Source organism: Melanerpes formicivorus, unplaced genomic scaffold (assembly GCF_026170545.1).
Source record: "Melanerpes formicivorus ecotype bairdi unplaced genomic scaffold, bMelFor1.0.p_v2 SCAF_30, whole genome shotgun sequence".
Lineage (NCBI taxonomy): Eukaryota > Metazoa > Chordata > Aves > Piciformes > Picidae > Melanerpes > Melanerpes formicivorus.
In genome coordinates this window covers 4,107,191-4,247,945 of record NW_027142382.1, presented here as the reverse complement: position 1 = coordinate 4,247,945, position 140,755 = coordinate 4,107,191, and the positions used below count along the sequence as shown (strand labels likewise).

General features: G+C 51.7%; 1 protein-coding gene and 1 long non-coding RNA gene across 7 annotated transcripts; one reads left to right on the top strand and one right to left on the bottom strand.

Annotated features, from left to right (window-relative positions):
- Positions 1 to 44,493: 44,493 nt before the first annotated feature.
- BCOR (BCL6 corepressor) lies at positions 44,494 to 104,047 on the top strand. Of its 6 annotated transcripts, none has more exons than XM_068155088.1 (15): positions 44,494 to 44,555; positions 63,831 to 63,960; positions 65,450 to 65,528; positions 66,451 to 69,279; positions 69,988 to 70,041; positions 70,508 to 70,691; positions 78,221 to 78,502; positions 78,915 to 79,268; positions 84,635 to 84,963; positions 85,298 to 85,570; positions 91,611 to 91,777; positions 99,085 to 99,230; positions 101,141 to 101,218; positions 101,429 to 101,579; positions 102,726 to 104,047. In XM_068155088.1, the coding sequence occupies exons 2-15, from the start codon at positions 63,875 to 63,877 to the stop codon at positions 103,018 to 103,020; spliced, it is 5,307 nt and encodes a 1,768-aa protein (XP_068011189.1). In that variant the 5' UTR covers positions 44,494 to 44,555; positions 63,831 to 63,874; the 3' UTR covers positions 103,021 to 104,047. The 6 variants fall into 6 exon arrangements, with proteins under 6 accessions (XP_068011189.1, XP_068011192.1, XP_068011187.1 ...); XM_068155091.1 differs by having other exon boundaries at positions 44,531 to 45,156; positions 79,017 to 79,268; XM_068155086.1 differs by having other exon boundaries at positions 44,531 to 45,156.
- An 11,197-nt stretch (positions 104,048 to 115,244) lies between these two features.
- LOC137449605 (uncharacterized) lies at positions 115,245 to 120,003 on the bottom strand. The gene is made up of 3 exons (XR_010989434.1): positions 119,808 to 120,003; positions 119,567 to 119,646; positions 115,245 to 117,070 (listed from the first exon to the last, which is right to left on the bottom strand). It is a non-coding gene; the product is annotated as an uncharacterized lncRNA (long non-coding RNA).
- Between the last annotated feature and the right edge of the window lie 20,752 nt (positions 120,004 to 140,755).

Here is a 140,755-nt window from a genome sequence, read left to right as displayed (position 1 = left end):
TCTGAGAGAATCTCTCTGCTCATCAAACATTTGGCTTTTCTGCCAAGATTTCCCCAAAACAAACCAGTTGTAATTATACTGGCTACCCAATTCAACTTAGCTTGTTTAACAGAAACCATAAGTTTTAAATAACTTTAACATAATCCTGGACATGAACTTAGCAGTGCCCAGGTTAGAAATTACCCTGAGTAAGAGCTAATTTGATAGCCTCTGAGAGCCAGCATAAATCTCTCCACTTGCCAGGAGTCTGGTTTCTACAGGCTGTGGGAGACCGTGCATCAAGCCAAGAAATCCTGCATCTGCTAAATGTTATTTACAAGGTGCACCCCTACACATGGCACAGGAAGGGGTACACCGTTTCGGGGCTAGTGTTTGACCAAGTCTCCCATCTGCATCGGTGGCCAGACATAACGGCTCTACAGAAGTGGACCACAGGAGAGCACTTGAACCAGGTGTTTGGCGTAGCTGCTGGTGGTGGAGGTGCCACCGTCAGATCGAGTGAAATAAAATACAGTCAAATAAAACAATACTATGGCATAACGTAAAACTATATAACACAAAAAAAATAATGATGCGTGTCGCGTGTTGGGGAGGTTTCCCATCCGGCAGGAAAACATTTCTCCAACAGGAGGAGCTCTTCGCTTTGGTGAGACGACGGCAAAGGAGTGGCCACAGTTGTACTCCAGCCTCCCCCTCCCCCCTCCCGCCCCCGTTTTATACGAGAGCGGCAGCTTAATTGATTTGATAACAAAATAAACAGGAGCCGAGGGCTGACCGCGGGAGACAGCGATGCGCGGTGATGGATGCCTGTCGTGCAGCCCATCGCGACTCTCCTCGCCATCCACCCTCCGGGCCCTGGGAGAGGACAGTGGCGGGGGAATGAGGGGGAAGGGGGATGGGGGCCAGCTGTGCATCCAGGTACTCCGCGGGGACAAAACTCGTTCCTGGCTTCGCGGCGCTTCGCAGCCCGACCATACGGAGCTGGTAGCGAGGCTTTCCCAATCCATCCTCTGGAGGAGGAGGGAAAGCTGCCTTGAGCAGGGGATGGCAGAAAGCAAAAGCGGGATCAAGTCAAATTTTGGGGCTCCTGAGCGGAGCGAAGGGTCAGAGCCTGGGCTTTCCCCCGGCGCTAGGTGCGGGTGACATTTTAGGGTGCTCATGTCCCCTCTCTGCTCGGAAACATAGTGGGTGGGGAAATAACGGGAGGTTCTGCCTGCACATTTTATTAGTCGGGGGGGGAAACCTACCAGAGTTTGCAGCCGAATTCCCGCTTTACGGGTGTTGCTGCCGTCTCTTTAAAAAGTCCTAGAGAATCCCAGAGTCACCGCGGAGAGTGAGTTACTCGCTGAGCCCCGATCCTTCCAATCATGGGTGCCGTGGGGCTCGCAACCGGCCTCACCTCTCCCACCTAATTTCACCCCCATGAAACAACACCCCTCCCCGCAGCCGCCCCAGGCGGAAAGAGCTAACTAACTTCGTAGCACAAATTAAACCGCTCATCCTTAAAGCGTTTCACTCTGTTTCTGGGAACTAACGTGCCGAGTACATTAGGAAAGGAGCCGGCTCAGAGGTTGCCATGGAGGGAAACAGCCATGGGGGCTGAGCTTGCCCGCGGGGCATGTTGTGACGGAGAAAAGTGGTTCCCAAGGAGCCACAGGAGGGAAAGCTGCCGAAATAACAGCGCTCGGCGACACTCGTGCCCTCCCGCGAGGACTGGCAGCGACACTCGCCCCTCGCGGGCTGCGCTTTGCCCTCTCGGGACGGTCCCCACGCTGGGCCTGGGCGGTCTGTCCCTGCAGCAGGAGGGTCACACAGCGCGTCTGTCGTCCGGTGGCCCTAAGGCAGCCTCAGCGAGCCCGCTGCGAGCCCCCCTCCCTCAGTGGGGGGCTGGCGGGATCCCTCGCGGCTACCCACGAGTGTGCACGGCGTCAGGCGTGGCGGCCGGGCGCGCAGGGAGAGGGCAGGGCACTGGGCAGGGCATTAGTTTGTGCTCGCTTTCAGGGATTAAGCACAGTCAACAGCAGCGTGGAGTTTCCAGCGCTTTGTCCGCAGTTTCAGTTTGTTTTGCTTCCTAATTATTTTTTAAAGACTCGCAGACTTCTCTCCACGGTTGATTTTTTTTTCTTTTTTGTTGGTTGGGTTGTTTTTTGGGTTTTGGTTTGTTGGAGGTTTTTTTCTGGTTTTGTCTGTGCTGCACTGCAATGGGGATTTTGCACTGCAGAACCCGAAACCAGGAACCGTGACTAATTTTAGGGGTGTATTTCTTCAGTGCATTCATTTTAAGACAGTAAAACTTAAAAGATGGAGGGAATGGAGGGGCTATGAATCAGAGAAAGGTGGAAACATACTGGTGGAGCTCTGCGGGAAGTTTAACACCCCCTGAGCCACGTACAGTGTGGTCTGTGTGTGGTGCTTCAAAGGGGTGTACAAGCAGCAAGTAACAAGAACATTGCCGTATGATTAAGAGCCATGATGAGGTTTATCATTTAAACGCTGATGAATTCAGAGAACACGAGAGGTGCAATTGACATTCCTAAAAACAATTAAATCGGTGGGGAGTACTGCTGGAAAATCAATACGGCCCAATGTATTACGGTTTGACTATAAACAGATTTCTCCTGTAGTCATAAGTCACGAAGTAAGTATAAAGTACGGCGACTCCCGGGATGAAAAGAGGTCTTCGCCCTTCAGCCCCCCTCCCCCCAGCCCTCGTCCATGCTCCTCGGCTTCCGCGGCGTGTCCCGGTGAGCCGGAGCAACCATACCAAACACCCTTGTGAAATCCTCCGCAGCAAACGTTCATAACCCCGAGGGGAGGTCGGGGATGGTATTTAAATAGCTTCCCGAATAAGCAGCGAGTGCCTTTGGTCTAGGACGAAAATAAACTGGGAGTTAAGCTTTAAATATCCAGGCTTGATTTAAGAGCGAGATCCACACGACTGAGTGTGCTCTTGGGGGCCACCCCGAGATGGGGCCGAGGAAGAGAAGGCATGGAAGAGGAAGGGAGGACACCCGAGTACCCCGGGCCGTGCCCATTCCCGCTGGACGTTTCCTGCGCCCGGAGGCGGCGGCGTGGTCGGAAGTGGGGGTGTGGGGATGGTGGGTACAGTACCACTCCGCCGCGACGCCCCGAGCAGCGCCGCAGTTTCAGCGCAGAGGTCTCGGGAAGCCTGCTCGCGTCCCGTCTTCCCCTTTTCCCCCCGCCTTCCACCCGAAGCTGCAGGGAGCTCTCCCCGGGTCCCCCCCTCCTTCCAGTCCCAGTCCCACCAACAGCTCCCGCTGGGAAGAGGCCCGCCCTTCCCTGGTGGTTGCGCGAAGGAAGAGGCGAAAACGGCGCCTGGCAAACTCTGGGGGCGTTTGCGGAGCTTGGCATTTATTTCAGCCTTGGCTGGCAAGCGGAGCGCTTCGCCCGGGCCCGCCGAGCCCTGCTGCGCCCGCGGCTTGGCACGGGCAAGCAGCGCCGGCTGCCAGCTCCGCGCCGCCCTCCGGGAGCTGCGATCTTGCGGTTTGCAAAGCAGCGGCCGCACGCCGGGGGCCCTCGCCTGCCTGCCTGCGGGCGAGAGCCGAGAGCCGGGAGCCGGGCGGCAGCCAACCCCCGTCCGAGCCTGCCCGGCAGGGCCCGGTGGCTGCCGCCGTGCGCCGGGTAGAGGCGGAAAGCTGCCGTTTCCTGCAGAGCCACTGCTCTTCGCCGGTTGCAAGGGAAACAGGATCCCTCTGCCGTGCGCTGCACAGGAGCCAGTTCCTGGCAGCCGCCGGCTTCCCGATGCCTTCACGGAAGAGGATACAATCTGAATATTGTTTGCACGACCGGGACGAAATATCCAGGGCTGGCGGGGTGGGGGGAGGAGGGAAGGATTGTATTCGTCCGCCCGTAATGAATAATCGGGGCCGGCCTCCCGGCTGTGGCGGCCAAATCGCTCTCAGAACTGCCAAGAGATCAGCCGCCTCTACCCGCGCCTCGGGCGCTGTTGGCCTCTCCCCGGCTGACTCTGGCAGCACGCACGTCGCAACCGCTGACCGAACGACGCTGCCTTCGCCGGGGCCGCCCGCCCGGCGGCCGCAGCATCAACCTGGGACGGAGGGGTGGGGTGATAATTAAGTGAGGCAGCGAAGGAGGAGCTGGGGGGGGGGGGGGATCAGGAGATGCCAGGAGGCAGGTGAAGCCTCCGCGGCTGCCCCGTGGTGCGGGCTGCTCGGCGCGGGACCGGATGACCCTTCCTTCCCCCGCCCCCCCCCGCTGCCGGCCCTCCCGGCTGGTGGGAACAAGCACAAACTCTTCTGGACCGGGCCCGTGCAGCTGGCCTGGCGACGGCGGACCGCTGCCAAAGGGGCCGCAGACAAGGTCCTCAGGTTTCCCGCAAGAGCACGCAGGCGAGGCTGCTCGGGCACGGCTATGAGGCGCCCCCTCCCCCCCCACCCCGGACGGCCAAATGCCCCAGGCATGAGTGCCGGGGTCTCTGCTTTGCGGGGGTGAGGGGTGCAAGTATTTGTGCGTGTCTGCGGGTGTGTGTGAGGACTCTGTGTGTTTGTGTCTGTGTGTGTGTGTATGTGTCTGTGTGTGAGGGTGGCAACGTGCCCGGGGAGCAGGCGAGGACGGCGTGCAGCTCCGTGTGTGGAAGCTTGTGTCTGCGAGTGCCTGCGAGACGGCGTACAGGCTGCAAGAGAGGCGGCAGGCGTCTGCCTGCGTGGGAAACCCTGAACGTGTGCGATCGCGTGTGCGGGTCAGTGTGAGTGCCTGAAGCCGTGCGACACAGTCCAGGTGTGAAAGAGGGAACGTGTGGCTGTGGTGCGAGCTCCTCGGCGTGTGTCCCGGGCGTGAGAGGCGGCGGCTGTGTCAGAGCAGGCGTACTGCCCCGGGGAGGCAGTGCCCGTGCGAGAGAGGCAGCGAGTGTGCGTGGGAATCAACGTGCGTGTGACACGGAGAGTGTGCGTGACACGGTGTGCGAGCGGCGGCGTGCTCGTGTGACTCAGCATGCGTGCGTGTAAGGGCACGTGTGGGCGAGAGCTGCCGTGCGGCTGTGGAGGGTGGGCGAGAGACACGGGGTCGAGGGCGACGGGAGAAACCTGCCATGCCAGTGCCCTACTCCCGACAGCGCCCTCGGAAGCCAATCCCGGCGGCGGCCCCGTGGCTCCGCCGGACGGAGTACCCGGGCCCATCTGCCTCGGTACATCGCGGCGCGGACGGCGCCCGCCGTGGGAGGGAGCTCCCGGGGCAAGAGCCGTGGCTGGGCGGGGAGCGGGCCACGGAGGAGGGACCCTACGCCCTTCCCCTCCGGCGTAGCTCTGAGGGCCGCTCTGCCCGTCCCCACCTTGTTTATGCGCGGCAGGAACTGGGATTTTCCATCTGCCTGCTCCGCTGGTCGTGACCTCCGTGCAGGGCTGGCAGGCACCACCGCTCATGAGCGGTGGCGGGCTACTTGTCGCACGAGCTGTCGATGAGAAAAGGGGAGGAAGGGATGGAATTGACGGTGGGAGGCCCTGGAAACCTGCTCTTCCCAAGGAAACCTGCCAGTGTTGTCCTGCCTTTGCACGTCCAACCACTTGGGCACAAGTTTGCTCTTTCTCTGCCCCGGGCCGATCCCTCCTGATAGGGACAGCATAGGCCCTTAAACGGGTTTTGATTAAAGAAGTTTCGGAGTGTAGGCGGCGCCGCTGCGGCTATTAGAGCACTACCGGGAGAATAGCCCTCCTCTCTCCCCTGGGGGCTGCTTTTGCTCCGCTGGATACCAGAAACAGGGGCAACTACACGGGAAAGACGCTGCGCCAGCGCGGACGTCGGTCCCCGGTCGAGGCTCCCCATTCCGAGGGGGATGTATAGGGGAGGACGCGACACGAACACCGCTCCTGCTTGACCTGGCAGGGAGAGTCGCTTGCCCTGGGGGTAGGGGCGCGGGGGGGGGGGGGGGGGGGGGCGGGATGTGGGCTGGGGAGTGGAGCAGCCGCTCTCCGCCGAGAGGGCCACGTCCCCACCGCCAGCGCCTTGTGGAGGGGTCGAGGAGCCGCTCGGCGCCCGCGGCGTCCCGGTCTCAGATCCACCCGTCCTCTCCTGCTGCCGGACACGGGCGAACTGGCACTGCTTCGCATCTCGGCTTGCCCCTGGGGGCACAGGGGGTTCTTCGAGAAGCGGCCGGGGGGTGCCAGAGGGCTTCACCTGGAAGCAGCATGGCAACAGCGCTGCGAGGGAGCAATGGCTTTTCCCCTCTTGCACTGTAAAGCAGAGGTTGGCTCTGTCTGAACAGCCAGCAGTGATAAGAGCTGATTTACAGGTAGAGGTGAAACGTGCTCGGAAAAACCTCGTGACACTTTCCTCCGGTGGATTCAAATAATATATAAAGACCGTGAGGTGGCGATCTCCCGGGTAGCTCCTAGGATGCGTGGCGTTGTTGTTAACACATGTTTCAATTTTGGATTGAGACTGTCAATTACCCGCTGAGCTGCGAGTCTTAGCCTCAGGCGGGCTGGGGAGAGGGGACGGGTGTATTTATTAACCTCTCAAGTCTAGCGGAGCTGTGCTTCCAGTCTCTCGCTCTGGCTTTCTCTCTCCTTTCCCCCACCACAGCCGGTGCCACCCCGGCTGCTCCCGCTGCCTGTAGTAGCCGTACTTTGCTTCCTCCAGCCACTTGCGGAAGAGGCTTTCAGCCCTCAAGCGAGCAGAACACCGCTGTGAGCACCACAGCTGCAGTGGGGAAGCAGCTCGCCCTGGCCAAAACATCCCAGACGGAGAGGAGGAGAAATGTGCGGACAGTGTTTCTCCGTTCTTTCTTTCTCGGTGGGGAAAACAGGCCAGCTCTGCTTGACGTAGCGGAATGGGTTTAGGGTTGTTCTTGGGGTTGATTTTTTTGTTTGTTTTGGTTGGTTGGTTGGTTGGGGCTTTTTTCCCCAAGCGGAAGAGACCTCTGTCTCTCCTGGAGCAGAAGCAAGCAGCTCCTAAAGCCCGCTCCAGAGGCAGAAGCGGAAGGGCTGACAATTAACATTTCATCTGGTAGCGTAGATCTGCAGGCAGATCGTTCGGGGAAGTGCACACACACACCCCCTTCCCGTAGCGTGCCCCCGCCTCATCGCACGGTGGCTGCTGAGCCCTGGGCGCCCTTTTCCGAGGTGGGGATCTTCCTGGAGGAGCCTGTCTATGGTCCCCGGCCCTGCCTCCCAACGCCCCAGAGACGCTCTGCCAAGGGCAGCCCGGGGAGGCCCTCGGCATCGCAGTTTGCCCTATTTGTGCGTCCGCCACTTCTCCGGCAGCCGCCTAAAACCCAGAAATCTTAACTGGCGAAACACCTCTGCCGCTTGCTTTCCCTTTTGCCCTCTCTTGCAACCCCTAGCTCCCAAACTTCGCTGGCCGGGGCCGAGATGAGCCTGAGCCCTCCGCACGGCCCCGCACTCCTCTCCGTGCCGGGAGACGCGAGTGCTTTGCTCCACACCAAGCCTCCGTGACGAGGAAAGCATCGTAGGCAGCCTATAAATAATTTCCATTATGTTCAGCTGACAGCGCGAGGCGATTAATTTTAATAGCTGTATATTTGCCTGTTTCTCCTAATGCTCTGTAATGAGATGAGAAGCCATCCAACCCCAGATGGCTCCAGCCGCCTCGTTATTTATTTATTTTGTGTGTGCGTGCGTGTGTGTGTGTGTGCAAGAGAGGGGAGAACAGGAGGGAAGGCTGCGTTTCCTGCGAGGCCTCCCCTCCACCATCCCCCGAGCTGCCCGCGTCCTCGCCGTCCCCGGTGCTGCCCCCGGTGCTGCCCGTGGGCCGTGGGAGCCATCATGACACTGCATATTCAGTCGCCGGGGACCAGCGACTCCGGGGTACACCTCCGGGAACGGGGGAGGCAGGGCCGGGGGCCGCTACCGGCTGGGTATTTCGGGGGGTATTTATTCATTTATTCTCTCCGGTCGCGCAGAGCGTAGCTGCGGGAGCGCCGGGGACCGATCGGCGCGGGAGTAAATGCAGCGGATCGATGTCGTTCGGGGTGAAGGGAGGGCGAAGGGGACCACGGATCAAAGCCCATCCTATTAACCTAAATTTCGGCTCTGCGTGGCCTGCGGTCCGGGGGCCGGCAGGAGGGGAGCGCTTTGTGGGAGCCGGGAAAGCAAATACGCCGCCCGCTGCCAGCACCAGCCAGCGACGTGATGGGGTGTGTGTGTGTGTGTGTGCGCGCGTGTGTGTGTGTGGCGGTGTGACAAAGCCTCGCCGCGCTGAGCAAGCTGTCCCTCAGCCCGGGCGGCGGGCGGGGGAAAAGGAGGATGAAGGGAGGCTTCGAAATGTAGGAACGGAGGAACGAGTCCCAGATTTGTGGACTACAAAGGAGGAGGAAGGAGTGGGTTCATTCCCTGTTAGGACGAGGCTGCTTAACCAGGTGGAACAGCACCGAGGCGCGCACCTGTACTTCTTTCTTAAAGGCGTGTACTGATAATTACGAGACTTAATTGCATTGCTTTGAAGGTCATTTGAAGTTATGGGGCTGTGTTTTCTTTTCAGGCTAGCAGACAATGCCCTTGCACTGTTTTAAATGTAAATCAGAGGGTATCCGCATAAACCTGTATTGTAGGATGGAGGCGTAATGGATTCACTCCGGCTGTGCCTGAGCTCGCCACAATACAGCTGAGCAGCCGAGCTGGGAGCGCGCCGGGGGTTCTCTGCGGAAACGCAGTTGCAGAAGAACATGAAAAGCATTAAATCGTGACGGGAAGGGGGCGGCGGCGGCGGCGGCGGCGGTTGGGGGTGGGAATGGATGCGTTTACGCTCGGGAGGGAAAGCTTGGGACCGGAGGATGCGTTGCGGCGAAGCAGCCACCCGTCATTAGCAGCCAGGAAGTTTCTCACCCCGAAGAGGCACGGGGCTGGTGTGCCATGCACCCGGGCACCGTCGGGGACGACCCCTGAATCGCTCCTCCCGCCGTCCCTTGTGCCTTGCCGTCTCTCGCTCCGGGCATGGCCGTTGCCAAAGGCTCCTGAGGGCAGCCTGGCTCAGGGACCTCATCCCCGCTGCCCCCACCCTCTCCTCGGGGAGGGGCGAGTCTCAGCCGGGCTCCATACGGAGGAATGTGGCACAAGGGGAACCGGCCCGCAGCCCGTCCCCGCGGCCTCTGACTCTTCATTAATCGCACCACCCGGGGCCTGGGCGTCCGTCCCGGATGACCTGCCATGCGATTAGCCTGACGCCGCGAAGTACGGCTCTCCCCAGCGGCGCTGCCAGGCAGCCCGGGCCCCGCTGCCCCCGCTCCGGCACCTGCAGGCAGCTCTGCCGGAGGCCAGGACGTGCAGCACTGAGCCGGCAGAGAGCCTTTCTTCCTTTTCCCCGTTAAAAACAACCAGAGCGTCGCTCAGAAGACGATCGCACGCACGGAACAAACCCTCACTGATTTCCACTGCCGGGCTGCGGAGGGACCCGGGAAGCCCGGGGAGCGGGCAGCCGCAGGGAGTCGAGCCGTGTCGAGCCGCGCTCCCGGCCCCGCGTGGGGGGTGTTTTGGGGAGGGGGTAAGCACGAACTAGGAATGTACTCGACGGCATCCCGGACGAGAGGGTGTTGCTCCCCAGGAGCCTCTCCGGAGCCACGCCAAAGATTTATTAGGGCTACCTCCCGGGTGGGCAGCTGGTCGGAGGGACAGCGGGGCGAGCGGAGGGCACAGGAGAAGAGGGCGGAGGGCCTCTGTGGCCTGTGCCTCCCTGCGATGCCGGGCCACCCTCGTGCAGATCGCGCTGTGTCACCTCCCTGATGGTAACCACCACCCGCCTCTCCAGAAAAGTCGTCAGCCCGGTACCGTCCCTTCCCCCGTTGTCCACGGCAACCGGCCTATCTGATTGAACCTTGTTGTAGGCAGTGACACCCGCGTAATGGATCATCCTGTCAGTGCTTTTTTATCACAGGCATTATTTTGGTCACGGGTAGCGATAACTTTGGTGTTTATCCCTTGTGTCGTTACGGGCCCATCCGCGATCTCCTTTCCGCCCCCTCTCCCCTGCAAGCCAGCGGGGACGGAGCCGCTCCAAGCAGGCTCCCTCCCTCCCCATCCCTCTTGGCCATTGCTAGGAGGGACGCCCACGACACCCACCCTACCTGCCCTACCGCCCAGGGCTGCTGCGGCTCCGGCTAGGGACGGATCGATCTGTTTGGTTTGGTTCAGCGCCCGCCCCCACTTGCCCCGGACTCCCCTGGGGCCGGGTTATCTTGGGTCATGCGGAGCTGGCGCGGAGCACCGGGTGCGGTAAGAAGCTCCGGCAGAGCCCCGTGCGAGAGGGAGGGAGCCAGGGGAGGAAAGTGCCGTCCTCAACTCTCCATCAATTCAGACACTTCAAAAGTAAATAAAGCAGGGCAGGGAAGGGCCTCAAGGGAGAGGATGGAAGAGGCCTCTGACAGGCGATTGTCCAAGGCGGAGCCAGGACCATTTCCATCCCGGGAATAGCAACACTAAGGCTGCGGTGGCTCCGACCCGTGTGTCCAGGAAAGACCGGATCAGAGTGTTTGTTTTGCTTTTAATTATTATTTTGACGGCCCGCTGGCCCGGCGCAGGCAAACAATGACCCCAAGCCATGCGAGAGAGACACGGGGTGGGCAGCGCCGCCCCAGCTGCGGGAGAAAGAGCCCAGCGAGGGGCTGGGCGCGGGGCTAGGTTTGCTGCCCCCTCCGGAGTTCCGGGCCAGAGCCGTGGGGCCCGGAGGAGCCCGCGGGGAATGCAGGCGGCGGGCCGGGGGCGGCCCCGCAACGGAAGGCAGCGCGGCGAGCAGGGAGGGAGAGCTGGTGGGAAGCTGGGTCGGGGGCCCCGAAGCGCTGGAGGGCGGGGGTGGGGATGGGGGGTGAGGCCGCCGAGCTTATCTGGGTCACTGGGGTTAGAGGGAGCAGCTGATAGGAACAGAGGAGTTGAGCTCCCGCTGTTGCAGAGATAGAGCCACGACACGGGCCAAGCAGGCACCGAGTTGGAGGAAGGGCGGGAGGGAGGGAGGGAGAGAGAGAGAGAAAGAGGGAGGAGGAGGCGGTGGCTCGTTCCGGCTCCCGAGCCGAGCCCAGGTGCGCTGTGGTTTCCCTGTGCTCAGCGCTGTGCTCGGCAGCCCCCCTTCCCTCGCTCCCCATCCCCCGTCCTCCTCCCCGACCGTTCCCCTCCAACGTTTAACCCTTTCCCACCTCCGCGGGGCTGGAGGCTGAGGCTTACGCTGGGCCGGCCGCGTCCCCTGCGGTTCCCCGCTCCCTCCATGGCAGAAACTGATCGTGGTAGAGAAAAAAAAAAAAAAAAAAGGAGGCGGCGGGGGGGGGGGGAAGAAAGGCTGGCCTTGTGGAGCCGAGCACCGCCCTCGGGCAGTTCTCAGGACCCGGCTTTGTACACATGCACACACACAGACACACACAGACATCCAGCTGCGTCGAGCCGAGCCCAGCCCTGGGGCCAGCCCTCGCCTGCCGCCGCCGCTGCTGCTGCTAGCGCGGCCTATCTCGGTTACAGCCATCCACCCAGCGGGGCTGGCTGCTGCAGCCGCCGCCTTCCTCCCCCTCCCCGGTCCCCGCCGCCCTTTTCCTTCCTGCTCAGGCTAGGCTGCCCCGGAGCTTCCCCGGGCTCGGTGGCGGCGGCCAGTCCCCGCTCCCGGGCCCCTGCCGGCGGGAAGGCGGATGCTGAGCGGCCGGGAAGGGCTCAGGCTCTCTGAGCGCCCCCATCGCGCGCCCAGCCCTTTAATCAATTTCACCCTATTAATTATTAATTTTACGCCAGTCAAGCTTGCCCAGGAGGAGCGGGGTGGGTGTGTGTGTGGAAAGGGAGGCTGATGTCAGTCGGAGGCGGCGGCGGGGCCGTGTGCCAGTCTCCCCACTCAGCTCCGGCCCAGCAACTTTCGTCTCCGGTGGCTCGGGCAGCTCTGCTCCCCGAGAGTGAGAAGGGGCGATTCCCATTCCGGTGGATGATATGCACACACATCCCCCCCCGCACACACATCCACGCTCTCCCTCTTTCTTCTCTGCTCCCTCCCCTTCTCTCCCCGCCCGCCCCCCGTGTAGATGCATCCATACAAGGGCCCATTGCATCGTAGCGATGATGGATCGTGCCTAGCGGGGGTGATTTGGTGTTGATCGCATATTATCACGGGCAGGTTGGACTGGTTGCTGATGGACGGCTTTCTAGCAAGCCGCTCCTTCCGACGCTCGGGGAAGCAGCTCGATCGAAAAAAAAAAACAGCTTGCTTTTAACTCCTTCTCTCACCAGCACGCATAGGGCAAAGCTTAGCATCTGTCACAACAGCTCTCCCGGTAGCACTTTTCCCTCCTCCCACATTTTCGCCTCGGCAGCCCTGCCGCCGGCTGGCTTTCTCCAGCACCGGGCGAGCACCAGGCAGGGCTGGGGGACTGGCGCCGAGAGCCGCCACAGCTCTCCCGTGAGCTCGCTGCCTCCGAGGAGGGGGATGCCTATGGGCGTCCCCGCTGCCGGCCGGGGAGAGCCGGCAGACCACCGCCCCGGCTCGCTACCTGTCTGGAGAGGGTTGGTCTCTCTCCTTCACCTCCTTTTCGCCCCTATTTTTTTATGTCAGAGCACGCAGATACAAAGGCGGTTTCGTAACGCCTCCGTCTGCAAGAGCCAAAGACCTTGGCTAACCCCTCGAAAAAATGATGGCAAGTGCCTGTTAACAGCCCGCACGGCCCATCAGGGGAGGGTCATCATTTCGGCGACAGGCAGCGAGGTAGCCATGGATCCAGGGCGAAAGGCCTGTTCGCAGCCTGCCTCACCAGAAACGCTTCGTGTGAGCGCTTATTCTCTGTCGAGAGAGGAGGGCGGTGGAGGGGAGGCTTAACCCTTTCGCTCCGCGCCGCCAGCCGCCTCTCAACCACCCGCTCGGAGCCGGCCCGAGTCTCCAGCAGCTCCCGCAGGTCAGGCCCTGGCCCGAGACAAACTGCCCTCCCAACGAGATGCTGCACGACGAGAAGCCCCGATTTGAATTGGGGGGTTTTGTTTGTTTGTATGTTTGTGTGGTTGTTTTGGGGTGGTGGTGTGGGGGTTTGTGTGTGTGTTTTGTTTGTTATTTGTTTGCTTGCTCGCTTGCTTTTTTGGTTGGTTGGGTTTTATTACACAGGGTTCGAAAGAGACGGTGCCAGGAGCTGCCTCCTTAACTCGCTCTTCGCTACCGATTTAACTCCTTCTAGCAGCCCCAGCACAGGTTCCTTGGCCCGGGGATTGTTTTCTATGTGGAAATCGGAGAAGGCGGGAGGCTATCGGCAGGAAAGCAATAGCTCGCTCTCTCTGGAGAGCTGCTCTCCAACAGGCAGCGCCTTGAAATCTATTTAAAGAGAGGGGAAGGCGGGGGGGGGAGGGGGTGTTGGCGGGGGGGAGAACAAAGGGGGAGGAGGAGGAGGGGGCCGAACCAGAGGCAGCGAGAGAGGGAGAAAGCGATAGATCAGCCGGTTTCCAGTGTACATCAAGCTATCACATCTGTATATGCTCCGATCGATGGAAAGGATGGATAATATTTGTCAGCTGCAGACCTTTTTCTTCTCACTTCCCAGGGAAAGGTGGCGGGGAGGAAGAGAGGTGATAGGGAGCTTCAAGGCCAGAGGCACTTCCTGATACAAATAGAAAACAAAGATTGAAGACTATTATTGTTATTATTTGTATTATTCTACAGCAGTCAAATAGACGATCATGTGATCGTGCAACCTTTTCTGATCTCTTCTTCACACTCACGCTCCTTTCACCTTTTTTTTTTTCCAACTCAGCTGCTTCTTGCAAGGTTCCCAACATTTAGCCCTTTGCCCACGGAGGCATGAGGTTGGTGAGCACAATATCAGATCGTGAAAGCCTTGCACTGAGAAAAAAAGGAAAGAAAAACAAAACAACACCACGCGCCCAGCAAGAAGTCAGTAAAACGCACCGTTACACACACAGCGACGTGATTTGGCTTTAGGGAAGACGGAGGGGGGAGGGGGGGGGAAGAAGGCGAGAGAGGACGTATCTTCTCTCTCCACCGCCCCCCAGATCTGCCAGTCCCTCGCCTGGTGCCTGCAGTTGCACTCTGAGTAAATAGTTCCCACACATGGTCCACATTTTGCACAGCAGCAGCGTGTTTCCTCTCGGTCTCTTGTTGCTGCTCTCGGAGCAAAGGGGAAAAAAAAAAAAAAAAAAAAAAAGAGAGAGAGAGATTTAGAGGAAGTTAAAAAATCAGGCGAGCTGAGAAAAGACTGCGTTACACACATCCTGAATGAAAGCGAAAGCCCAGCGTTTCGGCACTCTGAGCGCCCTAGCAATGTCACTAACATACATGTTGGACATATCGCAGTAATTGCTTACACCCGGCGAGACGGGCTCCCGGGCGCTCACAATAGCTGGGCTGGTTGAGGAGCCCACGGGAGGAGGCCGGTCGGCTGCCGGCTCTGCTGCTGCAGCTGCCCGAGGGGACCTCCCCCGAGGAGCGGGCCTCCTTCCCCGCCGCCGGGGGATTCCTCGTCCCTGGAGACCGGGGTGCCCGGCAGCCAAACCGTGTTTGCAGAAACGGCTATGTCTTAACCCGCCCGGGAGTTTGCTTTTCCAGGGAACCGAGAGCCCCCCAATGGGGCAGGAGATGGGGCGCTGGTATGCTGGGCGAGCGCCCCGGAGGGTCATGTCCATCCTCTTCGGCCAAGTCACCCCGGGGCTTGCGGACCCCTGCCCTCTGCCAGCCCCGCGTCCACAGAGCTGGAAATCAGGATGCTGGAGCGCTGTGAAACCACTGCCCGGCGTGCTCCTTTTCTTCTCCATCCAGGCCCCGGCTTCATCCCCGCCCGCCCCTGAGCTGGGATCAGCCAGATGATCCTCTGGCCGTCGGCTGAGTGGCTGCCGCTTCGTGGGTAGCATTAGGGCTCGGCCACTCCGCGCTCCCTTGACCCCGCCGCGTCTTTCTCCCTCCATGGCGGCCCCTCCGCAGCCCGGTGCCCCATCAGCTCTCGCTGTGTGATATTTAAAAGAAGGGTTGCATTCTCCCCAATAGAAGCCCACTCGTTTCCTTGTTGCCAGGAACAAAGCGTACATTCAGAGGGGTGGTTGTTGACGGCTCCCTCTGTATAGCACTGGAAAGCGGGTGGCCTTTGGTTACTGGCAAGGAAAATTCTAATCAGGGTGCTTGTAAGCGGGGCTTTATAGAAGCTTAGTTACAAAAGGCTTACACCAGAGTAATGCAATAACTATAATAACAGCCAGGGAGCCCTAAAGAGGGTGGAATGTGCTTGTGTCTGGATGATTTTCCCCGCTAGCACAGAGAAGGACTGTTTACCGCGAGTGCCATTAAGTATCGCTGGAAACTCACCAACCGCAGACTTATTTCAATATACTTTATTGTATCTGCTCTAAAAGCAGCTTGCTTCAGACGACTTTTAGATCGTCCTAGAGAAGGGAGAGAGGCCGCCCGCCCTCGGGTGTCCGAGGAGGCTCAGAGCGCAGGGGCAGTGCCAAGGGTCAGGGAGCTGTAAGCCGGAGCCCGGCCGGGGCATGATGCCTGGAACGCGTCCCGACGGGCAGCTCCGCCGCCGAACAAAGCGGCCAGGCGAAACGACCCTCTGTCTCAGCGGCACAAAGCTGCCGGGCTCCCGCCCCGGGGATATGCAACAACCTCGCCTCCACCGCCCTCCTCGACTGGCGCAGCCGATAAGGACGAGAGGGCCCCGGGGCGGATACCGCAGGGTGGGGGGTGGGGAAGCACGATCATCGCACTCCCACTGCACCGACAGGCAGCCCGGGGCGCCGCGGGCACCGGTGACCCCGTCGTTCCGGCTCAGCCTGGCTCCATCTCGGCGCGGCTAATGGGATCAGCCACTGCCCTCCGCCACCGCTGCCGCGTGTTGATTTTTCCAGTCCGTCGCCGCTGCCTCTCCGCCCGGTCCCGCTGCCCGTTGTCCCCCAGCCAGACCCAGCTACCGCTTGGCCGCCGGCGAGAGGCTGCGGCTGCGGAGGGCAGGAAATGGCTTGGCCGGGGAGCCAGGGCGGTCACACACCCACACCCCCCAGCCCCCGCCGCGATCCCTCGGGCACGACGGCGGCCGACGAGGGTGCGGGCTGAGCCGGGATGCGTCCCGGGAGACCGCACTGACCCCAAGCAGGACGCGGGAAGCGGACACTGGTCCGCCGCCCCCATCACCACCCACTCCCGCCCTCGGCACCCGTGAGCAGACTTCGCTGCGCTTTCTTTTAACGAAACAACGGAGCGCGGCGAGCAAACTGCTGCTCCGCGCAGGGCAAGAAAAATGGGTTTTTAATAGGCAAGGTCGGCGTGCTTGGCAGTCAGCCACCGCGGCCGGGGAAATAAACAAACAGAAGAGCTGACTCTTCAGGTCGAAGCACAAGTTGCGCTCCCGCAGAGTAGAGCCTGTGGCACGGTCCGCGGGGCGAGCATGCAGACGCGCCCGGGGCCACCGCGGCGAGCATCTTCCCAACATCCCCCCGACCCCCCACCTAGCCCGGTTTGGCGGCTCCAGAGGCGGCGAGCCAGCTTCCTGCGGCCCTGAGACAGGGGAGGGCTGGGGGAGGGGTGTGGGGGGGAATAGGCTGCCGCCCTGCGGTGCCGGACGCGGTGCCGCCGGGCTGGCAGCGGGCGGAGGGCGTCTGGCCGCCCTAGTTTTGTCGCGCTCCGGAGCTGCTGCACGCCTAACCGCTGTCGTGCGGCCTCGAGGGAGGAAGGAGTGAGAGATGGAGGGAGAAGAGCCGCCCGATAGTGAAGCTTTAGGTGTTCGTCTGGCGAAGGGTTTCCAGCCGTACCCCGGGGCTCCTTCTCCACCCGCGGTTCGACAGGGCTCGGTGGTGTCGGCCCCACTGGCCGCACCGCGGGGGCGCAGCGCTCCCGCTCTCGCCGCGCGTTCCGGGCTCGGTGCCGAGCACTCCTGGCTGCCGCGCACCAGCCTCCCCACTGCCTCCCGCCGCCGCCTCGCTCACTACTGGCTCTGCAGGCGGGAGGGCAGCGCGGATCCCGCGGTATCCCTAGCAGCACTGGCGTCCAAATGGCCACACTCGGGGGCGGGGGCCCTGGGGTGTCCGTTCTCCCGCTCGTCAGCGCTTCAGCTTTCTTTCCGAACCCAAGGGAGAGAAGCGCCCTCCACTGAGCAGTGTCTCTGAGGCCCCTCTGTCTGCCCCTGAGCAGGGGCTGCACAGCACCTTTGCCCCGTCTGAGCAGGGCTGTGTAGCCGCTGTGCCCGAGAAAGACCGCAGACACAGCTGCCTCTGTAGCACCCACTAACGAACCGGGACAGAGAAGCCCCACCACCCCGGGGCGAGGGAGGGACTGGCCCGCCCTGCCCTCAGAAGAGGAGGACGAAGGAAGCCGGGGCAGGAGATCCGAGAGCAAAGTCCAAGTCTGGGAAAGCTGGAAGAGAACTTGGGGAGAGTCTGTCAACCCCTGCCCCGGCGGCCAAAGCCTTTTCATGGCTAAGTAAGGGCAGAGAGCACCTTTTGCCACTGCCCTCGGCTCCCACCAGAGCACGGCCCAGGCTGGGGCCCCCAGTACGCCAGGAGTAGGCACAGAGACAAGCCGCACACCCCGCGTTTCCATGGGGCCGCGGCCTGGGCTCGCTTTGCTTCTCCACCGCCGCCATAATCTCCTGGCCATGGCACTGGAGGGGACAGCGCCCCCCCCCCCCCCCCTCCCCGGTCCCGTCCCCCTCCCCCACTCCCTCCCCCAAACGCAAGGCTCGCAGCTGGGCGCAGGGATAACGGGGGATGCGACCAGGACGGGCGCCGGGCAGGACGGCGGCGGCTGTCAATGGCCCTCTCGCTCCCCGGCGCCCGGGCAGATGCCAGCTTTTTGGCAGATCACTCTGCAGACGTCTCCCAAGGACTCTTGCAAGGGCTGAGAGGGTTCACGGGGAAGGGCTGAGTAGTGCAATAGGCCGGGCTAACAGGGGGCAGCTCAGTCGAACCAGGGAGAGTGGGGCCCAAGCCAGGATAGAGGAAAGGGAGAGGTGCAAAGAGCGGCCCGGGGGGGGAGGGGGGGGGGGAGGGGGCAGCCAAAGCTACCAGCTTGCAAAATGATGAGTTGGCCGCGTGCCTAGAAGCTGGGGAGCACTGCAGTCCCGAGAGCCAGGGGAGGGGAGATGATGAAGCAGCAGCCTGAATGGGGCAAAGACTGTATCTTATAGCGTGACCTATCGCTTAAAAAAATCTGGCTTTCCTTTCTAGTGCCAGGGTGTACCTGCAGGGTAGTCTCTGCCATTCTGTCTCCTGTCCAATTATTTCAGTACAGTCTAATCCTTGTGTTGTGACCTACAGCAGCGCTCTGATTTATTTTTAATGCGTTCCGATTCCTGTTCCGTTGTCAAGAAATGCATTGAGATTCATTCTCCATCCCCTGCTTTTCAGACTTCTGTTCTGCTGGAGGAACCCGCCAATAGAGTTTAATTCGATTTGATATGATTTAATGAACACCTTTATCTTTTGGGTTTTAACAGGAGGATAAAGAATACAACTGCATTCAGCTTTTGCTAAATCAGACACGTTTCCCACCGAAATTCTATCTCGTGACACACACTCACTGTAACATTTCATTAACAACCCCCTTGATATATTGATTTTTAATATTTGTATTAAATGTTGTGTAAAATTGAACTCAGGCGTTAGGAGAGATTGTGCAAGTCACAAGACATGACTCCTACTTAATTGTTATTTTTTTCGGTCCTGGAAGAACAGTTGGGAAGAGGCCAGCAGGAGGGGGGCGGGGGGAATTAAAAATATATTATCCACGGGGAGAAGTGGGAGGCAGTGTCCGTGAGAGCGTGGCGGAGATGGGGAGAAAGTGCAGCCCCTAGGCAGAGCGGGCAGCAGGGCTGGGCCTCTCCCCCCTTGTTATTCCCCCAGCCCTCGCAGGCCCCACCGTGGCCATCCCCGCCCGCATCAGAGCCTCGGGCCGCGCGGCCCGCCCGACTCCCCGCTCCTTGCTCCCCCGACTCGCTCTCTCCCGTCACCTCCCTCCCTCCTGCTCCATATGGTTTCTCCCCTCCTCCTCTTCTCCCCCGTCCATGTTGTCTCCGTAACTCTCCCCGCTCCATGTTACGCCCCTGAGGGAGCGTTTCCCCGACGCGGCGTGGAGAGGCCCCGCAGCGCAGCCCGGCCAGGATGCCCCGGGGACTCAGCTGGGCCAGCGTGCAGCTCAGAGGGGCGAGGAGACGAAGTGGGAAACAGCAGGGGAAGACTGGGACTCAGGAGAGGGCCGTAAGGAGCAGTGCCAGCCAAAACTCGCCGCCAGAGAGTTTTCCGGGTGTGCTGGAGTAGAGCATGAATTAAGTTCATCTCCCCCACGCCCTCCCCAACTTCTTGTTTTCTTCCCCCCCTGCCGCACCCGCAGGAATACGAGGAATTCAGAGATCAACAATAATTCACCTGCATTAAAATAAAACAAAAACAAAACAAAACAAAACAAAACAAAACCACAACAAAAAAACCAAAGAACTCGCGAGCTATAAACTAGCGGCTGATCCTCCGTTTAGACTAGTGTTTAGCCGTTCATGCATCATGAGTGTCAAATAAATGCCTGATTGAGGCCCTCAGCGGAGGAATTAGCTTTCCTTGTGCTGGAAACGCGTAACAGAGAAAGTGCTGAGGCATCTTCCCCCGGAGTTAGCTCCGGCTCTGCTCCCTGCACTCCTCGTTTCGGGAGCTTTTCCCTTCCACACCCCAGCTCACTCCTCCTGCACCTCCACAACAACCCCACCCCCCCTCCCATCCATCGCCCGCCCTTATTGTCACATCCAGCTGGCCAGGGGCGAGTGGGAGTCTTCCGGTCAGTCCCGGACCTAGGGGTCCGGGATGGGGGAGAAGGGAGCGCCGAGCATCCCTCCTGCTGCCCGAGTCGCTGGCGCTGCCACTCCGGCGCTGCGGGGGCTTCGTAGGGAGCGATGCCCCAGGCCAAGACAGTGGGAGGGGGGAGCGCCACCGGAGTCCTCCCCTCAATAAGCTGCTTGTCACTTGGCTAGTCTTCCACGCGGGGGGGCCTAATTCTGCCGGAGGGTACGACCCAGCCCCGAAGTTTGGTGGCGAAGCGGGATCAGAGCTGGTGCAACGCTTGGTTCCGCCACCCCCGCCCCTCTCGGCGGCTCTGAGCCGGGCTCGCTGCCCGGACGGGGCCAAAGTCCCCCCGGGCAGGGGATGCCGCCGGCGCTGGGCAGGCAACCGAGGCACACAGGGGTTAACGGCTCAGCGGCCGGGAGCAGCAGTTAAAGCGCACGGGCTGCAGATGCTTTTCAGGCCTCGGTCTACCGTTTTAAATTAAAAAAATGCGCCCGGCCCGACCATGCACCAGTGACCTGCAATTTCCCCTTCTTTTCAAACTGAAATATGGCCAAACTGTCTTCAAGTTAACTTAGGGGCTGTGGAGGGAGGCGGGGAAGGTTGGGGAGGGGGGAGGGGGGGAGGAGGAAATCGCTCTAGGTTGAGATCTCTGTGTCAAGTTTCATCCCCTCCTGACATTTCTGGCTCCGCGCCAAAGTCCTGAAAATGGAAAATTGGGGAAGGGCGGGCGGTGGAGGAGGTGGTGGAGAAGAGGGGGTGGGGAGCGAGCCAGAGCTCTCGGCGGAGCAGCAGTAGCGAGAGGCTCTGGCCAAGAGGGATGCATGAGCGAGCCCGTCTGAGCGGAGCGCGGCGGCATCTTCCGCCATCCGTTACGCCGCCCAGGCGCGTGGAGAGCCGCCGGCCGCTGCCATTGTTACCGGCGGGCGATGCGGGGACCGGAGCCACCGCTCTGGCGAGAGATAAATAGCCCCTGACAGCGCCTCTTCGCACCCACAACTCGGCAGATTGCACTCAGCGGACGGCCGCAGGTCTGTGTCGCTCCCTTTCGCGGGAGTCCCTTTAAGTCACCACTCCCCCTCCCATCTCCCGGGGGATGCTGTCGACCTTCCCCCGACACCGGCCCCGCACGCCTTCCCCTGATCGCCTCCCCCTCCCGCAGCCGACTGTAGCTCCGCTGGCAGGGCTCGGCACGGCTCGGAGCGCCGCCGGGGGCGAGTGGGCAAGAAAAGTCTCTACTGCAATACTTTGGGCAGGCCGCCCCTTTGCCAGGAGGGGTCTTGGCGCCGCGTGTTTTGTCTTGTGGCCTTTGCCGGCGTCCCCTGGGGTGGCTGGCGGCTCCATCGGCGAGAGCCTCTGGGGAAAGGGCCGGGAGGTCCCGGGCTGCCATTGCAGGCAGCAGCACCCTGCCCCCCTCCCCCCCCCACCTGTGCCTGGCTGGCACTTCTTCAGGCTCGCCCACCTCCTGGTTTCCCTCTCCCGCCGTGAGAGCCCGAGCCACTCCGCTCCAGAGCCCCGTCCTGCCTGCGCCGCCCCTTTGCGTGGTGAACGTGACAGTGACCCAAGGTGGGGCACCCCTCCCCAGCCGTGGTGCTCACCGCCACCGGCTACCCCGGAAACCGGGGCGGGGGTCAACTCCGGTAGCCAAAGCACTACTTCCCAGGTGGCTCCCCGCGCCCGGCAGCACTGGGGCGCAATAGCCTCGCATGTGCGCCTCCGGTGACCCCAGCACCTCCCCTGGGTTGCCTTCCCCAGCGACACGGGGGAGCGCCGCGGGCACCTGCGAACGGCTCGCCATGATACAAGCCCGCACTTTGTTTTTTCCAACATCCCTTTGCTCAGACCGCACCCCAGCCTGGGCCGAACTGGGGTGTGTGTGTGTGTGTGTGTGTGTGTGCGAGGAGAGGTTATCTCCAGCCCGAGTCATTATTTCCAGGCCGGCTGGAGTCTCTCCCATGTGGAACCACTGAGGGCCATCGGTGCCCGGGGAGACAAAGGCGGGAGGCCTGGGGTGCTGCCGGAGCCCGGCGTCGTGGGCAAGTGTGGGCGCTGCCGGCCGGGCCAAGCTCGGCCAAGGCCGGGGGTGCTGATGCTGTCCAGGGCAGCGCAGGCTGGGTTTTCCGATCGCGTCTTTGCAGTTACATTGAATGCACTTTCAGGCGATTATTTTCCCTTTCCACTTGTTTGTCTCTTCCTAGCCTCATAAACTGCCTCATGATTTATTACCTAGGCTAAGTGCTTAATTTGTGAATATGAAACAGATTAAAAGGAGATCGGCGTATTTTACCAGGCAGGCCAGAGCAGAGCTCGGCAGCTGTTTCGAGTTTGTAGGCATCTCCAGCCTCGTGTTAAGCAGGCTAGCCTGCTAGTGATCAAGGGGGTATCCCCGGGCTCTATCCGAGAGGCCCACCACCGACGGTTCCCTGTGTGCACAGCCGGCATGGAGACCTACTACGGGGTTGGCGCTGTGAGTTTTTGTGGGGGGACACAAACACCGATGCTGTCCATCAAAGTGACACCCGTGGTTCTGGGATTCAGGACGCGGGCTTTGCCGGCGGAGGGCCCAGCAGGCATGCAGAGGGTTAACGACGACTCTGCCCGCTCCTTCAAAGGACTCACTCGAGATAGAGTAAATACGGTCGGGGCGGCAGGGGGGGCTGGGGGTGCCTAGGCCACATGATGCAAAAGTAAGACAAGCGCACTCCGGAGAACAAAGGCTTCCTACCCCTTTCCTCCCCCTCCTCGCAAAATCTGTCTTAATTCTGCAAGTAAACTTGAGCAGCTATAAAACAAAAGGGAAACGATGGAAGTTATAGCCAAGGGATAATCAAAATAAATACCTTTGATGCAGTCCAAGCACGCACTCGGTGTTTTCTGGAGCCCCCACCCCTACCCTCATCCCGGCGGGACATCACAGGCTCTCCCCATGACAGGACTGACGTGCATCTTCATGGCCGTTTCAGACCATGTCCTGCAGCCCAGGGAACACCCGCTGCCCGGGGCCAGCCCCACATTGCAGCCCTGGGGGAAGAGGGCCGGGCCGCGCTGTCGGGGCTAGGGCTGGGGGCAGCAGCAGTAGGGCAGGGCTGCCCTGGGTGTCCCACGGGTCCAGCTTGCCGGGAGGACTGCGGTGATGGGAGGCATTCCAGTGAGACGTGCTCGGGTATCCGAGGAGTCCGTGAACAGAACGTAGGGCTGGGTGCAACATCTGGCCCTACTGCGAGCTGTGCCCTGGCCCCGCGGGAATCTGGTGGGAGGCAGGCAGAGCAGTTTGTCCCCCGACCTGGTGGTGGCCCCGGCTCCAGTTCATGCCAGTGAGACCTCCATGCTGACTATTGGCTCCTGACTGCCCTGTGTTTGCAGAGCAGGCCAGTTACATCCATGCTTGTCACCAGCACTCTGAAGCAATTCCAAGCCCGATGGAGCTTACTTTCTATCTGTGCCCCCACCTCACCACCCCCCATCGCCTTTGGTCCTTGGAGGAGGATTTAATGCATCAGGGATGCCAGAGGAAGCAAAGAGTGAAAGCAGCAAGCCAGCAGCCTGTGCAGCTGAGCTGAGAGTGAGGCCTGCCAAGTACAAAGCACTGCTGCTAAGCCCAAAACCCAGAGAGAGGCAAAAATCTATAACCTGCCCTGTACCTCTGAGCACCACTTATGATCTGGGAACAAGGGTACTATGTCCCTCCTGCTGGAGCAGAGCAGACAGGGATGGCCAGCAGAAAAATGACTTGCATGTCCTTGGTGTTCAAGAGGGGTTTGGATGTGGCACTTGGTGCCATGGTCTAGTCATGAGGTCTGTGGTGACAGGTTGGACTTGATGATCTTTGAGGTCTCTTCCAACCTTGGTGATACTGTGATACTGTGATACTGTTGCACCGTTGCACCTTAAGCACTTGCTCTGGTGCTAGAGATATAGCTGGTGTTGCAGCTGTGGAATGAGTGGGAGATGGGGATAGCCTCTGGCCAGAGCATGGATATGAGGTGTGGGGTGGCACTTGTCTCTACAGGCTGAGCCCCAGTCTGCTGGGGAGTGAGACAGCAAAAGACCATGCACACAGCATTCAGAAAAATCCCTATGTGTGTGCATGTGTGAATATTACAGAGTAATTTTTGTCTGTGGAAAGCTGAATATAAGCAGTGTCTGGGAAGTAGTCCTAGACCTACATGTGAGTAAGGACTTGGAGACTCCCCATCCCATGGCAAGGAAGCACCTGAAGAAAGAATGCAAGAATGAGACAACAGCATATGTGGCTGTGTCTACGCAGCTGTTTCAGGTTGGCTTGAGATAAGGTCCTTCCATATTGGGGGCAAAGTTTGTGGCAAACCAATGCTGGAACCCATTTTCCAGGGGCCTCATGGGGTTTTGGTGTAATTTACAGGTTTCTGTCTTGTGACAGAAGAGGTATTGCATAGGGATCATATGCCACCACTGTTTTTAGCCCTGGGCCTTGTTCAGTGACTGAATGGGGGACCAAAAGTTTTGAGCAACATGGAAAGCAGGAAGCAAAAATGGTCCTAGGGTCTCTGCACCTTCCTGTAGGTTCTGCACAGAGCACTTCTCTCACTAGGTACTTCCAGCATTTTAGCAGGGAGAGAAAAACACAGGCTTGTGTCATGATGATAAGATGCAGCACTTTTCTCTGCAAGCAGTATAAACAAGAAGCTGGGGGGGGGGGGGGGGAAGACAGTAGCAATGGAAAAGGAAAAAAAACAACTTTCCAACTTGTTGACTTGGCCTTTACAGTCATCTCCTCTTTAGGGAGGGCTGTGGCCACAACATTAAGCCTTGGTTACACTGCTGAAATTCACCACGCTAAAAGTCACCTGGTCCCTCAAGCGCTCTTGTAAAGCACTCTAGGTCCCCATAGAAAATGGTTTGCATGTGCTTAAAACTATGTGAATTGAATTTGCTTCCAACAGTGCATAATGCCAGTTTCAGGCTGATCCTGTCTGGCTTTCACTGAATTAATGCCTGGATGGATCTAAGTCCAAAAGTCTCAGACCAAAATGGTTCAGATAGGTTTCCTGATGTCGCCCCTTGCTGCCTCAGAGGCATTTTAAATTTTCCTTGGAAGCACTCTTATGTAGCAAAGCAGTGGAGAACACTACTAAAGCAGAACAAGATGGAGCAGCCGTCAGGGATGCTGACAGTATGCAAGCTACTTCAGTTTGGAGTGCACCCCAGACTCCTCTCATAGTCCCAACCCTTTGTGGCCAGCAGTAGCAGGCTGCAGACACCCCACCCTTGCCAGCCTGATGACCTTCTTGCAGCTGGGCTTACACTGTTGGCGTTTGCCCAATTACATTCTGTCAAGGCTCAACGTCTTTCTTTTTCACAACTTCCTAACATCTCACTGCCTGCCTCCACAACGCTGCTGAGAAGGGGGAAAACAATTCCAAAGTCCTGTCATTGAGCCCTCTTTAAGCCCCCTACATAACCACCTAAACAATGTCCTCATATTCTCATAACCTCTGTTTATGCTGCCTGTTTGGGTTCTGTTTAAAATTTAAGCTCTTCAGGGTATGGCTCTGCATCATCCAATGTACTGTGGACATCATCTAAAGACAAAACAGCAAGGGAGAAGTTTTGAACTAGAGTGTATAGAGATAAATAGGGGAATTGACATGTGCTAAATTTTAGTGGTGTTTTACCTTTCCAGGTTCACATGTATTGTGCTACCTGCAGCAGTTTTAGTATGCTGGGCGCTCTGTATGCACAGAAGGCAGATTTTTCCTGCCTGCCCAAAAAAGGGAAGCAGAACAGTGAAAAATTACAGCAAGAGATGACCAGGAGAGCAATGCCTGTGGGTACAGGGAGGCAGGCGAGCTCCTGGCTTCAGCCGTGTGCTCCTTTGCCACAGCTCTCCAAGGCCACCTCTCCCAAAGCCTGTGCTCTGCAGTTAGAAGAGAACAGTGTGCATTTGTACGCGTGTTCATGGGAATGTAATTTTGTTTCTACACAATGTGGACTACTCTTTTAGCAGCAAATCCGTTCAGGGGTTGAGATAAAACGAGAAATCCTGCAGTGGTTGCCTCCCTGGGAAAGGGCCTGTCTTCTGTCACTTTCTCTGCTCCTTTTCTCCAGTGGTCCCCAAACACCTTTTTTCCTGGCTCAGCATCCAATCTCACCTTGAGAGCCTGCCCACTTTCAGGGTGAAGCTCTTTTACATGGGGCACTGAGAGAAAATGCAAAGAGTAGGTCACAGCAGGCAAGGTGCTGCTCAGATTAATGAGAGAAGGGAACCAGGGTGTGGGGTGTAGAAGTATCCCCCTAACAATGTTGCACAGGGTAGTGCTAAGTGTGGGGTGCTCCCCAGGTAGCCTACCCTGTAGGGAGATGGTGTGTGTAAGGCGCCTAACTGATTCCCTTCTACTGAACTCTGATAGGACTGCTTGGCTTTGCAAAGTGCAAGGGCAACCTTGGAGGAGAAAGAAAGCTCCATTGATTTAAATGTAAAATTACCTTCCTGCAGTTCTAATTTCCCAGGCAAGAGGCATGCAGGCTGTGGAAACATTAAAATTGTTGTTCTATTGCTTCAATTATTTAAAAAAAAGAAAAAGTTTTAATGCCATTTGTTTCAGATTTGATAGGAAGGTACTGTAGATTTTTGCAGGCAGAGACAGAGGTGAGCATGGATGGTGCGTGTATTTTGCACAGCCTTGAAAAGAAGGCTTAAACGAGGCATTCATTTAGTACCAGGCCTCTGTGAAGGGATGAGTGAGACCCACGGTGAAAGAAAAAGACCTGAACATCTGTATTTGCTAAGTGGCACCGGCAGCAGTCAACGAGCTCGTAGAGAAGAGCAGACATGCGGGTGTGAGGCCCAGCAGAGACTGCTGGCTCCCTGGTGCTTTTTAAAAGGAAATAATAGCTTGTGGGGGAACCCTTTCTGGTGGCCTTGGCTCCCATGACCTCCCTCTGATGTATGATATTTAAACAAGGAAAAGTAAATATTGGTTTTCCACATACAGCCTCGTTCTGCGCTCCATGAAAACTAATGACAAACCCCTTGGTGGGTTACAAGAGAGCAGACCCCCAAAACAGTCACTCAGACCCAAATACAGTTGGCTGCAGCAGTTCTCATGACTGGCTGTGGGATGTGTGCTTGCAGGCAAATTGGAAAGGAGAGAAGCAATCCCATCCTATGGTACACAGTGCCTCAAAGCTGCAGGTCTGCTGGTTCAAATGATTATTGGTTTTTAGAATTACAAATTGCATTTTGGTACAGTGAGTAAGGATAATGTACTGCTTACTAGAATTAAATGCAACTCAAGGGTGGTGTTTTGTTCTCACAAAGGTGACTTCTCTGTGCTTGCTTTTTCATGTTTGGGGCTAATGGGGAATCTGATTTGAACCCAATGGCTATCTAGCACAGCTTTTATAAAGGAGTGATGCCAATAGTACAAGAAAATGTTCATAAACTGGGCCATCAGAGTTATCTTCTGATACGTGTGTCCTCTGAGGTAGGAAAGTGTAAGTCATAGGAAGAGAGGGCAAGTGTGTCTGACTCAGTAAAACAGGGGCACGTGGAAAGTTTAATGAAGGGAGGGCTGCTACTAGTAGGATATGAAGGCTCTGCTATGTGTCATGTGAAAAATACTTTTATTGTGGATAGTTTAAGCTTAAAGGGGTGGCTGAAGTGCAACTGCATGACACAGAATGGGAGGTGGAGCATATACACACAAGCAATTTAACTCAATCCTGGGCTACCCTTGCCTTGGTGGGTTGGTGTTTTGGGTTTGGTTTGGTTTGGTTTTAAGCTGGCCCTCTTTGGCTGTTAGAGTAGCAGTTTCAGGGTCCTCTAACAAAAGTGAACTTCATTATAGTTCACTGCAAGGTGGAAATGTAGCTACATAGTTTTTACTCTGTATTGGCACCACGCCTCCGGATGCAGAGGCAAAATAAGTGGTGTACAAGGGCCTTAATCAATTCTGTGCAAATGGAGAATCACTCCTCTATGTGGAACAGCTTTCTTGGGCAGATCATAGCTGCTTTTCCACCAGAAGGTGCCCATAGTGCAGGCCCACTATGCTCACTGTGTCTTCAGCATGTGCCACAACCTCTGTTGGGACAGAAATGTCAGTGGGAATAGCCTGGGTAACTGAGCAAGCTGGAGGACCTCACGGACCAGTCTATGACTGCCTTTAGTGGGAAAAGGACCTTTGGTTTGACGCATGACTGTGACATCATGATTAATGTGAATCTCCAACTAGAGCTATGTAAAAAGACATATCATTTGGGAAGAAAATAAATAAAGGAGTGTTGCTCAGATATGAGTCCTTCCAGAAGTGCAGGGATCATGGGTGGCGCTGAAGCCCAGACATTTCCAAGACTGTGTCTGTTCTATATGATTTTCTACTTTAGATGATTATATGGAAAGAGATCTTTGGAGAACAGACTGTTTCACCCTTATTATATGAGGCCCAGCACAACACAATCCTAGCTATGGCTGATCATTTGGGAGCCAGTCTCACCCAAATAATCTATTGTATCTTGTCTATAACTCAGGCCACATCTCACACAGAGTCTAGGCTCACAGCACCCAGGGCAATGGCACTCCTTGTATGCAGTGTTTCCTGGTGTAGCTTGAGAAGAGCAGAGAGTGGGAAAGCACTGGGGCAGTGCTGTTAATGCTTCTGTAATACATGGACCTTCATACCCAAGATCTTGCCACTGCATAGCAAGGCTGTCTCAGAAGCTGAGATACACTGAACATTGAATGGGCATCACCAAGATTAGTTTGAAAAACAGGAGGCTGAGGGGAGACCTCATTGCTCTCTGCAACTACCTGAAAGGACATAGTGGAGAGGCTGGTGCTGGTCTCTACTCACAGGTGATAGAACAAGTGATAGAACAAGAGGGAACGGCCTCAAGCTGTGACTGGGTAGGTTTAAGGCTGGACATTAGGAAAAGATTTTTCACAGCAAGAGTGGTCAGGCATTGGAATGTGCTGCCCAGGGAGGTGGTTGTGTTGCCATGTGTTTAAAGGTGGCCTGGATGTGGTGCTTGGGGATATGGTTTATGGGTGAAACTTGTAGAGTAGGGTTAATGGTTGGACTTGGTGATCCTGAGGCCCTTTCCAACCTGAATGTTTCTGTGATTCTGTGAAGATGGGCATAAGAATTGCAGCTCCTATTTCTTTGTCAGAGGATATGTTTCATATAGTATCTAGCGGACGGCTCTACCTTGATTAATGCCCGTGTTTTGAAACAGACATTCATGTGAAGGTGGATGGTGAACAGGCTCAGGTGTGAAAGCAGACTGTTTGCCATGGTTGAAGAAGCCCTCACGGAAATTGACTGTGAACTGAGGAGGAGTGTCTCAAAGCTGAGCCCCACTATGTCCACTGAAAGGACTGAACTATTCTTGAGTCTTGCTGGAACTTTGCTTTGGCATTGTAAAGAAGGAAGAGGGAAAACAGACAATAATGTAGTAGACAAAGCTCCTCAGTGCATGGCCAGGGCTAGTGCCATTGTGAGAATATGAAGCACTTGCTTCTCCAGACAAAAGAAGAAATAAATTAAATTTAAATAAATAAATAAATAAATAAAGGAAGCCCTACTGAAGGCTAGGGCTGAAGGATCACTGAAAAAGTCCCAGCTAGAAAAACTAAGGTGACTCTGCACTTTGTTCAAATGATGCTCAGCATTGTGAATTTGATGAATAACAGTAGCCTGCATGACTTTTTAAATGGGATTTTAATAAAGTCACTATTGCTAAGGCTATCTATAAAGGTAATCTGCATAGGGTTTTAAACAAGTAAGCTTAATGATGCCATTAATGCTTCCAACACGAATGAGACCACTGCTGGAATAATATGTCCAGCTCTGTTGTGGTGTTTGCATGCTAAAAGTTCATTGGCAAATTAATATGGAGTCAGAAAACAGCTACAAGAGTGAGTCAAGGTCTAGGAATCATGTCTTATTGCAAAAGACTGAAGAAATCCTATCTATTAATTTATCCAAGAGGAGGCTATGACTTGGTTTGATCATAGTCTTTAAGTGCCTTCAGTGTCTCTATGGGGAGATTTCTGATAGTGGAGATATCTTTAATGTAGCAGACAAAGGCATAATGAGATCCTATGTTGGAAAATGAAGCTCTATGAATTCTGAGCAGATATAGGTGCTTTTGTTGTTTTGGGTTTTTGTTAAACCAGTGAGGGGACACAACCACTGGAACAACTGAGGCAAGCAGTGGGTATTCTGTTACTTAAAAGTCTTCAGAGCAAGATTGGATGCCAAGTTAAAAGCTCAGCCACAATTTATGAGTCTGATACAAGAATGTCTGGCTGAAATTCACTGGCCCATGACATGTCAGACCAGCTGATCATAACGGTCCGTTCTTGGTTTAAAAAATCTATGAATTAGGTATTTCCAGTCCCCTGAGCCCTGATATTACTGGAGGTCTTGAAGGAATGCTTTATAAGCTGTCATCATTTAATTGTAAGTAAGCAGGGGGGTAGCTGCCTTTTTTTCTTTTCTCTTTTCTCTCTTTTTTTTTTAATTAATAAACCTTCTTTTGCAAGAGCTTGTTAAGCAGCTGTTAACAAACATGACAACATTTTAAAAATGCTTCAAATAATTCTTCTTCTCCCATTTGCTCGGCTTTGTTTGGCAGTGACACACTTTCATTAATAGTGCATTTGCTGATTCTTCTCTAGAGAAAACTGCAAATTCCAGAAAAATTAAAAAAAAAAAAAAAAAAAGCAACCTATGTATTCAAGGTAGCCCCCTTACTACATGCTCTCCTTCACATACATGCATCCCTTTGTCTCACAGACACATTACAGGCTTTCTCTCAGCATCGTGCATGGGCAGCGCAGGGAAGAAGTCCATCCGTTTTCTAGTGCAGGCCCCTTCACTAGGTGGGAATCCATTGTCTGTCACAGGAGCCCTTGGCCTACAGAGATCCTGGCTTGTCTGAATGAATGGCAGGGAAAAGGAAAAAGGTATTAAGGAGACATCTGCTATTCTTGAAATTATGCAAGCTATTAACCTCCTCGAGGTTGCATAAAATGGCCTCCAGCGAATGGTCAGAATGTTTTTCTTACACAGGAGGAGCAGTTTTCAAGACAGCACAAACTTTTTTAATATCTCTGTGAAGGAAAGAAGAAAGAAAGAAAAAAAGAAAATTAAAAAAAAAAAAAAAAGAAGGAAAAAAATCCCCAGCCACGGCTCTCGGGAGTTTTGAAAATCACATCCACGGTTGCTTGGACATACTAAACCTCTGATACATTCAGTGCCTCATTAGTCTCCGTTATCAAAACTGAAACACGAGGTGGTAGGGCGCGCAGCAAAAGATGGAGTTTAAAGTCGCCCGGGGACTGCGTTCTCGTCGGCGGGAGTCCTCCCTCCCTCCGCCTCTGCTTCTCAACCCCGCAGCGTCTACTATGCAAGCAGTGAATCAGAGGGACCAAGGCTCCCTGGCTCGGCGAGCTGCTTGGCGGGGCGGGGGGAGCCGCTGCCTCCCGGTGCGCGGGCGGGGAGGTCGGCGGGGAGCCGAGCAGCGAGGGGAAAGGTGAACTCGGAGCGGAGCGAGGCACAAACCCATTAGTCGCACATAACTTGGGAAGACGCTTGGCCTCGCCATGACAACCGGCGGCCCGGGCTGATCCCACGTCCCGCCGCCTCCCCCGGGCGCCCCTTTTCGTCCCCTTTCCCGGCGTTTGGGGAATGCGGGGCTGGAGAGGCGAGTCCGGTGCGGGTAACAAAAGGGGATGAAAGGAGCCCTGTAGTTCACTTTACACGTCCGAGAGGCATCTCCACGCTCCGTAATGAGAAGGGATCAATCCGAGGAAGTTCAGATCAAACGGGAGAGCATCTCGAGCATTTGCATAATTGCCGGATTTCGGAACAGGAGCAGCCGAGGGGCACAGCCCAACCTGGGTACTGCACCGGGGGCTGCTCCACGCCTCGCCCGAGAGCCCCGAGGACCCGAAGACAGGGGCTGCAAACCGTACCCTTCCGGATAGACAGCGAGGCCTTGGGCGGAGTGCTGGGGTACGGCCCCGGTGCCTGACGGCAGTGAGCCCTTGAAGCTTCGATGGGCCAGAACCCCGCCGGTGCACAGCCAAGCAGTGCCCGGTTCTCCGAGGGCCGCATCCCCCCACCCACGGCTGCGGTTGTGAAAGCAGTGCCGGTGGGGATCAGCTCCCTGCTCCCACCCGGCAACATCTGCGTCGCAGAGCCAGCACGTCGCCTTCCCGGGCGGATGGCGGGTGACTCCCGGCCTGGCGGCTCGCACCGCCACCAGCGAGCGGGGATAAAGGGATTAAACGGCACGCTCGCTCCGCCGGGGGAAGGGCGGCGGGGGGAGGCACTTGGCCAGCTCCAGCCTTCCGCTCCTTCTGGCCGCCACTCCCGCCGCCTGCACCCCTGGATGGGCACGTCCGGGGACACCCTTTTCAGCCATTTTAAAGCGGCGAAGCTGGAGTCTCACTGTGGATGCCCTGGTCTCCCTTTCTCGCTGCGGAGCCCACTCTGCTCGTGGAGAGGCGGCCTCTCCCCTGCCCCGAAGCCGACACCGTCTGCACATGCCCCGCACCTGTAGTCCCCGGACGAACCACAACCCCGCCCCTCAGGGGGGACACTGCGCTCTCAACGTGCTTCGTCTTGGGACTGTGCCCAGCCCCGGCCCTTGTTCCCACTCGGGTGCAGACAGCCCCAGTTTCAAGCCGGGAAGCCGCCAGCCCTTGTCCCAACCTCGTATTAGCTATGCTCCAGCTATGGCTGGGGTTGCAGCCTCCCCCGGGGAACCGCGGCTTCTCCCCGCATGGCCGGACTCGGGCGGGTTGGCGGGTCGCCAGGGAGGTGAGGTTAGCCTCGGAGCGGGCTGGCGGATGGCATGTTATTGTGAAAAGCAAGCGGGGAAGGCAAATAGGAGCATGGCACCGTATAGGCTCGCCACGTGACCGAAATGTGTTTATCTCGCCCCGGAGAAGCCGGGCTGCCTGTGGAGGCCAACCTTGCTTTCACAGCACAAGTACAGCTCCCATGGCTGCGCATGGGGATAGGCCCTGCGAGGGAGCAGAGACCACTTCTGTTTGCTTTTGCTGTCGCTTCGGTTCTTATCATTTGCCATGTCATTTATCATCAACCTCTCTTGATATCCCTCCCCACTGCCGCCCTCCCTTCCTTCCCCCCCCCCCCTCCCCCCCCGCTTTCTCCAGGGTCAGTCAGGAAAAGATTTGGAATCCAACTGAGGAGTGAGACGGGGAAGGGTCGGACGGAGATGTCGCTGGGGCGGGGTGGGGGTGTGTGGATAAAAGCAGTTGCATGTCAGAACAAAGGTGCTGAGGGCAGCTTTTGGTGGTGGAGCAGAACCTCATAAACGGCAGATTTCCATTCACAAGACTCCGCTTGCACAGTTTCTGTCTTGCCCTTGAACTGACAAGTGGATATCTGCTTCGCAACCAGAAAGTAAATCACACTGAGCCTGGCTTGGGAAGGGAGGGCACAACGCTTCACTCGGTTGCTAAGTGCGAAAAAAAAAGTGGAAGATTTCAGCTTTCCAGCACGGCCCCGCTCCTCAGATACAATATTTACTTTGGGAGCCCGGCGAAATGCGCTGAGTGTTTATTACGGAGAGTGCCGGGGCAAGCTTGCATTTGCGTGATGAGCGGAGGAGCGGCCGTGGTGCGGAATATCAAAGCGAGACCGCCTTGGCAGGGCTCCCAGGCAGGGCTTTGCTGGCACCCGCGGGATTCCGCGGAGCAGGGGTAGCGCGGTCCGGGCGGCGGCGGCGGCTGCCGCTGCTCGGGCACGGGGGGAGCCAGCAGCCCTTCGCGGGAGGCCAGAAGCAAACGTCGTCTCTACCGTGGACTTCGCGTGAAAGAGGCGCAACGGCTGGGCCGGGCCGGGCTCTGGTTCGCAGCTTCAGCTGCGGCCAGCCGGCCGGTAATCTCATTAGTGCCGTCGCGTTTGGGGAGAAAAGCGCCCGGCGTCCCCGCCTGGCTTCGGGAGAGCAGACAAAGGTCTGCGAGGCAAGGCCCCACGGCCGTGTCACGGCGGGTCGGCCCTGTTAATGTTCAATCGGGTGAGGGAAAACCGTGTCGTCCCTGCCAGCTCCGTGCCCGGGCTGGGGCGGGGAGGAACGGACAGCGACCATGGGCCGGTGCAACGCCACGAGCCTCTCCACTTCACCCCGCCGGGATATTTTCTCCTTGGAAGTTATGCTAAAATAACATTTGTGTGCACGTTAATGATTTATTTATGTGGCTAATAACGCTCACATTCTCGCTGATATTTGTCTAGGCGAAAGACCAGCTGCGAAATGCCCCGCAGCTGTGGCCAGTGCTAGAACAGAGTGCCTTGGAACCAGAAATCAATGCCCCTGAAATGAACAAGTGGACAACTTATTAGGCTCAGTCACTCCACACGCCGTCCCCTGATAACGAATAGATGAAGTAGGCACTGCAGAAGGGACGCGTCTGGGAAGGCCACACATGCCCACTTCTTTGTGGTGAGACCGGGTAATTCTGTGGGGCACAGCCAAGATCCCCGGGTGAGGCAGGGCAGGGGCTGTGACACGGCACTTGTGGGCTGCATGGGGTTAGATGGCGATAAATATGGCGAGCACCCAGGAGAACGGCTCTGGGAGTCATTGATAAAGGTGTCCGGTTTCCCTGCCGCTCCAGAAAGCACAACCGACAGGTTCGGCAAGATCACGTAATCGTGGTGTCTCTGCCTAGAAACAGGAGAGCTAATTTTGCATTTTTACCATCCACAGGGAGGAAAAATACCTGTCCTCCCGCAATGCAAATCCTTACGCAAATAGATCTGAGGGCGCACAGAGAGCTGCTGCCACCCTGACCTCCAGCCAAGACTCGTTGGCCCCAGATTCAAAGAGGCCGGCCGGCAGCAGCACGTCCCGAAATCACACGAGATCGTCCTCGGCAGCCCCTCGCAACTCGGTTCTGGCTGAGAAATGTCCGAGCAGGAGACTGCAGTTAATCTCCGAGGCCTTCGTGCATCTCTGGCGAGCAGCGCCCCAGCGCTAAGTGAAATTAACATAACAGACACTAAAATAGGAGAGAGCGGCACTGAATTTCATTTGCAGGCTTAAAAAACAAAACCATACACACAAACAACAAAAATCCCTACACAAATTAGCACGTGGAGCAGTCTGTGATGAACTCGGGGAGCTACGTGGAAGGTGGTGGAGAAGCCCTCCTGCCTCGGAGCAGGGCCGTGGGCAGTCCCGGGAGCCATGACTACCTTAGTGCGCCCAACACCGTAGAACGTTTCTATATAAGTAAACCCCTCCGCTGGGGACGCCTCCCGTCGCGCCACCGCCACGGACCCCCCTCGGCGGGGTCCCCGCGGCCATGGGGCCAGCCGCAGCGCGACCAGGTTGCTGGCGCGGGCAGGTACCTCCCAGAGCCTTCTTCCTACCACTCCGATAGGCACACGCCTCGATCCCGCTCGCTTTCCTGCCCCCAGTGCCTCGGGGGAGAGGGAGGAAATAGATGGAAGGGGGGGAGAAGGGACTAGGTAACTCCCTCCCGGCTTTTCCTCACACGCCCACTCCCCACCATCCCCTGAAAACTGCCTCCCATTAGCCGCAGAAGTTCACAAAAGAATGAGACATAAAGAGAGGTTTTCGTGAAAAGGGAGACGTGAAAATCGCGAGGTAGAGATTAAGAAAAAAAGAAGAAGAAGAAAAAAAAAAGGGTCGCAACCGAGGGCTGGGAAGCTGGTGGTATCCGGCCCGGGGAAAAGAGGGGAATGAAGGCAGAAAAGAGGGTTTAAAAAACCTGGAAGGTAAAAGCTGTTGGGGAGGAAGTGTAAGCCGAGAGGGAGGCTGGGGGAGGGGAGAGAGCGCCATCTTTTCATGTCACAGTCACAGAGACAGCGCTGGGCTCGGCCACAGCGTCTCGGTTTCTTTTTAACAGCGGAAAACGTGCGATTAGCAGGCAGACGGGCGGAGACTACCAGCCCTACGCGCACACACAGCCCGCAGCTCTGTCTCCGCGCCGTGTAATCCCAGCGCTCAGCTCTGCTGCACCCCCTCATTAAAAACCCGGAAATTTTCTCCTCCTCCTCCGCTCACCGAGGAAAACAACGCCTGCCACCGCCTGAACCCGGGCAGCGCCACCCGCCCCGGGGCCGCCCGGGGGCCCCGCGCTCCTCACCGCTCTGCCCTGCCCGGCGGGCTGCGCCATCCCTGCCTCTCGGCCCCTGCCTCCCTGCGTGAGGCTGATGCGCAGCCCCTCGTGCTAGGAGGCTGCCCCCGGGACGCTGGGCACGGTGGTGGTGGGGACCTGGCTGCAGCCCGTTTCCTGCTCTTCGGGCTTCCTACTCCCCCCTGCAGAGACGGCTGCTCGCCCATTCCCTCCCTCCCGCGCACACTCTTTATCCATCTCGAGGGTGAGGGTGGGGTGCTCTGAGGCCAGTGTCAGGGAGCAGCGCCGGGTTCCCCTGGGATTCGTAGATCCCGCGAGGGACCCGAGGACGGCCGCCCACGGCCCCATGAACGGCGCTTTATTCCGCGGCGCTCAAACCCCTCATTGTGTTTGGCAGAATCACCTGCCTCCTCCGGAGCCGGGCGATTAATTTAATGCGATACAGAACGCTCTCCGTCCCGGCCCCTCCTCAGCGGGGAGATCTCCGCCGGGCTCGCTCCCCGCAGCCGCGGCGCGGAGGAGGGGCACGGCACGGTACGGCGCGGCACGGCACGGCAAAGCGGGCTGGCATCCTTCGAGCACCAGCTCTCCCGGCGGCGCTGGGGAAACCCTTCCCCGCCCGGTAGTGTCGGCGGCGCCAGCTCCGATCGGAGTTGCACAAGCAGCCGCCGTGTAGACCTGCTCGGTGCCCGGGTTGGGAGGGGGCTGCGAGGCGGGCGGGGGCCGAGCCATGCCTGGCGAGGGGATTTGCTGGGTCGTTGGCTGCGCCTGGGGAAAGGCGGGCGAGGAGCGGGGGGGTGTTGGCTGCGCCTGGTAATGGGGGATTTGAGAGGGAAGGGGAGGGGGTGGCTTGGGCTCGGTGGAGGGGGGGGCTGGCTGCCGCGACTGCTGGGGACGGCGGCTGTTATTATTGTTATTACTGTTATTGTTATTTTTAGGGGGCGGCAGTGGTAGGAGCGAGGGGGGTGGGGCGGGCCGGGCGGCGCTCGGCGGGGGGCGATGCGGGAGGGGGGCCGCCGGCTGTGCCCGCGGAAGGGGCATGAGGTGAGGGCTGTGGGAGAAGCGTCTCCTCTGTTTCTAATAAAAGAAACGACTTTTATTGAACGATAAATGCAGGGGAAAGAAAGTCGTGTGGGTACGCATAGTGGGGGCGATTGATTTGGCGGAGTGGGGAGAGGCGCCCGTGCCGGCGCGGGATGCTTGGGGTGGGGGACACACAGCAGCTCTGAGAGGCCGCCTGGCCTCGGCTGCTCCTGCCCAGGGGAAATCTCGGGGAGGGGGCGTTGGCCGCCCCGGTAGAAAGGAAAGTGAGCGGAATGCTCGCGGTAGGGGGTCCGGGAGGGGGGGACGACACGTAGGCCGTGAGGTGGTGCTGCCTGCCCCTCTCGGGCAGGGGGGGATGAGGGGGAGGTGTCTACTGCGCCTTGCCAGTTGGGATTTGATAGGGGCGGTAGGAGACACGTCTCCTGTTTCTAATAAAGGAATCGGCTTTTATTGAAGGATAAATGCAGAGAACCAAAGTCGTGTGGGCTGCAGCCGCCGAGCTTCGTTAGCTGCCGATGTGACTGTGAAGATAAAACGCTCCACAATAACTCGAGCGCAGAGAGCTCCGAGGATGGAGACGCACAGTCCTCGCCTGCCCCAGACCTCCGGCCCCGGCCTGGGCCTTCTGCCCTAGCCCTGCAGCGGAAAGTGCCCGGGAAGCCTTAGACTGTTCTAACGGCTCGGCCTTGGCACTTTGCCAAGTTTCTCTGACTTAGGAGAACTCTGTGGATGAGTAATCGCACCAAGCAAGGGTTTGGGAGGGGGGTGTGTTTTTTTTTCACTCGCTCTCGTCTTCTTTTTTGCCCCTTGTCATCAGCTGCTGACCCACTCACTTCGAGAGTGTGCCACCGACGAGTTTCAGAGAAGGGACCCGGGGTATGCGACGACCCCAGGGAGGCCCCATGTCTTGGCTCCCTGCTGAGCCACCCCGGCTCTCCAGCACCGAGCAGGACAGGGCTGCATGGTCTCCACTATCCTGGCTCCCAGGCCAGGATATCGGAGCTCTTGATAGGGGTTTGTCAGGGCTTGCCCGTGCCACACACATTCCACTGCCTCGTGTGGAGTCCTCCCGTGCCTGAGGTTTCTCAGGGCAGCGAGGACACGGTGCGGCAGCGCCTCACCCACGGGGAGGTGTGGGGAAACCTTTCCTACTTGGCATCGCCGGCTTATCGCAGGTGGCGACGGCTCAAGGACAGGAGGGGGAAAACTACTGACCTGCGGGGAACCTTCGGGGACGGGGAAGTAGTGCATAGTCCTGGCGCTGGCCGTGGCGGGCGTGGGCACGCCGAGTCCCGCTGCCCTGCGGGCAGGGAGGTACGGCTCCCGCAACGTGCCTGCGGGCCCCAGGGCGGGCGCGGTGAGGCCTTGCCCGGTGCCGCGGAAGGCAGGGCCGCCACCGGGAGCCGTGCCCGCCCGCGGCCTCCGCGTGTGCCTGCCTGGTGGCGGGGCTTGGGGCCAGCCGCGGGGTAGGAAGCGGCCTAGGAGGGCTCGGGGGTGGGGGGAAGGAAGCAGAAGCGACTCGACGCCGAGCGCAGCTGCTGACAGCGGATCCTGCGGCTTGTCTGGGGGCAGGCCTGGGGCGAGCATCTCCATACCTCCCGCCCCGATGCTTTCGGAGGTGCTGCAGATAAACGAGAGGGAAGAGGCTCTCCTTCTACCTCACTCATTGCCTGCATGGGGCTCTCGTCAGTGCAGCTCCCTGTTTTACGGGCGGCAAGGGGCCAGTACGGAGGACCGCGTCTCCCGCCTGCGACGGGGAGGGCGGGTACGGGAAGCTCCACGGAACTGTGTGCGCTGATAATCTCGGCGACTGGCAGGTTTCAGTCCTCTGATACCTGCGTGATTTGTCTTCCGAGAAGCGCGTTACGAAGCAGTTCCAACCCTGTTTTGGGTACGGACGAGTAAGGGTAAAGCCAGCGCAGGGAGATGAAGTGAGGACGGGGCTTTCAGTGGCATTTCTGAACGGAATTTTTTTTTTTTTTTTAAAGCTGCTTTCGAAATGAACATTTTCTGCGATAAGAGGTGACCGATCAGAATCGCTGGGGGGGAGGTTGTAAGCAGACGTTTTGCCCCAGCTTACTGTTATCTTATCTTTCACACTTGCAGGGCGAAAAAGTGTCTTATCTTTATACCCACCCCCCTCTCGCCTTAATTGCTAAAAACACTGTGAAGTGTTAAGTACAGGACTAAAGAATCTCTCCGCGTGTCTGCCATGCGAGTGAAGAGAAGGGAGAAAAGGGGGAAAAATTCCAATGTGAAAAATTAGGGGCTTTTCTCTGGAAAAGTACACACGTGTACACGCCGAGAGCCCCTCCCTGCCCCCGCTCTGCTGCTGCTTTGATGTTGCAGGCTCTCATTTCATATGTATGCACCCCGGCGAGCCACCCGCTGTTGCCCGTCTTCCATCCGGGGTGTAAATCCCGCTCCGTACGCCGGTGAACCCAGGAGCCGCGGGGCGCGGAGGGCGGCAGAGGCCTCCGCTGTCACCTCTGGGGCGGAGTGAATAACCCCAGTGTTTATGAACCCGGGCGCGGAATTGGTATTCAGCGCCGAGCCGCGGCATCGTCTCCTGGCTTTCCCTCCCCACCCCCTCTGAAACAAAACACAACACAAAAACAAAACCAGAAGGAGGACGGAGGTGATTCATCGACTGTATCCAATTATTAACATACAAGCTGTAGTCTGCAGAAACACACCTTCAAACCATGGCGGTTTCCTCGGCCGCCGTATTCTATTTAAACTCGGGAGCGTGGTGGCTGCCGTGCCTCCGGCGAGCCGCCGCTTGCTGCTGCCCCTTACAGACCCGAGGACCAGGCACAGGGCGCAGTCCGCCCCCACCAGTGGTTCAGGGACCCCACTGGAAAAAGGGGGTGCAGCCTCTGGCTGCGGCGCATCGCCTTCAAACGCGAAGGTTCAGCCTCACCAGTACCATTCTCTGGCCGGGGTTTTGTCTGACTTCGGCTCTTGTCGTCTCCCCGGCACCCTCCCAGCCGAGAGCCACCGCACCGGTGGCTGCCCCCCGCCGGGCTGAGGAGAGGGGAGCGACAACCTCGCCGGCGCTATTTTTACTTCTCTCCAGACTTGTGCGGCGCACGCCCCCTCCCCTGCAGGGCCTTGCCTAGCGGCTGCAGCTCCCTCCTGCCTACAGCAGCCGGGGCTACCGGCGGCCCTCCTTCCACCTCCTCCAGCCCAGCCGGCATGCCCGCCCCGCCACCCGTCAGGCCTGGCTCCTGCGCCCGGGACAGCGCTCCGCAGCAGGCCCCTGCCCGAGTGGGACAGTGCAGGAGCTGGGTGCAGTATGGGGGTACGGGCACACAGGCGTGTCGCAAGCAGACAAAATGGCCGAGGTATGCAAGTGGGAGAGGTGGAGGGGGCAGCTCGCAGCCAGCTTGCCCTCCTCCTGCAGCAGGGCTGTCGGGGCTGCCAGCCTTCTCCAGCCCGAGTTAGGGGCCGTACCTCCAGACCGTCCCCCTGTGGCCGCCCTCGTGTGCTCAGTGCTGTGCCTTCCCCACCGACTTCTGTCCAGGCCAGGAGAGCGCTTTCCACGGCCGCGGTTGGCGGTCGGCAGGCCAAGCTTCCCCGCTGGAGGCTGGCTGAGCCGTGCTTGTGTTTGTCTGCCTGTCCCTGTCGAGCTGTCCGTTCCGAGGACAAACGGGTCCTGGGGGATCCATGGGCATCTCCGCTCTGTTGTGGATTGGGGAAAGGGTGCAGAGCAAAGCAAACACGAGCGGGGAGATTTATCATTCGCCTTTGTACGAAAGCAGCGTTTAGACCATGAACCGAGAGAGTCTCGGGCTCTTCTGGGGAAAGGGAAAGAAAATAATGGATCTCTTGTCAACAGAGTAGCCCTGAACTACGAAATAAAATTATAGTACTTTTGCTATGCAAAACCCCCTTGATTGCACGGGGAGTTTGCATGGCGGTATAACAATATGCTGGCACCGTGTCAGGCCTGAAAGCGCTGCAGACCCTGTGTAACGCCAATTGAGGCTTGTCTTGTTTTGTTATTCAGATTTCTACACTTCCATTAAAAACAGCCTTACAATAAGCAATGATAAAGGTCTGATTTAAGACACACTCGAGCAGGGCAATTCAGAGCTTAGGACAGTGATCTGTTATTTATGGGCTTTTCCTAGCACTCATCACCAGGCTGTCTGAGCACCTCGCTTGCATTAATTCATTTTACCTTCGCAAGCGCCTCTTTCCCCTTTCTCTCATTTCCAGTGCCCAGAGGACCCGCTTGCTCCAGCTGCCGTTTGTGTGGGCAGGGGAGCGGAGTGTGGAGGGGGCTGGGGGCCTGGCCTCGCTGCTCCTGAAGTTTAACCCTCAGCTTTCTGAGGTGCGCGGCCGGGGCGCAGAGTGGGATAGGCTTCGGATTAGAGATAGCGCTGGAGGTAAATGAGAACCGGCGTAAAGCAGTGCCACTTGGAAGCCTCCCGCGAGAAGCCCATTCTGCCATTAACAATAGATTTGTCTTTACGAGGAGGTTAAGTACTTAGCATTATCGGAGCAGCCGTTTTTGTGAGCGCATCCTCGTCCGGTTCCGCGGCGCAGCATCCGCAGAGGCAGCAGCCGCACGGAGCCCTGAGCATCTGTGCGTAGAGCCCCCCCCTCCGCTCCCAGGGAGAAAGCAGTGTGCAGCAGCCTGACCCGGGGGTCAGCTCCCTCCGGGGCGTGTGGGAGGCGGGGGAAGGCAGCCCGGTAATCCGCAAGGCAAGAGCATGCTCTGAATTTTCCGGGGTTACGCGGCAGGGGAAGGCAGCGGGGCGCGCAGCCGGGCCTAGGCAGGCCGCAGGAAGTGCGAACTGAAGCCCCAATGTCTTCGCCGGGAGCCGACAGCTTCCCGCTGCAAAGCTCAGGGATCCCGGGGACAAAAAAAGGTACAGAGGCAAGGAAGCACAGGTCTGTTCCTCCCTGTCGTGGAGGAAACTCCGTTCACAAAGAAAGCTTAACTACGGTTAAAAATCAAAGTGAGTTTACTGCTAAATAAGTTGAAATTATTAGTTAATGGAAAAAAAAGAAAAAAAAGACATTCCAAACTACTTAACCCTGAGCTGCAGATGCACACATGTGATCCGGAGTTTTCAGCCCCGGGGAAGGGAAGTGGGTGACTTTTGCCATGCAAGTGCAGGCCCATGGCACTGCGGATCCCGACCTGCGGGGAAAAATAACGCCCATATCAATGCTGCCGGGAAGCGTCTACCTCCCCAGGACATACACTAGTTCTTTCCTAACGAAAGAAGCAATTTTAATGAGGTTTTCCCTAGGAAGGGGGAACTTAAATCCTACACAACAGAGGTCTTTCGTCCAGCTGCGTGCCTGTAACTCACGTGTGTTCAGTCTAATAACTTTTAATGTCTAGCCCTAAAACATCTTTATCAAAAATAGCTTTACAGAGTAATAGGCCAGGTGTCTGTCTGCTTGTTATCAGAGATAAAAAAAAACGTGTGAGAGCCTTTTCAGATGCGTGGCCTGATGCCGTGTGGAATCAAACCGGGCCACTGCCGGGAGCCATGCAGGGGCCCCGGTGGCCGGCATGGCAGGACTGCAGCACGGCGGCCGTACTCGGCCACTCTCCGGGCTCCCTTTCGAGGAAACCGAGCGGTGTGGATGGAGTTTCGGGTTTCAGATGGTGGATATTTCACTTCTGTTTCGAGAAGAGAGAGTTTTTTAGGAGAGTCGTAGTGAAAACCCGAAGGCCTATGACGGTAGTTTCATGAAGTGCCATACCAACCTTTTGGCCGTGATCAGTCTACATGTGCGAGTGTGTGTGCGCTCTATGCGTCCCCGTCCCCAAGCATCTAGCAATTCCCTCGAGGTGGCTTAGAGTCTCGTTAAAAAACTTCTCGATTTTTTTTTTCCTTACTTGAGGAGGAGGCTTTGGTAGGGACAATTTTCGGGAATTCCCGTTTTTCTCTCTTAGGAGATAAGCAGCGGCGGCGGAGGGCAGGCAGCCCGGGCAGTCCTGCTCCGGCATTGAATATTAACCGCCCTGCTTGCTTCTTGCGTGCTCTCGGCGAGAAAAGCTTTTACAGCTCTCAGCGTCTCTGCAGCCTTTTTCCTACAGGGTCCTAAACATGGCGATTAAAAGTCTCCCCCGGGGCGAACTGTCCGCGTTAATCGCCTGGTGTTTGGCTGGCAGTAGCTCCCACACAGAGGGGCGGCCAGAAGGGCTCGATACGGCGCCGGCGACGAAACTCTCGCTTCCCCGGGAAGGCGCCAGCGGTGCGGGGGAGCTACGGGGCTGCGGGCCCGGCTGGCCCTGCGGCCGAGGCTGCCCCTGGGCCTCCCCCGGAAAGCTCCGTGAGACGGAACTTGGGAGTATCGGCGGGGATGGGCGTTATGAACGTGAAATTTACGAGTTGAGCCCAGCCAAAAGTTGCATTGCCAAAGTAAATAGATGCAGCCGATAACTACCAGCCCGGAGATTAAAGGGCTCTACAACCCGGACAGAAATCTTAAAGCAGCCGTAGAAATACCAGGGAGGGAAACGACGCTTCAGTGGCCACCCCACCCCGCGTTGCCACACAGTTCAGACACGGTAAAAATGGTGTTAAGGGCTGCCGAAACCGCATCAGGCGAAAACACGCTTTAATAAGGTCTCCCCCTACGCCCTCTCCGCCCCGCTCAATGCGGACACTGAGAAACGAGTGGCCGTTTTTGTCCCGTCCCGATTCAGAGCTCAGAGAACCTGACCGGGGGAATCAAGGAAATCAGTACATCTGAGCTGCGGACCACACGAAGTTACAGGGAAGCGAATGGAAACCAGATTTGGATCGGCAGGGGAACCCCTCCACGAGTGGGCGGCTGCGGACAAAAGGGTCCGTGCGCCCTGTGTCCCCTGCGTGGGTTAGAACGTCTGCGGGTCCCGAAGCAGAGGGGATGCCCTTGCATGACGGGGGTAACCCATAGTTGGGGCTCTGGGTAAGGGCGCGGGCTGTAACTCGGGGAGGGGCAGCGAATCCAGGGTGCGGCGGACCGCGCTTTGGGAGAGAGGGGTGGAAGGGACGGGGGCGTTCGGTGGAGGTGCTGGGGTGGATCGGGGCGGCGGGAGGTGGCACTACGGTGCAAGTCGCCACGGAACCTCGCAGCAATATCTACCAGCGCCGCCGCTGCCGCCGCCGCCGGGATTTTGACAGCTTGGCGGAGCGGAGTGAGCGGAGCTTTATGGTAATTGCGGTTCTCCACTGGCCTTCTGGGTAGCGAGTGAGGGGAATATCGGCGGTGGGGGGTGGGGGGTGTGGAGTGTGCGGAGGGGGCGGCTTTCCTCTCCCTGCCGGCCGGGGAGCGCGGAGTTCCCCTGGGGCGCCGCAGCTTTGCAGCGACCTGTGCCAGCCACGGGGAGCAGGGAAGGCGAGGGGCTGGCGGTACAGTGTGGGGGGGGAAATCAATCAGATAGGGTAAGGAGTGAATATCGGGCAAGTCCTGCCTGGGCAGGAAAACGCAGCCGGGGAGGGGGAAACTTACAGAGGGGAAAAAGCGGTGGCGGCGCTGCTGCTGCTGCCGCCGCCGCTGCTGCTGGCGGCGGCTCCCTCGGTGCAGCGCCTGCCCGGGGGGAGGGGAAGGGAGGGGAGGGGAGGCGGCGGCTGGAGGAGGAGGAGGAGGAGGAGGGAGAGAGGGAGGGGGATGCGAGGGGAGCGCAGCGTGCAGCAGACGGAGCCCGGTCTCCCAGCGGCAAGGTGAGGAAGAGCGGCTTTCCCGGCGGACTAAAGAGGGGAGGGGGGGGGGAGAGAAAGAAAAAGAGAGAGAGAGGAGGAGAAGAGGAGGAGGAGGAGAATTAAATCCCCAGCCACACACACACACAAAGCCGCGGCGGCCGGGGCACGGGAGACGGCGGCGCAGGCGAGATGTGGGGAGAGCCGCGCTCGCCAGCGCAGGAACTTCGCCCGGAGCAAACCAGCAACATGGCGCTGCCAAACCAGAGCCGGCAGCCGGAATAAGCATCGCGGGCTGCCGCTCCCGCTGCTGAGCCCGGTCTAGCCGAGAGGCGAAGCCCTTTCAGCGGGCACCTGCCCCCTCGGCGCAGGCGGCGGCCGCGCTCCTGCTCCTCGCGTCCTGCAGCACCCTGCCTTTCCGCACCCCTCATCGGCCCGTCCGCGCCGGGGCAAGCCGTGGTACACGCATCCACGGAGAGGGGGAGGGCGATCGGGAAACTTTTCTCGCCTCTCCCCGCCACCCTCGGCGGGATTGCCCTTCCCAGGAGAGCAGCAGGGCGAGACGACGGTGTGGGGACCCACAGCACGGACCGCACACGCCGCAGTCCAGCGGCGCGACGGGAAGGTCAGTACTTCGCCATGCGACCAGCTTCCGTGTGGGGAGCGCCCGGTCTCCGCTGGGTCCCGCGGTGACCGGGCGGCCGAGGGGGTCTGCCGGCCCCGCCGCGGGAACGGCAGCGCAGCGGCGATGCCACGGCCGAAAGTTACGGCGCGGGGCAGCGAGGCTCGGTCGGTGAGTGGGAGGCGGTGAAGGGGTGGAGAGGGGTCTCCCGGTGCGGCTGCGGGGGGGCGGTGGCAAGTTTGCAGGCAGTTGCTTGTAAAAACGTCTGTCTGGGGCGGCGTAGGTGGAAGCTGCCGATCGCGCTGTCGGCTCCGGTGCGCTTGTGGTGGTGTTCCCGTCGTCTTGCACTTTGCGATCGGGAAGGCGCCGGGCAGCGCCTGTGCAGGGCTCCCTGGGGATGAAGCGAGCGAGCAGCGGCGCTGCCGACTCGTGGAGCGGGAACGGCGCCGGGAGGGCTGGTCTCCGCGCTACCCGCCGAGAGCAGCGGGCGGTCCGGAAGGGAGCGGGCAGGTGAGTGGCGGGGAGAGCCAGCTAAGGGCTGCCTTCGCCTCGCCAGGAGAGCCTGGGGCTCCGCTCTTCCCCCCCCCCCCCCCCCCCGCCTCCCCTTCCCTCCGCCTCAGCGGGGCGGGCGCCGTCGTGCACGTGGGGCAGGGCGGCCCGGGGCTTTCCCGTGCGCGGAGCTGTGCTGGCGTGAGGTCCGGCGTGACACGGAAGTTTAGTCAGCCCTAAAATGTAGTTTGGAGTTGGAGAGTGAGCCGGAGGGAGGCTCGAGGCTTGCCATCAAAGGGCCGTCCGGGGGCGGGGGGACGGCCAGGCATCGAGGCAGCGGAGGCTGCTTTGTGAAGCTGGGGCCAAGTGGGGCGTCTCTGCGCAGCATATGAGGCATGCATTTGATGTTCACGGAGAGAGTCCGGGGGCGAGGGCTGCGCGGCGTTCACGTTCCTCTTTCTCGATGTGTTTCTTTCTTTTTTTCTAAATCCCCTTTCTCTCCCTCTTGTTTCCGCAATGTCTGTCGGATCCCGGGTTTGGTGATCGCGGAGGGAGCGGGGTAGTGAAGAGCACTTCCCCTACCCCCCTTCCCCCCCCCCCGACTGAAAAAAAAAAAGCGGCCGGACCGTAGTGAGCGGTGTAAAACTGACAAAGTGTGGGGACTGGCTTTAGTGGTATCGCCTCGGAGCTCCTCGCAGCATTAATTCCCACTAATGAATCTTTTCCAGAAACTCCGTTCATTGCTTTCATCTGCTCTTTGGAGCCTGCAGCTTTTGTATTCGTGTTTGTATTAAAAGGAAAAGAGGGGGGTGTGTGTGTGAGCCCAGCCCGCACCACATAGCCTCAGCCTCGTAGCAAAGCCCGGATTTTCCAAAGGTTTCTATTAACTTTCTTTTCCCCCTCCCCGCCCTCTCCCTTGGCTCTACGGCGGGGGGTGGCCGGGGACAGTCGAGCCCCGCCAGGGCCGCTTGGGAACAAAGCTGGGGACGAGAGCGGGTGGGCGGTGCGGGATCTCGGGCCCCAGGGCAGCTTCCGCGCCTCCCGTCGGTGGCTCCGTCGTGCCCGGGCCGCCGCCGCCCGCGCTTCTCCCGCAGCTTCGTGGGCGTCGCTGCCCACTGAGCCCGGCGTTTCTGCGTCCTTCGGCCGCGGTTCTCGCCCGTTTTCGTCCCCGAAACGGTGGTGCTTGTCTATCTGTCTGAAGCCCGGGGCCGTCGCGCTTGCGACACACCGATTTCTTTCCTTTCGGTTCTGCTGTCCGAGTCCCTGTTTTTTCTTTTCATTCCTTCCCGAGAGGTAGCCAGCGCAGCGCTCACCCTAATTGCTTTTAGGAGGATTAGGAGCAAATTCCTCTCCCCCCCCCCCCCTCCCCGCCGCCTTCCCCCTCCCTCCCCCGCCCCCCCGGCTTGCCTTCGCGCGCCGGGGTTGCAGTTTATCCCTGGTGCAGTTCTTTGAATTGCTGTCACAAATAGGTGACTCAGAGTTAATTAGGAAGTATGCACCGGATCAATGGGCTGCACAGCTCATTAGTTATTCCCCAGCCTTTTGCAGCATTGGACCTCCGGCTCCTCGCCCCGTATACCTCTTTAATACGCAACCCGGAGGGCTGGCAAGGAGCAGGGAGCACGGGAGTACTCCAGGTGAGGGGGGGCTGGGTGTGAAGGGGCGTGATGAATACGGACGTTGAAGTTTCCAGGTTGGGAGGTTGCGTGTGAACGAGCGGCTGGGTTCCCTCCTGATTACTTCCCCCCCTGCCCCTCCCGCCATGGCTATCAAACCTGCCTTAGCTCACGGGCGTGGTGGGCTCTCGACTGCCCGGAGGTCGGAGGGATGAGCCCATAATGTTACCAAAAACAAACAGGCACCGAAAAAAAAAAAGGGGGGAGGGGGTGTTAAAAAAAAAGTCAATGTGTGTTTATTGGAGCGTACGCTGCGAGAGCAGACAAAAATCTCATTTGTCAGGCATGAAGGTGGGCTGTGTGGAAGGCTATAAATACACCAGGGAGGATTGTATCGCGGTCACTTTTCTGTTCTTCGCCATTTCTAAGGTGAGTGGTGGAGGCTGAGGGACGGGGCAGGGGCTTCTCCTGGTATTGTTTGTCCGTCTGTGATAGATCGGTCTAGACAGCCGCTCAGGCTCCCTGCGAGCTCAGGAACTGGAGCCTGAAAGGGAGAGTGGGGGAGTCGGAGAGGAAAAGGTCACCGCGATTTTTTTTTTTTTTTTTTGGTGGCGATGGTTGTTAACCCTTAAAGCCGAGAGGGGATCGGGGATGGCTGCTCGGGCCCGGAAGGGGGATTGCAGGAGCAGCAGCGGCAGCAGGGATGCTGCCGGAGCCGGGAGGGACAAGGCAGCGCGCCTCGGGCCCCAGGCGTTGCCCCGTCCATCTAATGGCTTTATAGGAGCTGTTTCCCACAACAGGGGAAGAGTTCACTAGGCGAGCGCCAGATTATTTCGTTCCCAAGAGTCTTCTCTCTCTGGAAACTCCGAAGAGTGCTGGGCGCCAGGGTCAGGCCGTCGCGGGGCCGGGGAAGCCATCGCAGTCCCTCAGGCTCGGGAACGAAGGGGCTCCTGCGGCGGTCGGCGGGAGAACACCGTTGGCGGGGCGGCTGTCCGCCCTCCTCGGCCTTCCCGTGGCCCCCACTCTCCCTCCGTTCCCGCGTGTTGCAGTGGAAGCACTAAGGTGGTGATTCCCGGCCCCGCGGCGGTGGCGAGTTTCCGCCGCTGCATTCAGGTCCCATCAGTTTTCTCTCCCGGCAGTTCGGCGGCCTTTGCCACACGGGACCACGAGTATGCTTTCAGTGTGGGGCAGCCGTCGGCCTGTGTCAGTGCATGCAGAAGCCAGACATACTTGGCTTGGGGGCTCTGCAAGCCCAAGGGGGCATGCAGACCTCGTGGGATGCAAGGGCAGGTGGAGAGAGGGGGTTCCCGGTTGGGGCTTGGGTGGGCCAGCAGTTATTTGCAGCTCCTTCATGCGTTTGTGCTTCCTTTTGTACTGAGCCATCATTGGTGGATGAGATGCAATTGTGGCGTGCAAGCCTGGGCGGTACAGGTTAAAAGCAGTTAAGGCTTTAGAGCGATAGATAAAAGCTGGGTTTGTTGGATTCGCCTGCAGTGCAGACCATTCCCATTCCTCTTTGTCTGAGCCTTGGTTCCGGGCTCTACAGCACTACTGGAAATGCTTCTGAGTAGTCCATGCAGCTAGGGCAGCAGGCACCTCAGCGCTCATTTACACGTCACATCTAAATACATCTCTAATTAGATAGAAGCAATGCCGGAAATGGCAGATTTGTTGCATATCTAATAGAGACCAATGCAAACAGACTCAACAGGGTTTCCCTCTCTTCTAACCTCTCCCCCCTGCCCCATCCTCCCCCCCAAACAAGATCAGTAAAACCAAGCTAGTAATCTGAGACTGAACAGCAATTACTTCTCCCATTTGAGTGTATTATAAACCACATTGGCAAATGTCTCTATTCTAATATTTAAAGCAATACTTAAGATGTGTGAACTGAATGCCCAAATATGGACTGGGTCTTGAAACAATAGTGGTGCCTTGGCTTTATTCCTGATCTGGTGGACAATCCAGGCTCCTTGTCATGCACTGCATCTGCCTTTACCAGGATGTGCCGAGAGCTGCAGCTTCTCAAGCAGTGTGAAATTGTTTTTTTTTTCCCCAACCTCATGACAATTCTCTTTTTAAAAGGTTACTAAAGTAGCCAGGATCCCCTAACAGGGATGCTAGAGGCAGGGAGACTAAACTCCAGGTATAGTCCTGCACAGTCCACACAAGCAAACTTTGTGAATCTGTGCTGCTGCGAGACAAGACAAAGTTGTTGACATGCTTTCAGGCCTCCGTTTCTGAAGGAAAAGGACCCAGGCCACCACAGCCCAAAATGAGTGATGTGCATACCAAAGTAGTCTTAGCAATCTGTGGCTGTCGTTTAAAGGGTCTCTCAACTTTGACCGGTGGGTGTCCCCTGCAAAGATGGGCAAAAAGCCTGCTCCAGCTCAGGTCGTAACTCTAGCAGCCACACTGCCCTTGGAGTAAATTTGTGCTTGGCAGAGAGGAGAGATGTGCTCTGATTTCTGCACGTCTTGACAAAGATGTGGGCTCAACTGCAGTGCAGTTGAGTTGCACAGGTGATGTGTGATGAGCTATCTTTCCCCCAAATAGTGCAATAGATCACGTTTTAGTGGGGGTTTAGAAAGAGGAGCATGAACCTGAGTTGAATGCTTCCTTAGGCTGGTGTTGCTTTAGAGGGCCTGCTCCCCTCTTTCTTGGTTTTGTGCTAGCCTAAGTGGTGGAGCCAAACAGCTGGCTGGGGAGAGCCCAGCAAACCCCTTTTAACCAGCGGAGCAGCTCTGTGGCTCCGCGTGTGTTGTGTGTGTGCGCGGGAGGCAGCGCGCACAGGCCTGGGCTGCAGGCAGGGGGAGTCCCCCTGGGCGTGAGCAGCTCCCGTTAATCCTCCTGGCCTTTCAGGGAGCCTGCTTAAAGCAGTCGCTGCTCCGGAGCGATGTGTCCCTCTGACCCGACCTGCTCGGGTCCCGAGGCTGTGAAGGGCAGGGGTGTCTCTCCCAGGGGAGCGTGTCTTTTGTGGGGATTTCTCCGGAGTGGGCAGCCAGCCCTTCTTTGAATGGCCGGGCCAATGAGGTGGGGACAGAAAGGAGGAGGCCAAGAACTCGTTGTAAATGAGGAAAATTCTGCTGCTTTCCAGCGGGGAATTGGTTTTTCCCTTGTTTGCTGGACAGCAGTGCTTGGCCGAGCAGATTTCCCGCTCCCCCCCCTCCTTCCACCACTTGGAAAAGTTAGCAAGTTAGAGTGTGCTTCAGTACCTGCCTGCTTGTTTCCCTGCAACGTTGTCTGAATTATTTGGGACTCTCCCTCTGCCTGCAAGAGCTCCTTGTACCTCAAACCTGTCTCATGAGCTAATAGATTCGGTGTCATGTGATTAGGCATGCAAGGAAGTCCACTTGGAGAAGATCCTGACAGCATGAAATATAATTTGTGATCTGAAAGACAGTTTCCAGTATAATCTCATTATGCACCACAGACTCCCGGTGTTATTTTGTAGAAGGCGGACAATGATCAATTTACATTGACCTGGGGCTGGGCGAGCTTTTAGATGGTAATTGCCATATTGATTTGCATGCAAAAAGAAGACCTGCTAAAATTAAAGACCGGAAGCTAAATTAAACTAAATTTATTGTCTAGGTGCAAACTAAAAGACTTGTTAAAGTCTAGGGTAGACTTGGAAAGCTATGAAATTCAGACAAAAAGGATTCTCATCCCGATCACTCCGGAAAAATGAAGCTACATGAGGGAGGCTGGGGCTGCAAAGACCCCATTGTGAGCAGAGGAACACAAGCCGGGGCTGTTCCGTGTAAGCCCTGACTCTCTAAACAATCGGAGAATAAAATATCTCCTCTGTCCAATGAAAATCTCGGCTTGAATGTTGGGATTGTCGTGCTAAGGAAAACAAAGCTTTATTTGGATAAGACAATTAAAGTGGAAAGCGCAGAATCCACCAGCCACACTGGGAATGGCTCATATAAAGAACTGAGTGTGTTCAATAGAGCGCTGGGGAAAGGGGGAGGTTGCGCTCGGTGGCTGAGCCTGCACCGGGAAAGCCTGGCATTGTGCTTCCTCTGCCTGCTCCTTGGCCAGGAGGGGCAAGTGTGCTTCCAGCCAAATGTGTTCTCTTTTCCACAGCTCCTGCTCCTCTTGAAGCAATCTCCCACAATCTCCACACCCATGCAGCTCTGCCGTGGGGTTGTTCTCCGCGCACTTCCATATGGCCTGTGGTGGGCTGCATCATGCCAGTGCTGCCACTCTGACCTTTCTCTTCCAGAATGTGTTTTGCTTTTCATTTTTCAGCTGGAGTAGCTCTTTCTCTTGTCCCAGGTGTTTATTTAACTCTTGGGAATACCTCACCTAGCAGCCTTGTACGTCTTTCAGTATTTACATATTACAAAACTTTTGTGTCTCTTATCCTCAGTTGTGAAAGTCAGATCTCCTCCTCCATGGGAGTATCAGAGTAGCTGATGCCTGGCACAGCTGATAGCAGGAAGAAGTATGCATGCACTTGTACAGGCCATAGACACCATTCCTGGGATAGCCCAATGGCGTGGCTGGACCAGGTTCTGTGGGGCTGCTTGTCACTCAATCACTTCTGTGTTTCCCCTATGCTCCCCAGCAGCAGGATAGGATTGCAGCTGGGGGTCTTCTGGAGAGGATGAGTGAGCTTTTTGGGGCTCACTTGGTCATGGCTTGACTAAGGAATTCATCTGTGGTGGCAGGTAGAGACAGAGAAGTGAAATCAAAGCTGGAGGGGTAGCTTCTCGGCTCTCCTTGAAATTCACTGAGAACTCGCTAATGGCATGAGGAGGGACGGGCTGAGCTCCTCTTCTTTCTAAGTGTAAATTCCCTCCCTGAGCCAAACTTTCTCCATGTGAAAGTTTCTGGGTATGGAGAGATCCTACAGGGATCCCTGATCCCTGGGAAATCCCCTTTGCTCCCACACCCCTTAGTGTGCTGGGTTGTGCTGTGCTCCAAGCTTTTTCAGCATGCTGAAAGCAGTAGGAGGCTGAGCTGCGTATTGCAGGAAGCCCTTCCCACAGGCCGTGGTCCCCCTGGCTCACCTTGCTTTGGCCTGGTTGTGCTCCCCAGACAGTGTTTACCTGTCCTCCCATTTCAGTAGTTAAGCACAAAGTGGATTAGCAAAACCCCGTGCAGAATTAAGCAGCCTGATGCGAAGTTATGCTGAGGTCTGCCTGGAGGACTTACTTGCCCTCCACCTGCAGATCTTCTGTGCTGTGGGCAGGCCAGGGGTGGATGCTTCCTGGGATCTCCACGGCCCAGTGGGTGAGGATAGAAATAGCTCTGGCTAAAGCTGTGGGCAACAGGGGAAGCCGGAACAATACTTGCAAGCAGGAAGTGATCTCCTGAGCTAAGCGTTTTAATGGAAGTGTAACCTGGCATTGCACAAAAATCCAAGCCAAGGTGGCTGCTGCCAGCTGGGGAGGATGCGAGGCTCAGGGATATGTGTAGGAGGCTGTGCCGTGCCCACGGCAGAGTTCTGTGTGTGGAGCTGGGGGCGGCTGCGGCGTGGCCTGCCCGGAGCAGGCAGTTGAAGGTTGTCTTATTTTAGCTACAGAAATATATCTCTAGATCCGTTACTCTGAGATCCCACTTGCAATAAACTGTATTGGTTCTCCTATTTATACAAATTGCTGGTATGAAAGAAAACCCAGCCTATATGCATGGAGGCAGGCATGAGCTATTGAGATCAGGTTTCCTACTGAGCTCCCGGAGGAGAAGTCAGCATTTGATTGAAGCTACACTTGGTTCTTGGTTCCCAGGGGACAACAGCCCTGAAACACGAGAGCCCTCCCTCCTTTTTTCCCCCCCTTCCCTCTCTTCTTCCTCTAAAAGCCTTTGTGCTGAAAGAGCCTCAGTAGGCACGAATTGCTGGTCTCTCACAAGAGTGTGTTGCAGCCTTTGCTGACATTGTTTTGTTAGCAGTGGTTTTTACCAGGCCAGCAGATTTCTAACTACATACAGGCAATGAATAGTCGATGATACTGACCTGTGAGTATGTACTGGCATCATTTGTTGGTGAATCTGATTTGGAAGTCGATCGGAGATGTATCGCATTGGTGTGAAGGACCTTACCTGCCTAGGGAGCACTGCCCTTTGGCAGGAGTCAGGCCAAGATGGAGATGTGCTTCCAATCAGCTGTTTTCCCTTGCTGGTGCTGGCTCCCAAACTGCATATAAGCACCAAGAAAGTGTGCTTCCAGCTCCTGTGGCCTCTTCAAGAGTTTGTGCGGTACCAAATCTTTGAGAAAGTTGCTGTGTTGTGGTTTTCTCTTAGATGCATAATGTGAATAATACTAGGAGTCAAACTGGGCAAGGAAAAGTTTCCTCAAATTGAGTTATTTCTCCTTTGCTTCTGTTCAGTAAATACCACCTCTCTTCTAACTTTGCCACTGATACAGAAATAAATAAGGGTAGGGAACGAGGTATAGGGATTTACACTCCCAGTTACTGCTGTGCCAAATGAAAGACCCGCTAAGAGTGTGCAGTACACTCCTTTGCTGCCAGGTGGTTGTATCGTGGGCGAAGTTGGACTCGTGGCTTAGGTTATTTGGATTTTGTTTTCTTGTTTTCCTTAGGAGGGAAAGAGCTAAAGGTAGAAAGGTGTCTATTGCCATCCAGCTGCACAGCGGGGTCATCGCTCGGGGCTGGGCCGGCGGGGGCGGCCGGCCTGAGCAGAGACTGGGGGCCTCTCGGTGGCAGGTTTGCTGTGATAAGAGGCCGGGCGTTGCCAGCACCGGCCGGGTGCGAGGCTTAGGGACAAGGGTTTTGGGGGGCCCGGAGCTCGGCCTTCCCCAGGAAGGGCTGCTCCTGGCCGCGCCGCCGCGGGGGCGAGCTCGCCGTGTACCCTCGCGCAGCTGCAGGCGCGGCTTTCACCGCTACTGCGGAGCTCCCCCGAGCAATTTCCCAAAAGCCAAACTGAAAGTGGAGCTCAACTTCTGATATGGCTTTTCGTCGGGCAGGAGTGCGGATTGAAAACGCCTCTCCGCGATGAGGGAGAGCTCCGCAGTGATCGGAACTCCGCCGGCTTAAAGGCTGGTAGAGCAACACTTCCACTCTCCTGGCCCGGGACAGCGGCTGCTCCGCCTGGCCAACCGCCGGGAACAGGCACGTTTCTGGCCCCGGGGGCGGGGGGCAGGGGAGGTGGGTAGAGGGTGTTCCTTGTTTCGAGTAAACCAGCTGCAGTAGTTGATGGTAAAGCAATGAAGGCAGAGACAATACTGCTGTTGTTGGTTTGATCTCTAACTGGGGATTGTTAGTCTGGGTTTAACTCTGTGGTGAGGGAGGGGGAAGGCGAAGGCTGTTTACAGCCAGCGCAAATAATGTGACAGCTGTTGGAGCGCGAAGCGCCCGCGCCTCGCCGGCAGTCGCACACAAAAGCTCTCGCTGCTGCCCGAAGCAGCCCCGGGGCCACCCCGCCGCTCCTGGAGGCACCGCCAGCCACAGCGGGGTCCGGCGGGGCGCCCTGGTGCTCAGCGGGACATCCTGGGCGGCGGCAGGGCGCCCAGCTTCGCTCCCCTGCTGCCGCCGCCGGCATCGCTGAAGCTAACGCCGCTGGGCGGGGAGAAGCCGCCCCCCTCTTCTCTCCTCCTCCGCTTGATTTACAAGCGCAGAGAGGCTGCGGGAGAAGCGGACGGCTCCTCGCCCGACCTAGTCGGTTTCGGCGCTGGGAAATCCCTCCCGGCAGCGGGTTTGCGCTGGCCCTGGTGGCACTGCGGGCGAAGCGTCCCGGGAGCCCTGTGGGAGGAGACAGCAGCCCAGCTCCGAGTCGCTGCTTGGCCTCGGGCAGGAGGGCACGGTGGCTGGCAGCGTATGTTTGACTCCCGAGCACGTGTTGGCGGAGAAGTTATCGCTTGAGGTGGCAGCGCCCAAACCCCAATAACCTGGATGTGTAGGCACCCCTGGCATAGATTCTTGATGAAAAACTCCTACTGCGTAAATAGCCCGAGCAGCTATTTTCTCCTCAAAGCTTCTTCTGCATCAAAACCTCTGTGTTTGCCTTTTGAGTGTAGAATATAAAAAATGCTGTCTGTTCTTGTACTTTGCTCTAGTACCCAAAGTACTTTCATGGCCCTTTCAGAAGAGCCTCCAGAAAGTCGAGGGAACTTGGAGAACTGGGTTCTGGCCTATATTTGTACCTGACATAGTTTTCCTACCTACGAGAATCACTGTGTTTTATATAGTAAATGACCTCCAAGTACTGCTGTCTTTTTGATGATGTGGCTCTGGGATGGAAAGAAGCGGGGAATGGGATATGCTTATTTCTTCCCCCACCCCTCTTTTTGTGATTTTGGTCGATGAATTGCCTTTATGTATGTCTCCAGGCTTTTTTTTTTCCTTCTTTTTTTTCCCTCCCTTCCTTTTTCCTCCTCTTTTGGCCTTGACTGTCCCCTTGGTCTTTTATGGATTACACTGTGCTATTAGTGACGAAAGCATGCCAGTAGTCATTCAGCAATTTTAGCATCAATTCCTATAAACTGGTGTATTATATGACATGTGCCATTTTTTCTTCAAGAATACTGCTTGCGAAACTACTTTCGCCTTGGAGCAAAGGCGGAAAGATAAACAAGCCTGCATAGCCAAAACACTGGCAATCGCTGCCTCCTTCCAAATCTTTTAAAGTCACGGAGTAATATTTTCAGGATTATGGTACTGCCTCTGAGGAAGGAATGTCGCTGGCTTTAAAAAAAAAATAAAGAGAGAGGAAAGAAAAGAAAATGCAAATGAGAGAAAAATAATTTTCTTTCAGCGATATGCAATGTATTAGTCACTTGTTATCATGCTTAGAGGCAGACCTCATTTGCGCGTCTGCCAACTCGTTCACATCTGCTCAGAGCATTTTAACCTTGGCGGTGTCGTGTCGTAGTCCCACGGATCAAGAACGAGTAATTAAAGCTCTAAGCAGCAGCAAAAAAATTCATAGCCGCCCATCTGCATCGCAGTTGACTCGCTGCTTTGTTTCGGTGCGGAGCGCCGGGATGGGAAGGCAGGGCCGGCGGCGGCCTACGCGCTGCCCTCCCGTCCGGCGGGGCACCGCTGCCACCGGCAATTTTATTTTCCTTTTAAGCTTTTTTCTTACACCGGTCTTTTTTCCCCCTTTCCCTATTTTTCATGGAGAAACCCGAGTGGTGGTGTTGATTTTTTTTTTTTTTTCCCTTGACCCGGCGTTTTCCGCCTGCAGGCATGGGCAGTGCGCGGAGCTGGTTGTGCTTGCCCTGGACGTACGTTTCCTCTAAAGGTCTGGATAAGGTGATGTCAGGTTGGGACACGGAGTTGCTGAGACGTGTGCCGAGGTGCTTGTAATGCTGCTTGCGCTGGGTTTGCCAGCGCTTTCCAGAAGTGTTAGGAAAGCGATTGCCATCAAGGAGAAGCCCTACTACTGTAAACCAGAACTTTGGGGCGAGGCTTATTTTTATGCATTGTTTAGCAGAAACCGAGTTGTTTGTTTGTTGTCGGAAGGAGGAAAGGGGGAAAAAAAGAGGGATGGGTGGAAGGAGGGAAAAGCCCCTACTTCCCAAGCATTTTTTCTTACGTGAGGCCGCCGGAGGTCTCCGTGCACTGGGCATCAGCCCCGGCGCGGCTGTGCAGACAAAGCCCTGCAGGGAGCGTGAGGCTTTCAGGCCGGCCGCGTTAGGTAAAACGAGAGACGGAAGCACCCAAGTTTAATATTTCGCTGTTGTGCGCCGGCCATTTGCTGCATGAGGCACGGAGCTGCCTTCCTCGGCAGGGCTATCGTGGAGGGGGGGCGGGCAGGGGGGGACAGTTGAGGGAAGCGGAGGGAGCCGCTCCCCATCCATCAGCTCCTCGAAGCTGTTGCTCCGTAAATGAGGGAACCACAGGCCCTGTCAGCCGCAATTATGCAAAATGAAGTCGTCCGTGATCAATATCTCCCAACGTCCCCGACGGATGCGTGGGGGGCCCGCCCCCGCCCGGCGTGCCGCGGCGGCCCAGCGCCGGGGAGCGGTGCGCTGGGGTGGCCGGAGGGAAACCAAGGGCGTACGTCCCATTAATCACTCCACCCCCCGGGGGTGCGGCGGGGGCTGGGGGAAGGAAGCAGGGGCCGTGCTCCGGTATTTCTGCAAGGATAACGTTGCGGAAGTGAGCGCAGGCTTTCGCCCAGCTCGCTCTCTCGCAGGAGTGCGGGTACTTCTGTATTCAGTGTGGGGTAGCATCTTCACCTCAGCCCCATAAGTTTCTCGATCTATCAGCGGGGGAGGGGGACGCTGCGGGTCTCGGTGGAACCGGTGAAGGACGAGCCCGTGCCGCTGCGGTTGCCCAGCCTCCCTCGGCCGAACAATGGGGGACGGGCGGGGTGAAGGGGCTGGCTTGGTGGTATTTTTTTTTTCCTTTCTTCTCCCCTCTCGTTCCCCCCCTCCTCTCTCTCTTTTCTTTCTGTCCCCCTCTTGAAAAGAAAAAGCCATACGGAATAAAGGCAACAATGAAGGGCTCCTGGGATGCCGAGTGCGCAGCGGGTTAATGGGGTGGGGGCGCGTAGGCCTGCGCTTTGCTCGCTCTTTAATACGGCCCGAAACGCATATTTCTGCCCGGCCCGTGGTGCATGTGTCCCCCTCTCCCGTTGCTGCTGCTGCTCCTTCGCAGCCCGGGCTCGGCGGCTGCCTGTTTTCTCTGTCAGCAGCAGCGGAAACCTCGCTCCTGTGCATGTGTGTGTGCGGGTGCGGGCGAGTGTGTGTGCGCCTCTAAAATGGCGCGGACGGCCGGGGTAGGGAGATGCCGCGGCGGGTGGGCGAGGGAGGGGAGGCCAGGCTCTCGCTGGGGGGCCCCGTCTGCGCAGGGGCCCGGGGTTTTCTGCCGCAGAGTCGGTTTGCGGTTCTCCCCACCACCGCCTCCTCCGGCAGCCCTGCTCACGGCACGGCCGGAGTGGCAGCAGGCTAAAACCGTAGGGCTGCCCGTCGCGGCGAGCAGGGCAGTAAACCCCCCGCTCCCCCCGCCTCCTTCCGGAGAGAGCTGCCTGGCTGCCCGCCGCCGCGGCATAAGCTTGCGGGGGGACGACAGAGACATCACCCGCACCGCGAGGGGGACGGGACGACACGACACACACACACGCATACGATGCCGTAGCAATGGTGCGGAGCTGCCAGAGTGGCGGACAGGGTCGGTGTTTCCCGCGAATCCCCGGGAAATCCTTCATGCAACGATGCCTCAAAGTTGGGTACCAGGCGCTTCGCCTCCCCCCCCCGTGTGTGCGTGTGTGTGGGCGCCTTTGCAGCCCCTTTAGCATACCCTTTCGATGCGTTTTAACCGGAAGGGGGAAGGGAAGCCAGGCTACTCGCCCTGCAGACGTCCCATAACCTTCAGGTGGTGCCGGGACAGCCTTGGACCCCTGGGCCGCCCCAGAGTGGCGTGTCTGGGGATCTGGGGCTTCCCCCGGGGCTCCGCGGCAAGCAGCGCCGTGTGGGCTCTGAGGGAAGACGGCCAGGGTTATTTGAAGGATCGCCAGCCATTTTAACTTTCCCTTATTGGCCTCCGCCCCCGCCCCCTTCCCCAGTTCCTAGTCTTATTATTAATTGAAAACTTTTTTTTTTTTTCTTTTTGGCTGCCGCCGGCGCTGAGAACGACGCAATGATTCGCCTCGCAGCATATGGGAAAGGGGGAAAGCGCCGCTGCTGCCACAGCGCAGTGACTGTGTGTGCGGGGTCCAAGGCGTGACAGACGGTGCGGGGGGGGGGAGGGGGGGGGCGCGGGGGCCGGAGCCGCCTCTCCCTCGGGGGGGCCGCCCCCGCTGGAGCCCCGCTGCAGGCGAAGGAGGTGATGGTGTTGGAGCTCCGCGGAGTCCGGAGGCAGGAGCAGCGCTGCGGCCAGTGCCGGGCGGCGGTGCCCGGCGGCGGTCGGCAGCGGGGGGGATGCCCGGCTAGTGCTGGTGCTGGCTCGGCGGCCCCGGCTGCCCTCGGACAGCACCGGTGAGCCGTGTTTACAGGGCAGAAAGTCCCGGTTGCCATCCGGCACGTGACGATGTGGGAGCCGCGGGGGGGGGTGTGGTGTGGTGTGTGTGGGTGGGTGGGTGGGGGGGAGGATGGTGATGGGGGAGACGGCGTTTGCAGCAGGAGGCTTAAGATAGACGCTGACCCCCTTGCGCTGCCTGCCTAAACCGAAATGCACTACTGTCGTGCATGACTCAATATGTATTTTAAATCGGTTTAGCGATCTCGCTGGCGCATTGTGCTTAGCTTTATGGTTAAATGAAATGCCACACGTCCCGGGTAAAGGTCAAACTTCTTCTCTAATCCGCGGATCCGTGCGGCGGCTACTTAGTCTGCATTTTCCTCCTCTGGTTTACAAAACGTGGCGCTAGCAGTGATGCCGTGTGGGGATTGCACAAAATAACCCACGATATTTTGTTTTATATATACATGTGTATATATATATATGTGTGTGTGTATATATATATATTTTAAAGCGCAACCACTCCCGTTCTTTAAACACTTGTCTAATATTAGATGGCTGGCTGCTACTAGAGCTTTATACAGCACACTGTAAACGGTGCAGCAATACAGCATCTTTAGAATCTTTGCTAACCGTGGCATAGGTCGTTGTTTTTTTCGTAGTCGTAAATATGTAAGTCGGAGATAGAAGATAAACGAGGTACCTAAACCCATTCATAAGCAACTGCCCGTATTTAAGCTTATAAATACCGTACGAGCGCTGCCCTTTAAATCAAGCTCCAGATGAACGGGTTTGAGGGCTAATCGAAGTGGATCGCTACGAGTCCCCGACTGCTTTTTCAGTCCTCTCGCAGGGATTTTCACAAATCTAGAAATGATCCTTTCAGTGGCCTGGAACCGGGCGGCGACGTGTATGTGTATCAGAGACGGGTAATTTAATGCATCGTTTTTAATTTCCGAAAGGCCAGGCTGTTTGCCGAAGCGGCTGCTTCTCCGTCGGTGCCACCGGCGCACGCAGACTTATTTTTTTTCCCTCTGTACCCCAGGCAGCCCTCCCTGCCGGCTGCCGTCACGCTGCTGCTGCTGGCTCTAGGGCTTGTGCAGTGGAAACTGGCGGGCTGCCAGCCGGAGCTAGGAGGTGGAAAAGAGTAAAGGCGCCAAAAGGGAACTCGTGCGCCGCTGCCATTCTCCTCCCGCCCTGCTTCCTGGCTCGCTGCAGCGCCGGCACCGCCGGGCTTTCTCCATCTGCCCTCCTCTACACCCCCCCCCCCCCCCCCCCCCCGCCGGCTTTCAGCTCGCTCACTCGCCGCCGGGCACCTCGGGGGCAGAGGAGGACGTGGGGTGCGGGGGCGAGGCCAGAGGAGGTTGCCCCGGCCGGGGAGTCGCTGCTCTCACCTCCTCTGTCCCCCGGAGGCACAGGGAAACGGCGTCTTCCTCCTTCCCCTCCCCCCATCCCCGCGGGCATCGGGTTTTTCTCGTTTCCACGCCAGGAGCGCGTTAACAAAACTTTGCTGCTGCTGGCGTCAATGGCTGCCAAAAGTCTGTTGACGTTGCGAGGGAGACCCAAGCGTTTCCCTTTTTAATCAGCTGCCCAAACAACGCGGTGTGTGCCTCTGCCTGCCTCTGCGGCGCGGGGCCGGAGAGGCAGCGCGGGGGGCGGTGGGTGTTCCCGGCTCGGCTCGGCACGCTGGGGCCCCGCTCGGCAGCACGTCGGGGAGCAGGTTAGTGCTTGCAGGCGCTTTTCACAACTGGTTTCACACGGCGTGTACGTTGCGCGTCTTTCCCCCCACCCCTCCGCCTCCCTCCCTCCCTCCTCCGTGCATCACCGTCTATATTTAGCCGCAAATGGCTTTATCGGCCAGACACCTCCCGGAGGAAATGCCGTGCGCGCTCCGGCGGTTCGCCCCGCTCCGCGCCCAACCGCGCCGCGGGGGCAGCCGGGGGAGGGACGTCCCAGGGGACAGGACTGCGGCACCCTGGGGCGCCCTGACAGCGCAGGGGAACGGCGGGGGAATGGGCGGGGAACGCGGTCCCCCGGCGGGTAGGAGGAGAGGAGTAGAGACGTGTCCCCGGTTTCCTCTGGGTGCTGGGACATTTAGCCCGCCGGCGGGAGTTGCATAATGGAGCAGGCTGCGCCCGCCCCCGTAAATGCTGGACATAAATAGGAGCGGTGCCCCCCCACCCCCCCGAGTTCCCTCGCCCCACGCCCTGTACCCCCAGCACTGAGGACTTAAGGAACTGCTGGCATTTGGCCGAGCCGCTGGAGTACCCCGCGATCCGCCCTCCCGATGGGGTGGGAGGACGAGGAGGAGAAGGGGGAAAAGGGACGTGCAAAGAGTTAAAAGTCTGCTGCTCGTTGCAATGAAATTATGGCTGGCAGTGGCGCCGTTGCTCGTTCAGCAGACCTCCACTTCTAAACAGTTCACAAGAAGTTCATCAGGGCGGCGATTATAACTGCGCACGTTGCGTGCACCCGGGGCGCTGAGCAGCCAGGGGCGGCTTTTGGGTAAGGGGCCGACGGCTATCGGGATGTGGACTGATGACCTGCCTGGATGGGCCCTGGGCCATCCCAGGACCCGTGTCTTGCTCCCTAGACTCATAGGTCTGAAAAAGATCATCGAGTCCAACCTAGTGGGATTTGCCCCGCTGCGGTGGTGGTGGGAGGAGGTGTGCCTCCAGCTTGCCCACCGTAGCTGGGGAAGCTGTCGGCCGCCCATGCAGCTTTAGCGTTTCACTATCTGTACATGTCAGGGAATTGACGGACTCTAATTCAGGCACTGTGCCTTATCTTAATGATACACTTCCACTGAGGAAACCAGGCCGGGCGAAGGCGGCCCCTCCGAGGAACGGCATGGCTTAGCCTCATGCAGTCCTGATAAAAGCGAGGCCATGTGCCACCAAGACCCATCTCCAAGCCACCAGCATCCCATCCCTCAGCGCACGGTGCGGCTACTAACCTTACGTAAAACCCTAAATCACTCTCTCCATGCTGCTGCTGCCGCTATTGAAAACATTACGAGCGGTGCATCTGGAAAACAGTAAATCTGTCCAGAAACCGTCTTTCCAGTGAAATAACTCCTTTTGAATGATAGCCTGGTATCTAATCTCCATGGATTTTTGTTTCCTCGCAGCGATTTTTGTGGACTTCATTAGGGAAAGCTAACCGTTCTGGAGAGAGGAGGGTCAACACACTGTTTCATTAATATACATTTGTTCCAGACGTGGAGTTTTGCACAAAAGGCCTCTCTGAGGGGAGAAAAAAGTGTTGTGGAACAAGGCTTTCCTGCCGTTTTAGTTCTTAAACCTCTCTGAACCTGTGTGAAGTATTGTGTTAAAGGCCCAATATGGGCTTCTTCCCCATTAAATGCCAACGTGATCATTTGCATATTTTGTAGCCTGACAAAGGAAATGAGTTTGCTGGGGAAGCATGGATGCTTTGGGAGACGTTAGGCATTAAACTCCCAGTGGTCAATCGCCCGTTACTGGCTTGTGTGTGTGTGTAAAAGGGAGTATCATGCCTCCTGCTTAAAGGCTTCTATATTTGTGAGAGAGGAAGAGCTGAGGGATATCCTGTGCATTAAAGGCTCCCCCTACTTATTAACCCAGCATTTAGCAGCAGGATGCAAGCTGAAGCTCAGTCAAAAGAAACGACTCAACCTCCGAAGAGCAATTAAAATCTTGCACTGGAATAAATCATGCGCCGCGATAATCCTGTTAATAAAACGCAGCTTGTCCTGACGCTTCGCTCATGCAGCAAACTAGAATTTAATGCGAGTGGAGGTGGTGTTAGGTACAGGGGAGGTGAAGCCTTCCTCTCTCCGCTGCTGGACACGAAAATGCGGTTACCTTTCACCTGCCTCTCTGGCTGCGCACGGCGCCGATCCTCTTGGACTGCTAATACTTCTCCAGCGAGCCCGCTAATGATTTCTTTCCCTGGAGTGAGCAGGCATCATTGAATTACTGAAAGCACTTGCAGCAGCAGCAGCAGCAGCTCCGATGCAGAAGCCACCAGGGTTTGGTGCTTAATCAAATCAAGGGGTGGGGAGCTCACCAACCCACTTACTATTTTTAACCCCTTTCTCCAAGTTAGTCATGTGCAGACGCTAAAGGGGAGGTTTTTATTTAGATCCCTTCTGTAGCAGCGACTCTTCAGTTTAAAGTCCTTGTGTGAAAGCTTTCTCATCAATCAGCATAGCTAATACACGTGGTATGTGACTGTTCTTGCGATGCCTTCCTGCTCCTGTGCCTTCCTAACGCAGGGCTTTTGTGAAGGCCCGTGGGTAGTTTCATATGTGCGCCCCAGCCCGTGGGGTCTGCCTCCTTGGCTCAGCTGATGTGAGGTGATGATCTGGGGACTACTGTGTACTTGGCCATCTGAGTAATTTCTTGTGGAAATGAAATGCAGCGGAGAAACTTTTATTTGTCGATACCATGGAATGGTTCTTAATTTTCTGGATGTATGCTGGGAAAAAGATCCATCTCCTCTGACCTATAAATGCCCTCAATTTGCTCCTTTATTGCAGGGTATCTCCCTTAGCGGTTAACATAGGCAGCTCACTCCCCACACCAATCCTGCATTCATTATTAATTACCCGGAGGGAGACTGGCTGCTCTGCCACGATGTTTGCACTTCCTCCTAGACAAATCTGCTCAACTTTTTTTTTTTCTTTCCCTATTTTTTTTTTTTTTAATAGAATACAAAACCGTGAGGAAAAGTGACGATTTTTAAGAAGACGTCATGCTTTCTGCAACTCCCCTGTATGGCAACGTTCATAGCTGGATGAGCAATGAAAGGGTCCGCATGTGTGGAATTAATGAAGACAGGTAAATATTTAAGCTTCTGGCAAGTTAAACCACACCGTCATTCTGCAGCGTGAGGTCTCGGAGTTTGCTCGCTTCCCTAATGCTGGAGCAGATAACTGCTGCCTTGCATTGAGATCAGCCCAGCTTGGATGGTGGGTAGGAGGGGGAAACAAGATGTGCCTGAGAGCAGTAGAGCAGCTGCTGATTTACTATTTATCAGGCAACCTAGGTCAGTGAAGCGGGGATGCCCTTTAAAGAGATTACTCCCCAAAGCAGCCTTTAAATGTGCTTTTACAATTAATTTATTATTTTGTATTCATGAAGGGGAATTAAAGCAAATAGTGCACGTGTTCTTGTGGAGACTCTATGGCAGAGGGGCTCCCACCTGCAACTTGGTGTTCCCTGCCTTTGGGCCAACAGCTTGTCCTGTGAAATAGGGACAGCAGCCTTTCTGTCTCCCCCAGTGAGTTTCTCTTCCTTCTCATCTTTTTGCTGCTGAATAGCACTAATTCGATGATTAAAATGACAGTATTTAATGTTTTTCAGTGGGGTGGTGCAGGCACTGGCCCATGTCCTCTTCCCTTAAACCACAGCTTTTTTTAAAAAGTAAAATGACACAGAACAGAAGCTGAAGGTTTGCCTGCAGTTCTCTGCCAACTTGGTGTGCTTTTGCTGTTTTTCTGTCTTCTTTCTGAGCCTGTGTTCTCAGTGTTGTGTGAAAAGCCTCTGAGAAGCTGGGGAAAGTTTTTGGTTGTTACAGTGAATGCTATTTGCAAACATAAGCTGAAGGGAAACAGCCACATTTCTCACTTTCCTCCCTGCTTTTCTCCCAGTTATTTGGGGATAGTAATTCTACATGCTACTTAGAGGGAAGGTGAATCTTTTAAAACCAAATGCATTAAAACCAGATTTCTACTTCAAGGTGATGATGTGCCTTTAAGCACTTTGATTTAAAGGAGTTCTTTTGGATAATGCTGAAACTTTCCTTCTGCTGTCAGTGATTTTTATTCCTGGGATTAGAAATTTGGCACTAAAGTATGTTCTTTGTTGGTGTTTTCTGTGATACCAAGTCCTAGTGCTGCAACACTGCTGTGACACAGATGTGCAGCTCCTTCTTTATCATGGAACAGCTAACATTCATATGATATTAGTGTGTATGTTTTGAATGTTCTTCTTGGTAGTATTTATGGATGACAAATGAAGAAGGTCTATTTAATATGGGATATTTTCTCTTTGGAAAAAGAAAAGGGCAAGGGGCAAAAGAGAAGACCTTGACAAAAATCACTTGTATTGGAAGAGGCCAATCTGAGATGTGCTTTGTATGTTCCTGTTAAAACCCTTCATAAATACTTTCAAGTGGTCGTTGCTTTCTAAAGTAGTTGCTGTGTATGACTATGCAGAAGGATAAGTACAGTGTCATGAGACTTATAAAATCCAGAGGTAATGTAATCTTGTACTGACATGAGATGCCCAGCATGTTTCCAAGTAGTGAACTTCTGTTTTTTAACAGGAAAATTCCTGTTAACGATGGCGATGCACCGAAAAGCAGACTAGAGTTGAGGGAAGAAAATCACCTGAATCACAGTGTGGTAAGAAGTTAATAGCTTTATGCTGCAGCTGAATCTGTGCCTGTCCTCCCCACCCCAACTCCTACCAACTCCTCCTGGTGTTATTACACGATCCATTTGGAGGAATGATTAAAACATCTTTCTGTTGCAGCTCCAGCTGGGCTTGGGTACATGCGAGTTGTTTCTGTGGAACAGTGAAATGGGACTTTGTTTATTTATCTTGTTAGTCTCTTGACTCTGACTTTGTGGTGTTGTGCTATTGTACAACGTCATATTCATTACTGTTGCTCTGTCGTGAGTAATGTCATGCAGCATACCTGCATATCTAACAACAACAGTTCATGTACGTAATAAGTACATCAACATTTCAGCGAAGTTGGTGGTTTTCTCCTTTGAGTGTATGTGGGGACCAGTGAGTGGGGAAAAAATATAATATCAGACCTGTCATTGCATTGCCTCTTCAGACATCTCACCCCATGAATTGTGTGGTGGTGGTGAGCCCTGGGACAGAGCTGTAGCAAAGGGAGAGGGTCTGGAGGAGGAGAGGCTCTCCATCCTTTGCTTCCTGCTCTCTGTGTCACAGTTCACATATTCTTGCTCTGGCAGAGCTGGGACTGAAGGCCTGGTTGCCACACACCATCAATGCCATGGAGCATTGTCCGTAGGCCACTTCTGGCTGCTTTGGCTATGGGTCCTCACACCTTTGTTTCTAGACAATGAATTTTGGATGCAGAGAGACATGTATTGGTGTTTCTAGTAATACATATTGCTCCATGGATTCCTTTCCTCCCATTTTTTAGCTTGGTCATCCTCTGTACATTTTCACAACAAAACGTGTATTTTTATTGGTATTGTTCCTCTTCCAATGTGCTGATGAGTTTGTAAGTTGAGTGGTAGTCATGTCAGTGAAACGTGAAAGTAACATACTTCTTGTTCTGTAAAGGTGGATGCTACTACAGCACATCGCATTGACAGTCTCGCAGCTCTGAGTATGGACAGGTCTGGACTCATGCGAGAAGGACTCAGAGTCCCCAGTAGTATTGTCTATTCCAGCTTGTGCGGACTTGGCTCAGAAAAATCAAGGGATGCTACGAGTTCAATAGCTGGTCTTGGATTTACTCCTGAAAGAAATCCAGAGATACAGTTTAAGTCTAATCCCCCTGAATCGGTAGAAAACACAGCTGTCTCCGGAAAAGCCCCCAATGGCTTCAGTGCTATATACAAAACACCACCTGGAATACAAAAAACCTCTGTCCCACCAGGGGAGACACTGGGTTTGGACCGAGCTGCGGGTGAGAAGCAGAGTCCCCTTGGTGTTAATGGTGCTAGTTACCTAAGGCTCCCCTGGGTAAACCCCTATATGGAGGGTGCAACACCCACCATATACCCTTTCCTTGACTCACCAAATAAGTATTCGTTGAACATGTACAAGGCATTGCTACCTCAGCAGTCCACCTACAGCTTACCGCAGCACCTGGCTTACTCGCCTGTATGTACGAACGGTGAACGTTTTTTATACCTGCCTCCTTCCCACTATGTTGCCCCCCACATCCCTTCATCGTTGGCATCGCCTCTGAGGCTCTCAACTGCTTCAGCTTCACCAGCAATCCCGCCTTTGGTGCACTGTCCGGATAAGAGCTTGTCGTGGAAGATGGGTGTCAGCCCTGGCAACCCTGTTGACGCACACACCTACCCCCACATCCAGAGCAGCAAGCAGCCCCGGGTCCCTGCTGCCAAGCCGGCCCCCACCAACATACCGGCGGACCCTGCACTCCTGTTGCCACACTCGCCCCGGCCGTCCCCCCGCCTCCCTCTGCCTGCTCAGGTTGGGGATGCCTACACTGATTTCCATAAACACTTCCCTAGGATCACCACCTCTCCCTCCTCCGCTGTTACCCTCCCAAAGTCCTATGTGAACGTTGGCAGCGAATTTCCACCCTCCCGCCTCTCCAACGGGAAACTTCCCAAAGGCAGCGATGCTGGGGAGGTTCCCCCACCGGCCACGCCCCATGCACGGAAAGCTGGTCAGGACCGGAAAGATGGCAGGTCCCCCCCGCTTCTGGAAAAGCAGACCTCGACCAAAGACGTTACTGACAAACCGCTGGACTTGTCAGCGAAAGTTGTCGATGCAGAAACTGCCAGCAAGTCGGAGCACGGTAAGAAAACGACGCCGACAGTGCTGGTGCATGGCAGGGCAGGAGCAGGGACACATTTACCTGGCAGCGAAATGGTTCAGAAAGAAACTATTTCTCCTGGGAATGGCTGCCCCATCTACAGGCCTGAAATTATCAGCACAGCACCCTCCTCATGGATTGTTCCCGGTCCCAGCCCTGGTGAGGAGACTGGGAAGAATGTCCAACTGAAAAACAAGGCGCTGGACTGGGTGATCCCACAGCAGCGGAGCTCCTCCTGCCCCAGGATGGGTGGCACAGAGACAGTTGTTGGCAGCGTTTCGGGGACTGTGTCAGCGGGGGGAAGGCCGGCATCAGCGTCACCGGCTCCCAATGCTAATGTGGATTGCACCAAGATGGCCAGGAGCTCTGCAGAGAGCACTGCCTCGGTTATACAGCATGTCGGGCAGCCCGTTGCCACCCCTGCAAAACACAGCAATAAGGTGGCCAAATCCTGTGGCCAGGAAGCCAACTTCAAGGCGAGTGAGACTGCCCTGGCCTCCAGCCCCATTTTTCTGCCACCCAATGAGGCTTTTCGTTCCCCGCCTCTGCCCTACCCCAGGAGTTATCTCCCATACCCGGTGCCAGAAGGGATAGCCATCAGCCCTCTCTCCCTCCATGGGAAGGGACATGTGTATCCTCACCCTGTCTTGCTGCCCAACGGCAGCCTCTACCCTGGCCACCTGGCTCCCAAACCTGGCCTCCCCTACAGCCTGCCGGCAGGGCGAGGAGAGTTCATGACCTACCAGGACGCGCTGGGGATGGGGATGGTGCACCCCATGCTGCTGCAGCATTCGGCTTTGGAGATAAATAAGGAGGAGAAGGCAGAAAGGAGGTCGCGCTCTCACGAGAGGGTCCGCTATGAGGACCCAGCTTTGCGAGGCCGGTTGCCAGAGCTCCTGGAGGGCAGTGGGAAGATGCATTTTGAAGTACCTGGTGATAAGAGTGTGAAATTGCACCAGAACTCTGGTCATGGCAAAAACTCAGCCAAAAGTGACAAACACCTCTTCCCCGATCTTCTGCGAGATGAGCAAGAAGCTAAAAGCGAAGCAAACTTGGCAAAAGCCAGCTTTGCTACGGAAAGCAGTAATCAGGCTAATGACCCTACAAAGCACAAGGTAGAGCAGGCGTCGCAGCACAGAGATTTTATGGTAATGAGAGAGGAGTTTGGGAGAAATAATGATCTTCATGAAACCTATAATTTCAAGCAAACCCAGAGTTCATCTGTTTTTGGCATAAGGAAAGATGATTTACCTGTGAGCCAGCCTAAAGAGAGAGTGGCAGTCCAGCCTTCGCCCACTTTCTTGGAAAGCGCTCATGAGAGCGAGACTCCGGCTCTGACTTTTGGCAAGGTGCAGGAGGACGCAAAGCCATTCTGCATGGGGACCGTGCCGTCAAGCATCGATGCCAGCCAGACCTATACCAAAGACGGAGCCGACGACGCAGAGTCTGCGGATGGCAAAGTATTGAAACCCAAGCCATCTAAGCTGGCCAAGAGGATTGCAAACTCTGCTGGTTATGTAGGTGATCGATTCAAGTGTGTGACGACCGAACTGTATGCGGACTCGAGCCAGCTCAGCCGGGAGCAGCGGGCATTGCAGGTGAGTCTGCGCGGTCCAACGACTGCTGCGCTTTTTGTTGTTTATTATTTCTCTGTTGGAAGTCGCAGTCGAGTATTAAAAGTTGAGAGGAGGCAACGCAGGTGGGGAAATCAGAAATTTGTTTTGCTAGACCGTGCTTGCCAGAAACAATTTTACCTAGCAAAGTTAAGTTTTGTTAGTTGAGAGTGAGGTGATGTAAAGCGTAGTATGTGTGGCTTTTACGTATGCACGCGCTAGTAAACCATAAAGGGCTCGTAATAAGGTTGGATAAAAGCGTTAATGTACATGTGAAATGTTTTGTGCAGTTACTGAGGGGAATTGGACAGGCATGCATGTTACCTTGGTGCTGGTGCTGGCTGTAATTGCTCAGCTGACCCGTAGTGCCAGCTAGCAAAGCCTACCCAGAAGCTGTGATTATTGTACCAAAGTGCCAGTTGATGGAGAGGAGTCACAGCCGTGTGTTAATGGGTCTCATGCAAACGTTTGCGCCAAGCAAACACCTAGGGAAGAGCAGGAGTGGTATTGAGGTTGATACTGAGGGGTGACAGACAGTTACTGTATAGGAATATCCTTAAGGTATATTACTTTTAATGAAGAAATGAGTTAAACCAAATTGTTTTGCATTGTTAAGAAAAGAATTGGTTTATGCTTATAAAAATGGATGAAATTATCTAAATGATCCATTGAGTGCCCATTTTAATTACATAGATGGAAGGATTACAAGAGGACAGTATTTTATGTCTACCTGCTGCTTACTGTGAGGTCAGTTCTTCAAATTTTTATTACTAGACTCTTACATAAACCTTTGAGTTAAATTTCATTTCCAAATACACAAAGGGAAGTTTGTGGGCCATGGTCGTCTTTATTCATTGTACGGTTTTGTGTTGCATTTTTTCCCCCCCTCTTTATGTTTTTGTCTCTTTTAACCTCCAAAATGGAATGTTTTTTGTTTTATATGCAGTATACACTTTTATCTATATATATATATCTATATATGTCTTTTATATATATATATACTTATATATGAAAGAATTCTGTGGCTATTTGCATATAGATGCTAGAACACTGTTTTACGAGTCAGGTGTGTGAAACTCCTGCCCTAGCTGTCTATATGAAACCTTGTTTTTTTGAGCCAATTTTTCTTTGGAAATGCTTTCATATAAGGTAAGGTAAATGAAGTAGCTTTTATTGCAAGACTTTTTTTTTTTCATATCAATTCTCTTTCTAGCGTGCAATGATGCGCTTCTCAGAGTTGGAGATGAAAGAGAGAGAAGGCCAAACAGCTACCAAAGACTCAGAGGTCTGCAGATTCAGCCAGGCAGACTGGGAAAACTTGAAAGGAAACAGTGAAAAGAAGCCAAAGTCTGTCACTCTGGAAGATGCCATTGCCGACCAAAATGACAATGACAGATGTAAGCAAATTTAGATGGCTTTCTGAAGTGTGTCTGTGTCTCTGTGCCCGGGCAGCTGGTAGCAAAGCCACGCAGGCAGCGTCATCTTTGTGTTCTCACGGTGTTGCTGGTTAAAGTCACTGACCTCAGCCTTTGCAGGAGCTGCCATGGCTTGTTTTGGGGTCTGAAAGTTAGTTGGTTACAGTTGTACCTGCTGCTTAGGAGATAGTTAACGTGTCACTGCAGTTCCCACCAATTGCGAGATTCCTTGTGAGGCTGGTTGCTCCCTCTAGGCTGTGGCAAGATGTCAGAGGACTTTGGAAAATGCATGCTAGCAATATTGCCCTAAAAGTAAAAGAAGCTGAAAAAGAGATAAGTAAATGGTGTTAGAAGAATCACTTGTTTTTTACTTTAACTCCTGGTAAGCATACAGCTTCCACCAGTTTCTCTTTTTTTGTTGTTTGACTTATATCATGAAGGAATGGATCAGTTCCTGCTGTTGCTGCTTTGTTTTTAACAACTCAGGGGAAAAAACCAAAACAAAAAATACTCTGAAAGTAATGCAAAGCAAGAGGAAACACACTAGAGATTGTGCTGTATGTGTGCATGTGTGTGTGTGCAGTGTGTAACTTCATAGTTAAGTTTACTCTTCTGGAGGTGGTGATTCATGAGTAGGACTAGCAGAAAATTTCATTCAGTAATTTAATAACTTTGAATTATTTTTCTGGTCTTTGGTTGATGCTTTTGGCAGAGAGCATGCTGGTCAATCGTACTTGCTCAGTTATTCACCTAAATAAAGTTACCTTGCTATTGCTGTCACCAAAATAACAGCCTCAACACAAATTGGCTAAATAGTAAAGGCAAGTTTTAATTGTGGAAGTGGAGAAGGTAGCATGGTGGGAAGAGGCAGGCTGAGCCCCTAGAAACTGAGTGGGCTTTCTCTTCAAGCTATATTAAGGCAGATTTAGGGAGGAAGGTCTACTGCAGCTGCAGTCTTTGCGATCCTGCATGTGCTGAAGCCAAGAGCTTGACAGGCTGCAACCCCAACCCACCCTCTTGCAACCTCCCTTGGTTGTCAGAGGGCTCATGGTGCCCTGCTGATGTCCTCTATTGAATTCCACCCTTAGGTGTGCTGGAAAACATGAACAGCAGCAGCAGGGCCCTGCCTTATTCTGTATGCAGGGCAAGACAGGTTGAGCTGGGGAGAAGGGGGAAACGTCTTTGGGGTCAGGGGTTGGGTGAGAGGGAGGGAGGGCAGGCAGGGAGAGCTTACTTGGTGGTATGGGGTGTGCTGCTCATAGGGGCTGCAGGGAGGAAGAGCATTAGAGCATTGTTTGCTGAAACACCCTGCCTCCTGTCCTTGCAAAAGGCTGATGAGATGGTATGTTCTTAAATTCATCATTTATTGAGGTCTCTGGCACTTGAACCTGCTGGCTAAGATGTGTTTGAGACTATTAAATAACCATTGGAAGCAGGGAAAGCATGTTCAGTCTTCTGTTAGCTCATTCCTCTCCTTTCCTAATTAGCTCTGACTTAAGAGGCTATTTCAGAGTTTGGCCAAATGTCTAGACTCCTAAAAGCACAGATCTGTTCTGCTGAGGGAGCTCCTCGTCAGTATGCTTGTCCGCACAGCAGCTAATACTTACCGGTACAGATTCAAGTCTCAGTAAAAGTTTTTTATCGTGGTGGTTCACCTCCTGCCCCTCAGGATAGCAGCTGATAAATCAGGAAGCTGAGTTTCACACTGCTTGAATGCCTCTAGTGTAGTGACTTGAGCTCTGGTGGGGCATGGGTCTTCTGCTGAGCGACTGGCAAAAGATGATATGTTCTGCCTGCTCTTCCTCTCTATTAAACCAAGTGAGAACCAGGCCTGCTTAGGTCTTACTTTCATTTTCCATTCAGTTTCTAGCCATGCTGTTGGCTATGAAGTGCTTGAACGGGAACTAGCTGACGGTTTGCAACCTCTTCCGTTTTCCTCTCTGCTTCTTGCAAGCAATCTTGCTGCTGACAAGATGTTTCACCTTGTTTTGCATAGCATTGATCCAGTGCTAACTGAAAGCAAATTGGCATGCCTGTAAGTCTGTGAGCGGGAGATGTAGCACCAAAACGGGTGAGCTGTTAGGTGTGACCCCCACCATGAGCGCTTCACTTGCCCAGGGTCGTGGGGAAGAGGAAAACCACAACTTGAAACTATGATTGTGGCATGGAGCTGGCTTGCACAGCTCCTTTGATGCCCCCTCAGCGCAGCTGCAGCCATGCCTGGTACGGAGCGCAGGAGCCGATCAGTGCCCTAGCAGCTGCTCGCCCCCTAAGCTCCTCTAAATCTACCACTGCCACACCGACAACAGCAACAAAAGGCTAAATAACACAGACAAGCGATGCTTACAGGGACATCTAATGGGATGGAAACTCTTTTTTTTGAGCTTGCCCTGGGACTTGCTCCTTTCCTTGCTGTATAGCATGTGTATGGACTTTGGGAAAGCTAATGGAGGTACAATATCTGATCTTGTAAACTTTTCCTCTGACTTGGTGGCTTTACTGTACCAGGGTCTTCTTAAGCTTCACCGTGCTTTTTGGAGAAGGGTAAAAAAACGTGGGTTTTTTTTTGTTTCATTTTGAGGGGTTTGTTTGTGTAGTGTGTTTTTTTTTTAAGGTCAAATTTTAGGGGGGGGTAGCTGTGTTAGCTAGTTAACGAGCAATTAAAGACAAGGAGTAAAGTAGAAGTGCTTTCTCCCATCTCCTTTAGGTTTTGTTGGGCGTTCTCAGAGCAGCCGTGAAGCTGCTTTGTTGCCAAGGTGACTTGTAAAGGTTGCTGAGGTGATGCTGCTCCGGTGCATTTCCATAGCACAAACGTGATAAATTATGGGATGCATATGTCATGAGTCATAGGATTGTTCAGAGATCAAGTGATTTAAGCTATTGGCACGGACATGCGCATCAATACAAGCATGTGATGATCGCATGTCGGTTCGTAACAAAGCTCATACAGCTGTATTGAAAATCATACCCGAGTGTGAAAGATTGAATAAATTCTACAAGCTGTGAATTTCTCGACTGAGGACTGTGATTTTACTCATTTATCTAATTTTATAGGAGGAAGACACTGTCCATGTAAGCCCTAGCTGAGGAAAAACCCCAACTTGATACATTAAAAGCCTAGTCTTAAGGCATGAGGTCAGGCAGAAAAAGTTAAAGCAGTTTCTCTCTGTGTAAGTAAATGGTGTCCTATGCCAGAGCCTTCGGGGCTGATCTTCGTGTCAGAGAGGGGTACTGGAGTCCCTTTACATGGTAATCCCTTGCTTTTCTCACTGGGCTGTGTGTATACCTAAATGAATACAAGGTGGAGAGAGTAAACATGTCCTTTGCTCTGGTCAGTTATTACCTCGTGTAAAATAAAAGGGGAAGAAACAGAAGTCTGTGCAGGGAGAAGGCAGTTGCCTGTGTGTGCAATGTGGTAGGCATGGGCAGGAGGAAAGAACTGTGGAAAGCTCGCAAGCAGAGGTGGTTGGATGGAGAAATGAAATCAGCTGGGTTCTCTCTGCCACATGAGATGCTCAGAATTGGATGCTGAAGGTGACTTAAGGAATTTCTTACTGTTGTTGTGATCTCTGTGCTGAAAAATGTGTCCTAGCATTTGGACAGTCATTACTGTCCTGGGTTAATAAAGGGTGCCTTGCATAAGTGAGCAGCAATGAGAGGTTGCTCCAGGGAAGAGGAAAGGCTGTTTTTAGCTGCCATGTTTTTTGAACAAAAGAATTGCAGCTTAAACACTAAGATGTATTTCCTTGTGTGCATCGAACAGGGAGGGTCTGGTCTCAAGCAGCTGGCAGCAACAGGAAGATGGAAAAATGAAGGAAAGTTTTTTTTTGGTAGTATGCTTGTGCCTGTGTGTAACTGTTTCTCATGGGATTGTAACCTGTACACAGAGATACTGCTTCAGGCAGAAACTATACCGGAAGAAACATCTTTTTAATCCTTCCTTGTTTCTAGTTGGGTAGGACAGTGAGAAATGGTTCGAATTGTTGGTGCTGGCTCTCACAGCTGGTATGAAACTGGCAAATGCTGGAGGCTTGAGGAAGGAACACGTTTAGGAGTTTAATCTCCTTACTCATAGAGGTGTGTTGCTATGAGAACTCAGCATTTATTCTGTGTTTCTGGCTACCTCATCACTGTTTGAGTAATGATGATATGAAAGCCCCAAGTATTTTGTTGTTGTTTTCTTCCTCAGGCAGAGAAAAGGATGTTGTAGATACATGGTGGGGGGGAGGGGAATCAAAAGCAAATAAACTCTCCTTGTCCTTGTTGAGCATGCATGATATGCTTATGTTGCTGTGCCTCGTGTTGACATTTATATCTTAATTTGGGGAGACATCACGTCTGATCCGGGTTGCTTGCAAAACAGTTTGAGGACAGAGTGGAATCTGGTGGTAAAATATTAATAGAGCTGTGCTCCAGGAGGCGGTCACTGCCCTGCCAAGGGGAAAAAAAACCTCTGGGCGTGCGATGTGTCCGTACAAGCTGTGTAGAGAGCCTGACAGCCTGTGGGTTGTGCCATGTCCCAAACAGCGAGTGACCTTTGTTCCTTTGCGGTGAAAATCCGGCTGTAGAAGAGGCGGGGAGCATCGGCAGCGGAGCAGATAGGCAAGGACGTGTCCCATGCAGCTCCCCGGCTTCGCCGCTGCTGTCCTCCCGTGTTGAGACAGGATGATTACACAAGCCGGATTAACATGCGGAGATGTCGCTTCTCTAATGGTCTTAACTGCATCTAGCAGGACAGGTTCCCAAGGCGCGTGTGCAGCGAGCAGTCACGGAGAGGGATTTCTGGTTTGGCAGCCAAGGAGCCACACCTCTGGTTGCCTGAGGGGTCCCCTTTGGATGTGACCAAAGAGTGGAGGCAAAGTTGTTACAGAGCCATTGGCAGCGAGGGCTTTTTGGATAAACTTCAAGAGGTGTGTGGTTCTCCTTGGCACATGGAGCCCTGGAGAAATGCTGGCAGTGATGAACTGTTAGCAAGGTTACAGCCAATGTCTCTGCTCTCACTTTTACATTTTAGCACGGATGGTCTGAGGGATCGGTGCTTAACGTCCCTATGCCGAGTCCGCTTGCAGATAGAGAAGGAATTAATGTGTAGTGGGTCGCTGTCAGTGGTGGCAGGCTGGAATTAGCTTGCTGTTTCCTGCAAGCCCCAAAGATTAAGACCATCAAACCCCCGCCCCTACAGCCTGCTACTTCCTCTGACCCTGTGAAAGCTTCTCTGGGAATTGGTCAGGATGTGCCTGCCTTTTCTCAGGCCAGACAGTGTTAGGAGCAGGAAAGCTGTCCCAGTCTAGTGACCGTGGCAGAAACCATGGTGTGTAGCTGCTGGTACTGCTGGAGATGTGAAGCCTATAAACACAGTGGGAACGTGGCAAAGATCTGATCTGTTTGGGGAAACTGTGTAGCGTTTCCTTATATGAAAAGGGGGGGGGAAATAGCAGACTTGCATTAAAAATGTAAGATGAAATCTGATAGAAGCACTTCTAAAGTGATGCTTACTTAAAATGCGGCTGGTCCAGCTTGGTCTGTGTTGTGTGAAGCAGAGCTGCCGGTGCTGTTGGTGTGGTTATAGGGTACAGCTGTTGGGCAGCATCCTCGTGCCAGATGTGCAGTCATGGGAGGGTTGCCAAGGAGGGGGGGAACACACACTGGCCATTTAGAGGCATAGTCATAGTAAGCTGAGACACCTGTTTTCTGGAACATGTCAGCATTGCTGGCTGGAAGAAGTGTGACAAACTGTTTTAAAGTCTTGAAGGGAGCAGGTGTTGGCCAGACGGCCTTGCGGAGAGGAGCATCGCCAAATAGCAGAACAGCTCAAGCGTCCCGCTCGCCTGGAAAAAGTCAACTTTTGTTTTGATTTTTCTTGGCCAAATATCTTCTGCTGTTTTACAAAGCAGCCCTGCAGGCAGCTTCCCAGGCAGTGTGAAAATGACGCTGGGGTGTCTCCTGGCGCTCGCAAACTTCTCTGGAGCCCTAGGTACTGCTAAGCGACACTTGCAAATCGTGGTGAAGAAGAGCTTCTCGGCTTTACCTTGCTGACAGCAGGGCGGTTGTGAAAGCAGAAGATGTTGGCAGAGCTGTAGGAAGGTGTTCTCAAGATAAAGTGGGAAAGAGTTTGGCTGCATCCAGGGATGCTGATGTGGTGAATCTCAGAGGGGAGAGGGGACTGCAGGGGAGCAACATCTGACCCAGCAAATGAGGAAGAGCAGAGGAGTTGAAGGCCAGGCTGTATGGGGGAGGAGGCTGAGTAAGGACAAGGAGGATCAGGGGAGGGAAGGGAAATGGAGCTGTCAGAAATCTGAGTAGGAAATAAGTAGATATGTTTGGAGAAGGGGAAATGGAAGAAGGAGGAAGGGCAAAGGGGAGAATGAGGAAAATGGACAGTGAGCTGTGGGGAAGTAGGATGGAACATACAGAGAGTCTGCCAAACAGTGGCAGACGTGCAGAAAGTGTTGGTCAGCCAGGAGGGCTAAAACACATGGGAAAACCAAGTTGTTTGTTGGAACTGTAAATAGGAAGCTGAATAACTGTGTTGCAGTCTGTACTGCATGACTGCCTAACTGCCCTGGCTAGTTTGGTTAAACCCAAAGGGAAAAAAAAAGACAACAGTTAAGTGTCCTTTTAAGTTAAGCATCCATTTAAAATTGCTTTAAACAGTCTAAATTTGGGGAAACAGCACTGGTGAGGGAAGCATGGCAACACAGGTGGTTTTGTGGCTAATTTGTCAGAGGAGTTTCTAATAAGCTTTTCAAAGCTCCCTTGCATGGCGCTACTTGAAGTATTCCCTGAAAAACAGAGGTCTGGCTTTAAAAAAGGAGGTGACAAAGCTCATGTGATGTACGGTGAGTGGCTGGCTACTTGAAGTGAGGAAGGCTTTTTATAACCTTGGATTCAAGTAGTGCTTTTTGCAAAGTATCACAGCTATTCTTGGTGGTATTCCCGGGTACCTTGTGTGAGTGCTCCGAATCCCATTTAGATCTGCAGAAAAAGGGACAAATGCTTTTCAGCCAGGCTCTGCAGTTGGATGTGAGGAGTTAGGGAAGGATTAGAAATTAGTGAAAGATGAATACTTTATTTTAATCACCAGGAAGTAGTTTTGAAAACAACAAAGTCATTGCAAATTGGAGCTCGAGTTAAAACCACAGTTTTAAGGGGCGAGGTTGCCTTCTGAAAGGGGTCTGTGCTTTCCATATCTTAAAGATGCTTCTTGATTTAAAAAGTGTATTGTGATATTTCTGTGGATGCAAGTATTGTGAATATTGTGCTTCTTTAATTTACACAAAGTATTGTGTTTTGGAGGGGTTTTGTAATTAACTATTGAGAAACTGCTGCCTTAGGCTGAGCAGAGGAGACTTGTTCCAAAGTACAATTTTGTGTTCATTTGCATGCCTCATGAGCCATAAGTCATGATGGAGATTACACTGACGAGAATAAGAGAGCAATAGCTTTCTTACAATGAATTGTTTTGTATTTATTAGGTCTTGTGGTGTTTTTTCTTTAAATTTTGTTTTTAGGTAACTTTACTAGTACAGAAAACAACCAAGGTCACCTTCTTGAAACTCCAGAGGAGAAAGATCTCTCAGATGAGAAATGTTATTTAGAGAGACATTCTATATATGAAAAAGCGGAAGATCAGCCAACAGAAGATATTGGCCAATATCCATGTCCACGTCTGGACAGGAAGCGTAAACACTCTGGTGAGAGAGTGCAAAATGATGGCAGCCAAAATGAAAACTTTGTGGATGAACTGCAGGATGAGCTTATATCAAAAGCAAAAAAGAAGAAGAACTCCAAAGGTAAGGCAGCATTTTGTTTTGGTCTCTCTCAAGCAATGTCTTGTGAAAAGAACGTCCCTTTGGCTTAATGTGTTTCCATTTTGGAACTTGATAGTTACTAATGTGAGCACTGTCATTTCAGTTAAAATTACATATCTGTGTGTATATATATATATGTATGTATATATATATGTGTGTGTATATATATATATGTATATATATAAAATTTGATATATAAGGGTAAAGCACTAGTCGTTGGACACTGTAGCCACAGCAGTGCAAGTTATTGTAGTGCATGTAACCCTTAATGAGCAAACCTTTAAAATGCATAGTGTGGTGGTAAAGCTGAGACTATATGCCCCGAAAGTGAAATGTAGCTTTTGTTTTAAGTTGAGGGGGCTTTTTGATTAATTTTTAGTTATTTTTCCATTAGATGACTGGCCTGAGAGGGAAATGACAAACAATTCCTCTAACCACTTAGAAGAGCCCAATTGTAATGAGGTGACCAACCTGAAGGTGTGCATTGAATTAACAGGGCTCCATCCCAAAAAGCAGCGTCACCTGCAGCATCTTAGGGAACTATGGGAGCAGCAGGTGTCACCAGAGAGATCCCCGTCCGGCAAGTTGGGCCGGCAAAGCAGGAAAGATTTAGCTGAGGCTGTTCAGCCAGAGGCCACTGCAAAGGTCAAAGACTTCACAGAAGAAAGGCACACCAAGAAAAGGTCAGAGGCCAAAAGCAATAGAAGTTGGTCTGAAGAGTCCCTCAAAACCAGTGACAATGAACAAGGTATGCAGAGACTACCAGGGAAACCAGTTGGCTTTAGCATTTACAGTGACGCATGCTGCCACCGATGTTAAGGAATTGTCAAGAGCTTTTTTTTAAATGATTTTTACTTTATATCTCTCTCTATATATTTCTGTAGATGTCCATTTATTTGAGGACTGATACCTCCTCTTTAAGAATTGCACTGTAGCTGATGCTTGGCAGACAAGAAAATGTGTTTGTGTACGTGTGCGTAACCGTGTTTGTGTGTGTGCGTGTGTGTGTTCTGGCTTTAAGTTGTCTGTCATAGATAATGTGACAATGAAGTTAATATCTCTAGAGGAGAGCTGGGGGGCGTACAACAAAGGCATGCTTCTGGGAGGGGGCAAACAGGCTGATAGTTGGTGTGAATGTTTAGCCACATGTAGGATTTGAGGGGCTGTGACCCTCTGAAATAGTGTCAGCACAGGTAGCAGCTCTTGATCTTGGGAACACAACACCTCCAGCACCCTCGGCACTGCTGGGTTTCCCTGCCGTTCTCAGGGCATATGCTCAAGGGCAAAGCTCATCCTTCTCCCAAAGAGGATGCCTTGCTGGTTCATCCCAAGCATGCCCTGTGGCCCCACTGTCTGGCCTTTTGGTGGAGATCTTCCCAATGGCTCTCTCCTAAGGGGTTGTTTCCTTAAAGCACATCAGCTTTCCTCAACTTTCCCTTCATTCCACTTCCTTTTCCCCATCCTCTTCTCCTTTTCTGCCCATTCACTATCCTGGAAGAGCTCATGAAGGCAATCTGCCCAGTTTTCCTTTGGACAGAGTTCATTCTCCTGTCCCGACTATCCTCCGCCTCCGGGCGCATTGTCTGCTCTGTCTGCTCTGCTGCCTTTCCCCTCCCCTGCGGTGTTTGCTGCCATAGCTTGGGTGGAGGACTGATGAGGAATGGCAGCGCACGGTCCACTTGATCAACCCCCCTTGTGCATCCTCTGCACCTCATTGTGAATCCTGGTCTTCTCTGGCCACAGCAGGGAGCCCTTGTTAACTCTTTAGGCTTTTTAGGGAAAAGGTTGTAAATACTTTTCTTCCTTGCTGTCTTCCTCTTGCTCCTCCAAATCCTCTACCTACTTTTGAGGAAAGGGAGGGGGAGTTCCAAGTTGGATATTTAGGCTCCTTCCTCCTTCACAGACCTGAAAGCTTCATCACACTGGTGGATAATTCACTCTTCAGCTGGCCTAACCTGTAGTTTAGCTGAGATTCCCTCTAAAAAGAGAAGTATGAGAAGAGTAGATCCTCATGTCTGTCCCGTGTCATGGAAAGGACTGAGTCCTGGTCATCCTGAATTGGTGAGAGTTTTCCTAGGCAGCATCTCCAAAACAGTCCACAGGAAAAGTACCAGCTTCCCTTGTGTCCTAAAGCTTCTTGCCCATTTCCCCTTGGTAGGCTTATCTGAGGGCACAACCCCCCAAACTTCGATGCTTATTGATCGGGAAGCTTCTCCAAAGGGATTCATGGAGCAGGAGATCAAAACGTAGCTTGGAAAGAGCTTTGACTTTTATTCACTTGCTTTATGTGCTGCCTTGGAGGGCATGGCATTGGCTCAAACATCCCTGCCCATCACCTGCTGCCCTTTGTACTTGCAGAAAGAGATACCTTGTAGAGATTAGATGAGGGTCACTAACAAGGATCCATGTGTAAGGATGCTCTAGCTTTCCCCTGCAATGCCTCCTGTGGCAGTGACAGGCTTCTCTAACGCAGGACCTCAGGAAAGGTAGAGAAGTGGCCCCTGATTCAAGCACCTTTCCCAGAGGCATTCAGATTCAGTTGCCCCATGACTATGAAAAACCTCTCTGTTTTGGAGGCTGTTATAAAACCATAAACTTAACTAAATTATTCTTTGCCATTCATTGTGTAGAGGCATTGGAGATCATTCAGAAGTTTGCTGGTGCTCCTCCAGCCCCGTTGAAGTACAAACCATTGAGTCTTCTTTTCTTAGTTCACTAGAACAAGGCCATTTTGCCCTGTTGTGTGACAGAGCATACTCTGTATGACAGCTGCATGAGGATGGAGGCTCCCAGCTTGTGTTTCTTGCTTGGGACTAGTGCTCACACTTTTCTTAAACAAGCAGATACTGTGGACACTGTCCTGTCACTTGCAGCTTGCTTTTTTTTTCCACTCGGGGGCTGGGAACAGTTGTTCCCAGTGCACAAGCGCTGCCTGTGAAGCTGGTGGTGTCCCGAGAAGCAGGCTGTAACATGGCATCAAGGTCTGCCTGTGTGCCTGAGAAGCCTTGGTCTAGCAGCATGATCATTTGCTGCCTGTGCCTGCAAATCTCCGGGTAGACAGAGAGTGCTGACTTCTGGGCTTGTTGCTCCAGTGTGTTCAATCCAGAATTTGAGTGTGGATGGAGTCCTGCATTGCCTTGCAAACTGCCACCAGACTGTGCCCTGGTCAGTACCTTCTGGTTGGGTGACCCAGGTGGTGGCAACTGGAAATGTTCCCCTGGTGGCTTTCCAGCTGTCATCTCCTTGCCGCCTCACTTGTGGGTCTGAACCACAAAAGCCAGGATGTGGCTTGCCTGAAATAATTTCTGGGCCCTGCCTCATCCCACTTGTGAGGCAACACTGCCTGTGCTGGCTCCCTAGAGTGCATCAGGTCCATAAACACGGGGATGCCTGCAGCCTCAGGGCATCACGCTGCTTGCCTGAACCTGTGGCCAAGGCAGGAGCCGTGGTCTCAGCTGAGTAGTAGCCTGCCGGGGTGCAATTGCCAGCTTCTCTGACAGTCCCTCAGGGAGCTGCCGCTGCTCATCCGGCTCGAGGAGAAAACATGAAAAATGCATAAGTGAAAACCCTAGGGAGAGGAGCTGGGAGGATCTCACCCACCGGCAAAGCCGCTGCCTGTCTCTTGGAGCCGCCTCAGGTTGCTGGCAGCGTGGTGGCCGCTGGCTTGGCAGCCAGGAGGAGGCAGCTGCCAGGAGGGGAGCTAAACCAGCAGGCATTCAGATGGCATGGCAGCAGTGGCTTTTCTGTGTGGACATCTCTGTAGCCTGCTCCTGCGTGAAGGGAAAGCAGGTCCTGCTCCGAGTCAGACTCGCCACAACCCACATCAGTTGGAAACCTGGGATTTTCTGGCTTCTTGGCTTAGTTTTATTTATTTGTTTGTTCATTTATTCATGGATATTTGGAGATACTCCTACCCACTTTGTTTTTCTTCTGCCTTTGTGCATGTAATGGTAAGAAGATGGGGTGGGATTCCCAGGTTAATCACTTGTGTTTTTTTCTGCCTGGGTGTCTTGCATTTCCCAGGCTGACGCTTGGCTTTTTCTGGATAGCACTGGCCTTTTGCAATGTTACTGTGATCCCAAAGCTCCTGGGCATAGTGCTGCTACTTTCCATCTCTTGGCTACAGTGCCAGGTTGGCATGGTGCCTCCTGTCACTACTGTGGAGGGTCAAAGTTGAGTACAGAGTTTATGTGGGGCTTGCAGGCTGGACTATGTAATTTTTTTCGTAGTGATTAAACTTTTGCTTTTAATACCTCAGCATCCCTGCATGAGAAAGACTGCAGTTCTTTGAGATAGGCTTCTCTTCCTGGTTTTTTTTTTCCCTCCATCCTTTTGGTATTTCTGTTCTTCTCCAGACCCATGAGTTCTTTATCTTTGTATTCTAGGTTTTCTACATGCAGCAGTTTCTTACTTCCCTTTGCACTCACCAGATCCCATCGCTGTTGCTTTCCATCCCCACAGTTGTTTTTTCAGTAAGTGATCAAGCAGATAATGATGATCCTTCTCTATTGGAGTTGGGCTTTTCACGTGCTAGTCCAACTAGGTTAGTTGGGAACAAGAGAATTAAAGACTCCATACTTCATGCTGTTCGCAGAGCTGGAAAAACAGCTTTGCAGCCATAGGCTCAGCCTGTGTCTAGGACCTTCCTTCAGGACTGCAAAGCCTAAAAAGCCTCACTGGATTTTTGCTGAACAATCTGCACAACGTGTGTCCTGTAAATTCCCTGACATCTGCTTGGCAAGCTGCAGTATGCATCTTTTTCTAGAAACCAGCTTGAAAGAATTGAGGGGTTTCTGTTTTCATCTTTAATCCAGAAAGCCTGCTGCAAATTGCTTACACAGTTCTATTTAAAGGAAGACAAAAGTGTGAAGGTGCCCACCAAGAGGATTCTAGGTTCTATTTTCTTTTTTTACAGACCTGCTCTGGATTGAGTCTCTTCAAATAAAGGTCTCTTCTCTGTGCCTTATTTGCTTCTACCATCTCTTTTGTTCTGAAAGTAGCATCACTTCTGAGACTTCTCAGAGCAAAGGAGCCTTTTTCAAGTGCTCAGGGCTTTTTCTGCACCTTCCTTCAGTGGTGTGGTATTGTTTGGCTGAAGTGTCCCTTTTGAGCAAACTTCCATTTTTCTGCAGAGGAGCTGGTTCCGAGGTCACCTCAATTCTTTCCCTGAGGGAAGTTCAGACTATAAAGTGTCAACTTTCCTGTCCTTGTTTTGTTGTAAACCTGCTTTTGCTCTGGAAAAAAAAAAAAAGTAACCATGCTTTTTGCATGTGGGATCCAGCTTGTTAGAGCTTAACCCCTGGAGTAAACCCAGCCCTGCTAGTGTCCTGCCATGAGTGGCAGAACACTGGCCTTAGCCTTAGTTCCCCAGTGTTCCAGGCCTTTCTGGTCTTGCAGAAGGAAGGCAGAGATAGTTGCTTTTCCTGCAAAATCCCTGTGCTTTCTGATAGAGAGTTTGAATAGGGCCTCTGAAAGGATGGCTCCTTGAGTAGCCTTTCTGCTCTTCATTTCTGTTTGAAGCAAAAACTCTGCCAAGGAGATGTTCCCTGTCTTATTGCCATCTTGGGGCAAAGCTCAGTGTTACCCTTTGTGCTATCCCATCGAGACTATCATCCGTTCTCCTTGCCTCTCTTGCTTTCTCCTTCTCCCCCACCATCCACGCATCTGTGGCCACACTTAGGCAAAGGCAGACAAGCCTGTCTGGGCCCAGGCTGCTGGAGGAGTTGGTTCCCCTTCAGATATAGCAGTTCCAGGTAAGGAGGTGAGCATTTCCCCCAGCAAGTCGCTGGCAGTGGTGACTTTCTGCTCTGCCTGTGGTGGCCGGGCTATGATAGCACCAAGCTGGCATGGCACAGCATGGCGTGATACAGCCTTCATGGTGCCCTGGCAGCTGGTGCAGGGTATTTCATTTAGTGATGTTTATCAAAGTGTTATAACTTAATGTAACGTTAACTGGCGAGATGCTGTTTACAATTTGAACGCGGAATGCTTAAAATATTAATGACTTGAAAATGTAATTGGTAGATTTCTTAAGCGGTTGAGGAGCTTGTATTAAGTGCTAGCAATGTGTCGTAACACACCATGCAACGTGTAATGCCTTTCCTTCCCACTTAGGCTTGCCTGTATTCCCAGTGTCTCCGCACATGAAGAGCCTTTCATCCACCAATGCAAACAGCAAAAGGCAGGCTCAGCCAAGCTGTACTCCAGCCTCGAGGTTGGCTGCCAAACAGCAGAAAATTAAAGAAAGCCGGAAGACAGATGGGCTATACACAGACGAAGAGGAGGATTTCCAACATGCATCTCTGCTGCAGAAATACAGCGAGTGTGAGAAGCCATCAGGGAAGCGTCAGTGTAAAACAAAACACTTGGCACTGCAGGAGAGGAGAAGGAGGTCATCCCTGACAGGGGATGACGCCACAGATATCGAAAATGCCGAAGATAAGGTATCTTTATTTAAGACTTAATTGTCCAGCAGCCTCCCAGAAGGCTGATCTAGCCTGCTTAAAACTAGCACACTGTCACGCGTGCAGGGTAGTGGAGATTGCATTTGTGTTCATCTGTGGGTGCTTTATATTGGCTTTTCTTAACCCAAGTTAAAGGCACTCTTGCAGGGGGTGAGGCCATCTTGGCGTTCAAAAGCTCTGGCAGGTCCTTCTTAAAAATCAAATACGAGTAGAAAAGTGTAATTATTTGCTGGCAAAGTCTAATTCCCTAATGCTGATCTGTGGAAAGGAGAATAAAGAAAAAAAAACAACTCACACTGATGGTTTTTGGCAGGTCGTGGTAACGAGGAAAGTCAGGAAGCGACCAGAGCCTACTTCAGACTGCGACTCCTCACCGGCCAAGTCGTACGAGCAACAGAAGCCATACGATCGCCTGCAGCAGGCTCCCTTGTTGCTACCTGGCTCACAGCTCGCACAGCTGCCCATCACCAGCCCCCCCCAGGAGACCACCCCAAGCCGGCCCATGCCGCCTGAAGCGCGGAGGCTGATTGTCAATAAAAACGCTGGGGAGACGCTACTGCAGCGGGCAGCGCGCCTGGGCTATGAGGTAAGGGTCCCTCAGCACCCTCTGGGGTGATGGGTTTTCTTTGATTGTTTGATCTCAAAACCCTCTTTCCAGCTTCATAGGTGGAAATTTTGCAAAGCAGCAGCTTCGAGTGTGGTGGTTGGAGAATTTCCAGGCCCACCCTTCCCCTGTCGCATTCTCCCTTCCCTAGTATGTGAGGTCTGGGGGGCAGGTCGCTGCGGGAGTGGATCCCCACCACTGCAGGGATGGCTGGGGAGGATGCAGAGAGTACACAGCATCCTGTGTGAATGAGCAGAGGGTAAAGTTTTATTGGTAACCCCCGCTTCCGTTCAAATATAAGCCATCTGCAAACAGAATGGATGTTTTCTTTTTCTGGCTTTTTTTTCCTTTTCTTTAAAGTACTCTTTATGGTGATCTTTAATGAGCTGCACAATTTCTGCTTTTGTTATTTGCGAGGAGCGTGCAGTTTAGGAGAAGGCTTTTTTCATTTGTTGTTTTCTCCGAGGAGTATCTGGTATGTGACACAGGATGTAGTGCTTGGAGTGTCCTCTTGCACGATCACATACATCGTAGGAGCACTCTGCATGCTTTATGCTCGGAGTCTGGAGCTACTTGGCATAGCTGGAACAATGTTGTCTAATGAAACGGCCCCCCCGTTGCTACAAAAATCAGAACCCGATGAATCCCCCTAGCACTGCTGTTTTGAAGCACTCTTTTTATTGGGGGAATGTGGGCATGTAGGTAGGAGCGTCGTTGTTGTTGTTGCTCAACTTCAGAGCTTGCCAAGAGGTGTTTCATTGCAGGCGGCAATTGCCGCTTTCAGCGGAGCTGCAGGATTTGCCTTGGTGATCAGGGGACTGCATGGATGTCAGTGCTGGGCTTGAGCCTCCTGCTGTAAGGTGGCATCAGCCTGGGCCCAGGTGGGGCTTGCCTAACCTCATGAATTTGCTGAAATCTTGAAATACCTATGTATAGCTTGGAGAGCTTTGTGTGGCGAGAAACCTTCTCCAGCACTGGAAGGCAGGGCTTTTTTGGAAAGGTTTTGTTTACCCTAGACAAAGGCTTCCTCTAACCCATGCTACTTCAGCTCTGGCTAGGAGGAGGAAGAAAAGTGGTTGTTACAATGTTGCTACAGTAATCACCATCATGTAAATAATTTAATTTCCTGTGGTCCTACTATGTCCTATGGATCCACAATCAAAACATCTTGTAGCATGTGCCCCAAGATATCCGTGTGTGTTTTCTTCCTGTGCTGACTCAAGATGAGTACACTTGATCTCTTCAGTTTCTGTGCCCATGTGCTGTGCTGAGCGCTGTGAGCAGCTCATAGACATAGGGATGGGCTGAGGTCTTGCATGGCAGGGGCCAAGGGCTCTGTTTGCTTTGCTGGTAACAGGAGATCTCTGCAGCACTGGTCATCAGCAGGCTGGATGCCAAAAGGTGGGAATACCCGAGTTCACCAAGACTGGGGTCCTGGGGCAGCCCTGTGTGCTCACCATGCCTTCTTCTTGTCACCTGATTGGAGATTTGATTTTCTGACTTGAACTCACCCAAAAGGTCAAGTGAACACCATGGTTTTAATAGGTTTAAATATTCCAATAATTTGACTTGATCATTTGGCCAGTGTTGACAGTGCAGCAGGGAGCCTGTTGTTAGTAGAGTGCGATACAGGAGAGCTGAGAAGGGCATGGGGGAGAGCCTGGTCCACGCACCTCAGCTGCTGTCACGATTTGGCTTAATCTATGTCTTTTCATGGCTTGGAGTGGGGGGTGACTGCCCTGCACTGCTGGGGCTCATTTGGTCTGTGGTGTAGATCGGTCAGCTGTGGAAGCTCTGTAGCTGTGGTGGTTTTCTTGCTAGTGACCAAACTACTGCAGTTAGTATAAAGATGAAGCTTCCTCTGTCTCCAGGAAAATTAGAATGGTCAAGAAGTTATAAATTGTTCTCTTCTTAAAAACCAAAAAAAGGAATTGGTAATAGATTTGCTGATAATGTTCTGGTCTGTGACCTGTGGCAGCTGCACACGTCTGCTTTCTACCATCTCCATTCGCAGGGCAGCAGGCTTTGGTGGCTACAGCGCAGTGACTGGGCCTGATGCCTAAGTGGGAGTGCTGGATGCTCCTGGGCATATGAGGGCTTCTCACAGCTGCTGAGGGGGCAGTAGGCATCTCTGTGGCCTCTTGCCAGCTTGGTGGCAGGGGAGGTAGATGAGTTTGCATCACCAGGACCACAACTGGCAAAGGGACACTGAGTGCTGATGCAGGTCTCTGAGCTGGAAGTAGCTGGCACTGCGAGGCACCACGGAGCCCTGGAGGCAGCAGCAGGGATGTTGTATGGACAGAGAGACCGGTTGAGCTTGTGCCTGCCCTTGGCAGCTTGCCTGCCTGCCTGCGCAGCAGGGATGCCCTGCGGCTGTGCAGAGATACCGCTCCAAACCCAGAGGCAGTGCTGGCACCTTTGACACACAAAGGTGCTGGCAAGCTGTATATATATCTCACTTCTGGACATACTGGGAGCTTAGCTGTTGCTAGCTCAGGTGCCTCTATCCCGCTCTCAGTTGCACCGTATGGATGTGCCACAGATAGTTGCAGAAAGGAGAACACAAGCAGTTAGGATTTTGCAAGTAAAAGCTGACAAGAGTGAAATGTTGAAGGACAAATGTGGCTTGTGTCTGGTCAGATAAATTGCAGGGCTGCAGCCAACAAGGCTACTTATAGACAGGGTGGCAAAATGGTCTTCAGTTCTGGAAAGCCATACAGTCTGAGCAAACCCCCCTTGGGTTGGTAGGAAGGTTTCCCCTTTCTTCTCTAGGTTTCTGCATGAGGCTTTGCTTCCATCAGGGTGTTAGCAACCCATGGCAGCAATGTATGGACACTCTCAAATCTGTTCTGTTTTCCGCATTCCAAACAAATGACTTGAGATAATAGTAGTCTTAAAACTGTAATTTACTTTTTTGTGAAGGGGGAATTATAGGGAGCCTAAAGTCTTTCTGGGGAGGGGGTGGGAAATTACAAAAGGCTTCTCCAAAGAGTTTGATGGGAAAAGAAACGTGAACAGTTTTTGTGCTGCTTGTTGCTTTTTGATGTGTGCCTGGACTTGGAAAGTTCTCTGGTGAATTTAGGATTAAATCTTGCCTGGGAAAGCAGTGAATTCAGGGGAATGTGAGGTGTGTGATAGGAATAGGGGAAGAATGATGTTTCTTTTCAGGGATTTAAACACTCATGAAGACAGGGCTTATTCAGGCAGGAGAAGAGGGTTTACCCTGGGGATGCCTCACATCAGGGTCTGGCCGTGGGTCCTCAGTGGCACTGGAGCAGAAGGTCCTGAGTGTTAGCCTTGCTCTTTCACAGTTCCTTTAGGACTCCTGCACCCAGCCTTCCAGTACCTGAGGGAGTCATACAGGAAGGATGAGGAGAGACTATTTACAAGGGTCTGTGGTGAAAGGACAAAGGGGCAATGGCTTCAAACCAGAGAAGGGCAGATTTGGATTGGATATCAGGAAGAAGTTCTTCACTATGTGGGTGGTGGAACACTGGAACAGGTTGCCCAGGGAGGTGGTTGAGGCCCGTTCCCTGGAGATATTCAAGGTGAGGCTCGACGAGGCCCTGGGCAGCCTGATCTAGCTGAGGATGTCACTACTGACTGTGGGGAGGTTGGACTGGCTGACCTTTGGAGGTCCCTTCTAGCCTGGACCATTCTATGATTAAGGCTCAGTTTGTAATGCCTCACCCAACAGCTGTGTTTCGAGGCTGAGTAGAATAGAGCTGCTTTGGTGGCAGCATGTGTACCCAGGGCATGGGGGATGTGCAAAGGGATGCTGACACCTTCCTTTGGAAAAAGGAGCAGGAGCTCTTGCAGAGATGGAGTGGGAGAAACGAAAGCAAAGGGCACCTCTCTGTAGATGCAGGGGCGTGCAGATTCGCCTGCGCCTTTCAGCGTTGCTGTTGGCGGTTGGGCTAACGAACTGCAGGCAGCAGGAGCGGCGGGGGCACGTCCTGGCTGGTGACGTGCTAGCCCGACTCTTTGGATTAACAGCCAGTGGCTTTCAGATTGCTGCTTTAAACAGAGCACCTGAACAGACTTCAAGTTGCCCCCTGGCGCTTTCACAGCCTTCCTCTCACACCTATCTGAGAGACAACTTAGGGAACCAAAAGTGTGTTTGTGGCACCACGTGCTCCTGGATTCGGCAGCAGTGCCTCAGTTTTAAATAGTTTTTTTTTCCTGTAAATTGAATAAATCATGTTAAAAAAAAAAAAAAAAAAAGAGTTAATGAGGCATTTAATTAATTAACAATGTAGAGTTTTATGGTCTTCATGGTCACATTTTGTGGTTAATGACATTCTTCTTATAGCCTCTTAACACAGAACGGGCTGCCAGAATGAAGGCTTTTCGTCCTGTAGTAGGTATCCCACCCTAGGACCAGCCTTTCCCTTTTACAAAAATAGATGAAAGGTCTTTTATTTGGAGTGGCAGAATCTATTTTAAATGGTAACTGCGTGCTAAAAGTGGAGCCGAATGCGGCAGCTGCTTCTGCTACCTATATCCATCTGCTAATTTGCCTGGCAGGGTGGTCTGGTTTTGAAGGAAAATTCATACCTCTAGGGTATAATTTTGCACAGGCCTTTTTTACAGGCTTTAGCCAGTGCAGGGTAAAGAACATCCATTCTGGACTAATTTTTGGTCTATGCACTGATTATCAGGAATTAAGAGTTCCTGTTTGGTGAGAGGTGGGGCTGTGGAGATCCCAGGTTAAACTGGTGGGTGCATCAGGTGTAGTAGGTGGTGGACTGCACCATTCCATTGGCAGACGAGGGGGATGCTCTGGTGCCTGGAACCTCATTAACTCCCCTCTTTAGACTGGTTAGTGAGGGCCTGCTAAAAGAGCAGCTTCATGCTGTATCCTGGATACCAGCTCTGGGGTCAGGTATACCCAGAGCACAGATTATTGTGGGCTTTTCCAGTAGATTTTGAAACAAGAAGAATAAATGCATTGCACCCAGCAGTTGTTTTATTCTCTTGTTTTGGGGAAAACACTCCACCCTGTATCTGACTTTGTAAGGAAGTCACTCAGCCTTCCAGAGGAGCAAATGCCAAACCAATGGCTTGCCACTTAATCTGGGAATATCTGGGTGGGGGCTATTTATACATACAGCATCACTCAGAAATGTGCTGGTGTTTGATTTAGTTGGGTTTTTTTCTTTCCTTTTGTGTCTGACACAAATGGAGGGAAGACTCTCTCTATCCTGGATTTTTGGTTGAGTGATGGAGCAGTCATTGTTTCAAGACTGCAAGGCAGTGTAGAGCCGAGCCTGGCCTAGTCTCTCAGCTGTGGTATATTTGACTGTAAGATGAATTGTGTTAAATTCACGTAGCTTCCCACGGTGCAGGGCTTGTTGTTGGAACCTGGTGCCTGGCTTTAGTTCCACATGGCAGGAAAAGCAGGGTGGGTGAAAATGGGATTTCCCCAATCTTGATAGAGCTGGGCTTGCTGTTTGTTTGTTTGCCAATAGTGTACTGTCCTTTGTGTGTCTTAAATGTGTTTTGTTTTGGGTCACATGCTTTTTCTTTTCCAAATCAAACCGAGGTGGGCTGTGCTGCTCTTGTGCTTGCAGAGTTTTCTGCTAAAAAATGCAGATGTAAGAGTGAAAACCTTCCTGCTAGCTTTACTTACCTGTGGAAGTTTTGAGAAATGGAAAGCTGTGAGGCTTGTCTGTGAAATTTGCACATTCCCACTTTGCAATGATTCCTGATGATTGGGGGGCTGTGGGAAGATCCCTGCGGGGCGTGGAGCTCTCAATGCTGCTTCACGCAGGCTAGTCAGCTTTGTGGGAAGTTGTGGTCTCTGTTGTGTCTCCGGAATAAACATGGCTTTCAACAACTCCCTCTTTTGCCTTTTGTCTGACCTGTCTAAAAGAGGGTTCCTTAGGCAAATTTTAGGGATTTTATGTTTTGCCCTTCCCTCCCCAAGCCTTCTCCTTACAGAAGAAAAGTCTGTGCATCTCTGCAATAGGAAACAGTAGGAAATAACTCAATCTGTATCTGTTTTCCCTCTTACTTCCAGGAAGTGGTTCTATATTGTTTGGAAAACAAGGTGTGTGATGTGAATCATCGTGACAACGCGGGTTACTGTGCCCTGCATGAGGCCTGTGCCAGAGGCTGGCTGAGCATCGTGCGGCATCTCCTTGAGTACGGGGCTGACGTCAACTGCAGCGCTCAGGACGGAACCAGGTTAGCAGCGCCCTGGCCCAGTGTCACACGGTCACCACCACTGGGCAGTGGTTTCTCTGTGACCGTGGTGGTGGGAGGAAAGTGTACCTTCCTTTTCTGCTTGTGCTTCTTGTGCTCCTCTTGTGCCCCCTCCCCATCCTGCATGAAACCCCCAGAGCAGGTAATTCTGCCAAGGTCCTTCTTTACTGTGTTCTTGTTCCTGCTGGTCCTTGGGCCAAGATTGTGCAGGACTTGGTGAGCTCCTCTGGTTGATAAAGTGGTGGGGGCATGCCTTTGTTGTGGCTCGAGTTCCATGCAATTTTTTTCTTTCTTCCGGGAATCTTAGTAAGTTGTGCTTTATTTTTTGTAAAGAGTTCTGTGAAATTGCCAGTTGCAGGGCAGGAAGGAGTGATACTTGAACTGCAGCCCTGCTTGTGTGTGCTCCAGGTCCTTTGAGTTGTGCCAAAAGAGAGAGCTTTGCCTTGTTTAGCAGGGTTACTTTTAAGAGCACTTCAGGCTTTTGTGGCGATTTGGTATGCAAGTCCTATATATGCTATATAAAAATGTTGGTTTTCTGAACTGCTTAATTTGATCTGCTCGTTGGATATTTCTGAAGGTTTTTTTCTCTCGTGAATTAGCCTCATTTAGTTTCCTTTAAAAAGCTAGTAGGGGTGCTTAGTTCCTCTGCTCGATGAATAGATAAATGAGCTTTTCTTTTTTTTTCCGTTTTGTAGAGGTAGAAAAGCAGCTCCACACCTTTTCAGGCTTCTTGTGCATCTCTTGCAGTACTTAGCTGACCACCTCTGCAGAACCGATCATGTGTTAACTTGTCTTCAGCATATGCAGAACGTTCTCCAATCCATGCATTTTGGGGTCCAGTCTATGCATTTTGGCCACAGGTTGCTTTGTATTCTGTGAAGCTCCCGCGGCTTGCTATCTTAAACAGTTTATCACATTTACTATCACCATCCAAATAGCCAGGGAGGTAAAATTAGCATAACTAAGAGTCTGACTCTTTTGTTTTTAAGCTCTTTATTTATTAGCTTGGGAAGGGAGGAGTCGGGAAACAAAAGTCCCTAGAGGTTCGTGATGATCAGTTGTTACCAGCCCATCACGGCCTAAAGGAGACATTTCTGAAGAAACATTGAAATTCTGACTGAATTGTTGGATTCTTTCTTCATCTCCCACTCCTTTTTAAGAACTCTCAGCTATCTAGGCTGATAAACAGCCTCTCATTTTCCCGCTGTCTCCAGCTTTAATAAGTGACCTATGCAACAACGGATAGTTGCCATAAAAAGCCGCCTGAATTGTTTGTGTCTCACTTGCTGGAAAAACCTGTATAGAAAATTAACCTCAGGAAGTTTCTGACTAGTCTTAATCACTTGCCAGTTCAGCATCCACCTTTTGATTTTGATTCACAGATGGAACTGATTTTCAAGAAAGAAACTTGGCTTCTGTACCCTGAAAAATCGTTATGGGGGAAATGCATTTTAGAAATTAACATCATAATGATCTGATCATAGACTGATGTCAGAGCTCGGCTTGCAGTTCCCTTTCTTTTCTGATGGCACACGATTTTGCTTTGTTTGAAGAGCTGCCCAAGAGACAAGTGTGAATCCAAAAGGCATCTAATATACAGATGAAAGATGGTCAATCTGTCCTGAGCTGAGCAGGGCAGAGAGCAGAAGCTTCTTTAAGGAACTTCTGGTTGGTGTTGCCCACCGCATTTTGGTAGGCCCGGACTTACCTGTCTCTGTGAAGTAAACCACGACATTCATGAGACAAATCCTATGAAGCTTGGAAAAGTTTTTGTCCTTTAACTCCTTGGAGGAAGAGTCAGTCTTCCTCAGCTGCCTTGTCTTTTAAATTCAAATTCCTGAAGGTGTTCACCCCTTGAAAAGATACTAGAGTCTTAAAACATAACCCCCCCAAACCAACCCACCATCAAAGATTCCTACCTCTCCCCTGCTTTTTCAACTACACTGTATGTGCCTTATTTATTACCTCCTCTGCCACCTCACAATTCCACCAGCCCAAATTATTTTTGGTCATGCTGGAAGTTCTTAAGTCTCTCTCGAGTAACAACAGATCTATTTAGTTCTATTCAGCCAGTAAACATGTATCTGCTTAAAGGAGTGATGTGTTTGTGAATGTGGCAGCCTGGGGTGTCCCTGGGATCCCAGCTGTCCTGAAGTTGGTGTTACTTATTGCTTGCTTCCTCTGTGGTCAGTGTTTTGGAGAACGCTCTGAAAAGTTGTGACAAGTGAGGATATAGCTTCAGTCTGAACCAAATGTCCATATCGGCGAGAAGGGTGTAGGAAAGTTGTGCAAAGTCTCTGCATCTCTTGGTCCTGTGTGAAGTGCTGCAGGTGCTCTGATCAGCCTGGTGGTGGGTTTATATGCATGTATTGAAGTTTTGGAAAGGAAGCAAAGACCTGAGCATCCTTCTTTGGCGTTGCCTTTTATGTACTTATGCAGCCAGTCAGTCTGAGTTAAGTAGATAAGGTAGGCTTTCAGCCCCTGATTCCTGATGCTATCAGAAATCTTGCTGAAGCCAAAACCAAACAAAGTGCCAGAGTGTAGTGGCAGGGCAAGGAGGAGGCCTCGCTTGAGGGGTTGTAGGTAGGGTGCAGTCCTCCCTTCGCCCGCAACTCAGCGCTGGGGTTCTGCCTCCACACCTACTGCTGCCAGCAGCCCACAATGTCCCTCTGTCTGCCCCATTCACAGCGCATCTTGCTGGGCTAAATGCGGCGGCTCTCTGGGGTTGTTTCCCTTTAAATTCCATGCTGATCGGGGCTCTCCGAATGCAAGCCTGCAGACTTTGAATACACAAGTACTCTGCTGCTGAATTAGTGGCTAATCAAAGATTATTGTAGAACGGGTGAGATCTTTAAGACCTGTCTCAGAGGTGCCACAGTCACTAAGGGCTCTTAATCGTCTTACCTATAAATAATAATAGACCGTGCTTAAGAGATGAGCGCTTTTCTTCCCTGACAGGACCCCAGTAAGTTCAGCAGCTCAACAAGGGGCTTCGACGACCAGTGCCTGGCATTAGTAAGGATAGTTGCCGCTGCATTTGGCCTTATCTTCTTGTTCAGCTACACTTAGCTCTGCAGCATGCCCTAGCTGAACCAGTGCCACTTTAACAGCAAGGCGCTGTGCCAAAATCACAGGCATCTCCTGCCTGTTAGCAAGGCCTGTCCCTTGCTTCAGAGTTCGCTCTGTAGATTCCCTCTCTGCAGCCAGTTTTGCTTTATCCTTCTCGCTGGCAGCTGATGAGCTCAGCCTTTTTTTTTTTTGTTTTCCAATTTTTTTCCCTGGGAGGACCATGCCAAGATGGCTCTCTTCCTGCATCCTTTCAGCTGGTGTTGGCAGAGCGATACTCTCCAGCAGCTAATTGTGTTAAAGCAGAGGCAGCCAGCGGAGCTGCCCTCGTGCAACTTGTGTCTTGCCTTTTCTGTGGGGCAGTGTTGTGTAATAGAGTAGATGGAAGTATAAAGAAAACACTAAGATAAGGTATTGCTTAGTGAGGGGTGAGACCTCTTCTTGCAGCAAGGGAAATTCTGATGGTGCCTGAAAGGCTGAGAGCAAACCCCGACTGGTCTGAATAGTTTATAATTTCGGTGGTGGAATGATAAACCCCCAGTGAAATGTTTTCCTAACTCTCTTAGTGGTAAAAATAGTAGGAAGAATTCGACAGTACACAAGGGAAGCTTGACATGTGTGTCCCCTGTAGGATATTGCAGCTCTCGAATGTCCCCAGATCCTTCTGGGGCCTTTGGAAGGGTTTGTTTTAGAAACAAGCTGTACTACTGCTAACTCTAACATTAGGGATAGAGAGCATTTATTTCCACGCTCCTCAGGGTAGAACAGACTATATGCGTGGAGCTGCCCAGGAGGGGACTCCCAGGGATCTTTTCTTCACATCTGACAAAGTTGCCGAGTTCAGTAGTCGCTTTTGCATCCTACAGAGAGGATGGTTTAAACTTTGCCAGCATTGAAAAATACTCCCTCCTCTGCTGGCTTGGGTGGGAGAAGCAAGGGAGTAGCTGTGCCTTTGCACAGTCCTGCTGATGAGCTTGCCAAGAAGATGTACTGGCTAGCAGAAGAGTCTTGTCAGTGCTCTTTTACTACTGCCTCTTTTCTGTTCCCTTATCTGTGGGGAATCTCTTTTGTCCCCTTGTCCGCATCCCTGCCAGTGTTTTCTTTCCTTCCTTCTATTTATTGTTCTTCCTCCTTCTGTGTGGCTTTACTGTGCCTTTCCTTCCCTCTGCCTTTCTAAGTCCCTCCTTGTGCTCTGGCAGGAGACAAACACAGGTCTGCCTGCCTTGCTGCCTGCTTTGCCGCCTCTGTTCCTGTTTGCACCACTGTGCTGACCCACAGAAAGTGAGAGAGATTCCCATCCCAGGGTTACAGCCCACGTGTTTTGATTTTTTTTCTCCTTCCTGGGGAATGCCCAGGTGCCCTTTAATAAACTCATCTGGGTGTTGTTAAATCGATTGAAACACTGGGCAGTGATTTAGTTGCTGTTTTTAATAAGTTCAGGGATCATCTTGAATTCATTACTGCTTCAAAAGCCACTTAGGTAAGTCAGTTTAAGGAAAAAACAAACAAACAAGAAACCCCACAAACCAATAAACCCACAATATTCTCCGTCCCTCCATCCCCCCACCCCACCCCAGAAAGTCCTAATTCTGAAATAAAATGAAAACCAGTTCAAAATTAAAGACTCCACTAAAGTGAGAGAGTGATGGAAAAAAAAGCATTCCCAGCATTTGGCAGCAGCTGCAACCCTCATCTGTTCCCCGAGCCTGTTGCCAGACTTGCAGCCAGGGATGCTTCTTGCCCAGTGGAGGACAGGATGGTTTGCAGTGAGGCTGACCTTTTCCTACTGTAGATGCTCAAAGTGTCATGACCCAACATCTCAGGCCTCAGATGCTTGCTGACAGAAAGAACCCCCTGATACTTCTTCAGCCTCGGTGTCAGCATCCCTATTATTTGTTACCTCTTGTGCCGTATCGCCTGGGATGTTTTGCACCAACCAGGATGTGCCAGGTGCTGTGTAGGCAGGCAGTGATGTGGCAGTCCCTGTGCAGAAGAACTGACTCAGTAGGTGGAGGTGGGAGACTGAGGCTCGTGGGGGACCCTGGGTATGCTGGCTCCTCCTGCACCGTCTCATCTGTCTCAAGAACATCAGGTGGTTTCAGTGTTATGTTAGAGACTTCCCTGTGAAACTGAGAAGGGATATCCTGACCCTTTGCAAGGGAGACCTTACTGCTCTCTGCAACTACCTGAAGGGTGGCTGTAGCCAGGTGGGGGTTGGTCTCTTCTCTCTGTGACAGAACAAGAGGACACAGTCTCAAGCTGCCCAAGGGGAGGTTTAGGCTGGATGTTTGGAAGAAATTCTTCACAGAAAGAGTGATTGGCCATTGGAATGTGCTGCCCAGGGAGGTGGTGGAGTCACTGTCCCTGGAACTGTTTAAAATAAGATTGGAAGAGGCCCTTAGTGCCACGGTTTAGTTGGTTAGCTAGTGTTGGGTGATAGGCTGGACTTGATGATCTCTGAGGTGTTTTCCAATCTGGTTGATTCTGTGATCCTCATGGAACACTCCAGTCTTGAAATTTGAAAGTGACTTTCCAAAGAGTGGCACATTGGGCTTTGAAAGGTGTGTATGTGCTGAGGGTCTGAGAGGTGACACCAGCTGGACTGAGAGCTGAGACCAGCTGCTGTGCTCAGCAGCTTGAGGTGGCCTGGGGTATGCAGGAGGCAGGCAGCATGAAATAAGCCCTCTCTCCATAGGAAATGAGCTGCAGTCTCTCCCAAGTGCACCTTCTTGGGTCAATATAGTGTGCATATGCCAAAACCAAGGCTGCATGCAGCTTTCCATCAAGAGTGGGGCAAGCAAGGGAACTTCATGTGTGACAGATGTTAATCACCCTAAGCTGTAGCCTGCTGGAAAACACTTGGAGTAAACACATACGGAGCAGACTTCCATTTCAGAAGAATTGGAGTCCCTCTCCTACAAGCAGTACTATGTGATAGATTGGGAAGTCCTGCTCTGACTGGTTTGATCTGCTCTTCCTCTGCCTTGGGCTCACATGGATGTTGTTCTGTACCAAAGCAGTGGTGGTGTAGAGGGGATGTTGCCCTGTGTGGCAGAAGGAGTGGTGGGATGTGGCCTCCTTGCAGAGGGAGTTTCAGACGTGGTTGTTAATCGAGCATTGCTTGGCAGATTGGTAGGGGGAGTTGAGGAGTTTGTCTTTCCAGGTGACTTCTTAAAACAGTCTGAAAGCTTTCCAGGAAGGCAGCACATGATGCTAGTTGAAGTCCTTCCATACATTTCTTGCCTTTTAATACATTTGAGAGCTTGAAAGCCTTGTTGGGGTGGGGGGTGGGGGGAGCAGTGGTGTTGACAGCCTAGAGGAGGAGGTGCGTAGAGTTGAGCTGAACTGCCATGATTACTCACAGCTCATCCTCTCATCATGGTCTAAGGAAAAGATGGAATTTTAACACATCTTCATTAGTCTGAAGAGTAATATGTTCTACTTCCAGACAACTCCTTGTTACGTGTAATCAATTTTAAAGGCAAAAGTTAATGCAGTTTATAATTAGCGATAAGGAATTCTAAACCTGGAATTGCAGGCATGTGTATTAGCCAATAATCCTTCAGCAGGCTCACAAAATCTAGGCCTGAGCTTGTATAGATTGCTCATGCCATGTAAAATGCCTTAACTTCTGGGTGGACTGAACTAAACCCCCTCATATTTTTCTGTTCTCCAAGTAGAAAGGTTGAATCGTGCCACAGATTATTTCCAAGTACTATTTGAAGAGGATGGAACGTGGAAGTTTTAATTCTCAGCACATTTTCACAACTTAGTGCTGTGTCCATAATTTAGGAGCTCTGGGTGACTGATTCTTGTGCTTGCCCAGGGGCAGGCTGAATGAGCCCTCGCTTCATGCCATGCTGTTAAAGTGGCAGAGATTTGGAACAGTAGAGTGACTTGCAGCAAAGTGATGTTTGTGAGGCTTCATGCAGACCCCTGCTTTCTGTTGGAGCGGTGCAATTATTCTACTTGCCCTCAAAATATGTATGGCAGTGAATACATCTAATGGAGACGTTTGCCCCAAGCAGTCTTGACTGTGAAAAAGACAAGAGGGGAGGGGATGGTGTGCAAGCAAAACCGACAATAAGATGATTGGCATTGCTATTAATAGTGCTATCTGCTATAAATAACTTCGATCTGAACTCAGAGGGTTCTTAAACACATTTGCATAGTACTGTGGAGTCAAAATGTAACAGCACAAATCTTTCTCTTCCATCCCCCAGACCAATCCATGATGCAGTCGAAAACGATCACTTGGAAATTGTCCGCCTCTTACTGTCTTATGGTGCTGATCCAACACTTGCGACCTACTCTGGGAGGACCATTGTGAAAATGACCCACAGTGAGCTCATGGAGACCTTCCTCACAGGTATGTGTCTGTGGTGTGAGGGGCTTTGCTGATCCTGGCAACGGGAGACTTGTGCCCTGGCCCCTCGAAGGATGCCAAGAGAACAAATGGTATCCTGGGGTGCATCCAGAAAAGTGTGTCCAGCAGATCTAGGGGAGTTCTTGTACCCCTCTGCTTTGCCCTGGTGAGACCACCCCTGGAATGCAGCATCCAGTTTTGGGCTCCCCAGGTCAAGAAAGACAGAGAACTGATAGAGAGAATCCAACAGCGAGCCATGAGGATGATTAGGGGCACGTGCCCTAACAAGAGAGACTGAGTTCCCTGGGGCTGTTTAGTCTTGAGAAGAGAAGACTGAGAGGGGATCTGATCAATATCTATAAATATTTGAGGGGTGGGTGTCAAATGGAGGGGGCCAAGCTCTTTTTGGTGGTGCACAATAACAAGAAACACCAGGTTCAAACTTGAACATAGAAGATTCCACCTCAATATGAGGAGAAACTTCTTTACAATGAGGGTGACAGAGCCCTGGAACAGGCTGCCCAGAGAGGTTGTGGAGTCTCTTTCTCTGGAGACTTTCAAAACCTACCTGGATGCATTCCTGTGCAGACTACCCTAAGTGATCCTGCTTTGGCAGAGGTTTTGGACTCACTGATCTCTTGAGGTCCCTTCCCACCTCTAATGTACTGTGATACTGTGTAAGTCCCTGCTGCCTGGTGGGGATGGCTCCATGCCAAGGAGCATTAGGATAGGCTGCAGTAGCTCCCTCTCTGCCTTCAAAACCGCTTGGCTGCAGGTGGGCAGCATAGTCATGCATGGGAGCTCTGTCTAATTGAAACTCTTAATAAGTCATGAGGATTATGCAATTATCAGATTGGGTAGGTAGGTAGGAGGACAGAAGGCTGTTTTGGTGCCTTCAGTTTTCTGCTTGAAATGAAAATAAGAAACTTGCCAAATCAAGAAGCTGTTTGTTAAACAGAATCCTGCTTTCCCATGGTCTTGCTTTTCATCATTCTAGTACTTGTTTTTTTTTCTGCAAGTTCTGCCTCATTTTATGTCTGAAGTGCTGCAATGCTATATTAAAGACTCTTGTCTCAAAACATGTCCATGTTTTAACATGATTATAGGGTTTTATTCCCGTTAGTTTTGGATAAAGACATTGGCATTGTCCAATAGCTTACCTCTCAAAATGTTACCAGGGTTCACAGTCAATGAGTTGAAAAACTCATTGTGCCACTTAACCTGTTTAAATGGCACAGTGTAGAAGGTGCACAGATGTGTCAGGACTCCGGTGAAGTCCAGTGTCTTGGGCATCTTAGCATCTTGAAGCTCAATACCTTTTCATCAGTTCAACTAGCAAGTCTCCCAAATCATGTCCACAGAAAACGATGAACATCTTCTGAATGTGTCTGTGTGGAGAACCTTTTCCTATTACTGGTGGGGGGTGGTTCCCACCCCCTCCACACCCACCCCACCCCACCCCCAGTTTGTTTGTTTTTTGTTTGTTTTTTTGGGGGGTGGGGTTGACACACACACGACACAGATGGGTGAGAAGGGCACTGTTTCACCCCAAAGCTGTTGTCAGAGAATAACTCTGCAGGCTAAAAAGTGTGGTGTACATCCCCTCTTTCACAAAAACACAAATGCTGCTCTCAGTTTCTGAAGGCTGAGGTTAGGTCTATCCTTGTTAGACCTTTGGGTGATTACTTGATGTGGTGGGTCGTTATTGGATGTGATGGAAGGAAGGATGGAGGAGAAAAGTGAATCCCAGGGATGTTTGTGGGAGTGGTGTGTGTATGCTGTTGTTTGTAGCATGTGCTTCAGGAATACGGTGGGTTTTGATGGAAGGTGTGGAGGGTGCAGACTGTATGACACACGTGCCAGCTTTTTGTTTTCATCAGTATGTTTTTGTGGTTGTTTTTTTTCCTCTCCAGAGTATTTAACTGACCTGCAAGGTCGAAGTGTTGATGACCCTGGTTTGTACTGGGATTTCTATGGCAGCTCTGTGTGCGGTGAGCAAATGTTACCCTTTATTTCTTTCTACATGGAGACTTTCAAAACATGGGGCACTGGGGGATGGGAGGCTGGTTTGGTTTAATAGCAGAGGAAGCTAGGAAGGAAGCAAGCTGATTTTACTTACAGATCACGTTACTGTAAGAAAAAGCAAGACCTGCAGCAGTCTCTTCAGTGCTGACTCGGCACCTTTATTCAATTTTATTTAGATCCGAAAGATGAATCTGGTTTTGACATCTTGGCAAACCCTCCTGGCCCAGGTGATGAAGATGAAGATGGCTTTAGTGATGTGTTTGAATTTGAATTTTCGGACGAGCCTCCCCTGCCGTGTTACAACATTCAAGTGTGTCTCTCCCAGGGGTAAGGACAAACAGAGAGTTCGGGGTAAAAATAGCTGAGACGCTCTGCTCAGGATGGCAGCAGTTCTGTGTCTGTGGGGAAATGTGTTTGCATTATTTAATGTAAATAAGGGAGCAACACTGTGGCTGCCAGGCTTTTTAGAAACAAGCTAATGGGGGGTGAGAGGGGGAAAGGCTGACTTGTTGGGGTGGTGTTTTGAATGCCATGCTCCTGAGCTGAGCAAATGACGTTTGGGCACAGATTCCTCTCCTGGTCCCAGGCAGGCATCTTGGTCTAACATCCCCAAATGCAAGTGCTTCTAGCAACTAAATTTGGACAGCGTGTTTGGAAGGTGTTCTTACTTCTATTTAATGGCCTTTGCTGTTTTCCTGAGTGGTCACCGTATTGTGGATGACTAAATGACACCATTACTGCTGTCCTAGACTTTGCAGCAATGCTGGTTGAAGACATAACAAACAAATAAAACATCTTGAATTAGATGCTGTGGTGGTTAATAATAAACAAAGACCTGGAAAATGTTATCATCTGTTATTGTCAAGATATAAATTAGGTTCCTAAGCAGCTAGTGTTTGTCATTTGCACCAATTTTGATGACAGCTGTGGGAAAAATAGTTTTAAATATTAATTGTGGGTTTTAGCATGTTTTCATTATTTGGGTGATAGATACAAAGTAAGTTAGGTACAAAGACTGAATTAAAAAATGTTATTCTTAGTCTGAGAAAAAACCCTCTGTTGACTTGTGTTTCATGTTGGCATCTCTGGAAGTCAGAGGTGTTGAAGGTTCTGATTGTAACTCTAGGACATTTCCTAACTTGCCCGGCTCAGCCAGGCAAACCTTCAACCGTGTGAGAGGCTGTAGGGATGGCTGCTGACCCACAAGTGCACTCATGAGCCCTGGCTGCATGCCTGGTCCCCCTCCTTCCCCAAAGCTGCAGACAGCAGTACTCTGAGTAAATACACTGAGTAAATAGGTATGCATCTGCATATCTGTTGTATTTGACCCCCTGGGCAATGGCCTTGACTTCAAGGGGATTATTCAGGGGGGTGTGACTGGGGAGGTTTTGTCACGTGGCAGTACAGTGAAGGGTCAAGAAGCCTGCGACTCGATGTTGTTTATTGGAGCCTCTTTCTCCTTCACTTCCACAGACCCCGGAACTGGCTTTTGCTCTCAGACGTGGTGAAGAGGCTAAAAATGTCATCCCGCATCTTCCGCTGCAACTTCCCCAACCTGGAGGTGGTCACCATCACGGAGGCAGAGTTTTACAAACAGACTTCCCTCAGCCAGTTGTTCTCTTGCGCTGCGGACCTCGAAGCTTTTAACCCGGAGAGCAAAGAGCTGCTGGACTTGGTGGAGTTCACAAGCGAGCTGAAGACTTTGCTGGGCTCCTCGCTTCACTGGTTGCATCCGCACGAGGACCCTCCCTTTGACATCCTCTGGTGAAACCATCAGGCCCTTTAATGTACAGCTTCCCTTATACAGTTTCCTCCTTTATGTATATGTGTTCAAATGCAACTGTTTTCTGTAAAGAAAGGACGCTGTTAAATAATAATGGAAAATATCTTTCCTTTATATAAAAAAAGAGATCTGAAATTCCAGTTGGATGGATTTTGGAAGAAAAAAAAAGAAAAAAAAGGAGATAAAAAAAAAAACCACCACACCCCAAAACCCTTCAATCAGTTTTTACAGCATTGTTATGTAACGTTTCTTTAAATGCACACAGGCTTTGGGAGAAGTTTGTTATTACTCTGAACACCTTTCTTGGTTTCATTTCTTTCCTTTTCCCTTTGTGTGTTTTTTTTGTAGAGAACACACCCACACATTGACTTTGTTCATACAAAGCACTGATTACACAGAGCAGACTTTTTCCCCCCCCCCCAGGTGATGTGATCAAAGTCGTGTGGCTTGTTTGGGAGATAGACTTCAGGAAGGCACTTGGTGATATTTCCCCCCCCCCCCCCCTCCCCCCCCCCCCCTCCCCCCCCCCTTGTCTTTTGTTTTGTTTTTCGGTTTTATGTTGGGTTTGGGGTGGTTTTGTTTTGTTTTTGTTTACAGAATTACCTGCTTTGGCCAGGTGAGCACTATTGAATATAATTCAGTAGTTTGTAATATAAATTAAACCATATCCATACCCATCAAAACTAATTGTAAGAACTTTTATACCCTAATTTAAAAGCTGTGAAATTTACTTTTCACACATCAAACCGGATTGTTTATATATGTTTAAACATTTTATGCTCTTTATTTAAAGAAGACTTTGAACTATTTTTTCTGTACCTTGTAAAATATTGAATAAAAACTAACATATGTTGGAGTTGCTTGAAAAAGAACTGTACATAAAAACTAAATTTTCTGAATTGTGTGTTTATGTTTGAGATCTGTGTTTTAACTTTGTAAGTAAATCTCCTGCCTTTGTATTTATATTTTACAAAAATTTTCTTAAAGGCAATAAAACTGTTGAGAAATGAAGAGGCTAAAGTGACTCCTGTTAGTTGTCTGTGTTGTGGGTTTAAGACTGGATGTCTTCACCGGAGAGTACAGTCCTCCAGAAAGGACTGCCAGCCTGTATTTGTGCCTGGGTTGAGGCAGTCCCAGGCACAAATACAGGCTGGGCAGTGACTGGCTGGAAAGCAGCCCTGAGGAGAGAGACTTGGGGGTGCTGGTGGACAAGAAGCTCAACAGGAGCTCTCAGTGTGCACTTGCAGCCCGGAAAGCCAATCAGATCCTGGGCTGCATCAGGAGAAGTGTGGCCAGCAGGGCAAGGGAGGTGATCCTCCCCCTCTACTCAGCCCTGGTGAGACCCCACCTGGAGTACTGCCTCCAGTTCTGGAGCCACTATTGCAAGAGGGATCTGGAGGTGCTGGAAGGTGTCCAGAGAAGGGCCATGAGGATGATCAGAGGGCTGGAGCTCTTCTCCTATGAGGACAAACTGAAGGAGTTGGGGCTGTTCAGTCTGGAGAAGAGAAGGCTCCGAGGTGACCTCATTGTGGCCTTCCAGTATCTGAAGGGGGCTACAGGAAGGCTGGGGAAGGACTTCTCAGGATCTCAGGCAGTGATAGGACTAGGGGGAATGGAATGAAGCCGGAGGTGCGGAGATTCAGGCTGGATGTGAGGAGGAGGTTCTTCCCCATGAGAGTGGTGAAGCCCTGGAATGGGTTGTCCAGGGAGGTGGTGGAGGCCCTGTCCCTCGAGGTGTTTAAGAGCAGGCTGGATGAGGCTCTGGCCAGCCTGATCTAGTGTGGGGTGGACACTGGAAAGTGTAATCTTTTGTTATTCCATCCCATCATTCACAAAATCACCAAGGTTGGAAGAGACCTCAAAGATCATCAAGTCCAACCTGTCACCACAGACCTCATGACTAAACCATGGCACCAAGTGCCACATTCAATGCCTTCTTGAGCACCTCCAGGGATGGTGACTCCACCACCTCCCTGGGCAGCACATTCCAATGGTTAACAACTCTCTCTCTGAAGAACTTTCTCCTCACCTCCAGCCTAAACCTCCCCTGGCGCAGCTTGAGACTGTGTTCCCTTGTTCTGGTGCTGGTTGCCTGGGAGAAGAGACCAACCCCTTCCTGGCTACAACCACCCTTTAGGTAGTTGTAGACACCAATACGGTCTCCCCTGAGCCTCCTCTTCCTGCATCTCCCTTTTATAAATGGACTTTCCTGTCTACTCTGCCTTTTTATTCTGTCTCACTTCCCCTTATCTCTTGCCATGTGGGGGAAGGTTAGTGGCCTTTTGTGGCCTTCTGTGGCCTTGGCAAAGATAATTTTTAGCTATGCTGTTAGTGGTGGTGGGGAAGGCAGGCAGGTACGGGGCAGGGGCATTGAGGCTTGGGTTCTGGATTGGTATGGATGTGGGGGAGGCTTTGGAAGGTTTGTGACCTAAGGAGGTTTTGTGGAAAGTCTGGGTTAGAGAACCGGCGATGAGACTGGTGAGGGGGCTGGAAGGAAAGTCTTGTGAGGAGAGGCTGAGTGAGCTGGGGTTGTTCAGCCTGGAGAAGAGGAGACTTAGAGGGGACCTTATCACTCCCTACAGCTACCTAAAAGGAAGTCATAGTCAGGTGGGGGTCAGGCTCTTCTCTCAGGCACCTAGTGACAGGAAGACATGGCATGGTATGAAGCTGCACCAGGGGAGGTTTAGGTTGGATATTAGGAAGCACTTCCTCACAGAAAGGCTGATCAGGCACTGGGATGGACTGCCCAGGGAGGTGGTGGAGTCGCCATCACTGGAGATCTTTAGGATAAGATTGGATGTGGCACTTGGTGGCATGGTTTAGCTGACGTGGTGGTGTTAGGTCACAGGCTGGACTGGATGATCTCAGGTCTTTTCCAGCTTCAATGATTCTGTGATTGTGTGTGTTGTATTGGTGTATGCATTTGTGAACAGTATATCCATTTCACTTCCCAATTCTGTGTGTGGAGCATTTTTATTTTACTCCTTTGGGAAGGGGTAAAACAGCTTCGGTCTGCTCCTAAAACTAAGGCACTATTCCTGGTTGTGAAATGAGCTCCAGCTCATTACTGTTTGTGGAAGGAGGCTCTGCTCGTGGTTCCCAAAGCAGAGCAGAGCTGGCTCAGGTGCCCGTGAGCAGCTGATGAAATCTGAGGTGGAATCTGCATCGGCTTCCTAAATTCAAGGTTGCAAGAAAACATCTGGCATTGGGTGCCTTTTGTGGGACAGAAGTTTAAAAGCAGCATTCACAACGCTCTGCATCGCCTTTCAGTTGAAGAATTGTGAATAGGTTCAATTATTTCCCCTCCTTTGTCATCGTTTTAAGTTGAATTGACTGAATTTGCTGTTCAGTGGTGTCTGCAGAGGGGAGGAAAATACTACCAGGGTAAATGCTTTGTTTTTAATGTGGAGCATTAAAGCTATGAGCATACTTTGGGAGGATGTAAGAGGACAGTGACCAGAATGGCAGTTTTGGACAGTTTGGGTACTTGCATCTAAGAGGATGGGCTCCCTGGACTTGGGCCGACCGTCTCTTAAGGGGCTGGGACTGACTTTCCTCCTTGTGGAAGTTTGTTCTGGCTGTGACCCCAAAGTCTTGAGTTTTGCTTTGGGATGGTTTTTACCAGAAGTGTGTCTTACAAAGTTTGTGAAGAGCATGGAGCATGTGACCTACAAGAAGCATCTGAGGGAGCTGTGGCTGTTCAGTCTGGAGAAGAGGAGGCTGAGGGGAGACCTCATTACTCTCAACAACTACTTGAAGGGAGGTTAGAGTGAGGAGGGGCCCAGCCTCTTCTTGGTGTATGGAGACTGGACTAGAGGAAATGGTTTCAAGCTGTGCCATGGAAAGTTCAGGCTGGATGTTGGGAAATAATCCTTCACTGAAAGGGTTCTCAAACATTGGAATGGTCTGCCCAGGGTAGTGGTGAAGTCACCATCCCTGTGCGTGTTCAAGCAGCATGTGGACGTGGCACTTAGGAACATGATTTAGTGTTGACCCTTCAGTGCTGGGTCAAGGGTTGGACTGGGTGATCTTGGAGGTCTCTTCCAACAGAATGTTTTCTGTGGTAGCCAGATGCTTCAGTTGAGATGCTTAAATCATGATGCTCATCTGATTAGGGCCAGGACACTCCCACAAAAGGGTCTTGAGCAGAGTATCTGGTCCATCTGGGGAAGAATTTCTCTGTCTGGAGCAGTGAGGCTCAGAGGTTTTGACTAATGGATGGTGTACTGCAGGTTAAATCTTTACTCCTGGAGGATCTTAAGAAAGAGTGTGGGTGTGAATTACTGTCATCCTTTAGGTAAGAGAGAATAGCTTCTCCTTCTTGAAGGTGCCTCAGATGGAAAGATGAAGAGCTGATGCCGCTGGTGGAGTGTTGCTGCTGAGTCTTTTGCCAAACTGTGTCTCACACTGGGTCATGCTGCTGGGAGTAAGGTGATAGCTTTCTGCTGCTTGCAGCTGAAACCCTATTTCTGCACAGGACAAGGAATTTTCACTCCTAATACAACCACTGGCATCTTTCCCCTAGACTGGATAAGGATGACGATGGTCTCTCCTGTATGGCTTACATGCACACACTGAGTTTCCTTTTAATCCAGCCTCCAGCTTTGCAAGGAACTGCACACAGACATTGCTCTGCAGTGCCAGCTGCTTTTACCTCCTGATTATCCCAGAAAGCAAGAATGGGCCAGAAAAATTTAAGGCGAGGGAGAATGTTAAAAGCAATTGTTACAGACATGTTTATCTGATCAGCTGCATAATGCTTGGATGATTTGAGCTGACCATAAATCACCTTTGTACCACTTCCAGGGGTGCATGGCAGGCACCTAATTTCTCACTGTGCCCCTCAGGCAAACAGAAGATTGACATGGCTTCTTCTTTTGGCCAGCTCCTCATCAAATGATCTTGAGCATGTGCTGCCCAAATGTCTCAGCCTTGTCAGCTTTCCACTATCTCCACTGAGTACAGTTGGGACTTCTCCATGCTGGCTCTTGCATCCCTGCTCAAATACAGGAACAGCCTCATGCTGTTGTAATGCAAGTGTGTGCCTGCCCCAGGGCCTCTCTGCTCTCTAAAAATAGGGCTGTGGTGGGGAACACCTGATCACAGTGCTGTCCCTTGACATAATGCAACTATTTTATCTTCCAGGATGTGTTTTTTTAATGAGAGTACTGTGTGAGAGTGCTTCACAGAGCACACAGAGTTCAGTGAAGGAGGAGGGCAGCCTGTGCTGCTAGGTACATGAGGCTGGCTTGACTGACTCTATTCTGGACAGTTCGGGGGAGTCTGTCACAGGAGAGGCTGGCTGCACATGCAGTTTTGCAGTAGGCAAGCTCAGGTGGAAGTTACCTCGGGGAAAGGAGAGGTGGCAGCATGCCAGAAGGGAGCAGCGAGTGTAGGCAGGGGAGTTGAAATGCCAGCACTAGGACCTGCTGGGTACTGCAGGCTGCAGAGCTGGGAACTGAACTAGCTCCAACCTGCCTCTGTGCAGGGCTCAGAAGAGGCTCATCTTCAGCATTTCAGCTTCCAGACTCACTATTCCCTCCTCTAAAGCACTTCCCTGTCTGTCTTCCTTGGGCCAAAGATACTCATTTCACACTGCTGGCACTGCTCCAGGTTAATAAAAAACAAGGAAACAGAAGTGCAGCCTTTGGCAATGGTAAAGCCCTGACAGTCCTGTGTCCTGCCTTCTACAAGATGAATGCAGCACTGATGCTACTGGGGTCTAAGCCAAGGTGTTTCCTTGAATTTCCCTTGCTTATCACTTGGATTTGCCTGGCTGGGAGGTTGTGCTGCCCTGTGGAAGTGTTGGAGAACCACTGGTGCAATAGGGAAAATCCCCATCTCCAGCTAGAGGAGGCAGGTGAGCCTCACTAAAGGGAGTTCCCTTTGTCAGACTTTTGCTTGGCACTGACTGGGAAAACCCAGGAAATACTGAACTCCAGGCTGGCTGGCTGGCAGGGGAGAGAAGAGAGCATAAGCAGTGCTGAAAGGTTTTCCCTGAGATAAGCAATGCTGCTGAGGACTGCAAACTATTGAACTCCTGCTCTGCCTTCCTGCCTTACCCAAAAGGACCATGTTCTACATAGCGAGGTCAGACCTGTGAGTTTCCCATTTGGGTTATTTCTCCTTCTGGACACTCTTCTCATTTCTTCTGCTCTGCTGTTTTCTCCCCATTTTGCTCTAGTGGCCTGGCTGGAGACTTGTGCCAGATGCTGATACAGTGAGTGGCAAGCAAGGACCAGAGGTGTTGGGTCCTTGTTCGGGCTTTTTTTGGAAAGCATATTGCTAAAGGGAGAGACCAGATGCCTGCTGGAAGGCTGACCCAGCTTCTAGTTTGCAGGATCACAAGAGCAGAGTGGAAAGTCATAAAAGCTGCCCCCAAGGGCCAGATTCACTCCATGAATCAAAAAGTTTGTGGCTGACTCCTCTGTTCATTTCTGTGCTAAAGAACGGAACTATTGATGGGACCCATCATTTGTGCACTAATATGAACAAGGTGTCAGAGAGTGGTAAATGCAGGCAGCTGCCATTCCCAGGCTCTGTGGGGCTGCTGGTAAACATTCAGAATGATTTCTTCAGTTTGTACAGGAAAAAGGCACACATTGCTACTTTCACATTGGGCAGATGCAAGCTAACTGAAAGAAATAATATCTATTCAGAACTGTTTGCAGAACATTGTATTTTCTTTTCAGTATGGGCCCACTGGGCTTGGCACCAGTGCACAAGGCAGAGTGAATGCCACAGCTCTGAAGATATGCATTAGGTCTTTTCTCAATGTACTTATTCACCCTTACATTTCTGCTAGGGAAGGAGGGAGAGAGAAGAAAGTGACTGAAATCTAACAAGTTCTCTGAGGTCTTTTCCAATCTGGTTGATTCTGTGATCCTCATGGACCACTCCAATCCTAAATTTGAAAGTTTCCCTTTGTGAGCTCATAGCGTCGTCAAGGGCAAAAAGTCTCAAAACACAGATGAAGTAGATGAAATTCTCTTTAAGTACTGTGTCCAAGATGTCCACACCTTCTGCACATCTACATGTGGGAGGTGATTCTTTTCACATCTACACAGGGAGGTGATCCTCCCTCTCTGCTCCACTCTGGTGAGATCCCACGTGGAGTACAATGTCCACTTCTGGAGTTCCTATTACAGGAAGGATCTGGATGTGCTGGAACGTGTCCAGAGAAGGGCCACAAGGATGATCAGAGGGCTGGAGCTCATCTCCTATGGAGACAAGTTGAGAGAGTTGAGGTTATTCAGTCTGAAGAAGTGAAGGCTCCAAGGAGACCTTATTGTGGCCTTCCAGTACCTGAAGGGGGCCTACAAGAAAGCTGGGGAGGGACTTTTCAGGGGGTCAGATAGTGAGAGGACTAGGGGGAATGGAGCAAAACTAGAAGAGGGTGGATTCAGATTGGATGTTAGGAAGAAGGTTTTCACCATGAGTGTAGTGAGCCACTGGAAGAGGTTGCCCAGGGAGGTGGTAGAAGCCCCATCTCTGGAGGTTTTTAAGGCCAGGCTGGATGTGGCTCTGAGCAACCTGCTGTAGTGTGAGGTGTCCCTGCCCATGGCAGGGGGGTTGGAACTAGATGATCCTTGAGGTCCCTTCCAACCTGAATAATTCTCTGAGTCTAAATCAGTCTTGTCAGTTCTGCATTTCACCCATTAGTGTGCTTTGCATGGCTTCACCACCATTGCAGAGTGAAAAGATTGTATTTTCCTGCAGGTTAAGCGTGATGGATCATTAGGAGCCAAGCTGCCTTGCACCCTTGGGGTGAAGGCAGCGTGTTGCTTGTTTCTGGCTTGACAGCCCTGAAGCAAACCTTGTCCACACCACATGCAGGTTTTGCAGACCGATGTGACTGTAGATGGTTGCTCTCTTGTGCTAGATGTGATCCACAAATATGCCACTAAATAGATTTTCCTTTTGTTGTCACATTAATTTGCAACTCATTAATAGTGACAGCAGTGAGGTACTTGCGCTGGTGCAGATTTGCATATTCATGATCGACTTATTATTAAACAAATAAGATTTCCCTAGCTTAGGAAGCACCCAGAGTAATGCCATATTGTGCATTATATCAGCCTGGATTCTTTATTTTCTCTTTAATATGGTAATAGACACAAAGGGGGGCACTTTTTAAAGTGAATGTGCATCTATGAAATAGCAGAATCATTTACAGAGTAATCAATTAACAAACCTGCCAATAATTGAGCAGGAGTACCTGGTTAATGTAAGATCAATTAATCAATTCTAATGGCTGGCTTTGTCACCTGATGACCATGACACAGGCAGTACAAGCAAGGCACAACTAAGTCGCTGGTGAGCGGGAGGCAGGCAGCTGCTGCTGTGTTTTGTGGTACGTTACAGTCAGATTGTTTGGTTTCCATAGTTGTTTTTGCTTCTTCCCCCAGAGGAGTGGTGTGAGAGAAAGTGAAGACTGTGCCTAGTATGGTACCTGCTGCCTCCTTCTTATCCTACTTGCCCCTCTCTGACACAACTGTGGGAAATGTGGCCAGCTTGGCTCTGCAGGGCCCCCACTGCTCCCCGGCTGCTCCCCTTTATCCCTGCTGGCAGGCACTCCCAGCATATACCCCCTCGACACCAGCTGTGGCTCAGCACCAGGGAGGCCCCTGGCATGGCAGGTGGGTGATGGGTAGCATGTTCCTCGTGGCATGGTGGGAAAAATGCATCCTTCTGATGAAGAAACTGGGAGGGAAAACCCCTTGGAGATCAAGAAGCACTCAAATTCTATAGGCAGCAGGGAAGGGAGGAGTGGAGCATGGGGCCATGCTGAAGGCAGCTGCTGAAGTCACTTGCTGGTAACCTTGCCCACAATGTACCACATTTGTTTTCTGCTGGGCTATGCAAGACTGGCTTATTAACACCCCCTTCAGCTCACTGCTGCATCCATATTTTTAATTTCTTTCTGGCTCTTTTAACAAGTTGTAGAGTACTGGACATAATTACATGTGTGAGCACCAGCTGGTTATTGCAAAGTTCCCCTCAGCCCTCAGCTTTCCTGGCTTGATTTGCCAGAGGCCTTTGGTGGCACTGCCTAACCATGATGCAAAAGCAGTTCTTGCTCCATCCTGCTGTTTTCTTATGAGTCACAATCCACCCTCCTTGAACTGCCGACCTGTGCTCCTAGGCTCAGGAGCTCCTGTTGCTGGCTAATTGCAAAGGGTGTATGGCCATGAAGAGACATGGCACAGCTAAAACTGAGGAGGTCACCCCTGAGCCTCCTCTTCTCCAGGCTAAACAATCCCAGCTCCCTCAGCCTCTCCTCATAGGTCTTGTGTTCTTTTCCAACCTAAGTTATACTGTGATACTGTGATGGTGAAACACAGCCATTAAGTCACCTCAAAGACTACAGCCCTGCAGGCCCAAGGTAGGGTAAGGCTGGTTTTAACATCTGTATACATCAATCTCCCAATGCCCTTCTTCAACAGGGTATAATTTCATTTTCTGATGTGGGATCTGTCCTTATCTTTAATCTCCTCTCCCAGCTCTTTCCCTGGCACAACGAGGGGTGCCAGCTGGGCCGTATGCTGATTTCCCCTGCTCCATGGCTGCAACCATTTTTACGTGCTGAGGACATGGAGGGTTAGGCAACACATGTGGCAGATGCTTGTGATGTCAGAGACAGTGTTTAGTGTTTGTCGCTGTCGAAATCTCAAGGAAAAGGCTCCCTAATGAAAACCCTTTTCCAATATGCCATAAAACTCCTGTTTAAGTAAAGCCTATGTGAAGGCAAGTCCTGACAGGCCTCCTGAAATGAAAAGGGCAGATTATTTAACAGCTGATCAACACTAATAACCCTTGGCAAACACAGTATGCAAATGTAGCGCTGGAGCCGACATGTGCGGAAGGGACTCTCCTCTAACAGCCTGCCCTGGCTGCTCACAAACCACTGCAGTTAATCACAGAGCCCAGCACTGGGAGACCTGCGCTGTGACTGCCACGTGTCGGGTCAGTGGTCTGTGGGTGCTTGTTTAGGAGAAGTTCCTCCATCACCACAGGAATCTCATGGGTGTTTCGTGTCTGACCGCTCAGTGGGGCCAGGCTCTGGCTCCCTCGCTGAGATGCTGAAACTGATGGCATGAAGCACTGAGAGAGACTGAAACAGATTGAAGGATGGATATCTCACCTCCCCCCCTCTGTGACATCTTAAGGGAAATATCAGGTTTCAGTATCTTTGTGGTACGCTGGTCTATGCAAAAAAAAATCTCCTTTCTGAACTGGGCCAACACATGGTCAGAGTTAAGCATGGGATGGGAGCTGGGTTCAAAGTGGAGTTCATTCTTTTGCTCCCAGCTCCATGTCACAAGGGTGGCTTTATAGCTGCCTGGCTGCCCTCTCCAACTTGGTTTCCCTAGTCCAGGGATCCTACTTGTGCTATCCACTGGCTGCTGTGAGCACCTGGGGGTTTGGTGTGGCTCTCTGCAGGGTCACTTCAGCAGGGCAGTGATTGTGACAGCTATGTGATAGAGCAGGCCCATCTCAGAGATCACTGCTGCTGGGTGGAGTGGTCCTAGCTGGGATCCTCATCAGTTGTTTGTATTCACTAACCCAGGAAAAGCCAGACCCAGGAGATCCTCGTGGTGGTGGGAGTATACAGGGTAGGAGCACACCCTGGGCTCCTGCAAAAGGAGGAGGCAGTGCTGTCTGACTGTGGGAGCAGGGCAAGGGGTCAGGGAGAGTCAATGAAGCGTTGCCCTTTTGGTGGCAGTGTGGCATTACCTTGTCTCAGAAAGATGGTTGAGGGTGAGCATCTGGAGCCTGGATGCTCAGCCCATCCACCAGCTTCCCATGTGGCTGTTAACAGTCTAGTGACCGAAAGTGCCTGGTCCCTCTCTCCTGAAACAGCTGCCGTACCCAAAGAGCCGGTGTGCCTTTGATTCCCACTGTTTTCAAAGGCTCAAAAGTGAGCTTGATTAGAAAAGTCAACAAAGAGATGCAAATATGCCACAGCAGAAAAGGTGCCTCGGTTGTTGTGGGAGTCTGCACCCTGGGTAGCTGCAAGCAGCAGCTCTGAGTGTTGGGAAACACAAGTGGAGGGAGGGTGTTATTCTGGAGGAACCAGTGGCTCAGACCAGCTCATGGCTCTGTGGACACAAAAGAGCGTCTCTGGCTTCAAGGTTATTTAATAGTAAACAAGTGCTGCCAGAGCACCTGGGCTTGGGCTGCCTTGGGAGCACAGCAGGACTGTGGCGAGGGCAGGGCAGGCTGGAGAAAGCCAGAAAGTCCCTTCCCAGGCTCATCTCATCTACAGCTACAGATGTTGAAAGGACAGCCTTATGCTCAGCCTGTGTTTAACTAGTTCTGGGCTCCTCAATTTAAGAAGGACACTGAGATACTTGAATGTGTCCAGAGAAGGGCAATGAGGCTGGGGAGAGGTCTCAAGCACAAGCCCTATGAGGAGAGGCTGAGGGAGCTGGGGTAGTTTAGCCTGGACAAGAGGAGGCTCAGGGGAGACCTTATTGCCCTCTACAACTACCTGAAAGGAGGCTGTAGCCAGGTGGAGGTTGGTCTCTTTTCCCAGGCAACCAGTGGCGGAACAAGAAGACATAGTCTCAAGCTGTGCCAGGGGAGGTTTAGGCTTGAGGTGAGGAGAAAGCTCTTCACAGAAAGAGTGATTTGCCATTGGAATAGACTGCCCAGGGAGGTGGTAGAGAGGTGTTCAAAATAGGATTGGATGTGGCACTTGGAGCCATGGTTTAGTTGTCATGAGGTGTTAGGTATTAGGCAATAGGTTGGACTTGATGATCTCTGAGGTCTTTTCCAACCTGGTTGATTCTGTGATTCTGTAACTCGCCAGGGCTGTGAACATCCGGCTGTTCTTCTAACGGTGTTGGAGTCTTTTCCTGCTCAACATTCGCCTTAACTTCACCTGTGGTAAGTCTCAAATGAGCTCAGTGCAAGCTGGTGGAGCCCTTGAGGTTACTTCTGAGGCAGAGCAAGGTGAGCCAGCACCAGAGGAGAGGGAGGGGGAGAGTGGATCTGCTTGGCAGCTGATGCCAAATCGCAGCAAAACAGCCCCAAGGATGTTCCCATATGTGCACCTCTCTTCTGCTGCTGAGGGGTTCTGGAGTGCCAAGGACTGCAGCATCCCAGGCAGGCTGCTTGTGAAGCCATCAGGTATTTTAAAAAACACACAACAGAGACTTCTGCAGGGCTTGGTCTTCTTGTGAAGTAAATTTATTTGACAGGTTTATTACTTTTTCAGGTATTTGTCTAACCCTCTGACACTGAGAGAGCTGATTCCTGGTACGAATGGTAAAATGTAAACTCCTAGGGATGTGAACTGTCACAGCCAGTGGCCAAAATATCCTCACTCCAGTTTCTCCTAAGTGTCCTAGCATGCCAGGTGGGGACCCCAGAGATGCTGGTGATCACAATGGGCCTCCGTGATGTACAAAAGCCAGGAATGAGATGGTCCCATTATGAGGACAGGAGACAGGTTTCTGGCCACTGGTCTTGGATGACTGACTGGTGAGCTCAGGGGTTGAAACCCAAGCCTTTTACAAGTGGTATCTCCATCTGGCAGGATAGGGAGCTTAGAAACACCTTAAGTACATGAAAGTTTTGCAGCCCTGCTGACTGATCAAATAAAAAGAGGTGAATTATAAAGCAATGCAATTTAAAGCAGATTTATTTAGGAATTGAAATCGGGCACTAAGGGGCTTGTTTAAATCACTCTAGGTTGCCATTAGCCTTCCCTCCTCCCCGGGCCCCAGCAACGAATACTCTCTTGGATTAGGTGAGGTGAGGGTGCAGATGTGCTGCCTCCCGTTTAAATCAGACCCGAGCAGAGGGCTGGGAGCGGGGACAGGGTGACTGGGGAGGTGCCCAGGGTGAAGGAGGGACTCAGCTGCCTGCTCACCCGAGGCTGCTGCCTGGCCCCGGTCAATGACAGCCAGCCAGGAAGAGCAGGCATGCCGTGCGGCTGCAGCATGACACAGTCTCCACACAGCCCAGCATTTCAGGGACCACAGGAATTCCCAGCAGCACTACTGGGAAGTCCATTCCCTCACTCACTTGGATGCTGGCTTTGCTGTCTGCCATCTTCTCTGCTCAGCATGCAGTAGCCCCCAACACCCAAGGCAGGGAGATGCTGCAGTTCTGCACGGGGCGTGTTTGTGTGTGTGTGTGCAGAGGGGTGCTGGCTGCTTGTTCTAGCCCCAGCTGTGCAGGAGATCCTGTTACCTGACCTGGTGCAGGAACCAGGAGGAGGAAGGTTGGCTCTCTTCTCCCATCAGGTCTGCAGTCACCCTGCAAACACTCAGTTTTTTTTCTTACAAAGGCACTGGAGAGCAGGAGCAGCAACACCACTGTGGCATTTATTAATTTTTTAGCACAGACTTCCCTCCCTCCCCCACCCACTGTGATTTGCATACCTGCTAATCCTCTCCCTCCTGCAATAATTCTGTGAAGGACAGGGAAATTATATCTGAGTGATAACTTCTTGACTCTGAAGCTGTGAAAGACCCTTTGTGCCACCACGCTCAGAGCCTCTCAGCAAGTGGAAGAAGAGCTGCACACCACCTACAAGACCCAAGGAATGCCAGCTATCTTGAGTATGTGAAAACCCAGCCCTGCCAGTCCTGGATGGCTCTGGCCCCGGGAAAGCCCTTGCCCCTGGCAAAAGTTTGACTTGACAAAATCGCTGTTTCCTACCAGCAGTGTTTCCCCTGCAGCAAAGGTGGTTCCCCAAGGGAGAGGGAAGGACATTTCATCCCTCCCACTAGCCCTGCCCGGGGACCAGGGAACATCACCCCTCTTCTGGCACATGCTGGGACAGAGCATCTCACAGCAGGGCTGCACTGTAGGGCTAGCTCTGGCTTCAAGGGCTTCTGATGAGCTCTGTGCCAGTTTTAGCCAGCAAGAAGCTGCAGTCAGATGTGTGAGCCTAGCCGTTTAATTCTTCACTTTTTTAAACTGCTGCCTTTATCTTCTTCCTCCTGACTTCTTATTTCCTTCAGGTTTGTGGCTGAACGCGAATCTCCCAGTAAAAATCTGAAAGATGGGCCAGTCAGGTCTGGGGAAAGAAAGAGAGCAAATCCCTCCAGAAATCCCTGGAAAAGCCCAGCCAGTTTTTCCAGTTCTCCCACCTCCACTGTGACCAAGAGAGGACAGGGCAAGTGGGCAGGGGAGGAAGGACAGCAGGGTGATGAGTAGGTGGTGGAGAGCTCTAGGGAACTCTCTGCACTTATTTGGAGCCAGTGGCGTGGGTGGACGACGAAGGGAAGCACACAGGAAGAGCAGGAAACTAAGTTTCAGGAGGAAACTTTTATCACATGGTGATAAGCCCCAAAACAGCAAGCACTGCTAAGTGGGAGAGTGACTAAAATCCTAGGGAGCTGCAGCTTTGTTGAAACTCCAGCTCCAGCCCTGCTGGAAAAATAAATAACTTTTAGGTCTGAAAGTTGCATCTTTGAAGGCTCTGACATCAGCATAGCATCTCTGTGTGCCATGTGTGTTCCTCCTTGCTCCCTGCTCTGGGATAGCTGCACAGACAGCATGCAGTGGTGAGGGAGATGAGAGAGGTGACACTCATGATTGTATTTGTCCTGTGACCATGAGACATAGCCCCTGCTGCTTTTTGCCAGACACAGGGTTTGGCTTCAGGGGCATCAGGACAGCAAAACTAGGGTATAAACCAATGTGGAAAAAGGCATCCTGTGTGACTGCCCATCCTGTATGACCACAACAGGGAGCATCCCTGGGCTCTTTAGAGGGAGAGGCAGAGCTCAGAGGCTGACTCTATGGGCAGGGGTGAGATGGGAGGGTGGTCAAGGCACACCGGGAGCAGGCAGCCTAGCACAGGCAGGCTGCATGCTCACACTCACACTGTGCACAGCCTTGGAGCATGCTGGGGCAGTCGTTTGCCAGGCACGTTGGCGGCTATCAGCAGGACTTGCTTCACCAGGCATGGAGGTTCCTCTTTCTGGACTATATTAAGGCACTTACAACGGCTTGAGGGTGGGGGTGAGAGGACAGCAAGAAGTTGTGAAAGAGCAGCACGCTGGAGCCTGTGAGTAACTAAGGCCTTTTGGCAGCATGTCAGAAAATGGGGTGGTCCAAGTTAGGGAGTTCAGGAAATTGTCTGAGCTAGATTAAACATTTTCTAAAACCTTCTGGGTGCTCGAGAGCTGACTTGAAAGTTGGCAAAGTTAAATCAAACAAAAGTTAACACATTCCCCTCAATTTATTTTGTTATGGGGCTAGTATAAAGTCAGGCTATTTTTCCTTAGTTTCAACATCCCTTTCCCTCTGAAGGCAGGAGTATCTGCCCAGGGAGATGCAGGGATGCTTGCACAGCCATGCAAGGCATTGCATGTGGCACACAAGAGCTTTAGCACACATGTCGAAAGCCATAAACCACACAACTTTCAGGCATAAAAGTGAATTTCTCTATAATTGCAGCCTGAGTGTAGAAGAGTCTTTGTCGTCTGCATCTTGCTGGAGTCTTCCTTCAGCCCCCAAACGTAGGGAGTGTCTTATAGGCAGGCAGCCTGCCCTGGGTCTGGTGCTTGTTCATAGAATCATAGAATTGTTAGGGTTGGAAGGGACCTCAAGGATCATCTAGTTCCAAACCCCCTGCCATGGGCAGGGACACCTCACACTTCAGCAGGTTGCTCAGAGCCACATCCAGCCTGGCCTTAAAAACCTCCAGGGATGAGGCTTCCATCACCTGCCTGGGCAACCTGTTCCAGTGTCTCACCAGCCTCATGGGGAAGAATTTCTTCCTAACATCCAATCTGAATCTACCCATTTCTGTTTTTTCCCACTCCCCCTAGTCCTATCATTACCTGACACCCTGAAAAGTCCCTCCCCAGCTTTCTTGTAGGCCCCCTTCAGATACTGGAAGGCCAGAATAAGGTCTCCTCGGAGCCTTCTCTTCTCCAGACTGAACAGCCCCAACTCCCTCAGTCTGTCCTCATAGGAGAGGAGCTCCAGCCCTCTGATCATCCTTGTGACCCTTCTCTGGACAAGCTCCAGCACGTCCAGATCCTTCTTGTAATAGGGACCCAGTTCTCCAGTAGCTGCATGACGTCCTGCAGGAGACAGGGCTGCCACAGCTCCGGCGAGAGAATCATCTAATCTCACATCAGCCCTGCACAAAAGCAGCAATGGAAAGAACAGCAGGGGTTCCCTCTGAGGAGGACGAGGGGCTGTTGAAATACACTGTGCCTGAGCAAAGTAAGAGCTCCTCTGCCCCCATACCCACTGCAGGCAGCCTCTGAGAGGACTGAATTCAAGCTCTGGGTCTCCCTTTTTCTTTGGAGAGCAGGTGGTGTACAAGCTGCCTGGAGCAAAGGATTTCCACTGCACATGTAGGCTGCATGAGGCCAGGAGCTGCAGAGCAAACCCACAGCCTGCATCTACCTATCTCCCTGATGGAAACAGAGCCCTTGATAACAACAAAGAGAAAAAACAACAAAGAAAAAAACCCAACCCAAACCAAACAACCAACCCCCCAGCCAACCAACCAAAAACCACCCCAAAAAACCCCACCAGCCTGGAAAACTACCTGCTTCTGCCTCCTGGGAAAAGTTTCTTCTGGTGGAATCGAGGGTGGTATCAGGCACAGAGCAGATGTCTGCAGCTTCCCTGCTCCATGGAAATAAGGAAGTGTAGGGAAACTCATTTAGACAACAGTCCCACATAAATCTTAGCCCGACGTTTCTTGCCCGTGCCCCCTTTCCTACCATCTCTGCAGAGGGTAAATTGAACTCTGCTTCATTGATGGAGCCCGGCGCTATTAGTTATACCTGTCTTTGCGGCAGACCTGCTTTGGGTGAGAAAAGCAAAGCAGTACGGCCCCAGGAGAGAGAGAGACATCAGAACATAAATGCAGGTATCAAAGCAGAAAAATGCGGAGAGCGGCAGTAGCCCAGGGTATGTTGGAGAAGAAAACAAACTCTTATCACAGTAAGAGCAGAGGAAGCCATCCCACTGAAGGGAGGAGACAAGGAGGACAGCTGACATCCTGCAGAGAGAGAATCTAAGATCTGGGGGAGGGAGAGCACAACCCCAAAGGCACGGCATTGGGAAAGGATGCAGCTCTTAAAGCCACAGCTTCGCTGATGGCCGGAGCCAGTCAGCCAGGCGAGTAAATCCCAGGCAGCGAGGGAGGCTGAGGGCAGGGGTATGAACACTGGTGTTTTTCAAAGGTGTGGTTTACAGGCTCCTTGCCAGACACCAATTGAAAGTTAGAGGCTAAACACCCACCTGGAATCTGGTCAGGTGAAAACGAATTATTAAAAGAAGTGGAAATTTATTGCCTTTAAAAAATTTATTACCAGGACAAGGAGAAAAAGCTTTCTGTGTGAGGAATGTCAGGAGGCAGGAGCAAGAAACCGAGTTTTACTTTTGAAGTCGGTCAGCTCCAGCAAGAAACTGTCTCTGACCATGCAGGAGTCAATCACACACCAGCTCCCACTCAATGCCCAGTCTCTTCTGGCAGAAGTTTAGCATTTGAAGGACCATGAGGAGGGGCCAAGCAGAAACACTAAGGACACTTCCCCTTTCAGTGTAGAGACCTTACGAGCGATGGGAAATTTGGCTAAGCACCATGAAAGCTAGGGAAGCCTGTTTGCTCTGCTTTTGGAAGGAGCAACAGCTGATCTGTTCCCAGGCACTAGATTTCCAAGATGTCCCCTTTTTTTAATAGCCAGGAGTCAAGAAGTGTGCACCGACCTCTAGCAAAGGAGTGACACTCTGAGGACAAGGAAAGAGGAATGATCCAAGAGAGGATTCCCAGCAGTGAGTGAGAGGGAGAAGAGACTGAGGTGGAACTGGTAAAAAATAGTTTGGGGAACATGGACAAGTCCTAAAAGAAAGCAGTCTTTGTGCAAAGAGGATAAAATCAAATCAGAAAGGGCTGGAGCATCACTACAAAGATAGAACTGAAACTGAAGACCAGGAACAAAAGGCAGAAGGAGAACACAAAGAGGATCCTGCCAATCCTTGAGCTTTATGTAACATTTTAACACCAGGGCTTATTGGAAGGTTTGCTATTTCTAGCAGTCTGTGATCACTGTCTGCACTGGCAGGTGGGGCTGAAGACACTTTCCCTCATGACTTAAGATTCTAGAAATAAATACCTTTTTTCTCTGGAAAAGCTTCTGGTTGTGTTCTTTGTGTCCAAAAGGGAGTGCTCCATGAAGAAAAGCTAAAGGAAAGCCTTGTGCAGATACACACAGCACACACAGACACCCACCCTCTCATAGCTTACCCACAGCTGGGTAGAAGATGGAAGATTAATAATGTACCCTGATTGCAAGAATGTTTTCCAATCTGTGCTGCTCGTGGGACTGTGATTGTGTTGTTTAAGGCAGCCACAACTGGCTGCTAAGAAAAGCCAAACTCTGTAGGTGTACTTGGTGTAAAAACAGTTTGTTTCTCTCTCTCCCTGAAATGTAGGTCTTGCTAAGAGAGGTGGTGAAGACACACCAGTGGTTTAGGATCTTGTCTGATGAAGTTCTTCACAGCAAGAGTGATTGCCCATTGGAATGGGCTGCCCAGGGAGGTGGTGGGGTCGATGTCCCTGGAGATGTGTAAGAAAAGCCTGGATGAAGCACTTAGTGCCATGGTCTAGTCGATTAGTTAGGGTTGGGTGATGGGTTGGACTTGATGATCTTGGCGGTCTCTCCCACCCTGGCTGATTCTGTGATTCTGTGATTGTCAGCATTCAGCTGCATGATGTGAGACTGTCCAGACAAGGACACACTCAGTGCTTGCTTGCAGATGGAATGGTGGACCTGTGTCTTGAAAACAGACACCAAAAAGAGTATGTTCAGAACTAAGTCAAGGCCATGGGTGTACATCTCTCCCTCTCAAAGTCTCAGATCGATAACAGACAAGGTACAGGGCAGCACAAAGAGGATGTGTTTTCCACTTTGTCCACCTCTGCTGTTAGTCAGACTTCAGTGTTTTCTGGTGAGTACACCTCCTGCTGGAGATGGGAAGGAGTAAACATTCCTGCTGGTGCCCCTACTCTGTTGTGACCATTTTAGGCTACGCCTTTAAGAAAGGGACAGTTACTGGAACACTCTGGCTGAATGTTTTGGTGTAATAAGGAAAACAAAGATATTCTAAACGAATTTCATTGGTAGATTGGTAGAATGCAACTGTAAATTTTAGTTTTAGTTCAGTTTGAATCTCAGTCAGTTCAGTCTGTCTGTGAAATACCACCAGACAGCAACTGCTCTGCAAATTTGGATTCCTCCCTTCAGTAGCCAAACCTATGAAAATGAATGTAGCCATTTGTCTTGTCACTTCCCCTCCTTCTCCAGGGGATCTGCCACACAAGAAAATTACAATTACAACGAAAGGGACTTAAATCCAGCGCACTGTTGGACTTCCCAGAGGTTCGTCCCTGCTCCTCACCTGCTGTCTGTTGCTGATTGCCCACTTTTGTGCTCCTTGCTCCTTACATTTTCTTTTGGAACCTACACCTCCACCCCCTACCCCCGGGGTTGAATGTCCTTTCCTGTGCAGAATATCTCATTCACACGCATTGCAGTGATGCTGGCCACACCATTCTCAGTGCAACAGAAGCAGTTTGCTCTTGTTGGTTTGCTCCAACAGCTGCTTTCTCTTCTTGACCAAGAGGTGAACTTTTGCTTGGTTTTAGTGAAACACACAAAGGCTCTTGATGATGTTACTGCAGCTCAGAGTTGTGACCAGTCCAAAGGATGGCGTCTTAGAGCTCTGACAAAAGCTGCAAGGGAAATTCTCTTCTGATCCCCAGGGCTGTGTTTTTCAAACCAGTTGGTAACTGTTGTGTATGGATAGCCTCAACCACATGGAGCCAGCTATTTGCAGACGACCTGGCCTGATGATAGAGACTCCCTGTTTGCAAACAAACAGGCAGGCTGAGAAATAAACCGAGTTCTCCTTTAAAGTGTGTTTTCACTGGAAACAATACCAAAAGCAAGCCCAGCCATTATATTCAAAACTCCAAGTAAACTCCCTCCTCATTCCCCTTATCTTGAAAATCCTGTTATCTCAGGAACCAAGACTAAAAGGGACCAAGCTCTTTGTCAGAGCTGTCCTCTTAGCACTAAGTCACACGGTATCTGCACTGGGGGGCTTTGTAGGTAGGGGAATACCACTGTTCTGTACTGACAAAGAGCTTCTACTGTGAATGCAGATGTAGCAGTAAAGCTGGCTAAATAAAACTGCAAAACCAGCCCTGCCAAAGAGCAAAGCCAAGTGGCTTCAGCAGCCATCAAGCAAACTGTGCCTGGCTAGCTTGGTATGAACTTGCTTGCATGAGGCAGGATCACATTAAGGCTCTTTCACAACTGGTGGACACACTTGGTTCAGAACTATCTACCTACATGCCCATGTGTTATGTTATCCCTTGTGATGGTGATTACAAATACTTAGCTGTAAATTAAGTCAAAATAACAAATTCTGTGGTGGCAACTGGACACTTGATGTGAGAAGAGAAAATGAGATTTCATCACATTAAGAAAAAATTGGAGCAGTCACTAACTCATTGATATTCCCATGGTACAAGTGAACTTACCTCAGACATGTACACAAGACCAAGCAATTGCATTTGAGCTGAGAAAGGGAAAAAAAAGGGAAAAAAAAGAGAGAAAGTTCTTTATAGGAGAGTTCAGATGCATCACAAAGCACTACAGCTCTAAAAAACACCAAAGGGGTTTTATCAAGCCTCCCAGAAAAACTTTCCTCTGAGAGGAAATAGGGCAAGTGAGATTTCACAGGCAGAGATTTTTTTTTTTCCTCCTGGGGTGCAGAGATGATGACTGAAAAACCTCCAACCCTAAGCCCTCTGAATGTGCATTTTTTCCCTGAGCTGTATGTAGTGTGGCTACTGGCAGGCTGTAATTAAGACAAGAATATGTACTAAGTTCACTGAATAAACTTCTGAATTAGTCTTGGATGTAGCTGAGACCCTAGATTCACTCAAAGCAGCTGGGTTACCACAAAGCCCTGATTCACCAACCCTTAAAAAGAGTTCAGCCTTTAAAACAATTTTTATTATTTAATTCCTCCACTAATTAACAGCAGGTATTGAATAGGAAAGTGTTTATCCTCCCCCCACCTCAGCTCACTACCCTGCTGCGTTATGACAGATGGAATGTTAATTAACGTGACCTGGCAGATAATATTTAATTCAAGACAGAGTATCATGGAAACATCTGACTGCCTCAGGGTTGGTCACCTACCAGGTATACACCCTGAAACTCACCCTCCATGCATTGTCCTAGGGGCACCAACAGCTTTTAGCTGAGCTAATCCAGAAATAGGCTTAAGGGTGTGCCTACACTAGGTTTTCTGTCTCTTTTGGCCCTTGCTGCTGCTCTCCCTGGCATGGGGTGAGGGTTAGCTGCTTGGCATTGTCTACTGCTGCTCCCTAGCTCCTCTAAGCCAGGCAGGCTTGGCTGTGGGCTTGTCCAGGGCTTGAGTCTGCCTGAAGGCTTGGGAGGGGCTGTCAGTCCTGGGGTGACCACCCTGTTTTACAGGCACCTCAGGAGTGGGAGCGCTGTGCCCCTGCTCCACGGCCCATGGACCTGGCCTCCTCTTCTCCCTCATTGCTTGTTGTGTAGGCTTGGCATGCCTTCTCCTCCACCAGATGCTTCACTGAGCTCACCAATGTGCCCAGTGCATTCACCATGCCTGGTGCATTCACTGTGCCCAGAGCATTTACCGTGCCCAATGTGTCCAGCCAGAGCCAGCTCAGGACCAGAGGCTGGGCCTCCATCTGGCCTTGTGAGCTGCCAAGGGATACAGCCCTGGTCAGAGGCCCTGCCACCGTGGGGCAGATGCCATGCCATGCCACCCCCCCACCACCCTTGCCTTTCCTGCATGCTCCACCCTGCTGCTGATTGGTCCACCCTGGGGAAAGCATAGCTGTGTGATTGGCTGGCTGAGCAGCATGCCTGCTGCAATTGGCTGGTGGTTCTTACAGGTCCATGTGGATGTGGCAGGGCCTGTTGCCATGATGGGAGCAGGGTGAGGGAAGGCAGCATACGGGGCATGATGTGGGCACAGCTCTGTGCTAGAGGAGGGAGACAAGCAGAACTGGTCCTGTACAGTTCAAGAAAGACAGAGACCTGCTGGAGAGAATCCAACAGAGAGCCTTGAGGATGATTAGGGGACTTGAGCATCTTCCCTGGGAAGAGAGACTGAGAGCCCTGGGGCTGTTTAGGCTTGAGAAGAGAAGACTGAGAGGGGATCTGATCAATGTCTACAAATATCTGATGGGTGGGTGTCAGGTGGAGGGGGCCAAGCTCTTTTCTGTGGTGCACAGTAATAAGACAAGAAACACCGAGTTCAAACTTGAACATAGAAGATTTCACCTCAACATGAGGAGAAACTTCTTTACAGTGAGAGTGACAGAGCACTGCAACAGGCTGCCCAGAGAGGTTGTGGAGTCTCCTTCTCTGGAGGGCGTCAAAACCCACCTGGATGCATTCCTGTGCAGACTACCCTAAGTGATCCTGCCTTGGCAGAGGTTTTGGACTCGCTGATCTCTTGAGGTCCCTTCCCACCTCTAATGTACTGTGATCCCGTGATGTCCAAGTCACCAGGGCAAAACTGAGTATTTTTACACACCTGGGTGGCAGTGCTGTGTGCAGCCCTGCCACGCTGGCATTGGCACCCCTTGGTGCTGCCTGTAACGCTGTGGGACCGGTTTGCTCTCCCCTGCTCAGAGACCAAGCAAGCACATTCCTATGGTCGTGTTCTCAGACAGAAACTGCAGGGAGTATTTAAAGAGAAACCACCCCGGGGATGGCTTTGCCAACCCTCAGACTAATGCAGACACATCCATGTGGTTGCAGAGTGAAACAACAAACACAGAAAAAAACAGTCAGTGGAGGCTCTATAAAGGTCTGAGTTGCCACAGTAGGTCTTGAAAGGGGATTTGAATGACAACTAGCCCTGAAGAAAAGCACCTGACTGCCCTATTCTCACTCCTTGGCTCCAGCCAAGGGATGGTGAGGAGGAGGCAAATGTTAAATTACAGGTTACTTGATTATTTTTGTAGTAATTGATGTGTGGTTATAAACACAAGTAAAAGAAGAAACTTGTTCCTAGGCCTGATATGGGCACCAGGACTACAGCTGCTGGGAGACAGAGAGGTGCAAGTGAGCCCTTTGCATGTTCCCTGCCTGCGAGGAGGGAGGCTGAGCTCAGTGGGAGCTATGAGCGCACAGCGCCCTGCATGTCACACAGTTTTTATACCAAAGTCAAAATGTGAGCACTTCAATGTGAGATGCTGAGTCTGAGCAACTCAGCTGTCATTTTAAGCCCAGGGTATTCCTTTAAAATAATCCTGTTCCTTTGCAAACCCAGGAAGAGTCTAATGTGGTGAGGAACTTTGCAAAGCTCCCTTCAGCCCTGTAAATGAAAGGCAAGGACTTAGAATCATAGAATCAATAAGGTTGGAAAAGACCTCAAAGATCATCAAGTCCAAACATCAACCTAACACTACTACGAATGTTAAACTGTCCTGAAATGCCATGTCTACACGTCTTTGATTGCCTCCAGGGACGGAGACTCCTCTACCTCCCTGGGTAGCCTATTCCAACGTCTGACCACATTTTCATAAAGAAGTTTTCCCCAATATCCATTCTAAACCTCCCCTGGTGCAATTTCAGGCCATTTCCTCTTGTTCTGTCTCTTGATACTAGGGAGAAGAGGCTGACCCTCATCTCACTATAACCTCCTTTCCCTGAGATGTGCTATCTCCTAAGAGATTTGGGCCCATGGTTTTAGAATATATAAGCAGCATCATGCACACACACACAACACACACACACATTTTAAAGTGTGGGAATCAGAAAGCTTCTCTATCTGCAAAGCCCTATAGAGATTTCTTGCCAGGAGCAGCCTTTCTGACCACAGATATCTAAAAGACAGAGTGGTCTTTGGGTACTATTTAGTTCCAAAGGGGCTATAAAAGGCAGATGGTCTCATTAGAAACAATTTATGCATATATATTTCTAGGAGTTGAACACTGCCAGAATAGGTTTAGCTCTTTCACCATACCGAGGAAAATATCACCACTTGCAAATGTTTCCAGTTTGCAAAATAATGACCTATCCAAAGTAGCTAAGCAACTAATTACTCAAATACTAGAAGGTTATATGCCAATATTATCACATTGTTGGTCTCCTGGGCAAACAACTTCACATTCCTCAAACTGCCATATAGTGTCATTAAACTCTGCAGGAAAGTCCTTTCTTAATAGTACAGCAGCAGCAGCCCCAATGCCCCTGTGCTTCTGCCATCATTTCAACTATTATTTCCAATCTCCAAGTCAAATCACTTATTAATTAGAGAGGCAACTCCAGCAAGCCCAATTACCCACAGGCAGTTTCTTCCCAGATGTGAAGCCCTTCTTGGAGATGGACCACGGTCCCAGTTGCTGGGGAATGTGTTTGTAATTTTTCTCTCCACTGTTATCAACTCAGCCCTGGCCATACCTATCTCAGCCCCTGCCCATGACATGTCTTTTGGATGTATTCCTCCTCCAAGATACACATCCTAAAGAATTCAGCCTATACAGCCTCAGAATGAGTACAGACAACCATGTGCAGGCGTGTCTGCTTTTAAGGCCAGTGCTCGACGTCTTTGTATGGTTCTTGGGGGGTAGAGCAGGTAGAGCACAAAGCAAGCAATGATTATGTAGACAAGTGAGGTCAGCTCAGGAAATTGGAAGAGACAGCAGCTCAGAAACTTGGTTTCTGGATTCACTTAGAAAAAATAAATACTTCTGAGGATGAAGCTTTCACTGAAAAGGCAAAGAGAAGCCCTGTTTTGAGGGCAGAAATGCTTGTGTGGAAGTTGTGCGAGGAACCTCGTGGAAAGCTCTGTGTGTGTGCCTTTGTCTCTGCAATTTGAGTCTGAAAACTGCATGTGTAGCAACAAACACGAGCCATTCTCCCCTGTGAATCAGTCACTAGAGGGGCCATCACACACGTTTAACCAGCATTCTCCACATGCAAAGGCTCCTTATGTGGGACTTGTGCATTTGAGTCGTATGGCAGTGTTGGAAGAGAGGATGAGGTGTCTATAGCCAGCTTGTGATTCATTTTGTGTTGCACACAGGGTGCCAAAAAAGGAGACAGTGTTTTGGCAAATAGCAGATCTGGCCTTCAGAACAGTTGAAGAACTAATAAGTATTTGAGTCTGTATAAAAGAGGTTGCAGATGGGATATGGGGATGCAGAAAGAGAACAGGTAGGGGCATTAGAAAGACATGCCTGTTTTCTTCTGATAACCTTCTCAAAATATTGTGGATGGCTGCATTCCAGTTCAGACATGCCCCTGGGAAATGGTCACTGACACTAATTATGCCCATACAGAACAGAAGTGTCCTCAAGACATGAAACTATAGAAAAATCTGTGTCAGCATGAGCAGTTGCAAATGATGGTCTAGCTTCCTGAAAATAGCCTTACTTTTTTCCCTGGTGCTTATCGGTTATCCATCTCCACAGCATGCCTCAGTTTGTGATATATATCTGCACCACCCCAGAATTGCAACAAAATATTTTGTCCTCATCTTTTCTCCCATGCCACTCTTCAGGTACTGTTCCAGCCATCCTCGGCTCACCCTGCTGCTGTGGGCATGCAGCCTCCCTTGTAAAGAAGCTGGGATTACCCAGCTAGGGCCATGTGCCTTCAGTCTTCTCACCTTGCCCTGAGAGTCAGGGCGATGCTATTTTACAGTCTGTGAACTCAAGCACAGAGGCTAGTGGCCATATTCTAGGATATTTATGCATCAGTGTCACATGGAAAATCTGCAGCAAATCCATATCTCCTAAATCCAAGGTTAGTAGATTAATCAGTTCCTTTCAGCCATCTGTCCAGCAGGAAAGTGTTCCTGAATTTGTATTGGATTTCTCCAGGAGGAATTAACCACTGGCATACTTCTACCTTACAGGTAATGTGAAAAAAGAAAAAGACAAAGAAGACAGTAATTACATCATGGATAAGTGTATCTTAAACCTTTGACTTAATCTGAGGCCTCCAGAACTGATCCCCAGTGTGCTGAAAGTTGTATTTGCCAGAAGAAAACAAAATGTGTGACACCACTGAAGAGAAGCAACTTAAGAAAAAAGTTGCCCTCACCAAACAATACAGGAAAATGCAGGGGGAAAGGGATGTAAGTTGAAACAAGCTCTCCTTATGTGTTTGTGAGTCAGCCTACCAGATTTCTGGGAGCAATTTCCAATTGTACAGCACTACTGAATAGGTGCAGCATAAAGCATTCAGTATATCTTTATGTACTGGTTCGTGCTCTCACCCATGTGAGGTGATCCCCATAGCAACATACTGCCATGGCAGTGCAGAGCCTCTAAAGGTCAGCCCAGAAAACAACAACAGTATTCCACAAAATCTCTAAAACAAATAGTATTTTATTTCAGTGACAGGGAAATTAACCACGCTCTAAATTCTATCAGACCAAGGACATTTAGGCCTCCTTTCAAAGCACAACAAGGAAAGATCGCCAGCCTTTCAGTGCTATTAACAATCTACTTGATAGATACAACTTGCCAGTGAAATTTCTGATAAAGAATCAGACAGAGCAGAACTCTGTCCTTGTTGCAGGTCTAACTTTTACAGCCTATCACACTTGAAGAAATAGAAGATTTATGCAGAAGATCTTAATCTACAACTCTGCAAGCAGTTACTGCTTATCCACAGGGAGGCCAGCAGTGGCAACCACAAAACACAACCATACTCATCCTTTCTCACACTGAGCACATCAAGGAAGACACAAAATCCTTATGTAAAATTGAGAACTCAGCTAACTAGCATTAATTCCAACAACTATAAACCAATGCCATTTCCAGAAAGTTCATGCCTCTTTTAGCAACTGTGCCAAAGGGGCTTTTTAGCTATTAATGGACTATCCTTCATTGAAGCTCTCCTGTCTGAATGGTTTGGAAGGCACAGGTGTTGTACACACAGACAGCACAATCTAACCTCACGTTATGGTTGTTGTCTCAGGGGTGTGGAACACAAACTCAACCTTTCATTCACAGAAAAAAACCTCTCCTGACATCTCTGGTCCATGATCAAACATTCATAGGCCCCACAAAGCTGCTCTCTCACAAAGCAGAACTGTCTTCTGCTGATGTGGCTTGTCAGGGTAGGGAAAGTCAGGAATAAAAAGCTATGGGAAGACCAGCTATACCCACAGCATTTCTTAGTGTCAGTCCCATCTAGCAAGTCAACTGTAAGTGGCTAAGAAGAAAGTTTCTGAAAGCCAGGATGTTTAGTTCTTGGGAAGTGAGTGCTCTGGTGGGAGAGATCATTGCTCTCCAGTGCCCCTGGAGACGGGAAGATTCACACACCTATCTATTTTACACTGAAGGGTTATCTCCAGAAAGGTCTCCTTTCCCTGTTCTTTCTGCTTCTGTCAGATCTGTCTCTGTTAAATCAACATTACTGGCTCAGGACATGAGCTACAGCCAGAGGCAGGGGCAGCCAAATCAGGTTAGGACAATGCAAAATTAGGTCTCAGAAAAAAAAAAACCAAACAAAAAAGGAAAAAAAAAACCAAACAAAAAAGGAAAAAAAAAAGGAGAAAAAAGAAGGGAAGCACTGTGCATGTCAGTGCTTTGAGCACAAACTGTTCAAGGGGACAGTTGTTTCCCTTTTCATCAACTCTTGTATTCTACTTGGGTGTGCAGGGTCTATGAAAGCTCCCAAACCAGACACTGGGCACTCTCCTGGTTAGGACATTATAGCAGGATGCTATAGCCTAGGTTCCTCTTCTTTTCTTCTCCTCCACCACAAGGCCTAAGAATACCATGGGACTGAGGAATTTAACTACAAGGTGCCTGGGCGATGAAAGTTGCCTTTATATTGGAGCAGTCGATTTTGTCAGAGGGCTGTGGGGTTTGTTACTGCAGCTTGGGATCGAGGGAGGCAAATCTCTTTTTGTCCCCTCCTTCACTTCAACTGTGTGTCCTTTTCTGCCACTTCCAAAGTCAGAAAAGAGAATTTTGGCCCAAGCCTTTGCAGAAGATAAAGTCTAAATGTCAGGTATCTCCCTAGGCAAGCAGCAAACGCTCCTTTCACCACAGAGCACTAGAGGATGAAAAATTAAATCCAAAAGAAAGCATGAGCCATCCATATATCACTCCCTAGGCTTCACAGTACTAATCTCTTACCAGTGCAACAAACATCCTGTGCTCAACCTGGGAAATAGTCAAAAGTCTAAACCTTTTAAAGGCAATAAACCGGGTCACGGAAAATAACCTTGATCGCAGCAGGCCCGTTGTAAGGAAGTGACCTGAACTTGTGACAATGGAAAGGACATAAAGTGGGGTGAAGTCTCACCAAATGCACTATATTTGGCCAGAAATGAGGTGGAAGCCAGGGAAAAGCAAGGCAGAGCTGATTATGCCACCAGTGTGACAGAGAGAAGCAACCTATTTTTTTTTTCCTGGTGTACGAAGTGCAAGAAGGCATAAAGCAGCTCAGTGCAGTGTTAAGAATGATAAGAGATTTTGCAAGTGAATTTATGCAGTAAGGCAGAAGGAGAGAGCAGAACAGCTCTGCATAATGCCATCGTCTCTAGCTCTTGCTGGTTGTTGTGTCTTCTCACTTACTTAGGTTGTATTCTATTTATTGGAAGGGTCAGCTCTTGATCTGTTTTCATAGAGCATCAGACACAACAGCATCCTGATGTATGATTTTGCTGCAAAAATAGAAACAAATATTACAATGCCTGTTATTTATTTATTTGTTTAGCTAATTTCTTAACTACAAGTGCATAAATGCTGAGTAAAGTCCCAAGCAGTCTGAGTCTCCATTCTGGGCAGACTGCAATCTACTTCTAATTAAGGTCTAAGGGATCTGTCCCTTGATTCAGCAACTACAATGTAGCTCGCTCTGCCAGCAGAACACTGCCAACTTGGATAGGCTGGAAACCCATATGGAATGTGTGGATGTGCTCATGGAGCTATTGCACAGGGGGGTTGGGAAGTCACTCCTGTGGAAGCTATAGAAGCTGTTTGTGATACTTACAGAATCATGTATTGTCTGTAAAGTATATGGGTATGGAGCTAGGTAGGGGGACATGCAGCGCAGCCCTGCAGCCAGCACTTGTGTGTTTGCACATGTGGAGGGAGAGACTGGATTGAGAGCATTTGTTTCTACCATATTGTTTGTCCTTTGTAGCAGCGTTTGAGAATGTCCTGGATAGTAAATGTCAGTGGGGTATGGGTAGGTGTCAAGTACAGATGAAGACCTTGTAACACATTGTATGATGGAGCTGACAAGGTTGAGGTGAATGCAGTTGCAGGACTGGTATCAACTAAAAGGTAACCCTAAAAGATAGCTCACTGGTTTGTGACTGGGACGTTAGGCCTCCAACCACTGATAGAATCATAGAATCATAGAATTGTTAGGGTTGGAGTGACCTCAAGGATCATCTATTTCCAATCCCCCTGCCATAGGCAGGGACACCTCACACTAGATCAAATTGCTCAGAGCCACATCCGGTCTGGTCTTAAAAAACAGTTTAAGAAGGACATCGAGAGACTTGAACGTGTCCAGAGAAGGGCAACAAGGCTGGGGAGAGGTCTTGAGCACAGCCCTGTGAGGAGAGGCTGAGGGAGCTGGGATTGTTTAGCCTAGAGAAGAGGAGGCTCAGGGGTGACCTCATTGCCCTCTACAACTACCTGAGGGGTGGTTGTAGCTGGGAAGGGGTTGGCCTCCTCTCCCAGGCAACGAGAACCAGAACAAGAGGACACAGTCTCAAGCTGCACCAGGGGAGGTTTAGGCTTGAGGTGAGGAGAAAGTTCTTCACCGAGCGAGTCGTTCGTCATTGGAATGTGCTGCCCAGGGAGGTGGTGGGGTCACCATCCCTGGAGGTGTTCAAGAGGGGATTGGACATAGCACTTAGTGCCATGGTCTAGTCATGAGGTCTGTGGTGACAGGTTGGACTCGATGATCTTTGAGGTCCCTTCCAACCTTAGTGATGCTGTGATACCTCCAGGGATGGGGCTTCTACCACCTCCCTGGTCAAGGTCACAATAGTCCAGTCACATTTCCCTTGCTGTCCTTCCATTCAATGTCCTGTCTTTAAGAGATGGATTATGTGTCTCTCTGTTCCTGGTGCTTCTGGATCTACAGATGTGTGCACGCTTCAGCTGTGTGTAGCTATATTTGGGAGCAAAGGGGTGTAGAGTAGCGTGTATAGTAAGTCTAGTATGCAAAAGGAGGCCAAAAAGTGAGGGAACTCTTTGCACAACTTGAGGTGCTGCACTATGTATCTGAAAAGTACATTGCCTTTAATCCTGGAAAGGCTTGTAGAAGTTGGCCTTCATGTGAAGGACTGCCTGAGCCCTGTGAGAGAGTGAAGGAGGCTGCAGATGGGTTGTGGGTGAGGGAAAATGTGTGCAGAGGTGGGGGCCACTGGGCCATATGGCCAAGTGGGGTTTGACCACAGAATCGAGCTGTGATGGGGTGCATGGAAAGATGTGTAAGCCTGATTCTGTGTGTGTGTAATAGCAGCAGCGGGAGCAGGCACCTGGGAAGTGCTGACTCTGGAGGAACTCTCTGTGAGCCTGTGGGGAGGCAGGTGGCAGGTAAGGTAGGGTAAGTAGTGCCACAGGCAGAATGTGGAGGGTGAGTAGGCTGTGGGCAATGTGGGCAGGCCAGGCAGGGTGTGGGCAGCAGAGGCAGGGTGCAGGCAGACCAAGCAGTGGGGAAGTGCAGGCAGGGTACTGGCTGGTCCAGGCTGCACTGAATCCCACCTCTGTGTTTATGACAGTAGAGGTGGTACCAGGGCCCTGAGACTACTGGCCCTCCTGGCTCTGCACCCATCCAGAACTGCGTGGGGAGGGCTGGGCTGCGTGCAAGGGCACTGCCCTACCCTGAAGCAGTTGTGCAGCTCAGCTGTGTTTGGAAAGGTGCCCTGCCAAAGAGGGGTGGCCGTGCCCTGTGCCACTCATTGCTGTGATACTTGGAGGTCCTGTAATTGCCACTTCTGGAGGCTGTGTTCCGTCTCTGTCAGGAGGGTGGGAGATTTGGTAAACCAAAATGAGTACTTGCTGTTACTCATCCTGGAACACAACTCTCACCTCCTTCATGTTGTATGAATTAATGCTCATAGCCATCCCCATTTAGTGCTGCTCCTCTTTCATAAAGGGGAACGGGAAGCTTGGAATGATTTGAATGATTTGTTCAAACTATGGGGCAGAGCTGAGAATGGAACCTAAATCTTTGAGGGCCTCCTGCTGTGCTTTAACCACAAAAGGAATCCATCCATTCCCGGTATGCTTGTGCAACCCATTGTTTTAAAATGATGTCCTTATGAGGTTGCACAGATCTTGCTGGGGGTTACACTAGACCTCTAGAGCAATCACTAATGGAGAAGATATGGAAGAAGGACAGACTGTAATTTGGGTTTCCAAGTCTCAATGTGTTTGCAGAAGCTTGAAGTGCTAGACCCTTTTCCCTGAGGAGTAAACTAAGGCACAGAGAAGTGCAGATTGATTTGAAGTCATAGTAAAAGTCTGCACCAGAGATCAAAGTGAAACTTCCTGCTGCTGATATTTAGTTGAGCTTCACAAGTCCACCTTCTTCCCCAGGTAGTTTACTCTCTGTCAGTTTTCCTGCCACACAAGAACATCCCCCACTGCTGCACACTGATTGTCTCTCACCATCCACAAGTTCACTGGGAGGTTTCACTGGGAAAGTGGTGTCAGTAGAAGGATATTATAATTGGTTGTTATGTCTTTCTCCACTGACTTTCCCCCTTTAGGTGGACATTAACTCATCATGAACAAAATTGTATGTTCTCCTCCACCAGAGGAAAAGAGGAAGGAGGGATAAAGGAAACTGGAGAAAAAGGAATTCTTCTACAATACAACAAACAGAAAAAGGGGCTAGCTGAGGGTGAAGACATCTATCCTCTAAAAATAGGAAGATAGCTACAAGGGCATGCCAAGCAGATGACTTATGTCAGCACTGTCATTCTCTAAAAGGGTCAAAGAGTGTGAGATGCTCAGTGGTGTAAGCACTACCAGCTGCTGAAGACTTGACTTGAAAGAGAAGAGATGGGGATATTCATTAAGATATCTACTGCTGGTGTTGTGGATGGCCTCCACTTGCCTAGGGGGAAGATGGAGAGGAGATCCTGCAACTGTTGACAAGTGTGGTGGGAATATTCTTCCTCTCTCCTCAGTTACTTTAGGTTTGTGGCCTTTCTTGGGCAGTAGCACAGTAGAACACTCCGCTGAGCAGTACCAGCTATCCCTAGCAGTTTGCTCAACTGCAGTGGAAAGAGATGATCCTGAACTTGTGTTTGTACAGCATTCCCAGCCACCCCAGCCCAGTTCTAGCAGGGAACAGAGGGCCCCAGGTTACCGGACCTTGCCTTGCTCAAAGTAGCAGCTCTTGCTAACTGGAGACCCTGTGGTCATGATAAACTGCAGCCCAACCCAGGAAGAACAAACTTTGCCTGAAACCTTGCCTTGCTGCTCTACACTATGACTCACACTTCCACACTGCCACTGCTTGTGTAGGGAAATCAAGGCCAGCGGCAAGATTGAAAGAGCCTTTGGCCTAACTTGCTCTGATAGCCATTTATGTTCTTACATGCAGTATTAAAGCAGTGTTACCAGATCTTGTGCAAAGACTTCTGTGCTTGACGTTTTTGACCCCTAGTTTCCAAGGCAGAGAAAGCAATATGAGCTTTTCTCTTGCCATTATCACCCATTTTGGCACAGATATTTCTAGTGTCATGGTACTGGGGCCCTATGGAGACCCTCCTGGTACTATTTATCTTCTTTCAGGCAACATCTGGACAGGAGAATGGAAATACAAGAGATCAAAACATTTTTTCCCCCTGTGTCTTAAGCTTTCTGGAAAAGGGGGAAGACCAGCTCCAAACACTAGGCTTTTTGTAATTTGTTTTGTTGACTTCAAGGTCTGTTTGAATTCCTCCCACGGAAAGCTGTATCTTCCAAGGAACTCCGGAATCTTGAACAAGGAGAAATACCTTGGTGTTCCCCATTCCCCACTCCACCCTTTGTCAGCAAAATCTGTGGGTACAGAAGAGTAACCAGAGAGGTTTTCCTCTGGGGGTAGAGGGTGCACAAAGCACACAAGATCAGAAAGCTTTCTTAACTTTGAATTTGAAGTTAGGCTCTGTGGCAAGTTAAAAGAGAGCTGCCACCCAAAGGAAAGCATATAAAGAAACCAGCATTTGTCTAGTGTGTTGGTCTTTACAACTCATGAGTTCAACACTAATGAGTTATGGGCTGGCCCATGAAAACATAATGTGTAAATTAGGAATTTAATGATGTGTAAGATTAAAAGCTGTGCGGGGTTGCATTTATTTAAGGCTGCCATCTTGTGTTCAAAGAGGAATTACTTTATCAGACAATGTCCCTTTCACTAGGTTTAAATTGGTTCCGTTATGCGTGTTACGGAGGGTGCTCCGGTGCCCGAGACTCCGGTTAACTCCAGCATTTCCCACTAAATGCTCTTTCTTGTGGCTCTGCTTGCAGCTTCATAACAGCAAACTCTAATGCAAGCTCTAATGTCTTCAACTTAACTTCCAGAAATAAATAAGTGGAGATTTCTCTGCCCGCATCCCTCTCCACAAATTTAGTTGCGGGAAAGCTGGCATCCAAGACAAGAGATGTAAAGGCTAAAGTCCTTACTGCTTCCCGATTTGACTTGCTTTCCTGATACTTCACTACCAAGTGTTCTACACCCACATGAACCCTTTTCCCTTCCAGATAAATTTTTTTCACTGCGAGGGTGATGGAGCACTGGAACAGGCTGCCTAGGGAGGTTGTGGAATCTCCCTCTCTGGAGATATTCATAACTCGCCTGGATGTGTTCCTGTGTAATCTGGTGTGGGTGACCCTGCTCCAACAGGATTAATGGACTAGGTGATCTTTCAAGGTCCCTTCCAGCCTCTGAAATTCTGTGATTCTGTGAAAAAAGCCCCAACCATATTAACCAGTGAGGAGAACCTTAACATGTTCTTTTCCATTGCAATGTATGTAGCTAGCTTCTGGCTGTTTGCTGGATGGCATTGCGGCAACATTTTGCAAACCATGAATCCTAGTGCTTGAGTCATGTTCTGCTGATGTTTGTAGCTGACAATAAACCTTTTTGGAGGCTTGACACTGAGCCAAGTTTGTATGCTAGAACTTCCTGAAGTGGCCAAGGGACAACCTGTGGGAAGGGCTGGGTCTGTGTGATATGCATCTCTTAACAAATGGAAATCCTGTCTCCAGAATCTCATCCTGCCTCATTTGGGCAGATTTAAATGCTTCTCCTAGCACAGCAGATTGACCATCAAGCTATTGACTACCCCAATCAGAACCCATCATAACTGTACAGACTGATGACATTTTAGAGCTAAGGTGGTTGCTACCTCTCTGGTCTTGTGGCTAGGGCATCTTTCTGAGCTATAGCTGAGCAAGAAGCCAGTCTTTGCTCCAAGGAAACGTGACAAGAAAAAGCAGCAGAAGGAGAGGCTACACCCATAGAGGTTTAAGTCCGGGCCAAGTGGAGTGTTTGGGCCAAGTGAGTTTCTAGACACATGTCCCCCCTGCCAATGAGTGTCCTGTACCCACGGTTATTGTGGAAAATATGATGGAATGACAAGGCAGTGGAACAAAGCAGTGAGTCTCTAGAGAGGATAAGCTTCTTTCAGGAGTCTGGAGTTGAGAGGTTGATGCCATACAAGTGATGTGGTTTGTCTTGATGCTTTCCTTAGCATTTCTTCCTGACTAGTGGATTGGGCTTTGAATTTTGCATCTGAGCTACTGCAAATGCCTTTTCCAAGCCAGTATGTATTCAAAGTTGGGTTTGGATAGGGCAAGTTTGGACCTGTCTTTGTTTTTTGCTGATCAGATATGGACAACCCCAGCCTGAAGCTGTCCCCGCGTTTGTGTGCTGCGTTTGTGTGCAGTTTATTCCTCACCACATACAGACAAGAGCTGTTGTTTTTAACAGCTGAACACCATAGCTTTTCATACTTGTCTTCTTGCAATGAAGTTGAGAACATGGCTTACTATCTGTTTATGCTGTGCTTAGCGTTGATTTGCTCAGAGTCTCAGGGGTAAGTTCAACAGAAATATTAGCAAGAAAGATATCTGTAAACACACATCGTTCATATTCCTGGGTTCAGTCTTGTTTTCTAGGGACGCAGAAGCTACACAAACACACTGTTTATCTGTTAGATCCCATTCACAAGGTTTTAAGCTCCAGTGGTCAGCATGGAATCAAATTTGTCAGAGGGCAGTGGTGATGGCAGTACTTAGAGGAGAAAGACATCAATTAGTACTCCCATCAAAGAAAAGCTGGAGAGATGCTGCTGCCCATGCTGTTTGCCATCTAATCACTCCTTGGTCAAAATCTGTGTATTTCTGGTTGAGTCACAGCATGTGCTGTCTCTTGCCAAGCTCAAAGGCTGGAAAAGTGGTGTGAGGGCATATGTGGGCATGGTAGGAGTCACACAAGACAGGAGTAAGGCACTGGAGAGATGAAAAGATGACCTAGTTTGGGTGTTCAAGGAACATGAAAGAGACCTGAAGCTATAACAGGCTGGAGACTATGGGCTTGGGAAGGCTTTGGGGTACTATAGTGGAAATTTCATAATGAGATAAAGTTTTAAGTGTCACAGGGAGGACAGTTTTGGGCTGTATGACCCAAATTTGCAAGGTTTCATTAGTTCCCCTGTTTATTGAACAAACCATGTGTGACAGATGTACTTAATTTAAGTGTGGAGAGAATTCTTTCAAAAGGTTTGCTGCTCTGTCTGTAATCTAGTGACTGTTGTTTTATAGAAGATCTTATGAGGGGAGAATTGCTCCAGAAAGCTCACAGTAATATTTGTTTATTACCTGCACTCCGGGAGTCTCAGCCTCCGATGCAGCAGGCGCCATGCAAATACGCTACTGTTACAGTAAATGCAGCAACACTGGTGGAGGAGGCAGGGAGGCAACTTTTCCCCTTGAGTACTTTTTGCAACATAAGGATTTGGTGGTAAAACAAACAAATTTAAATGATACCCACAGGGAAAAACTTGGTTTTGGCTAGGAGATGCTGGCTTCAGTAGCTGCTCTGTGAAAATTGGAGTCAACTAAACAGATTCCTCTGGGCTTGCTTCTGCAAGCTCCTAAGGTATCCAGAGGAAATTCAATGTGGACTGAAAACCAGATTACAACGGAGGTTGATCACTTGCAAGAGTAGCCTGAAATCCTATTCTGAAGCTGAATGCCAAAATGCCTTGGCAATTCAGTCATTGACTGGCATCCCTACTCAGCCAACGTACGTGACTGCTGCTCTGCTGCCTATTTTTAACAGGATGCAACTATTTATCATGTTTCTGGCTGAGATTTTTATAGTTGAGGCTCCTGCCATCCATCAGCTCCAGACGATTTATGGGAAATAAGGGCTTCTCTCAGGATCGCTTTCAGCTCTCCAGACTAACAAACTGGCATATGACTTTGCCATCAGATCTGGGGAGAACTCAGATGGTGCAGCGGAGTCCAAAGCCTCCATCTGGTCCAGCCACTGGTGCGTGTCACTTAGCTCCTCTCTTGCTCCTAGAGGCAGTGTGCCCTGCTGATGGGAGCGTCTTACCTGGCTGTCTCTGCTCACACAGCGTTACAGTTTCGCCAGTGCAGAGGGCCAGTAGGAGGCCAAGGCTCCCTTTGTGTCTTCAGCTCTTTGATGTTGCACCTATAACATTTTATTCTAAGATCTGAGTCCAAGGTGAGAGAAACAAAAATATCCTGGTTGCCATTTCTAACGTAAGACAGTGTCAGGGGATGAGGTGAAATCCACCTTCCCTGCTGCCTGTCCATTACAGATAGCTTTCCATTGACTTCAGTGGGGCTGGAGTTTGCATCCTTTCTGCTTTTAAAGCTTTGTTGGCGTGAATTTAACAAGCTTTGAGATCCATGGGTTGTGCAGGGGATGGGGTATTCTGTTGCCTGTTTTGCTCTAATTTCTTTTTACAAGATATAACATTGCTGCTGTTAGAAATATAGGGAAGAAGCAAAAGCAAATAATTTTGTCTCTGCCATGACAGACTAAAATAGAGCTTTCAGCACGTGTGAACAGGAGAACCTTATCTCTTATACAATATAAGGCCAGTCTCCAACACCTTTCCATCTGCTCTTTAGTCCAAAATATAACCTGCCCTGCTCATGGGGTAAAGTATACAGACCACATGTGACAATAAAATCTGCTTTGTATCTACTAGCAAGAATCAAAATGCAGAGTAGTGCTCTCCTCCCCTTGCAAAATGGCATGATGATGGAAAAGACCATGAATTTTTCAGCTGCTTTAAAAAGTCAGATATAAAATGTTTTTGTTTTACTTCATTACACTTGCAAACTCTCACCACAGCACTCCAAACACGACAGAAACTGCTGCTGACAAGCCCTCCTTTGGTGTTGCACACTATATGAAACATCCCTGCCCCAGTCCTGCTCTCTCCACATCATTTTCATGTATGTATATTAATTTATGTGTTCAGTAGAATACAAATGCTCCCCTGTCTCTGTAAGTTATAGAAGCAATCATCCAAGGAAGCATCAGAAACTCCTAAAGTCAATTCTGGTGTCATAATTTCATACTCTAACCTGAGATGCCAAATCATGGGCCTTTATAGATGAGAAGAGAGTATGTGAAAGCACTCCCTTTTCAGAATTGCAGGCTTTATTTCTCTATAAAACATA

Coding starts and splice junctions, on each gene's coding strand:
- BCOR (XM_068155088.1), top strand. CDS start 63,875: ATGCTTTCTGCAACTCCCCTGTATGGCAACGTTCATAGCTGGATGAGC. Junction 70,692..78,220: donor CCAAAATGACAATGACAGAT/GTAAGCAAATTT, acceptor TTTTGTTTTTAG/GTAACTTTACTAGTACAGAA. Junction 101,219..101,428: donor CTATGGCAGCTCTGTGTGCG/GTGAGCAAATGT, acceptor AATTTTATTTAG/ATCCGAAAGATGAATCTGGT.